This window comes from Neolamprologus multifasciatus, chromosome 13 (assembly GCF_963576455.1).
Source record: "Neolamprologus multifasciatus chromosome 13, fNeoMul1.2, whole genome shotgun sequence".
Classification (NCBI taxonomy): Eukaryota; Metazoa; Chordata; class Actinopteri; order Cichliformes; family Cichlidae; genus Neolamprologus; species Neolamprologus multifasciatus.
This window is the reverse complement of record NC_140451.1, coordinates 18,891,202-19,035,380: the sequence shown is the minus strand read 5'-3', so window position 1 is coordinate 19,035,380 and position 144,179 is coordinate 18,891,202. Positions and strand designations below refer to the sequence as shown.

General features: G+C 40.5%; 5 protein-coding genes across 11 annotated transcripts; 2 read left to right on the top strand and 3 right to left on the bottom strand.

Moving 5' to 3' along the window:
* Positions 1 to 4,373: 4,373 nt before the first annotated feature.
* On the bottom strand, positions 4,374 to 25,481 carry efemp1 (EGF-like fibulin extracellular matrix protein 1). Its single transcript, XM_085182796.1, has 11 exons — positions 24,099 to 25,481; positions 23,391 to 23,494; positions 23,195 to 23,240; positions 22,747 to 22,995; positions 10,826 to 10,948; positions 10,619 to 10,738; positions 9,282 to 9,401; positions 9,036 to 9,155; positions 8,123 to 8,249; positions 7,841 to 8,033; positions 4,374 to 6,277 (listed from the first exon to the last, which is right to left on the bottom strand). The coding sequence occupies exons 2-11, from the start codon at positions 23,469 to 23,471 to the stop codon at positions 6,116 to 6,118; spliced, it is 1,341 nt and encodes a 446-aa protein (XP_085038922.1). The 5' UTR covers positions 23,472 to 23,494; positions 24,099 to 25,481; the 3' UTR covers positions 4,374 to 6,115.
* Positions 25,482 to 40,291: 14,810 nt separating this feature from the next.
* On the bottom strand, positions 40,292 to 41,067 carry LOC146505430 (cystatin-like). Its single transcript, XM_085182797.1, has 3 exons — positions 40,729 to 41,067; positions 40,546 to 40,656; positions 40,292 to 40,389 (listed from the first exon to the last, which is right to left on the bottom strand). Exons 1-3 carry the CDS (start codon positions 40,921 to 40,923, stop codon positions 40,300 to 40,302), a joined length of 396 nt encoding a protein of 131 aa, XP_085038923.1. The 5' UTR covers positions 40,924 to 41,067; the 3' UTR covers positions 40,292 to 40,299.
* A 9,465-nt stretch (positions 41,068 to 50,532) lies between these two features.
* Positions 50,533 to 65,675, bottom strand: xpo5 (exportin 5). The gene is made up of 32 exons (XM_085182691.1): positions 65,419 to 65,675; positions 64,775 to 64,896; positions 64,614 to 64,686; positions 64,396 to 64,533; positions 61,965 to 62,147; positions 61,842 to 61,868; positions 61,558 to 61,743; positions 60,640 to 60,716; positions 60,378 to 60,555; positions 60,210 to 60,293; positions 59,984 to 60,109; positions 59,812 to 59,902; positions 59,586 to 59,714; positions 59,051 to 59,166; positions 58,804 to 58,959; positions 58,574 to 58,615; positions 58,390 to 58,479; positions 58,070 to 58,269; positions 57,888 to 57,990; positions 57,021 to 57,202; positions 56,809 to 56,909; positions 56,622 to 56,718; positions 56,375 to 56,510; positions 56,105 to 56,203; positions 55,985 to 56,031; positions 55,649 to 55,758; positions 54,533 to 54,592; positions 54,328 to 54,422; positions 54,134 to 54,241; positions 53,198 to 53,335; positions 52,644 to 52,808; positions 50,533 to 52,379 (listed from the first exon to the last, which is right to left on the bottom strand). The coding sequence occupies exons 1-32, from the start codon at positions 65,518 to 65,520 to the stop codon at positions 52,233 to 52,235; spliced, it is 3,708 nt and encodes a 1,235-aa protein (XP_085038817.1). The 5' UTR covers positions 65,521 to 65,675; the 3' UTR covers positions 50,533 to 52,232.
* A 1,284-nt stretch (positions 65,676 to 66,959) lies between these two features.
* On the top strand, positions 66,960 to 96,192 carry LOC146505428 (apoptosis-stimulating of p53 protein 2-like). 3 transcript variants are annotated; one of them, XM_085182692.1, is made up of 20 exons: positions 66,960 to 67,091; positions 67,408 to 67,577; positions 78,091 to 78,238; positions 79,196 to 79,309; positions 81,241 to 81,311; positions 81,915 to 82,016; positions 83,339 to 83,513; positions 83,710 to 83,891; positions 83,983 to 84,147; positions 87,473 to 87,520; positions 88,733 to 88,913; positions 90,982 to 91,104; positions 91,250 to 91,371; positions 91,504 to 91,912; positions 92,342 to 93,183; positions 93,894 to 94,031; positions 94,133 to 94,266; positions 94,439 to 94,605; positions 94,724 to 94,923; positions 95,013 to 96,192. In XM_085182692.1, exons 2-20 carry the CDS (start codon positions 67,551 to 67,553, stop codon positions 95,052 to 95,054), a joined length of 3,390 nt encoding a protein of 1,129 aa, XP_085038818.1. In that variant the 5' UTR covers positions 66,960 to 67,091; positions 67,408 to 67,550; the 3' UTR covers positions 95,055 to 96,192. The 3 variants fall into 3 exon arrangements, with proteins under 3 accessions (XP_085038818.1, XP_085038820.1, XP_085038819.1); XM_085182694.1 differs by lacking the exon at positions 87,473 to 87,520; XM_085182693.1 differs by lacking the exon at positions 66,960 to 67,091 and having other exon boundaries at positions 67,108 to 67,577.
* Positions 96,193 to 103,105: 6,913 nt separating this feature from the next.
* On the top strand, positions 103,106 to 132,137 carry LOC146505427 (semaphorin-4G-like). Of its 5 annotated transcripts, none has more exons than XR_014877590.1 (16): positions 103,106 to 103,405; positions 108,868 to 109,181; positions 115,575 to 115,723; positions 118,576 to 118,638; positions 118,793 to 118,891; positions 119,098 to 119,191; positions 119,280 to 119,393; positions 120,726 to 120,880; positions 121,808 to 121,983; positions 122,588 to 122,732; positions 123,509 to 123,731; positions 125,786 to 125,901; positions 126,014 to 126,168; positions 126,490 to 126,548; positions 127,075 to 129,347; positions 131,229 to 132,137. XR_014877590.1 is itself a non-coding variant. In XM_085182798.1 (15 exons), the coding sequence occupies exons 2-15, from the start codon at positions 109,055 to 109,057 to the stop codon at positions 128,070 to 128,072; spliced, it is 2,673 nt and encodes an 890-aa protein (XP_085038924.1). In that variant the 5' UTR covers positions 103,106 to 103,405; positions 108,868 to 109,054; the 3' UTR covers positions 128,073 to 132,137. The 5 variants fall into 5 exon arrangements, 2 of the variants coding, with proteins under 2 accessions (XP_085038924.1, XP_085038925.1); XR_014877591.1 differs by having other exon boundaries at positions 127,075 to 129,404; XR_014877589.1 differs by having other exon boundaries at positions 127,075 to 131,136.
* The last annotated feature ends 12,042 nt before the right edge of the window (positions 132,138 to 144,179 follow it).

Genomic DNA, 144,179 nt, shown 5'->3' with positions numbered 1-144,179 from the left:
AAGCAACATGAAAGCATGGATCCATCGTGCTTTTTGTCTAAAGTTCAGACTGTTGGTGTTGTTGTAATGGTGTGATATATATTTTCTAGGAACGCTTTGGGCTCCTTAGTACCAGTAGAGTATCATTTAAACACCACAGCCTTCCCGAGTATTTTTGCTGATCATGGCCATCCATTTATGATTACATCTTCTGATGGTTGCTTCGAGTATGATAATGTTCCATGTCATAAAGCTCAAATCATCTCAAACTGGTTTCTTGAGCATGGCAGTGTGTTTGCTGTACTTAAACGACCTCCATAGTCATCAGATGTTAGTGCAGTAGAGCACCTTTGGGATGTGGTGGAACAGGGTATTTATATGTGGATGTGCAGCCTACAAATCTGCAGCAACTGTGTGATGCTATCATGTCAGTATGGACCAAAATCTCTGAGGAATGTTTCCAGCATTTTGTTGAATCAGCACCACAAAGAATTAAGGCAGTTCTGAAGACAAAAAGTGGGGCCAACCCAGTACTAGCAAGGCATACCTAATGAAGTGGGTGTTAATGTGCTGTTTATTATGATAGAGATAGGTGTAAAATGATGTGCTGTCCTAAAGATTGCAACAGCACTTACAGGAAAATGAGAGACGTGCCAATCAAGGATAGTCTGCACATGCCCACACAGTCTGCAGAAGTCTGTTAAGGCAGTGGAAGTGAAAACACCGGTGTAGATGGAGAACAGGGAGTTTATTTGAGCATTTGTACTATACAGAACAAATACCAGGAGAGCTACTCCTTCTCCACAGTGTGGTAAGGGCTGCGGAATGACAGAGTGTACATCTTCCTCCAGAAAATGTCTTCAGTTTCTCCGCACATTCTCAGAAAACATAACAAGTCATATATTTTATTGCGGCATGTCATTTTTCAAATGTTTGTCTCTTAATCGTTCTATTTACGTGCATGACCTGGTAGTTTTTTTTTTAGCTTTTTCTCTCCTGCCAGAAATTTAAATATGTGTGCTTGGCCAGTGTGCGTGTATACTCAGAGCATTAGCAACATATCAAAACTCCTCCGGATAAAGAAACATTTTCATGAAATTATCTGTGGCCACAAATGATGCATTCCAGGTCCAAGATATTTCCTCTTTTGGCCCAGCAGCTAATGTTAAACACTGTGCCGAGGAGAAATCTAAACTTTCCCCCTGTTATGAACTCGTATTCTAAAAGGTAGTGCCATTTACTGTTACTGTACTTGGGGATAATTATCATCCTTGTATATCATGTTTTCCCTTGTAATTATGTCATAATTCAAAGGCTTCCCTGGCGAGCTAAAAACGGTCAGGTGCGTCATCATATAACAAACTCTTCTCTGAGGACTGGGCCTATTAATTGTCAGGATATAATTACATTCACAACACCCCGAGGGCCCGTTTCATTCAGTCATCTCGGAGTTACTGCTCCAAACTATAATTAGAGAATGTAATCACACAGGTATGGACCTCCAGGATTTATTTTTCAGCCCGACTGAAGGCTTATTGAAACGACATCTGTGGTTGGGTACCAGAGTGTTTATGGCCTGGCACGTTTTCAACAGCCACATGCAGTGGCACTAAGCAGCATACCACACCAGCACAATTTACATAAACAGATATGCACACATTGGATGGGCGGTTCTGCTAATTAGTTTGAGTGTGTACATTCTTGTTGGATGAGTGGTTTCTTGAGTGGCATGCGTCTATATTATATGAATGCCCTTGTGTGGTTGTGCCACTTTCCCGTGGCACCTTTTGCCAGTGTTAACAACTGACCTCATCCTATTATGCGTTTCCAATCTCAAAGCCATCCAATAAACTACTCATTTCTCACCTCTTCATGCACTCGCTTTCACCATCAAAACACCTCTTACCTCTCTCCCTGTCACCCAAAACAGGCCGGGGAGAACATAAAGTGACAGCACCATATGGAGTGACTTTGAGTGATTTCCCAGTAATATGCGATAAATTATTGAGGTTCAACAGCATTTTTTTTTCCCGTTGTGAAGCTAGGGAATACCAAAATTTGTGTAGTGCTGCTTCACACCCACCATGTGTGCAGTTAGGGGTTTAGTTGTATTTGGTTCTTTATGGCCTCACTAGTGCCATGGCTTCAGTGACTTGGACTGAAATATTTGTTAACGACAGAATACCTGCAAAACGAGAGACGATACAGTCAGCCTAAGCTGTACTTTCTTTTCTTTTTCTTTTAAGGGACATAGAAAAAGTGGCATTCACACAAAGTAAAGTCCTTCTCTAAAGCACTGATTTTAGCAGTTTGTCCATTGATGTCTTTGCTTTTTGGAATTATATTTTAATGAGAAAGTGGATGTATGAATGCAACACTGAGAAATAGATGCATAATTATTAGTGCCTACTAACATGAACATCAGTCCATTAAAATGTAAAAAAAAAAAAAAAATGCGCACAACGCTGTAATTATTTTTTGGATGAAATTTGGTATTGTAAACATAGAGTATATAAAAGAAATCTCCATATTTTGAAGCTCCAGTTTTGGCATTTTAAAAATTATTTGTTTATTTATTCATTTTTGGAGCCAAAAGTGAGTTTATTTAGGTACTAAATTACCAAAGCAAGCATGGTCAGAAACATAAACTGTACCGGTGCAACACATGTCTGTTAATTTATGCTCAGTAACAGACCAGTAGGTGGCTAGAATCAGTAAAGGTGAATCTTAGCAGACTGACAGAAACTGACTTCAGCAGCTGGTGTCAGCCCACCTGTCATTCAAAACAGCCACATCCCTAGCTTTATGCCACACATATCTATACAACATCACCCACAAAACACTACTGAGGGGTCCAGTTTAGTCTGATTTAAAAACATCAAGATGGCAGTGACCATTTGGCTGTATCCATCTTTTATATAAAGTCTATAACATGGGGTTTTATTTTTGTTCATCAGTGGCTTTTAAAGGCTGGAAGTTTCTGCTTGTTGTGCCATCAATGAAAAAACAAACAAACAAAAAACATGTATTATGAACATTATGAACGGACTTACAGCTGCTAACACATTATTGTTGCTACATGTTTGGAAGCCAGTGTAAACTCTCTTGCTGTTAAAACACCTTTAGTTCTTTGTGTTACAGATGTCACAAAATCACATGATACATCAGTTTTGATGGCAGCAAATCAAAGCCTCTCTCCAGTTCACTGCAAAAACTAAAGGAAAAGAAGATCCAAGATGAGGTGGATATAAATTTATTATATATTTTAAAATAAAATTTCTACATTTTTGTCAGCTGTCCATTTGTGCTCAGAGGCTTTCTGGTGGATTCAGAGGCTGGGAAGACAACTGAACTCACTGAGTGCTTCTGCTTTGCATTATCATGCTGGAAATAAGACATTAAGGGATAGTAAATCAAGGCCATGGAGTGATGCATAAGGTTAGCAACAGTTCTCAAATAAAACTATTCAAACCCTGACTTATTGGTATTAAGGAGACCAAAGTGTGGCAAACAAGTTATGAAAAAACAGTAAGAAAGAGGGGGAAGCTATTGCATCACTGGAATATTGTATGGAGGAGATGACAGAGGATAACAAACTTGGTGAACTTTCATGACTTTTTTCCTTTTGTGTGATCTTCAGCCAGTGGCTTTGGCTTTGATCAGTTCAATAAATCTAACAGTGATTAATGAAATGTCTAGCTATATGCAAGGAGATTAAGTTAATTATCCTCACTGTTACCCTGAGTGGAATATTAATCAAGAACAAGAACCTGAATATGTTGCTCTTCTGATGAGGTTCAGCTCCGGTTTAGTCACAGAAAAAGTGGGTGAGCAATGTTTTCTCATGGGGGTTGAATCATGCATGTGCAGCAAAAACACAACTCCAATGAGTGGGGAGCTAAAGATGGGGTTTGGGGAACAATGACACATCATGTATCATCTTACATGTCCCATTGCTGCTCTGACTAAAGCTCTAGACAGCAGCGTGATTGAGTAACAACTTACCATAAAACCCCTCCCAACCAATTTTACATCTAAATATGATGTGTGTGTGTTTGTGTGTGCAGGCTTCGCAGTAGTCCCTGAGCACACGTTTACTCAACACAGCATATTACCGTATCCCCTCTGGATCTCCTTAAATAAGATAGATATGATGGCTATGGCATCATGTTCACTGCATTTATCATTGTTAAATTCAGATGAAATCATCCTCACGTTTTCCCTAAAGCACGAGGGGAGCAGCAGAGCATTTCATCCAGCCGCTGCTTTTTCCATTACAATATATGTGAAGTCAGAAAATGTTTACTTTGGTGCGTGACTCTTGCGATTAGTTTTCACACATCTTAAAGCCGTTCCTCTGTGCTGTTGGGCAAAAAAAGAGAGAACAACCTGACCCAATTTATACATCATATTTTATTCAACAATATAACTTTTAAACTCCAGAGTACAATCAATATAAGGTACATATGACAAAATATATATTTAAATAGAAAAGAAAAAAAACATTAAGGCATCTCATGGAAGAAAGTTAACATTTTTCTTGTTTTTTCTTTTGACAGCATAAATGATAAGATTAGTGTTACATTTTCATGTTTATACCTCTAAGGCACTACGGTATGATCACTGCTGAAACCACATTAAAGGGTTCTAGGAAAAGCTGGATAACTTTCTATACCTACAGAGTGGTGACAACATGGTGATTGTCCATGCGGTTTTCAGTGCTGTATATCTACAGTTTATAGTGTTTCAGCAATAAGCCAGAGTGGACACGTGGAATCATAAAAGGCAAAGCAGGTAGTGAAAGATTTCTCATTCTGCCAAAAGTCTGGTGGCATTGTATTAACACTTTAATAATCCCCCTGTGTCGCACATGAACCAGCTACAGGGCAAAACACTGTAATTATCTTTATCACGCAAGCCAGCCTGGTGCCAGCCTGGCGTCTTTGACTGGGACTGACATTAGAAAGTCCAGCTGTTCCTCTGGAGGATCACTGTGGCACCAACGAGTGGTCAATTCGCCAAGTTGTAATATGAAAACTGTCATTTCCTGTACGTGTTCTCGAGTTCAAAAACCTCTGTTATTGCCTCTGTGACCGAAAGCTGTTAGGATGGTATCACAGAAACGCATAAACAGCTCGACCACATCCACCAAACCCGGGGGCAGAGAACAAGCTCTTTCTCACTCTTTCCCTTTCTATCCCCTCTGCGTTTCACACTTACATTTGCTTGCATGCATAAACAAAGGCAATCACACACACAAACATACACACACACACACACACACACACACACACTCATACCCTCTCACACGTCAGCACACTGATTTGTTACCTAGGTATGTACATGACTTAACTCCTGGGAGTAAATTGTACGAGTAGGCCTGCTGTAGCATAAAGTTAAGTATTCTCTCAACTTACAGGCTAATTCCCTCCCTTTACACTTTTGAACTGTTCCTGGACTCCTCTGGAAATTATTACTCATGAGGCAAACTATACAGAAACTTGCACAAATAGCGGGGCGCAGCAGTACTAACCCCTAACAATTAACAGAACAGAGGATGTGATTTACAAGGTCAAAAGCTGCTCATACTACGTGTACATGTACATTTCTATAGATTTTTCTCTCTTACTTACAAATGAGGCACACACTGGTTATTGTAAGCAATTCTAGTTTGAACAAAGGGATATATGAAGGTGCAGCTCCATCAAAAACCCATCAGGTTTAGGTTGTGTGTCCTATAGGCCTCGTTTCCTTAGTGCCACTGCTCTGTTCCTGATTTCTCAGGAAGGTGAGACAATCACGATATGGGGAAGACACTGCATTTATTCTTCAAGCACTCCAAAACTATGTCAAAATGATTAATCTTTCAAAATACTAAAGAAAAAGTACTATGTTTTAAGATTGGTGTTTTCTTAATCAACACCTTGATAGAAAAAGATGCCCAGTGGTCATGTTATAGCAGAAGGTGGTCTGACTTGAGCAACTGGAACTGCTGTGCTGCTGTTTGAGACTGAGGCAGCCTATATTATATACTGAATGTATATGAAAATGTAAAGTATGTTATGCTGATACAGGCATCTGCTGTGTTACATTGCCATGTTTACAGACTTGTGTGCGCTGTTGGGAACTGAGCCGCTCAGAAAGCGTAGGGCCCTACAATGATGGTGAGCCGCAGCAGTGAGCTGGAGCGGTAGTTCATGGTCAAATGGTGAGTGATCATCTCCAGGTCCACGACGTACTCTCTGGGGCCCGTCAATGGCTTGGTAAGCACCAGCATGGCACTCACATTGGTGGAACGCTGCAGAAAGTACAACCAATCCGTGTGTTAGCATGTGAGTGCAAATTGTATCTTTTTTGACACAGTTTTACATTAGTAATATAGACTCACCAGTCACTTTATTATGTACACCTGTTTAACTGCTTGTTTGTGCACTATCTAATCAGCCAATCACATGGCAGAAACACAATGCATGTAGGCACATAGCCTAGCCGGACCACTTCCGGCTGAGAGGAAGGTAACAGTGACTCAAATAACCACTTATAGCATAAGAGTATCTCTGAGTGCACAACATGTCGAACCTTGAAGAAAGTCGACTTTTTAACTTTTTTAAGATCACACTGAGTCCCTCTCCTATCAGCTGAGAACAGGAAATTGAAGCTACAGTTTTCACAGACTCATTAAAAGTAGAAAAAAGAAGACAGGCATATTGCCTTGTATAACGGGTCCTGATTTCTACTGCAACCTTCAGACCATGGGTAGGGAACTCCAGGCCTCGAGAGCCAGTGTCCTGCAGGTTTTAGATTTGTCCTTGATCCAACACAGCTGATTTAAATGGCTAAATTACCTGCTCAACATGTCTTGAAGTTCCCCAGAGGCCTGGTAATGAACTAATCATTTGATTTAGGTGTTGACCCAGGGTGATATCTAAAACCTACAGGACACTGGCTCCAGAGGCCTGGAATTCCCCACCCCTGCTTTAGATGGTAGGGCCAGAATTTGGTGTTAACAACATGAATGCAGTGATCCATCATGCCCTGTGCCAGTTGGTGCTGTATTGGTGTGAGGAGTATTTTCTTGGCACAAACTAATAAAGTTGCCAGTGAGTGTACAGTAGGTTCAACAGACTAAAACAAACCACCATATGTCTTTTAATAGTGACTATTTATCTAAATTAATTACAGAAGGTAACCGGGTATAGAAGTATAACAAATGCAGTTAATACTTCAAAGCACAGTGACTCAATCTTGATAGATATCAGCAAACAGTTTTAAGTACTTTGCTTAACTTTCATCAAAAATGTTACCCTCTGACTACAGGCACATGAAACTAGCTACCCACTGCACCCATGGTGTCACAGTTAATAAAGCACAATATGAACAACTGGTAACAAAACATATAGCATGCTCAACGTGCCTTCTCAATATGCTACTATAACTTTCTAACAGGTCTTTTTTATTGTGAAATACTTGCAGGTATATGCAACACAGCGAGACAGTCTTGTCCTAGTATTTAAAACATGTTGACCTCGACCCCGGACCACTATGGGAAATCCGGCTTTTAATTAGAGATATGGAGGCTGACTTTATTAGTTATCAATTAAATATCTTGACATCTACCAGACAGACAGACTCCATTAATTTTTTCTTTTTTTTTTTTGGGGGGGGGGGGGGGGGGGGGGGCTGAAAAATGTAGTTAATTTCTACCAGCTTTAGTTACTATGATGACTGACGGTGACAATCAATGTGGATACTGCTAAGCATCAGGGAGGCTGTAGGTTCTCCAGTTTGTCCCCTTTGCCAACAGGCATCGTGACAATTATTTTACCCAGTTTTTGTTTTGTTTTTTTTCCCATCAACATACCCGAAGGAAAAACTCCCCTCCATCATTCCCAGATTTAATCCTGAAAGTGTTGTGTGTGTTGGCATATATGCTTGTGGCTTGAATTTGGAATATTTCCGCTGGCACAGTCCGCTCTGCCTGGATGCTCATGTATTTGTAGACAATTGATGGTGGGAGACCCTGGCAATCAGTCTGAGCCCGGCAGATGCAGCGACTGCAAGCAGACACAAAAATTAAGACAGACTTTTTGAAACTTCTTGTGCAAATGAGAGAGAATCAAAAGAGCCTGTGACGTTTACTGACTTTTCAGATGTTTGGGTGTAAGGTGGCTCGCAGGGGTTTCTGGGGTAGCAGCGGAAGCCTCCATAATAGTTCCAGCACATTTCATCATCTTGGCAGTTATGGGTTCCCGTCTCGCACTCATTTATGTCTGGTGATGATTGGAAGAGAGACAGAAAGAAAAGTAAGTGAAAAGTCAAACAGTTGGATAACAATTCAAAGCATTTTGAAAGAGAACTGTGTAAGCACAGTCAAAGTTCAGGTTATGTACAAGAGGTTTGGTTTTTTGTTTTTTGTTTTTTGCTGCAGCAGCATTTGTTTTGGCAGTGGAGACACAGAAGAAGGAACCCGCAGATCCATAAGGGAGGGAAGCCCCTTGTGCAACCCCACAGAACTCTAACTAAAGCTCTTTCCGTTCAGTACCATGAAAATAGAGCCATCAAGTGTGCCCCAAACCACAGGGCTATTTCTGGCACAGCAACCTGGATTCATCACCAAAACGTCCCTCTGACACAACAGGCTAGATTCATGGCTCCATCTATAAAGCTTGCACCTGACTGAGGGGGAAAGGAAAAAATAACAGCTCTCCCTTTGAGAACATGCCGGACCTTCAAATAAATCCACTTCAAGAAACCAACATCATGCATATAAATTCACAGAGGTGGCTTAGCAAGGCAACACGAAGTTTGTGCGTATGCCTTGCCTAACCTCGGCATTCTTTCCATGACAGTACTGGTGGCTTTAAGGTCTGCTTTAGAGGTTAAACAGATGATGACAGGAAGAATAACCAGCAGTTATCCTCAAAGAGTTTATGTAGAGGAAGTTTGTTGTGTTGGAAAACAGAGACCGGGGTATGAGATAGATAATAAACGAATGAACACAAAAAGTAAATAAAAAACTGATTTATGGGAGGAAGAAAAGGGGCGGACTGCCATACCTTGACACAACCGGTTTGCCTGGAGCTGATATCCTTGTGGACACTCACAAGAGTAACTTCCTGGATTGTTAACACACTGGTACTGACACATGTAGCTGGACAAACCGCACTCATCGATATCTGCGCAGAAAACATGCACACACAAAAGTAGACAATGAGTACAACAAGTCAGTGTGCGTTAACAACCAGGAACGTGTTTGCATGTGGATGGTTACATTTATGCATGTAGTGTGCATGTGTGTGCACCTTGGCAGGAGACCGTGTCTTGAGCCAGCTCGTAGCCTTGGTCACACTGGCAAAGGAAGGAGCCAATCAGGTTGTAGCAGTGGTGATGACAGGGGCTTTCTGCATCACATTCATTCACATCTAAAACAAAAGAAGGGGTGTTACAAAGAGTACAGTATATGGACACAATCTTATCTTCACCTTCTAGTTGTTACCCTCCAGCGTCCAGGCTCCTGGTTTTCCTTTGTTTGTAAATAGTGCTTTCTTCCGACCTTGTCTTGGTCTGTTAACTATCCTTCTGTGTTGACTGCATTTGGGTCCACAATCCTACACTTCATGACACTTTTTACCAAATCAAGTAATTTTCATAGCCTGTCTAATAATCTGACCATTTTTTTCTTTGCAGAGTTGGAAATTTCCCAGAAGATAGCAGATCTGAACTGTCATAAACTTGTAATCGCTAAATCAGTTCAGTTCAAAAGAGGCAGAAAGACTGATACAGTCTGCACTGTTGCACACGCTCAACAGAAACAGACTTACACATGTTTCAGCTTGCGTATGTGTGTTTGTTAAATCACATACACATGTTTCTGCATAGATAGGAGCTGGCAGCCAGTCACGTTTTCTAAATATGCTTCAGAGATAAACATCTCTCTGTGACACACTCAACAGCTTCATTTGACTTCAGGAGATTTACAGTGTGGATTCAGGCTGCTTGCACCTTTTGTTTGGTTGAGGTGACTTCCTCCAAGGGTCTGCATGTCAAAAAACTGAGGAGTGAGACAAACCCAGTCAGTGTGAACTCTGGACTTTGGTAGCTAACTCTTGAGCTAACATTCTTCTACTCACATCTACTTAGTTACCTAACTTTATTTAGGTCATTATTAGCCGTATATTTATATTAAACATCTATTAAATTGATCAGTCTAGAAGAACCACTCATCCAGTTCAAGGTCAAGGGGGCAGCAATGCAATCTAAGCAGAGATGGCTAGATTTCCCTATCCCTAGCCACCTCCTGTAGTTCTTCTGGGGCACACACACACACACACACACACACACACACACACACACACACACACACACACACACACACACACACACACACACACACACGTCTTTCTAGGACGACATCCCCAAAAACCATCACCCAGGAGACAGCCAGGAGATGGTCAGATGCCCGAGCCACCTCTACTGATTATTGACTGTCTGGAGGAGTAGCCATAGTTGTAAGTGCTATTAAAGGTCAGCTTGATAGCCTTTATTATATACATTACAAAAGTACAAAGTCTTGATATTGATGCCTCTGCAAATGAGAAAACGATGCACACACACACAGCATGGATTTTCAGTGGCTTACCAACACAGCTGTGGTTGTTGCTGACCAGCTTGTAACCTGTCTTGCACTCACAGTAGTATGAGCCCGGGGTGTTCACACACCTGTGCATGCAGTAGTGGGTCGTGGCACACTCATCTCTGTCTGGGGATACACAAGAGTCATGCAGAACGAGTTTAAATCAGTTAATAAAAATCACATAAAAAAGCATTTTATATAATAAAGACTTACCGACACAGAGGTCTCCATTCCTTTGGTAGCCTTGAGCACACTGGCACATATAGGAGCCTCTGGTGTTGTAGCACACCTGTTCGGGACCACAACTGTGACTGCCTGTCACACATTCATCTATGTCTGCAAAAAACACACACACATGCACACACAAACTGAGACAAAGCTGCATGCAGTCGATTATACAAGAACATATGGAAGACAAAGCAAAGGGACGTGCCTGGACCGCATGAGCTCTGTGATGTGTAAACTGTTTTCCACAGGCAGCAAAATGTGTGACCACTGACACCATCACATTACACACATGGGCATAAACACACATGTTCACACAGAGAGCAGGCGATTACATAAAGACGGCTTTTATCAAGCAGCTCTGGATGAGGGGAAAAACACAGATCATATCTTTAACTAACAAGACAGTTATTTGAAGAGGGAAGTATGCATGCGTGTGTGTGTGTGTGTGTGAGTATGAAAGAGGGAGAAACACCTCTACTGATAAGTCATGTGCTGTCTACCATAACGCTTTGCTCTCTCAACAGACATCCATCAACTTAAAACAGACCCAAACACATTCACTTTCTGTTTCTCAAACCATAATTCACATGTAGTGAGATGATAAAAGTACGGCGAGCTTTAAAGGGGGTGAGAATGAATTTCAGGAGCGCAAACCCAAAAATGACAAACCCACATTTACCTCCAAGATGTCTTAAATAAATGTTGTCATACGTACAATCTGCATGAGCTGTAATCTGAGCTTCTCTGTTTAATGTCTTGGTAGCAGCTCTGGCTGCACATGCATGTTAATACATGTGAGTGCCTCCCTTGCAACTGTAGGCCTTCCTGGTGTTTATAAGGAGGATGAGAACGTGACCTCCCACACTGTGTGGTAAAAGGAAGATGGCAAAGTGCAGGCTGCGGTGTTCAGCTTCCAGAGGTGACTTTCCAGAGTTTACTCTACGGAAGAAACAAAAGCTAAAAGCGCCTTTCTGGCATAGATAAGGAGCAGAGGTATCACTGTCTGGATTTTGAGGCATAAAGAGCTACAAAAAGAGCTCCAAGTCAGTTTCAGTTTTGGTTCTTTTGTTTTAAGGCCGATGCTCTAGTGTGACATCCACTGGTTCTGAACATCATGTATAACACTTTAAAGAACTGATTAAACCTCCAAAATATGAGACGCCAGTGAGACGATTCTACGTTTAATGCTGATTCTACGAACACATCTCCAACTTTGGATAGTTCAGAGCCAGATCTGCTTAAAAAAGGCTTTTCTCATGGTAACCTCCCAACATACACACACACACGCACACAAACTATTAATATGCCAATGGTGTATACTCTCATCTCTGAGGCCCACCAGCAGGCCTCTTGGGTGGTCTGATGCAACCCATCATATGCAGACAGCCACTGGGAATTGGTTTAACAGCATGACAGACAGTTATCCTCAATACCACACACAAGGGAAAAGAAGAGGGTACTATTACTGCATTGCTGCTTGGCACGTGTGTAACTTAACAGTAGTCACAGGAGCCTGGAAGGTGTAAAGCTATATGAAAAACCTATAGTTGCACTGTGTCCTCTAGAAGACATGACATTAAAAATCTCCCTGCAGCCTTTAGATGAAATCAAATACAACTGAAAAACAGAATAAATGATCAGTCGACACATTCAAATCAGTGCAGGACAGTTAAAAGTTCTGTGAACAAATAATTCAACTCATATTTCCCTGGAAATGTTTCATGTGATAGACCTGAAGAGGATCATGCCCTTCCCTGAGTGCCTCAAATGCCTTATATTCCAGCCCCACAGCTTCCTCAACGAATGGGACTGATGCCGGTGAGAAATTGGCTTGATTTGCTGTGCAAGAGCCCATGAAAGAAAAGCCAGACAGAAGGTAAGTTGTCTTCACTCCCTAAAGGAAAGAAAGGGAAGAGGGCTGAAAGGTTCTCAGCTCTATGGGGGCGCAGTGATAGGATGAAGTACATTAGGGACAAAAGCAGGGCTTATCTAAAGGTCCACCTTAGAGACAACAGGTGCAAACTGCATAAAGTGTGGAATGCACACATAAGGATTGTTGCTCATTGACCCACTTAGTAGAGGACAAAGATGAAAGCAGTGCTGCTCTGGAAAATCTGTGTTCTGATGTGGCTTGAAAGACATCTAGGAAAAGACATCCGAAAACAGCACCAAATGTCAGCAAGAAACCAAATGCCGGGATTGCTCAGTATCACACTTTGGGATACTGTCCCAATATCCCAACTCAAAGGCTCAATGACACTATTGTCATTATATTCCAATGCCTCTGTCATTGCTAGTGCTGCATCCAGGTTTAACCTGTAAAAGAAATCTAACTCATCCGATTATGAACAGAAGATTTCACACATGCAATGTATGTAAACACCCCCGATTTGATCTTTGTGGTAATACCAGTACCAATGGTATAACCACAAAGATCCAAAGGTGATGGGTATAAATACTGGGAACAATATATAGCCTAAACCTGGCGGCCAGCTGGGGTTTGCATGAGTTCTCTCTGGGTACTCCGGCTTCCTCCTAAAGTCTAAAACCATGAAGCTGAATGGTTGTCTGGTGACCTGCCTAAGGTGTACACTGCCTTTTGCTCAGTGGCAGCTGGGATAGGCTCCAAGAAAATGGATGGATGGAGTGAAAAACAATCACCTTGCTATACTGTTTAAACCTGTGCTAAGTAGCGGGTTGATGGCAGACTACGAGCCTTGACAGGTAAATATGCAAAGTAGCAACACTGTGCGAGAAAAATGAGGTTGAAGTGGGTGTCAGAGAAATAATGGAAATGTAATCTTGCATATGTACAGCACGAAGAAAACATCTGAACGAATGTCAACAATTACTTAGACAGAAGACAGCAGTCAGAAGCCAGGATCAAGTCCCTGTGACTCATAACCACACCTACTTACTGGAGGTATTTGGTGATTCATTTAGACTGGAAATGCCTTGCCTTCTGGCTATATAATAGATTCAGACAATACAAGTCTGAAAAAGCAGTCTTGTGTGTTCACGCTACCCTACTGCCAGACATCAACAAATCCGTGATATCAGCGAAATGCTCTGCGTGTAAATATGGCAACTTGCCACGTCACCACACAGATTCACTCAAGGTGCAAAAGCATAGCTGTGTTTGCTTAGAACTAAACACAAACTGGCAATGGCATTATTTTTACAATCATTTGAACATTAATAAATAATAATAACAAATCAGTTCACAGTTTAACCTCCTTCTGATTGGTCCACACCACATCCCCAGACCCAAAGGTTTAATATTCAGGCCTGAAACATGCAGTTCCTCAATTGACCACTTGAAGCTGGCTCAAAAAGTGAGTTAATCACCTACCTACAGACTGCCGTATTAAAATACTCTACTTTGAGTAGAGAAACCTGCAAACTTGAACTGAAACTTCTCCAAGGGGATGCCTACTGGATATGTCAGTATATCATTTGCAAACAGTGTATCCACAATGATTAAATAAGGAAATGTTGTTCTGTATTTTATAACTATTATATGGTGTGCACAAACATGTCTGTAGTTCCTTACTGGGGGTCCTAGGATGTGCATATCATTTCTGTACACACATAGTTCCATGCAATGTTTAACCTGTTTATGGGCTTTCAAATGTATACTTTGGTCATCTTTGAATGTGGATGAAGCACATTATCTCTTTTGTTAATGTTGTTGTATTGATGATTGTTGTATACATATATGTATCAGAAATGCCACGGACAGAAAACCACAGACTAAAACGCCCCATTTTTTCTTATTGCCATGGAACATTAAATGTATTACATATGTATTTTGGAGTGCTTAGATTCTTATTAATAGTTCCTTAAAGATCCTTGTTTGAGACTCTATTAGAGTTTAACATTATAAGAAATTAAGGGAACAGCCACTGTGACTAACAAAGCAGTCGCTGTTCAGTATTTAATGGGAAATATATTTTATGGAAAGCCTGTTAATATCGGCATTGTATTTAACATCAAAGTGACTTAGGACCATACAAAGCTAACCACTGCAGCTAGCCAGTATTAGAACTACTTTCATGTTCAAATAATGTGACATTAGCGCCAAAATGTTAAACTAGAATCATAACAGCAGTTCACAAACTAACTTCAGGGGATAAGCCAGTGCTCATGGGCAGAATGAGCACCTCTGACTGAACTTAATGTTGACTTTCTTCTGACTTAATTCAGGACAAATCTGAGCCTGAGCTGCTCCACATGTACCAGCAGCTTCAAGGCGAGATGGCCACTCCTGATAGCAGCATTTGCTCATGTTCTGCTGCCAACCGGAATTACATCAGTGCATTTGGACTCATTTTAGTGCGACTTAGCTGGCACGAGTCCAGCAACATCTATGCCACTGTTGGTCAGAGTGGCTCTGGCTAGCTAAATCAATGAACAAGGTGTCAGGGGTGTACAGAACATATGTTTGATCTGTGTCCCAGCATTTTCCTCAGCAAGGTGTAGAGACCATGAACTCTTCTAGTAAATGGATATGACTAAGTAGTTTGAATGTGAACAGTGTAGCTCCTATGAAAATTCTGTGTGCGGAAAAGTCAGAGTCATCTTCCCTCTCCTGGAAGAAAGCTTGGAGAGGTCTAAATAAAAGCATATGTGCTGAACGCAATCCAAAGGTTCATTCACAGGAATATCTTGCGGTAACTGCTACTTTGTCACTAAACCTTTAAGGAGCTGCCAATACAAAGTTCCCCAAAACTTTGTGTAAGCATGTGCGTGTGGGTGTGTTTGGAGGGGGGGGGGGGGGGGTGGAGTGGGAGTTTATCCCACATTGGCTGGCTCCTAGGTCCCATAAAGTCTCCACAGTTTGCCATGCTGCACACTCGACAGGAAAACTGCAACAAGCCATCAAATGTGATGATGTGTTGCGTGTGGGGAGAAGTGACTGTTCCCCGAGGTCAGATTTTTGTCAACGTTTATTCAACATAGCTTGCAAGTTTCTTCCAAGAGCGAGCCTGCTGTAACATCACAGGGAAAGATAAGGCTGTCCAGCAAGAGAGTGGAAGATGTGGAAGGAAAGAATGAAGAAAAAGGGTGGAGGTTTTTTTTTGTTTTTTTTTTAAAAACTGGCTTTTTTTAAGATTTGAAGTTAGATTTATGGCCGTGTGTGCATATGTGATGTCAGAGTTAAAACCTCCTTGCTTTTCAAGGAGATTAATTCTAAATGCCTTGTGGGAGCTGGGGGAGTAACGGGAATGGCGGCAGCTCAAAGAATGTGAGTGTGTGTATGTGTGTGTTTATGGATGAGTGGGTGTGCGTGCATCGGAGGTCCTGTTTGAGGTGCTCATTAAATGGCCTTTTTTAGAGCTGCTCATGTTTTATGGAACGGAGCGATGCACTCTAAAAAGGTGTATATATGAGTTTTAGTGGGGGGGAAATTAATATATATCCAAAATGGGGGACTAAAATTTATTTGGCTTGAATTCAGAACAATGTGTGGCGTGCTCCAGATTTATACTGACATGATAGGGCTTGTTGTAATTATCACTTGAGAGCGTTTAATCTTGTTTTCACTGAACCACTGCAATGGAAAGCAGGAGCTGATCCAAAAAACAAAACAGTTGGAGCCATCCTGCTGTTGGACAGCATCTCTGTTTCCCTCTGATTATTGGATAATTCAATCTTTGGGCAAGCAGGGGGCAAGACGTGTGATGTTAATAGCCCATAAAATTTTACAATGTCAGATTTATCACCATGTCATACACCATCCATTGTAATATCATCCCTCGCTGCACAGCACATTGTTTCATTTGTGTATAGTTCTCTCTGCAATGCAGTGTGAAATGCAGCTATCGCTGGCTTGAATGCAACCCCAGGACGAATGGGAGTGGTGGTGTTCCCCTTTCAAAGCAAGTCCAAACACAAAGCAGATAAGAAATCAAAGAATTCAAGACACTAAAATCATATATTCCGTGTATTTTCATCCGTATTAGGGCATGAAATATTTCTATGCTCTTGCTGATAGCACCACTCCCAAGATTCCCCTCTCATCGCTCTCATTGTTTAGGAGAAACGGGAGTTTTAGTCATGCTGACACTCACTAACTGATTTGTGAGTTTGTTCCACACGTTTGTAAAGGTCGGGCACGCTCTTGACGTTCTTGAAAATCCGTCCAGTGTGCCAGCCGCATTCCCTACTGATAATAATCCTTCCTGTTACTCTGAAAATGTCTAGAAAAACAACCAAAAAAAAGAAGTGCTGAGCAATTCTGCTGCTTTTCAGCGCGAAGAAGATCAGTCGCTCTGCTCGCCTGACATGCCAGGAGCTGGGCTGCAGTCATTTACAGCCCTTAAAGGTAATTTCCGACACTGAAGGAGTAAAGCTGCAAAAACGAAAAAAAGAACATGTTCAAAATAACAGCGGGATCATTCAGAGAAAAGCAGAAAAAGTGCGTTAAACATGGCTCGCGATTGCATGTGAGTGTCAACCAGCTGAGAGCGAAGAAGTGATTTATAGCAGCCCTGTGTCCCTTTCCATCATGAGGTAAACGGAAAGATCAACACATGTAAGCACATCAGAGGAGGAAGCAGCTGGCCGCTGGACAGGCACCGACCTCAGGGAGAATAATAACAACAACATTAAGCGCTTGCACCGAGGAGGCACGGCAAAGCTGCTTCCCCCTTTTCTCCTCTCTGCCATTGTTGATGTGATGGCAGCAAGGAGCCAGTAGCAAACCATAAGCAATAACAACATACTGTACAGCAACACGGCTGAGGCCAAAAACAGGGCTGCCTGCATGATGGTTTGATTATATTCACAGAGGCTGAAAGACACTCTCTGGCAGCGTAAGGAAGCTGATGAAATACTGTCACCATGGTATACCCATTAAAAGATAGAAAGGCTGGAAATCATTCTGCAAAGTGTATTTTTAGATTCCATGTGTTTATTTTTCATGAAGAAAGGGGGGCACAAAACTAAGGCTGTAGCTGTTTAAATCGTTTCTATGATCGAGAAATAGAAACAGTGTTAAAGGAGCTTTGTGTCATTTATCCGAGGCTGAGAAGTTGCAACATCAGCAGGCCTCCTGGCACCGTTTGCTAATGGAAAGTGAGCTTTAACTGTCAGAAATCGAGCATCTCTGAATCACTTCTGCTGACTCTGAACCATAACTTGTGAAAGTTTTGTGCAGATCACATAAATTACCTGGCTTACACATATTGTGGCCATGGAAGATCTCTCTGGTGGACACAGTATTTCATGGTTTCAAAACTGCCTTTACCATTTTAGTTCTGACATTACTTCTTACTTAATAGCCAGGTGCTGAGCTTATATCCAGGATATTGCCCAATGTAGAGCAGTAACATGAGCTGGAGGACTGATCTCACCTCTAGGGAACAAATTGACTTCAGTTGTCACTCAACTTCCAGAAGAAGTCATATTTTCCCTCTATAAAGCACTATGCAAGCAGATAAAGAATATATATGAAAGTCAGGAGAGTGATACAACAGTGAATGTCTACAGCTGTCTGTTAAACACGGTGGAGGCTCTGTCGTGGTTTGGGGTTGGATTTTATCCAATGATGTTGAGAATCTTGTACTATTAGTTTTGGGTCCACCGTTTAATATCATCTGAAAAACATCTGATTGGCAGCAGCTTTAGTTTTCAGAATGACAATGATTCCAGATACACTGGCAATGCAGTATAAATATACATAGATAGAAAATCACACAGTGGAACACAACCAGTCATGGATTAGCCTCCCCAGAACATTATTAAAGCCGTGTCGGATCATCTTGGCAGAGAACAGAACAAAAACACCTATTTCCTATTTTTCTAGGAAAATACTAAGAAATGAGGGTTGGCTCAAGATCTTTGCAGAGTAATATACAAATAATCATAAAGCTAATATGAAGTGAATAAAGTAATGAATGGCTCAACACTAAATAATCCATTTAGAGCCTGACTCTGTAATTCTGTAAGGCTGTACATGCAGGAAACACTTGCAACTGTAACAGAAATGCCAAAGTTATTACAGCTCATCCTGACAGGAAGTTGGAGCAAAATGTCTGTACCAAATTTCATGGTAATTCACCCATCTAATCTATCGCAACAACAAACTATTTTTGACCCAGAAAGCATGTGCAGTTCAAGAGCCCGAAGGTGCAGCTGCAGTGTAACAGGTGCAAAAGAGCCAGGCAGTAAAATCATAGGGCGCTAGAACAGCAGCATCGTGCAGACGAGCGCAAATCACGAGTCTGGGAACAGGTGGAAGGTATGAGCTTTGCTGGTAATAGATAGGTTCAACGGGGACAAAGGTGTGCTTCAGGTGTCTTACTGCCTGAGTAAACAAAAGCGGGTATGTTTTCATTAAACAAATCTTTTGTGTTTGAGCCAGTGTCCTCCTGCTGAGCAACAAAATTGCTGCATAATGTTTTAATCTAACATCTGGCGTATACTGTATCCGTTTAATTTTAGAGTTGAAGGCTTCATTCTCTGTGAAAAAAATACAAAAACAAAACAAAAACAAAACGTTTTCCAAATTTCTGTCGCTTATTTTTGGAGAGGAAACAAACACTAACAAGATAACATCTAAAGGAATTTCCTGAGGAGGAAAAAAAGAAGAAAAGCATTACAGCAATCTGTTTATCTTCACATCTTTTTACATTGTCCGTGGCATGGCAAAGGCTCATGGTTGGGGCTTGTATCATCAACTGCAAATGCGAGGATGAGCCAACAATAAGTGGAACTGTAGGAATTAACCGTAAAGGTCAAATAGTGAAGCCTGTTGGCAGGGTCACGCTGTGCTTTGCAACCGCTGGGCTCTCTTTCTTCGCTCTGCTCCCTGCATTCCTGCTCCTCGCAGATCGATCCGATGCTTATCTGTCAAGGTGGTGAGTAATTCCTACCATCACAAAAGATGGGAGCAAACGGAAAAAACAACCACGGCTAACATTCCAGAGATATTCCTCCCAAGTGCATTGCATCTGTGTGGAAAAATGTTATTGCATGCGCTTGGCCTTGTTCGGAAAAATACACAAGTTCTCCGTCATGCGGGGCTTAACGGCCTTAATAGAACATATTTAGGAAAAATTTCCGGCCACTGCAGGTGAAGAGCGTACAGACAAAACTGAAATTAGTCAGGCATGTAGGTGGTAATGTGGCCTACATGACCTCAAGAAACCAGACAGGTAAACAGGAGTGGCATGTTGCTTCATACTGCAGCTCATGAGTATCTAATTTAGAGATGAAAAATAAATAGGCACCAGCCAAAGTATGTAAACTTAAGACCTGCAAGGAGAATAACACAACCCGCAAAGACATAAGGTATAATTATCTGTCAAAGATTATACTGAAGATGCAGTTAAACTGGGATTTCTAAACTGCGAGGGTGTATTGTCATACAGTACGCTTTAAAGAATCTAGAAACAAGAGCTTCACACTATTCTCCTGATTTATGACCGATTCAGCTGTCATTTGTCCGAGGAAGTGATCTCACTTGGAGGCATCACCTGGCGTGGTACACAAGTGAATGTATGTTGTATGTTTTTGGAGGGTGGGTGGAGGCCGTGGAAACGTGAGGAATCATTAAGCTGTCATACATATAGTCAAGGTTCACAGTTTCTCTGCTTGGCTGGAGAAATGTGCCAAGTTCCCCTACACTGTGTCACTACAACAACAACAACACACGCTTAAGCCTCTGTTCTCACTCGGGACCAAAGGGCTTTATAGCCCCCTTTTGCAAACAGTTTTCCGCACAGGGATGACTGCTCAAGCTGCAAATCAAACAAAAACACGAGGTTGAAGAGTGTTATACATTCTGTGGTCTGTTTTGCTTTTAATCAGCATAAAGAATAACGCACTTAAGAGAAGCTTGTCTTTTTTTTTCCAGTTTAATTTGCGCTGTGGAAAATTGGCTTCATTTTTTGCAGCGCTGGTAGCTGACCTCTCTGCTATTCGCCACACACTCAGCAGTAAGTCACTGAAACAGCAAGCAGCTGCACAACCCATGACGCTGGTGCAACCTGGCTTGGTCAGTGCTCCGGCACTTCTGTGGTTATTTAGTCAGTGTCCGCCTTTCATCGTCCCCTTTGCCCTACCTGACTCTGCACTCCAGGTTTCCTCCACAGAGTGGTGAGTTTGCAGGGAAGGAGCCTGATGTAAGCGCTATTTGATACACTGAGGTTTCCCCCCATTGAAAGCTAATGGGAATTCCTTTGGTAGCAAGATACGTACGTAGCTGTTCAGAAAGGCTGCTGCGGTGCAAAAAAGAAAAGATAATTCTGTGTCCAAGAACAATTGGCTCATTGTAGCTCTGTTAACTGTAATGACAGAGAAACTGGAGACTGATGTAAACATGGATTATATCATTCGAGCAGTGAAAATATACGCCCACATAACAGCATGAGACGCCTTCCAGTTAAAACTGCAGTCATTTCAAAGCAATAACACTGACAGCAACAGCCTATCATTGTTTAGCCCATGCACTGAAACAGCTCACCAGTGAATAGGTATTATACCCATGCCAGCTCGCTTATGTGGTTACTTTAACTGATATGCTGCCATGTTTTACACTCTAATAAACCCTAATTGGGTTCCAATTCAGAGAAACACATAAAGCACCTCACACATATCTTTGTCCCAGGTGTAAAATCAAATTTGTTACTTTCACTGGAGCGCTACGACCGCAAACCTAACCACACAGCCACACACCACATGGTGAGAGGAATGTGGTGTGTGGCTGTTCATGTGTTCAGTTTAATCACTGAACACATGAACTGTACTTTACTGCACTTTGTTTTTGCCTTAAATTTTAGAGGTGCGTCTATTCCACTAAACTCTCACACATTAAGACAGATGGTAACTAGATGTACTGTATAGGGTTACAAATGATTTCAAATATTCTCTCTCTTCTGTGTGGCACAAAGTAACAATTAAGGGCACTAGTGTGTGTGTGTGTGTGTGTGTGTGTGTGTGTGTGTGTGTGTGTGTTAGTGAAACAAAGAATGAATCTCCCACCACTCCCTATTTGAGAAGATCAAAGAGTTTTTCTCAAACACAAGATCACACCCACGCAGTCTTTGCGCAGCTACCAAAACCACAACCTAGTAAAGGCGCAGGGGATATCTACTGTAGCTGTAAGGGGTACATGTGAGCACATAGCTCACCAGAATTTTACAAAAGCGGCTTGATTTTCCCCCCGAAGCGCAGGACTTCAACACCCAAAACAAGAAGAATTTAAGGAAGAAGCTGAACTCTGGCCAAAAACATCACGCTGTGAGCAACCAAAGGGTTTTGAAAACATGACATCAGAGTGGAAAAAAAACAACAAAAAAATGAGAAGCTTGCAACACATCTGGCAGCTATGCATAGTTAAGCTGTTGATGACTGTCAGACAGATGGATGAACAGTTCACCTTTTGAGCTCTCAGCTTACTGGGGCTCTAAAGTCGTTAGCAAGTAATTATGAAATACCTGCGAAGCCCTGCCAACTGTAAGAAAGAGCATACTACTCTTTTTAAGGAGATAAAAACACTTTGAAAAACAATTCTGCCACTACACTGCAGCACACAGCAGCTAGAAAAAGGGGGGTGGCTGAAAGTGTATCTATATTTTTAGGATGTAATCTGTCTCACAAAGGACAAAGACCTATAATATTCTGGAAGATTTAAAAACTCTTGAAAATAATGTGGCAACCATCCTTTTTAAACCTCTGGACTTTATTTCATGGTTACACCTCTAGTGCTGCTGACAGAGGCCAATTTCTCTCTTGAGGAGTATGTCAGCACCACTTCCTGAGATAACCGTGTGTTTACACCATGTGTTGCTGTAAAGCACTTTAAAACAAAAAAGGAAGCCAATTTTTCATGGTACCTCCCATAATCCTATATCTGTACAGGGAGAGGGGGGGAAAAGTTTCTGGGCTGCTGATATTACCTTTGCAGAAGTTCTGCTCATCTGCAGCAAGTCCTGGTGGGCACCGAAAGCTTGGAGAAGGACCCCTCGGGGGCTGAGGCTGGTCTGGTGGGACAGCAGGGACAGGATTGTCCGGCAACGGCACCTGCTCACCGTCCTTACTAATATAGATGACGGCGCTCTTTGGAAGGCAGAGGTATCCACCAAAGTGGTTGATACACTGCATCCCTCCTTTGCATGCGTCGTCATACAAGGCACATTCATCAATGTCTGAAAGAAAGAAAGAAAGAAAGAAAGAAAGAAAGAAAGAAAGAAAGAAAGAAAGAAAGAAAGAAAGAAAGATTGCAGATATGCTATTTATGCTATTATTGAATTTGGATAAAGTACAACTTGCATTAAGCTTACATGGAAAAACGTTTTTTTTTTAAAACAGGAGTATAAAAAGCTACATAAATGTGTAATTTCTCACCTTTACATTGCTCTCTGACTCTGTCGTACTCATAACCCTCTGTGCACTGTGAAGGACATACAACAACGCATTGTTTAGTATCCTTTCAGGAACTCTCGAGCTGTACATCAGTAAATGAAAAAAAACTGAGCAGCATGCATATGTCAGGCTGTATTGAACACAGACTGACATGTAGAAAAAAGGTACGCTTACTCACTGTAATAGAGACCGGCTCTTCAGCCTCCTGAGAGAGAACATGTGCAAAAACCGCACAAAGACACACACAGATCCCCAGCATGTCGACCAAACGTCGGAGAAGTACTGTAACGGGATGCGGAGACGTCAAGTGGATTGAGTGTGCAGGACCATTTTTGCCTGACATGCCTACGATTTTTAGTATCAATTATAACATTACTGATGGCATTACTCAACGAGTCCCAACATTTCCCCCTGCTGACGTGTTGTTTATGTTGGCACCGCTCCAGGTAAATCTGCGACTTCAACCGAGTGTTTTTTCTGTCGTTTCTTTCCTAAAGGATTAGTGCGTAACACGCGTAAAGATCGTGCGTAAACATGCCCCCTCTGTGCCAATCGGGGTTATGAAAATGAAGGCACGCAGACCTCGGGTTGATTAATATTTTGTACCTGCCAAATACACGTCTTTCCTCACACAAGCTGCATAATCACACGGTAACGGTGCGTGTCTATTCTTGATTTTGCTTTGTTCATCACAGTTCAAGATCCTGACACTTGTTACTGGACAACTCCCTGAAACAAGCGAACTACAAGAGAAACAAGTGCCACCGGAGTTTTACTCACTTGTTTCAACAGTTTAACATTTTTCGCATTCGATGAATTGATTTCATTGTTGGTAAGAACGACGTGTGCAAGTGCTTCGTCATCCCGTGATGTCTTAGCTACATACCTGCAGTTACCTGCGGATATCCAAACTCTCCCGGCAAGCCGAACTAAACGTCCCCGGCGTCTTTGTTGTTGCAAGTCCGACTGTGCGCGAAGCAGGGTGGCCTTTATCGTGCAAACGGTGCAGTGGATGTCAGATGCTTGGCGGAGTGCAAGCAGCGCTTAAATGATGAACATGCGGTTAGTACAGTATGACACACTGGGGGGCGGTGTACCGGGCAGGTTGACTCCGGGCTTTTCTCTCACCGGGGTGCAGTAAACCATCAGCAAGTTTCAGTGGCTCCCTCTATAGACTGATGTACAGTGAGGGAAGTGGATATTCTCAGAAAAACAGATAATACGGTATTATTATCATCAGCCAGTCATCTATTAAAACTATTTTGATTGTAAATTCATTAAGAAATGCCTTTCACATTTTAGGTTATATGCAAAAGTTTGTGTTCATGTAATAACATATTATACACATAAGGACATAGCGGTATCACCTTCATTTCTTAGTTTGTTTTTTTTCTGAGCCAATGTGGAGCTATAAGTCATTACATTTGTAGAGGCCTAAACTATTTCTATATTTTACTCTACAAATGAGCCTCAGTTACTTTGTTGGCTGTCACATGCAAACCCCTCTCATCCTGTGAGACCTCAGTGCCAGTGTTATGTACAGAATGTGTGAGCAGCAGGTGGTAAAATCAAATCTTGTGTTGAAGAACTCTGTCAGCAAGCACTACATTAGCCTCTAATACATTTCATGGTGTTTACAAGATGCCTGCGCTTTAGGAACATCTGCTGGATTGGCATGGCTGCTGGGATTTCCCATGGGGGAAGAGACAGCAAGCGATTGTGTTTGTGTGCATATATGCATGCATGTGTGCCAGGAGCTTGCTGATATGAGCAGGGCTAAAATGGACTTGGCACCAGCCCCTTTAATGCTGACCCCCTGACCCTTTCCTTAGAGGGTGTTCATAAAAGAATAGATATATTCTGCATGGCACAACATCCTCATCCTTCCTTTCTTTTGAAAAAAAAAAAGTAGATTCTCCTCAACCTCAAGAAACTAATTATAGGAGTCATGTAATCACATTAAGATGTTCATATAAGAGCTGTATTATTTCCAGTAGGTCTTTTCACAGAACTACTGATTTGTTCACAGATAATAATGCATTGGGGTAAACATTAGGATATGCACGCACACAACTTTACAAACATGGACAATCAAAAAAAAAAAAAAAAACTGTACAAAATGTTTTACTCTTCACTAGAATTTTATTGTACTTGGTAAGCTATTCAACACATGCACAAAAACAGTGAGATAAGACATTTCATTAGTAAGAAGCATTTTCAAACCGTTTATAGAGATTAATAGAAGATTTTATCCAAGACTGATGAAAGAGAGGATGAGAGAACATTCCCTTTGGTCCTGTTCCTCACTGGAACAAAATTAGACAGTCATGCTTGTAAATCACAGAGGCGAGGCTGAGCTGGTTAGATCTCTAGGTGTGACCAAGTCTCCCTGTGAATGTTACTGAAGTCAATAAGCCCACCCCTACACTCCCACCTACACACACACACACACACACACACACACACACACACACACACACACACACACACACACACACACACACACACACACACACACACACACACACACACACACACACACACACACACACACACACACACACACACACACACACACCAAAAGTATTATTCTAAGTAGTACCGTGCACAAATGCATTACAAGAGAGCATGCTAAAAACAAATATGACCTACACTGATGCAGGTATCCCGTTTGGACTCCAGCGAACAAGAGGGGAACATTATATGAACATAAACATACATTTAAATGAGTGATAGATTGGCCCTCAGCTTAACATAAGTACTGCTCTGAGTTTCACAACATCTCTGTGATCATTATTACCTAATCCCCAGCCCTCAGTGGTGACTAATATACATGGACCCACACACAAACATACACACATTCATTCTTGGGAACTGTGTGAAAACTACTAAGAATCTGCTTATTTTCCACATTTAAGAAGCGAAAAAAAAAAGTAAGAAAAAAAATCTAATTTAAAACCATATTTTCAGTTCATAAACCAGAAGAATATTATTCCAGGGGAAAATAGAGAAGCCAGCACTTTGTGACGTTTCTTTCAATGCTGAAGGCAATGCATCAGGTACTGTTGGCAATTGAGCATTAGCCAATCAGTTCCTGATGCAGTATCATCCACATCAGAAAGCTCTTCCTTCACTCCGACATCAGTGTAGGGGTAGCTGAAGCTGAATAATTTACAACACATTTTGATCTCACGCCAATACGTCCTAGTAGTGAGAGGAGCAATGCAAAATAACCCAAACTCATAACAACAAGCCAATTATTATTCTTTTCATCCTATGATAATACAATAGCCAATACTGTACAGTACACATCATCGTAAGTCAAGATGGCAGCAGAAGCATCTGGAAAGTGAATTCATGCAAATTCCAAATGGGCATGCATTATGAAAGAGCTGCAAGAGATGAGGCTGCACTTCAAAAGACTGTCGAAAAGAAATTTTTAAAAAGTGGGGAAGGGGGATGTGAGAGAAGGAAGAGCAGACAGAGAGGGTGTCTGTGAAATGCGCTTGTGTAATTGCAGTGACATCTTCATTGAGAGTCCTCCATCTCTTTCCTGTGTGCTCCAAAGGGCGTCGTTGACGCCGGTCGATGTGCAGAGCAGCCGAGGCGCTGTGTTTAGCATAATCCCAGAGGCCATTGTGAGAGCAGCTAGTGAACGACTCACAGTTGCCAGCTGAGATTTCACCAAAACACAGCAGAACACAAGGAGAAGGGGATGAGACAAGAAAATCAGAGGTGGAGGAGGGGTACAGAGAGGGGACATGAGGGAAGGTAGGACTAATGAAGAAAAGAATGCATGTGCCAAATATTACATTACCCTAAATCTAAAGGGTGTTATTGTGTGCATTAGTGTTGAGGCTAAGGGTGGTGGTTTTCTGTACTGAGCATTCAGCTTTCACAGCATCAAAGAGGAAAAGTGTGAAACATGCTTTCCTCCAGGTGGACTGCACCTGTTGGCCCTTATTCAGCACTGCAATTCAGTGTTTGCCAAGTCACTAAGTGTTTTGACTTGTAACAGTCAGGCATACAAAGATTAAGCTAAACTATCGCATGCCCACATCGGTTGTGTTGTGCAGTGATCATCACCCAAAGCTAGAAAGCAAAACCTGCTTTGATCACAGGTTCAGGTAGGTGGACATTTTTGGGGCCAACCTTTGTGTAAACAATGTGGTGATTTGTGAAATGTTCAAACAATATAGAATTTTTCTTAGCTTGCATTGTTATTCATATAAGGAGAAAGATGGAACAATGACACAGTTTTAGGGCTGCTTTTTAAAGGAATATTAGACAAACTGCAGAATCTCTCCAGGTGATTGTGAGAAAATAAAGCACCATCACAGTTGCCTGCAGAGATTACTCAGTCAGCCTCAGATTTTTCTCTCTTGAACACACATGCACACTCTTCTGTGGCGGGTATGTGTTATATCTATAAGAGTCAATTGGCAGCAGATGGTTAACACTGATCAGGATAAAGGATGAGGTTTGACCCCCCCACCGTTTCCCCAAAGGTCTTGTGTTACCATAGTGACTAGTCCAGGGCACGTGCCTCCCATTGTTGAGCCGTATTCTCCGGGGTCAGCCACACACCCAGTTAGAGGTCAGATGTCACACAGGCCTCTCGCTCCGGTCACCACTCTGCAGCTTTCAGCCTCTGACCCCAACAAACACTGAAACAAATTAAGAGATGGGGAGAGGGAAGAAGACTATGACAAAATTAACCACATTTACTCAACAAATCTGCACGATCACATTCGGGTTCAGGTTATCCTGACAAAATCTGTTCTGAGTGCAGTGCAGTTTTCCGGGGAAGATGTACAGTGTAGGGGAGACTTCCTCTGCATGTTACAGTATGTCTCCCTCTTGTGGTGAAGTATGATAGTTTGAAATTTCTACATTTTATGTGGACTTGGTCTACAATGATGAAACAAAAATGCACAATATGGGGACATTCTCGTGGCTGAGGGGTTAATGCCTCACATGTCCCTTTTCCTGTGTTTCCCCTCTATACCAACACTGCACACACAAACAATAATAGTGATGGTGAGCTCTGAAGAAGTGTTGCATGAAAAGATGCATACGATACTTTTTGACAGTTATTTGACACTTGGTTCTTGCCATTTTACATGTACATCTAATTCATGCAGCCACAAGGCTGACAAGACTTTCTACCAAACCTTATGTTTAATTATCAAATAGCTATCAAGCTAATGCACATTTACTGACCAGACTGGACACACTTTTGTTTTGTTCTGTGTTGGGATATTCAGGTCAACGAGTTGCAAAGTGTTGCTCGGGCGTTGACAAAAGAAAAATCTTAAGTTTATTAAACGGAACAGGCTGACAGTCCACACTTTGTTAGGCAGTGAATGAACAGAGTGGTTTTGACAGGCCTAACCTCTTAAGCTTCGGGTCCCACTGAGCTCGGCGCAGCTAGAGCTAAATGCCATCTGTCCCAACATCATGAGGCCCCCCAACCTGTCCCCCAACAGTTTAGCATAAAATCATGCATTGCTGCTATTAAGAAAGGACGCAAGATCATTCTAATCATCTGACATCAAAGTCCACAAATTAAAGAATTTAACCCATTGCCAGCAAAAGTTTAGAAAAAAGTTATATGGCTCTTCAGGTTAAAAGCTTTGCATACAGTAGTGCTTGTAATCAACTTAATTTGGTTTTCCAAAGAAAACACATATGGAATATGCACTATGGATTACAAGCAAAACAACTGTCTTTGAAGAATTAAAAAAAAAAATCTTTTTCTTTTTCTTCTTATTCTTCTTTAAATAATGTTGCTGTTGCATTTCCCTCCCTGCCTTCATCTGCAGCCTGGCTTTTGGGCGCCTGCTACCTCTGCTGTGGGTTTACACCTAAAAATAAAGAGCAGAAAAGTCAGAGATGTGGAATTAGAAGGAAAACCCAAAGAAATAGTAGCTCTGAACAGATACCAGTGACCCCTGAATACAGTCTGTCCTGTTTTACGACTGCTGCACAAAAGTCTTCACAAATAAATATCGTATTAAAAGCTTTTTTTTTCTCTTTTCTTTTTTTTTTTTTTATGGACATTTTAAAAAGTAAGGAAATAAAATGCAGTTCAGTTGTGTCAACTGCAAATGACTCTTTGCTTCAGTTAATCTCTGACTGTTTAACAGTTTTTCAAAAATAATTTTATGCTTTGCTGACTTTCACATACAGCACTGAACAATAAAATAATATCACGAGATGAACTTTGGTCCTCGTCCTTTCACAGTGTTGCCTGCTCCATTAGCTGTCATCTGATGTTAAGAGCAGAAACCAACCTTTGTGCCCTGTAGCTAGTGTGTGTGCGCTTTAGTACTTCATTAAGGTCTTGGACCTTAACTGTACAAGCAATTGTCCTCCTCCAACAAAAAGACTGACGCATTGCATCAGTTGGAGGTAAATTTATCAAAGGAGGCCCATACAATAGACACAGCAGCACAAATTATGAAACAGGTCTGTAAGGGGCCTCCTGGTGAGCCATATTGTACTGATTGTTGATGGTCCAGTTTGGACTGAATGACATGTAGTGACATTCAGATGGAAAATGACAGAAATAGTGCTATACATGTACAGCATGAGTCAGTAAATGTGCAGTACGGTGAGCGGTGTGAAACGATGTGCATTCGTGTACACGAAGCCATGCTGAGTGACACAGACAACCCATAGACCTCTTATAGTTACACATTGGCTAAAAACAATTGGGATCTCCATGAACTGAAGTGACATGAGTATTTGTTCCAGCCTTTCCATTAGGAGCTCTTCTGTAGAGGTGAAAGAAAAAAGAACAAAAAAAACAGCACTGAGCGAGGGAGGGTAAGAGGGATAGTAGGATAAGGCGTGCGTACAACGAGGTCTGGCAGAGTAAAGGGGATCAAACTGCAATAGCACGAGCTGCACTGAATTTGAGGGTGGGTTTATCTACTTACACAGCCATTTTACTCAAGCCACATAGCAATGTTAAATATCATAAAACAGGCAGAACATGAATCATGGCACAAAAATGTAAATGCACAATTGATCAGTCCTGAGATATGTTTTTCCAGTGCTAGCTGTGAAATAATTATGTGCTTTTATAAAACAGGATTACCAATTTTAGAGCCGCAACAATCGGTCAATCCCTTCGCAAGTCCATTAGCTGAAAATTCAGCAATTATTCTGATGAATCTTTTTAGTAAAAATCACCAACAGTTCTCTCCATTAGAAGATTTGCTGCTTTTCCCTATTCCATGACATTATTTTTTATACACTCTTTTAGACCAGACAAAAATAAATAAATAAAAGCAGTTAAAAAAATAAAACACAGATAACAAAACAATCTACTGTGAAGCACATTTACTAGACTAGTTACTTAATTTCAGATAATAAAAAAAAAAGCTCCTGTACAGTACTGTGGAGACCAGTTTTAATTTGCCTGTCGTTCACTTCAATATGAGCCTGGCTGCCATTTAGCCCCTGCACTGCAGTCTCACATGAAATGGACCGATGGCACATCAGACTGACTGTCCTCACCATATTTACATCCCATCTCCGTTATTGGATGCATAATTCCTCCACACATCTCTTCAATCTTGTATCACCCCCTGCTCCACAGACACACACACACACACAACTGACGACAATTATAATTTCATATGCCCCAGTGTATCGGCCACCCAAGCAATTTTCTGCCATTTAAATGTGAATTTATGTCTCATGTAAATGCGCAGGGATTCGATTTAGGCCCATTGGAGAACTGGCCTTTTCCCCAAAGAGCTTACTGTTATAGACTTCTGGTCATTTCAAGGTCTCTGTTCATCACCTCGATTTCACAGATTGTATCGGCACTGAATGACATCACACCACCTTATCAGCTTCTCTTCTTACCCATAATACGGTTTTACCAAAAATCTGAATATTAAGTCAAACCATCTCTTACCTTGATCAATGCATCACCCTTCTGTTTTCAACCACCTGCTCTGCGGGTTTCCTATTAATGAAATGTAATTAGCTCTTATTTGTGACTGATTTTGAATAATTAAATACATTTTCATTGTCTAATATCAATCCCAGACATGTTTATGATAAAACTTTCCTGTCAACTTGAGCACTGCACTCCCTGACTGCGTGTAAATAAAAATGTTGAGTCATGCTTTAGAACGAGCCAGAAAAAGGAGGATTCTCTAATGAAGAACATCATCTTCTCTCTCAGTGGGGATATATACTTTCAAGTCTGTACAATAAAACTAAAGCAAAAACAGGAAGAGTCATTCCAAATCATCAGTTTATTTAATAAACTTCAAAATTATGGACTTCTGGTCAGGTAATTTCCCAAACCTATAGTTTCACCATTTTCAAATGAGGCTAGAAGAACGTTGCTATTTCTTTAAATGCCTGTTTTCCATGCTGACGATAAAATCTATGAAAAAACATTTCAATTAAGTTCACGTTTCAGAGGCGGTAATTGGCTGTTTTATTGGCCACATCACAACATAGCAAGCAGTAATACATGACCTTTGTAAAGAGCATTTCTTGACAACGTGTTACTGTTTTGATTCAAATAAGTTTCTTCTTCATTCATTTAGAAAAACAAAGACTCAACAAACTTCTAACTATACACTGGGCAGTTTCAATTCCTTAATAAAATGTCTTCTCTACTAACACAATACAATGAGCACATTTAAGAAGGCAGGTAATTTTTTACTTCATTTACGTGCGTGTGTGTGGTTAAATTTTCTGTGAAAATAAGTCAGCCACTGTTCTAGTTCAGGAGATAAATATGACGTGAACCTTTCAGCTGCTCAAACTATGAATCCAAGATAAGACCTTGACCACATGATCAATTTCCTGCTCTTATCACAATAATAACTAGTCCACCTGCTGCTGATCACATGCACCCTCCAAAACCCTCACAAATACTGCAAAATGTATAGCACCATCAGTCTACATTCCCTCATCTTATCCGAAACCCAAGGTCTTTACACTCAGTTATCAAATACAGCTGGCTGTTGCGCAAACCATTGAGTGACACTTCTTTTGATGGCACCTTTAGTTTCACTGTGAAGAAGAACGTTAATATTGATAATACCGGTCAAACCTAAGAGCAAAAATAATTGGTAGCTCATATTTGAGTCACTTTTTAGGCTGATGCCATGTTCAAGCAGACAAAAAAGCAGCACTGCATGGAGGCCAATAAAGGCCTACAGCAATAGTTAACGCCCCAGAAGCTGTATTCAGAAAGCTTACAGTACTTACAAGGAGGTGATGTTACAAAGCAGACACAAGAGGTCTCCTCCATCTTTTACTTTCTTTTCAGAGCTACTGAAAGACCCTTTGGACGCCACTCTAAACTGTTGTCTTCACTTTCATATTCAATACACATATTGCTTGTCATGTGTTTCTTTGGTGTATTAAGAGTTTTATTTCATGTGCTATGTGCAGAGGTGTTTTTTTCTGTTCTCAAACTGATCTCCCTGTTGGAGTTCAGTCTGGGGGGAGTTATTTTTTTCTCCTTATCTTTCCTCATGTGGTGCATTTGCCATTGTTATACCTCTCTGACCTGTCTTCCCCATGTGATGTTTTGTGTAATGTATGTATGGTCGGAGGGTAAGATGGCGCCGCCATTGCGTGCAATAGGTCGGCCGCCTTATGAAATTTCCCCTTGTGGGACTAATAAAGGTATATCAAATCAAATCAAATTATAAACAAGAAACTGGCTACCAACTTGGGCTGCTTTAAAAGTTACACCATATAATTGTTTAGTATAATGCAGTGGACTTCAAACATTTTCTGGCAAGTACCATTTCAGACGGAAAAAAAGAAAAAAGAAAACTGAGCTCTACACCAATTTTTTATCAATATAATACAAAAAGAATTCAAGATGAATTTTACCTAAATAAAGGTCACACAGCAGCATCAGAAAACTCTTGTTTGTTTCACCATGAATTATTCAACTTAGTTTCACTTCATATTTTCACCTGGTTGTCTGCATCCCACCTGAAGTGGCTTTGTGCCCCACAGTTTTTAGAGCCGCTGGTTTAATAAGACATGGCACTGCACAAATGTGTTGCATGAGTTATGGTGCAGGGTTCAGACAATGTCCAGAAAAATGCAGTGTTGCAGGTAAAGTGCTGTGTAATTCCAACACAGAGAGAGAGGACTTGAGGGACCAGCAAAAAAAAGCAATGCAGCTCACTGTGCATTTGTGATTGATGGTCTCTGTCTGTGCAATAGCTGACTGAGCAACATGTACATCTCTCTTATTCAAACACTTAATGCCATGCACACTTACAATAGTGTGCTCAGACGGGCACATATGTATCTCAGCCCAGTCATATGCGTCAGGCCTGCTATAGTGGCTAATTTAGAAGAGGGACCTACTACATAACTACCATGTCTTACGTTGGCGTCCGACTTGGGATCTTTGTCGCACGTTCTCTGTCATCCACTGCACCCTGATTCATCGTGGTACACCACTGAAAGAAAGAAAAAACATGGAGAAGAATATCTTTAATCTGATGAAACTCTTAAGAAATGTGTCCAGCATATATACTGTCATATTTTGTTGATCTATGGGTCAACAACACTGCATACTGTAAGAGCATATTTCTGCAAATTCTTGATCCTGTCACGTCTCTGTTGTCTGGTGCCAAGACATGTTCGGTCTGGCTTTTGGCCAGGCTGGGCTGGTCGCCACCACGGCCCCAGCAGCCTAGCAGGCAGGCCTAGCTTAATGCTGACACATCGCTAACATCAGCCAGGGAGAAGAGACCTCTGGAAGATGCTGAAACATCAGCACACCACCATTTCAGATATACAAGAAGGGATATACGTGCTATTCTACAGCAAAATATAAGAAGCTGCCACAGTAACACGTAGGGACATTATTTTAACACACAACATCCTCTTTGAACACTGAAGACTTGACAAGTGAGGCTGTTCACACTGCGTATTACGCACACTGACAGAGAAACTGTGGAAACACACAGAAAAGGCCACACCCCTACAAATAAACCTATGATCATTCACATGAAAGCGTCCGATCATACTTTCATTCCCCAACAAGAAAAACAGATGAAAATATTCACATGGACATAACCAGTCACATTTTGCTTAAACTGGTGCATTAGTGGTTTAAATTTGTGAATATTAAGAAAAGCATAATCTATTGCAATATTGTGACTTTAGGGACAAATAAACCTTAAAGATATTAACAACAACAACAACATATCACAGCACCTGATCCCAGAAAGAAAATATATTTTCTTCTTTACGGGCATGTTTGGGGTAAACTAATCAAGCAGTGCTATTATTTCTAAAGGTAAAGGGCAATTCTAAACAATCCCTATATTCTGTTTAAAAAAAACAAAACAAACAAACCTCGGAGCTTAATGAGGACAATATTGTGTAAACTAGAACAGAACTAAAGAAAACGGACAAGACCCAAACTCTTCACAATAGTGGTGTTTTTTTTCATTCACGTTAATACTATCATAACGGCTGTCCTTTGTGCTTAGCAAGCCATGCAGATGAGATTGGCAGCAACGAGCATGTCATCGATATGCACAGATATAACCAGGAGTGCCGCTGATTGATGATGCAAACCTTCTCCCTATAGCCTTGTTTGTGACCTCTGACTTCTTACCCCTTGAGGGGTTAAACTTATTACCCTTTGACTCATGTGACCTCTTCTTTGAAAAGGGGCTAGATTGAACGATGACACAGCTCGGGTCCTATTGGCCACCCTGTCTCCAAACTGCGGCCAGAGGGCTGACCATCCAAACCCTACAGGGATGTGACCCTGGACCTGCCACACGCTCTGTGGATAATACTATTAACAGGTCAATACAAACCTTAAAAGAAGGGGGGAAGCAAATGCTGCTTTAACCTAAAGATGAGCAGAAGATAGGGATGAGGGGGAGATATGTGGAAGGAACACATTTGCAGGACGTATATGGAGGTTATTTGTCAAGTCTGTTTGAACAAATGGTCGCCAATTTGATATGCAAACTGAGATAATGACCTCACCTGGACAAATTTTGGAAACCACTGAAAGTACATATCAGTATGGCTGCCTCTGTTAAAAAACTGTATGGTCATTCACGAAGGTGTGGCCAAAACTGTGTGCAGAAAAGCAACAGAAGTGAGCAAAATGTGTTCAGTTCATTAATTCTCAGCTTAAATAAACCTCAGTGAAAGAACATGAGTACTTTTATCGTATCTAATTTAATCGAAAACTCAGTATTAGTTATGTGTAAATTTAGGATACAAGACTCTGTTAAAACAAGAAATTGTCCATGTGAACATTTAATTAGTGTATAATATGAATGCAATAATTAAATGTAGCTTGATCTCCAGCATGAACCGAGGAGGGGCGTATTGGATGTTTGCCAGTAAACCACGCTACATGCAAGACATGTGCTCTCCCTCTCATACACACCCTCTACACGAGGATTGTTAGCTGTTTAATACCCATTACTGTTATTTCTCTCTAAGAAAAAGCATCTAAATGAGCTTTTGTAGAGTGAAGCAGTTGACTTATTGGTAAAAGATTTATTAGGATTTTAACCAATATGTCTTTATACTACACTTAAACTTTTTATGATGAATCAAACCAATATGCAGCATCGCCTATCTGAAACTGTTGTTCTTAATTAGGATACTTCAAAATGAATGCTGTGCAATCTCAAAACCATTAGCTAACTAAAGAAAATCCTCCAAATTCACCGTGTTCATCTCCAACTCTTTGGAAGTCTCTGCGATCACTATCACAACCCCCCCAAAAAAATGGAAAAAAATGAAAAAAAAAAAATGAAGAAAAAAAAATCCTATCGCCTCTTTAAAGACAAGTATATCTACTAGACTTGATTTGACTGAAAGCCTGTTACTTAAACATAATGAATAAGCATATAGAGGGTGTACACAGGGCATACATAATGTGCTTTGTCTACCTCCACCCTTTAAGAGTTGAGTGCCAATAAAAATAATAAAATGCAAAAAATAAATAATGCAACAAGCAGCCAAAGCCATGACCCCTATAAAATTTGTTTTGAAGAACGCATTACACGATAATAAAATAAAATCGAGCTCAAACACATGGAGAGAATTCACTCTGCTAAACTTGTCAGACCTGCAGCTACAGTGGCGCTTGTAAACAACCATACCTACAAGCACACATTCAGCCTCATGCAAACGCACATGCAATCTCATACAAACAGCAGAGGCTCACGGATTACTCTGAAACATGAAGAGGGGGGAATCTTCAAACGGAGAGGGAGAAAGAGGAAACCCAAAGAAAATTTTAAAAGAATTTGCTCACAAGGCAGAAAGGGAAAGAAAAATAATCAAATAGTACCTCCTATAGCATCCATGTCAGGAGAGAAGGGTGGGACACCTGCAGAACCTCGCATGTCTATCCAGAGCTCTTCAGCGACTGCTCCCTCACGGAGCAGAGTGTGTGTATGAGCCAGAGAGAGAGTATGTGTGTGTTGGTGGCTGAGGAGGGGATCCTACCATCCTACCCCTCCTCCTTCGGGACTGTGCCTCCTTAACAGGATGGAGGGGTAGGTGGGGCCACCGCAATAAAGCAAACACATACACACACATTTCTCTATGGTTGTTATGTCCTCGCATCTCTCACTCTTTCCCGCCTCCACACTTCCATCTTTCCGTCTCTTTCCAAGACTTGCTCTCTCCCTCCTTCCCTCGCACACTTGTTCTCGTGCTTCTCACCTCGTGTTTCCCTCTGAATCTTGGTCTGTCTGCCAGGCTCCTACACTCTCCCACTACCTTTCATCTCCCACCCCTCTCTACTCCTTGCCACTATCCCCTCCTTTCTCACTGTATCGTAATACTAACATGCATGCTCTCGTTAATCTGGAGGGGAGAGGGACATATGCTGTTTCTGGCTGGTGGTCTACAACCTGCTAAACTCCTGGTGTGTATGGCATGTGTGTGTGCGTATCCTGTTGGTTTTTAGTCTCATAATACTATGGTGCTAGGATTAGGCGGGACAGTCAGAGAGCACTGCATGTTGGAGAGGTGAAAAGAGAGAAGAGGGACAGCAAAAAAAGAGGAGCGGCGCCACGATCAAGAGCAGCAAAACACACTTTTTTTAAAACCTTATTATAGTTCTTTTTCTGGGTCGCTGTGCCAGCACCCCTCCTTTCCTTCATTCATCCGGCCACACAAGTCCCATCTGATTCAGGGAGTACCCATCCCTACATAAATCATTCTCTTATTCCATTGGCCACACATTACATTCAAAGTATTGATTTCCCCCCTGCTGCAGCACTGATTGCAAGGAAACCCTGCACACTGGTCACAAACAGGAAGTGGAAAAACAAACCACGGGTGTGTTTCGATTGACCACAATGGCGGACTCAGGAGCTTTGGTCACAACACTGGACAAGGGGAATCTATGCCTTTCTGCACAAATAATGGAAATCCAACAACCAAGTAAAACAGAGAAAAAGGCAGGTAAAAGAAGCTTCAGAATGATTTACAGCCACATTATTCTCAAAACAACCCATAAAGCACCACTAGGAACAATGACGTACATCTGCTTTTCAATATTTTCAGTCTACAGAGTTAATGTCTTAAGATTATTTCTTGTTACATAAACCATGCACTTTTGAAAACAAAACTCAGTTTTAAACAAACCCTTGTCCTTGAATTCAAACTGACCATCAGAAGGGCAAATGCTGCTGTTTCCATGACAGCACAGCTGACGATACTTTGAACTCTGACCTTATACTCCTGCCTTTTGCTCGGAAGCAGTGACCAACCCAAAGGGTCAATCAAAACGAGGTCAGGAGAGGTCGAATGGTAACGACTTCTCTCTGGTTACGCAATCACACCGTATCAACCTCCACCAAACCGCATTTAAGCATCATTCATCCTAATCAGAGCAATGCACCTTCCAGGAGCAAAGAAGAGGGGGATGCTCCATTCAGTATTACGAGACAGGTGAAAACCCCTGGGATCACACAGGGAAGAGCAAATATGAAAATCTGAAATAAGAAAAGAGGATAAAACCACAACAGAAAGGAATCACTTATACTTGTGGACTCCCATTCATTCATGCAGCAGGCCTGTATTGATGTATTAATCGGTCTGTCACAGACCACTTTATGTAGTCATTTAGAAGTAATTTTGATGTAATTATCTTATATTATTTTGCAATTATGTGCAAAAAATTGGATTAAAATAAGGGAATGAGGTCAGTGAGCATGATTCAGCTGCATTTTCAAGAGGAATATGTACAATGTAATAATGGCAGGAAGGCTCTTAACTCATGGCATGCACTGAAAAGCCTGATTATTCGCATTACTCCAGATGAGAAATATAATAAGTTATAATAAGAACTATATAATAAATTATCCTGTAAGGTGCACACACAGGTATACCAGAGGCCTAAGATGAGTCAGCAGTTTTATGTGATTTTTTGTTTTTTTTAAGTGTAGCGACAGATCCCAACAACAAAAAGGTCTCATTCATCAGAGAGGATGGCGGACAAGTGCACCAACTGTATTTTATAGAGAATGTGGTCTCATCTCGAAAGACAGAGGGGTAAATCTTTAAGAAAGGATGATACCATCTTCTGGTAGAGAAACTGGGTTGGAAGAGATGGGGGAAAGACAGATGAAGGGGTGGAGGGACTGATCAGAGGGGTGCCAGACACAAAGAGGCCAGGCCATGGCCAGTGGCACGCGATGGGCAGATTAACCAGCGTTTCCTCCCCTAACTGAAACATTAGGACACCTGACTGAGTCCCGCCAATGGCAGCCAGCCAAGGATTTGTTGGGGGGGGACAAGCTGAGGCTCGCCTTTCAGCACTCAGGCTCTGCAACTGCACAAAGACGGGTGGGGTGGTTTTCGCTTGGGGGGGGGGGGGATAAGGGGTGATGGGCTGGTGGCTTGGAGTTGGGAGGGGGGCCTACAAGCCTTACCCCTCACCATCTGCTGAACAGGCTAAGTGAGGACAGGGGTAGGGCCAGAGTGCGGGTGGAGTATGTGAGCGCGTGCATGGAAACTACGCGTGTATCTGCGTGCACGCACCTGTTAGTGTGTCAGTGGGCGGGTGAGTGGGATGGCAGATGGACAGGGCATACTCCTGGCACTACAGCTTCAGTGTTAGTCATCCCAAATTAAGGAGTATCCCCCCTTCCCCCACATTCCTAACCCCTGCTACCTAATACACAGTGCCAGCCAATTCTTTATGTTTTGCTCAGTTTGATTAAGACATCCATGATTAGAGACATTATGAGCTGGGTGAGAGCGTGTGTGAACAGCTTATCCGTGCGGCTCTTTACTGTAATCAAAGCCAAACAGATGCAGTCTCATTGGTCCCCACGCCACTCAGCAACATCTCATATACTGACATTGCAGACACATTTTATCCAAAATTCATCTTGAGCAAAATGCAGCAGAAATATGGATATAGTTATACACACACCACTGCTGCCCCAGACAACACATCTTCATACCATAATTTGATAATCCCCCTACCAACCCCCTTGTTGTTTGCCTGTATTTACTCTCACACATGGTGATCTGTTTATCTCCCCCCCCATTTAGGGGAAAAAAAAAAAAAAAAAAAAAAAAAAGGGGGTCAGAGTGGCAGACAGTTCAGTCTTGCTGAGCAGTAATCTGAAAAAATGCCTGTAATCCTCCATACAGAGCCCTTCTGGAGACCGTGGTTATATGTGGAGGTGTAGCCTCGTCTCAGTTTAGCAGCCATGTGTCTGACCAAGCCTGACACGCAACTAGGTCCTTACAGCTGCCAGGACACACACTGAGAGATGAGGCACAGAAAAGCTGCCCCCGGTCACTCACTGGAATAATTATGCTTTTTTTTTTTTTTTTTACCCCAATGCCGAGGGAGCACAGGTCACTGAACTTAATCATCTCTGTGTTGGTACAAGTGACATAAATGAGAGCCAATGAAATCATGGTTTATGATCATGCTATTATAAATTTAGAGTGGCAGTACGCCAACTGGCACTCTTTCTGAAAGTTGAGATGACCAGACTAAAACAACGCTCACTGATAACTCTTTACTTGGAAACACCAAAAGTGACAGTATGAGTGTATTAGCTTTTATTTTGGTGGCACTCATTTTTAGAGAGAACACGTGATTTCTCCCAGGGGACTTCTACAACGACGAAGTGGCACTGGTACTCCTGAAACAAATGGCAAATTAGTACATTTAACTACTATGCAATTTGAAAATATATTTTAAAAAAAAGAGAGCGATTGGGGGGGGGGGGGGGGGTTAGTGGGGTTATGATGCATTTACCCCCTCGGTGTGTTATGCACCACCCAGTTCTTGAACTTGCCTTGCGTCTAGACTGGAAAGCACATGGCTCGCTGTCCGCAGCAGCGTGGCTTCTGCTGCACACAGTCTGCCCCAGCAGCATGTCCAGAATGTACTTTATTCCCGCAACTACCTGCAGAAAACATCACCACCTATTCGTATATTTTAACTGAAGATTGGGTTGTGACTTCTGAGGAAGTTTTACCTGAATTTTAGCCGATGTTATCGCCACAGTTTTATAAGCGAACATCTCTCCTGCGTTGACTTTGTTGAATTCAGCCACAGCAAAGTGAGCTGCCGTCAAAACCTTGGTGTCGTTAACCGGAACACTTCGGGGCTCCCCGGTCATGGTTTGTTCGGCGGCCGAAGCACAAACAAAAACAAAAAACCAGGCAAACATCCTGAATCAAAACATGTGGGTCCAAAGTTTATAAAAGAAAGTCTCGGCTCTGAGTGTCTAACTTCGCATTATATGCCGGGTTAAAACTTGCTCGGTAAACGCACACCTGCGTCCAATCTGCTGATTAACTGAACGTAAAAGAGACACGCGCCACTCAGAACAGTAGATTCAGTGTTGCGCGGCAACCACGTTGCTGAGCTACCGAGAAACACAAGCTACTACAGACAAAAAAAATACTATGAATTTAAGAACTAATGGCATATTTATTATTTAAAACAACAATGTCACTGCTATAAAGACAAAGTATCAGTGATTATTTGAATATATGAAGGGTGACAAGGGGGGAAAAATAACAGAAACGCCAATAAAAGGGATAAAACCCCATTCTTCCTAAAGTTATTCACTCATTTTGTGTTTTGATCATGTGGGTAAGCCTAAAATCTTTCACGGGTGTTTCTCCTCAGACCTCTCCCCTTGAATCTGCAGGTCTGGATCAACTTGATCCTTATTTTCACAAGCTGACTAGAGATTTTACATTAGAACTACTAACTTCTATTTACAACATTCTCCTTTCAAACAATGAGATCTCTGTCATATGGAAATCTGCCCATGTTTTCCTTTTATTAGAAGGAAATTACCAATCAGTTACAGGCCAATTTTAGCAATGGTGTTTTAGCAAAGGTTTTCCAAAGACTTATCAATGAACAACTAAAATATTTTTTTTAACAAAAATTCTACTGTTTTCCAACATTAGTCAAGTTTTAGAAACCAGCACAGCAAAATAACAGCTGTTGTTAATGTGGTGAATGTATAATGGTTGAATGGACTACACAAAACATTGTGCTGTTCTTTTTCGTGATCTGTTTTGACACAATTGATCATGACACCTAAATGGACAACCCAACATTGGCTTGTCTGCAAATGCTTAAGTTGGCTTTTACATTACGTGTCAGCTAGAACATAGTACGGCCCCTTTACTGCATTTTCTTCTTCTTTTCTCCCAGTATCCAGTGGAGTTCTCCAGGGCTCTATATTAGCACCACTCCTCTCTTTCTCTATGCAACTAACATTAGTGAAAATCTATAAAAATGTTGCATTTTCTTTTTATGCAGGTGACACAGTTATCTTTGAGATCTTATATGACTCCTTGAGTCGTATAAGGCCAATTTTAGCAATGGTGTTTTAGCAAAGGTTTTCCAAAGACGTGACTCCTTGAGTCATATAAGCCCTCAAATTTCTGATGCTTGTTAAATGAAGGCAAATCCAAGGTGGTGATGTTTTCAAATAGCAAAGAGTTAACAAATGTTCCTAAAATCAAAACCACTCAAGGGGGTAAAATTGAAACGGTCACAATTTAGGCAAGTATTTAGGCATCATTACAGATCAAAAAATGTCTTTTAAACCCAAACTGAAAAGCTTGTGACCAAGCTGAAATATAATCAAGTTTCTTTTAGGAATAAATCTTATTTCTTGCTCCTGGTGTGGAAACACCTGATTTCTGCAACTTTTTTTGTGATCGTGAGGTGTTCTTTATGACCAGTACTATTGTTCTTTATTTTTTATTATTATTAGCTTGGAAATCATGGACATCACTGCTTGGGCTAGTTATACACCCAGTGCACCTATTTGTGTGTGTATATGTGTAAAAACCACAACCATTACAGGCTATGTATGCCCTTGCAATAATTTTGAGGCAGAATATAATTAGGAAAAAAAAAGCTTTTAAATACACTGTCCCTTTATCGTGGAATAATCTACAAAAGGAGCTGAAACAATCAGAACTGAGGGAGTTAAAATCAATTTTAAAGGACCAAGTTGCTCTTGTAATGATCTGTTATTGTGTATGTTTAAAGATATTAGTGTTCACCTTTTTTTTTTTCTTTGTTATATTGTTATATATTTCTCCTGCCCTCTTTGCCAGGTCTCTCTAATAACATTTACCAAGGTAAATCAAGGATATATACGTAACCAAGCTGAATGAAGGTCTCTTGTGTAACATTTTACTGGTGTAGTAAGCGATTTTAGTTTAAATACTGCAGGGTCAGTTACTGGTTTCAAAAACTACTAAACACAAATCGTCAAACTCCTCTTAGGCCACATACAGCCCAGTGTGATTGCAAGTGAGACCAACCAGTAAAATAATTGCATAGAAAAAACAGTATTCCAATGTTTTTTTCCTATTTGTTTAAACAAGTAAATACTAAAAATGTAAAAATAAATAAATGAATTAATACATTTAAAAAAAAAAAGTTTTAAAAAGAAAAGAAAAATCAATAAAACCAACCCCCAAGTGTAAGACACCCTTTATCCCACTCCTCCCAGTTTATGTTATTGCATAAGCCACAAAATATTGACATTTGGAGCTTTTATACCTAAACAAGAACATTATTTTATGTCTTTACTAATACTTTCCATATAGGTATACTTCTATGTAGTAAAACTGGCAATACAAAATAAATAAGTGTTTTTTATTGAAAAATTGGAGTAGGTAATGACTTCACTGCACAAAGTTTTTACAATTTACAAAGCTATGCAGTGGGCCAAACTTAACCAGTTTCTAGCCTCTGGGTCGCATATTTGACGTGACTGTACTAAAACATTTACACGACAAGGTTATTAAAAGGCAGCCTCGCCCAGGCACAGAAAATTCCTTGAAATGGGGATATCAAAGACCATTGCTGTAAATCCATCCTCAAAACTTTGAAGTCTGTGTGAGAAAGGGTACAAGCGTGACAGTCCGACATAAGACATACTGCAACTTTAAAAGGGCTGCAGGGTTACCATGTTAAATACAATATCTGATGGAAACACTGCAAAATAACGCAAAGCACACCTTGCCCAACCCGAAGCCTGGCAGCAGCATGTTCATGCTATGGAAACGCTTCTATGCCGCAGACCCTGTAAGGGTTTGTGAAGGTAGATGGATCCAAAGGATCAAAATATGGGTAGTAAAATATGCTTTTTTTTGTAACAGGACAATTTTAAACATAATTTTGTATCCTTTTGCAAAGGTGTGTTTTAAAACCGAATCTATTTCTACACATACAGACACACACACGCAATGTAAACATGAACTCTCACACAAATTAGGCTTGCAGTAAGTCACCAAATTAAGATGAGAACAATATCAGCTAAATTGTAAGATGCGTTTATTTGTAATATGAATGGACATTCTAGGGGTTTTATAAATCTTATCATGTAATGTGACATAGTTTTTGAATTAACTGCAGACAAATATTGAGAAATGTCGACTCGATGCAGAGTCACATTCATGAGAGGATCTTCGCCCAGAGAGTAGTGTGGGGTGCATGTGTGTGCGGTGCTGCTATGGTCCTAGAAGACATTGGGAGGGGGGCATAAATGGACATAAAATACAGCGTTTGTGAGTTGCATTTAAAGATATTACCAAATTAATACCAAAATGTAAAAGAAATATTCCTTTGTTTCACTGTGAATTTCCCACAAGGCTGTGGTAATCCAAAATGTTGAGACAGTGTGTAGTGTGGGTGGGAAAACAGCATACTGAAGGTGGGTGCTGAGTTTATTTCACAGAAGCAAATGATCTTTTCAAGGCCAATATGAAAAAGATAAATAACTGTAGTAGTACTGCAACTAACCAGTGTTCCTATTTCCAGTTTATCTCCCTGTTAATCAATAAAGGTTTTTTCTTGATAAAATATCCGAAGATGGTAAAATGGTAAAGGGAACAGAACATGGAAAATCCCGACAACCAAAAACATGAAACCAGGTAAAGAAAACCAGAAAAGTGGCATCTTTTCTTGTTAAATAAATGATTTAAATGACAAATTGCTTAACAAAATGACGGCAGAGTGATTTTCCTCTTGAACAACCAACCTCTTATTCCTGTCAGCTCTACATATATTGTATTAAGGTTCACTCAAAACCCAATCTATCATTTAATGAATCTATTCTCCTCCTTTTGAAGGAGAAAATGTTTTGCAGCTGAACTTTAAAAAGCTTTTAAAACTTGAAAATACTTCAGCAATTAGTCTCCAGAAAGAAATCATCTTGAATCAAAAGAAAAAATATAAAGTTAGGATGTTGTGTAAAATGTAAATGAAGCAGTTATTTTCAGAGCATTTAAATACTCTAATTGTAAATAGCATAAAAGATAACATTTGAAGGTAAGAGCAAAAAAAAAAGGGAATAAAAAAAATGTATTTGATGCCGGCAACATATTTGTTTAGATAGAACAAGGTTGTGTAATGTTTAAAAATAACCACTGGCTGGAACATATCACAGCTAATCAGGTTAAACAGTAACACGACTGGGTGAAAAATTAACATGCCAGAGAGGCTGACGATTTTCAGAAGTAAACATGTGGAGGGGTTTACCGTCCCATGAAAGAGTACTCAGAAATTTTTAAAAATAAAATTTATAACTCAATTTAAACTTGCAAAGAATTCCCACATCTACGGTTCTCAGATAGCATCTCACAGGCAAGTAAATAGTGCACTTACTCACATTTTATTCATTCGTACACGCACTGTTCACTTTGTTAGGTTCAATTGCTTGTTAAGGCAAATATCTATCTAACAACTCAGTGCATTTAGGCATGTGAACATCATGATCAAGACGACCTGTTGAAATTAAACGGACTATCAGAAAAGTGATTTGAGTGATTCTTTACTTAAGATGGTTGTTGGTGCCAGATGGGTCTGAGTGTTTCAGAAACTGCTGATCTGCTGGGATTTTCCCACACAACCACACAGCAAATTCAAAAGTGTTAAATGTTTTGGTGTTAGCAGTCTTAGAGTTAATTTTACTCTAAGTAGAGTCACATTCTTTTAATGTAACTCTGAGGTGTAAAATGATAGTAGTTAAAATCGAGTGTTAAAAATGAGTGTTTCTATTTCAAATCTGGAGGCGTTACAATGGAAACATTAACTCTTGACCTCTTAACTCTGAACTCCTACAGGGGCTATGACACTAATAGAGTAAATTCACAGACTCCGCCCCCAGCACGGCTCCAATCGAAGCTGAAGTGAAGCCGTTTCAGAACATTTTTCTCTACATATTTGAGTTGTTTGCCATGCTTGGTAAGTCATTTTTTCAAAGATTGTTTCAATTATTATTATTAGCTTTTACTTCTGTGGCTCTTTGGAGTTGAGACAAAGCTGTGTGAAAGGCATTAGCCATGTTGCTCGGTGATAGCATAATATTCTGTTTTAGCTAGCTGAAAGGTATTGTTTGCGGGCAAATATCACAGCCTTGAAAAAAGCTTGCAGGTGAATTTTCAGTCAAATGCTTTGGTCAAATACACTTAAAACAATGTTTAGAATGTGAAATGTTGGTATAATGGTGCTACTTGAAGCCTGAAAATGATCTCCCATAAAAAAACGAGTAAACAGCAGTAGCAGATGTCCTGACTGGGTTCTACGTTAGCACTTAGATCCCTCCAGAGTTTTGTGCACACGGTTTAGGTAAAAATGAAAAAGGTTGAGGTTTTACATTTAGTTCAGTATTACCTGTTGTCTGTGTCCTTGTCTTTTGGGAAAATACTTTACACAAGTAACGGCTCAAAAAGGATTCCTTTTTTTTTTTACTGTGCTGCAATTGATTTGTGCCATTAATTTGTGTCAACTAATTTTTATTCACTCTCCACATAGGATATGCTTGTGAAGATGGAATATGGGGGAGAGCAGAAGTGCGTTGAAGTTCCACAAAGTGATGAATGAAGGACATGCATATTGTATTTTGTATTTATTGAAATATGTGATGAGAATGCTGCTATTTGCATTTTCCAGCTCACCTATGTCAAACAAAATTCTAATGAAAGTGAGAACATGTACACTGTTACATCTTTAGAAAATGTTTTGAAATTGTGGTGCACAGTTCAGAATAAATGTTTTTCAAAAACCATTGGGTCTTTTTAGTAAATGTTTATTTCCAAAAGAAATTTCTAGAAGTTCAGAACAGTAAAATTCCCGTTTTTTAGAATTAATTAGAAGATAACTCTTACGTAGTTAAACTAAAATACTCTTTGAGAGTTAATATATAAACTCTTAACACCAAGTGTTAAATTATCAACTCCAGACAGATTTGGTGTTTAACACTAAATCAGAGTTAATGTACCAACTCTCCAAAAAGAGTTAAATTAACACTCTCTGGTGTGGACCCATATAGACACTTTAATAGTGTTGAAATCAAATCTGACAGTGTTAATTTGGACATGCTGGATTTGCTGTGTAGGGTTTATAGCGAATAGTCTAAAAAAGAAAAAAAAAAGAAAATATTCAGGGAGCAGCAGCTCTCTGTGTGAAAATACCTTGTTGATGCCAGAGGTCAGGAGAATGGCCAGGCTGCTTCAAGCTTATAATTAGGACACAGTAACTCAAATAACCTCAAATAATCTCTGAACACACAACATTCTGAAATCTGAAAGAGATGCGAACCATGTCCATCGCATGACCACAGCATTACCCATCTTCTGATAGCTACTTGCAGCATTTCACAATGCTTAAATAATCTCAAACTATTTTCTTTTTTGAACATGGGAATGAGTTCACTGTACTCAAATCATGTCCACAGTCACCAGAGCTCAATCCACATCATGGATTTACAGACAGCACATCTGCAGCGACTGAGTGATGCTATCGTGCCAATATGGATGAAAATCTCAGAGCAAATTTTCCAGCACCTCGTTGAATCTATGCAAAGAATTAAGACAGCTCTTAAAGCAATGCAGTACTAGTGTGCTGTACCTAATAAAATCACCAATTAATGCATACTATGACATAGCAGCATGACATGAGTGACAGTTATAAACATAAATGGCAATCATCTGAAGAGGCACATTAGCATTTTAAAAGTGTGGCTTTTTTTTTCATGTTTCCTTGCTTCGTTATTTGGCATGTGATTAAGGGCCATACATGAAAAAGACAAGATAAAGAAATGTGTATATTCCCCTGATACACGCCATGTTAAACCATTAAAAAATTAAATAACTCACAGACTGTAGAGACAACTCTATGCATAAGGACAAGGCCTAAAACCAGAATCAAATAGCTGACCTCTGGGTACTCAGAAGGCCCTGCATCAGAAAACAGATATAATTCTGTAGTGGAAATCGCTGCATGGGTACAAGAACACTTTTGAAAAACTGCATTTACCTTCTCATTGATTGCACTTTGTCCCTACAACAAATGCAAGTTAAAAGCTTCATCATCATCTGATGACAGAAAACATAATACAAACATAATATAAACATGAAATAGAGCTCATTTAAGATGGACAGACACAAAGAGGAACTCTTTCATGTGGTTTATCCAAAGTTATTTGTTTTTAAAAATCATGGACAAAACATCCTTGAGACTAAAGGAGAGGGACCATCTGGCTTGTCAACAGCCTTGGGTATGGAGAGGCTTTAGTGAACATGGGACATTTAACTTGCACATCTGTGAAGGCACCATTATTGCTAACGATGTACAGAGCTTTTACAGCAACATATGCCGCCATCTACATTATGTGCTTTTCAAGGATGGAGGCTGATGCCCCGTGACCCATTGAATTAGCCAAAAAGAATCAAACTTTAAGCAGTTAAAAGAGCAGAAGGGGTGATACAGCGCTGGTGGACATCCCAGTTTTGACATTTAAATGTGTTGCTGGTATTAAATAAAAAAAATGTACATATGTTATATGCACAAATAAAATACATGCCTTCAATGTTAAACAATTCAAAACTCTCTCAATAAATGCATTCTGTTTAAGCTGCCAATAACAGTCGAGCATGATTGGCTTTAACCTGGCCAGCACTACCACAGTGAATGCATAATCCTGACAACAAAGCACAGAGGTGGCTGCATGAATGCAAAAGGTGTTGGGGAAATGCCGTTTATAGATGGCGTCATGAATCAATACACCTCACACGCTTCTGTTGGTCTACAGAAAACAAGCAGGTGAGGCATATTCAAGCACCCTAACGGTCCAAAGCAGACGGTTAAATTCATGAGAAGAAAAGTGAGAACTTTGACCTGGCAAGTGTGCGCTCTGCATGAATCCAGCAGAATGCCTATGGAGAGGAAAACAGAGCAACACAACCTCTCTAGCAAAGAGTAACTGAACAAGAAGAAATCTGTCATCAAGAATAAAGATGGACATAAAAAGTACTAAAGAAAAACGGAACTGTTGCCAAATGTGTGCTGACCTTAAAATACGTTTCTGCTGTGGAGTTTTACAAGGAAACGGTTTTTTTAATAGATATCCTACCGCTCATTGTCAAATTTTGCCATAAGACTTTAAAAGTAGTTAAAAATAGTCACGCAGCAGCGGAAGCAGCTCTTTCAAGAGTACATGATCATATTTTAGTAAGCTGTATTTTGGTGTTGTAGCTGGTTTAGTTAGAGGTAACTCTGACTAAACCGTTTTATGTAGACATTTTATTGTATGCAAAATGCTATTCTGTAAAGCTGTGAAAGAAAAAGAAGTGTGTTAAAAATTCGCTATGAAATTTAAAGGACTGGAAGTATGTGAATTAATGAAATAAATGTAAACAAACTTTTTCAAAACTGTTTAACGACGGTCTCGTGACAAGTTTGAGAAGTTGTTATATATATATATATATATATATATATATATATATATATATATATATATATGTGCGACATTAAACTCTTGGTGGCACAAAGCAGGCCTTTGTGCTAAGCCTGACATATTAAACCCAAGTACGCTTATTTGTTAATTCCCAACAAACCTCATCAAAACGGCAGAAACCACAAAACGCAATGGGGCGGCTGCCATCGATTATTTACTGCTCTTCTTCTTTCCTCCTCAGTGAGTTGTTGTTGTTTTTTTACGGCAGCTGGTACATAGCAATTGCTGCTTTACCGCCCCCTACCGGTTTGAGCGTGAACTGCCTTTCCTTAAGCTGCTGAGGCCAGGTGTATTTGTCTAAATGTGATCGCGAAATATCTCCCGAATTGAATATATCTCCATAATACACGCACCAATAAGATTAATATAGCGACTGATAAATGAAAAATGTTTAGGCAGTTTTGAAGGACTATAAAAGCAATTAAACTGACCAAAACAGTTTGATGCAGAATTGAAAAGTACAGATTTGGCAATTTAATGTGATTTGGGTGATTACAGTGTCTCGCTCTCTCCTTCTTGTGTTTTTGAGAATTAGTCTACAGCGTGAGCTTATCACCCTGCTTGTAAAAATCTTACACCCCTTAAGAGCAACTGCTAATAGTATATTGTAGTTTAATATGCATAACAGACATAAATTAAGGTCTAATGGGTCAAGTTATGGTCAATATCCACATGATTAAAGTATTTGCAGTATTTGTTCACCTCAGTTTACTGCTTTTGATACTAGACTTGAACGGAAGATTTAATTTAAAAAAAAAAAATAAATCTATCAATAGATCTTTAAACTCCAAGCACAACAAATATGGGAGTCTTAAAACATTCCCCATCTTTCAAGTATTTTCCCCCTTTTAAGATTTAGTTTCAGTTTTCAAAGCTACATCCCCATTAAGGTCATTCTAATGTTTTAGATGCTGCATCTGGAAATTAATTTATAGAAAAATATGTTTACGTGCTGTAAATGATATACTATAAATAGAGGGGAAAAGAAAATGAAGATACTGTTTTTTTGTTTTTATTCAAAAACCAAAATATAAACCACACTACACTTTTAAAAAGCCTATTTTCTCATTTGTACATTACATTTTAGTGTTGAACACATTTTAAAACTAACCACATGTGAACAATCAGCATAAAGACAGGGAAACAGTTTGATGATAAAAGGAAAACAGTTTTGATAACTAACGAAGTACTTCAGCTTGCTTTAGGTTCAACAGCATTCAAGATGTAGAAAAAGGATGTGAAGAGTTTAATTTAAAAAAAAAACAAAAAAAAAAACCAACACACAAAAAACAAAACAAAACTGCTTTGATGGCTCCATAAGAGCAAAACTCATCCAACAAATTATCCTGAAAAACAATCCCTTGGACAATAAAGGAATGTAGTGCTGGTTCACCTTTCTTCCTGGTTGGCAAAACCAGTATTGAAAATAAAAAAATAAAAACAAAACAAAAACCAGACAGCAAGAACACAACAGGAACACTTGGATTAAGCTACACATTAGTTGAGTCCACTGTTAAATACTCCTTAAGTTACATGTAATTAGATTTGTCAGACAACTGTCTGCTCACAAATTTACAATGAGTGTTTTGGCACAGACTGCGGTTGTATCATTTGTAGTATGATATGTGCTCTGCATTAAATTAACAATTCGAAACAGTACACGGGCTGTTTTCACATGTGGCGATATGAAGAACTGGCAAAAAATAACTGCAAAACAGACCGCTGTTCTGTTTACGTCTACAATAAATCATTCATATAATCCATTACTTTTTCCCCTCTTAGTTTATACATAGACAGAGGAACTTTACCCCATTATAAAGAACATCACACTTGAGGTACCATCAGCACATCCTTCAGAATCAGAAAATTAATTCAAGCTGGTCCAGTCAATAGAAAAAAAAAAACCAAAACAAAAATAGTGAACAGAGAAATGTGCACCAGCAGTTTTTCCCCCATCGGATCTTTCTTTTCGACGCGGGATGCAACAGCAGCATGGGTACCAACGTATCTGCCAACACTAACCTCCAAAATGTATTCTTTAAATATTTTTGTAAAGAAAAAAACAAAAAAAACAAAACAAGTCCACCTGTCCACATGCCATAACACAAATGCACTCTTTCCCTCATCGTACCCCAACAGGGAAACTGCACGCCGACCTGCTTTACTTGCTTTGCCTACTTGGATATGATTAACTGCAAGTTGCTACACTTAATGGTTCCTCTTGTGTCCTGATGTTGGGAAATGGAAAAATACAGCGACTAAAAATGAAGAAGCCCAAAGTAAAATAAGAATGCAGAAAAGTCTTAAATAAAACTAGTCTTGTGGCTCTTTACAGCTTCTGCAGCCGTGCAAATATTAATGGTTAAATATTAATTAAGAACTTCATTCTGAAATAATCCCTACAGATTCTGTAGAGTCTACAAATCTCATTTATGTGCAAAAGGATCTTTAAAAAAAAAAAAGTCCTCTACTTTGTGATACTTGACCGTACAAATGACTAGCAGTTATAAGGCATGAACGGCGGCATTGCACAATGTAGGTTAAAAGAAAAGACGACCTACTGAAGCAACACCAGTGTTGACAGATACGTTAGGTAGTGCCACACTGCCCCAGCTGGAGGATGTTTAGGAGAGACAGTGGTCCGTACACACAACTCCGTCTTCAATCAGTGTGAAGTCTTGACTCGCTTTGTGTTCCTACAGGGCATCATTCTTGGGAGAGAAGAGAGCTGCCAGGCCCAGAGGTTCATTGTTCACTATATCCTTATCTGGCTTCGGCTTTTTAAAGAGCGATGGAAGATTCCGGATATGAACCTCCTTCCTGAACTGCTGGCACAGAGCTTTCTGTTGGCAGGGGACAGGTAGAGGAAAGGTTAAACACAGCTATCCCAGACCTGCAGGAAAGAATTTCATTAGACTGTCCGGCCCTGTTGAGCTGCTGAACATTTTTCTGCTGCGGCGAACAGAAGATTTACAACACAGCCAGAATCACTCTGCTGAGTAATGACTTGCACTAAAAGGCCAGCGTCTATGGTTACTCCTAATGAGCCATCTACAGTCGGATATACTAGAGAAGCACTGCTCTCTAGTGGGGAAATGTAGCATTACCCCAACAGTTCCTGCAATAAGCTTCCTGAACTGGTCTTTTCTCTTCTTTTCTCCAAACTTCTGGGCACTGGGGTCCATGAGCCTGTGGTCATACTGGTCCAGAGCCTCCAAATTGATGTTTGGGATCTGGGTCATCACTCCTCTCAGCTCCATATAGCGAGGCCGCTAACAGGGACACAGACATTTAAAAAGGATACAATATAAGGAAGCAAGATGATATGAAACTTAAATTTTGGGAATGTATTACACCCGTCTCCAAAACAAAAGTACATTTTACTTCATCCCAAAGACAGACATTATTTGTCATGCAAAACTCTCAAATCTTCGCCGATTCCAGCTTTGCAAATTCTTGTTTGTTTTTTTGTAAGTTTACATCTTGAAAAATCTTTCATTCTGATCAAGACTTTATCACTATAATCTGTCGTTATATAGGTCAAAGCAGAATATAGACAACAGATTAATTAGTAGTGAAAGTAAAATAAGTCCTCTAAAGGGCGGGGGGGGAAAAGGAGCAAATATGTAAATATGTCAGATATGTTCAAAATTTGCCTCACCAGGTTTTCATAGATGAGCATTGCCAACTGAGAGAGGGTAGAGCTGCAGACCTCATGCTGCCCATGAACTTGAAGGCCCCTGAGAACGCTGGTAAAGAACCACGTAACAGCTTCAGTAAGAAGATTACCCGCAACAACCTGGAGACAAGAGAAATATAAAGCTATGCAAGACACTTATTCAGCCACCTCCCAGGTCAAAGATTGTTAGATTTGTGTTTGTTAAATTCTGCTTTCATACAGATGCTACCTGACGCCAGTACCAATGTCTTATGTATTTTGTTTTGTTGGCATTTGTTTTTGTTGGTACTCTCTTCTTTTGTTACAGAGAATCAAAGAAGTCTTCATTATACATGAATAACATTCAGGTACTTTAGCCTTTTGTCACACCATCTTCAAGCACCCAAATGCAAAACTGACAGAAAAACACCAGATTAAAACATGAACATTTGGCCTATACTGATGTTAAGCTGATAATTCATCACATCTTTACAAATCCATAAATATTGCTATTTAAAATTGTGCAATGTATTTTTTCGTAACCTCAAAAGGTAAAAAAATGTACTGTTGATGCCAACCACCGTTTCCTATGTAAGCCTATAGCACTTCAGTCCTCTGTGCTATAAACCACCACTGTTACCCAAAAAAATCTTACTTAATAAAATCTCCTTTAATACACTAAGCACAGGCTTATGTTTTGAGTCATATATACACTGTGATGCTGAAATCAATCCTAAACAAATGCACAACTTATTCTTGCTTACGTAGCATTTCATTATAAAGTACAGTCCTCGGGAACCTGTTGTGCATACTTGAGTCCCACATTTAAAGACATCTGGGTTAAATATAGCCAGACAGCTTGTGCATAAAAGCAACGTGTGTGATGAGAGCATCAAAAAAAGCTGCTGCCTTGTATTTAGGGTAGATTAAATGTGCTACCTGCCGCAGCAGAGTCCAGCAGACCAGGGAAGCAGTGCGATGACAGTTGGTGGCATCCTTCCAGGAAAGTGAGGTAAAGGACAGGGTCAGCAGGGACATGTAGAGGTTCTGAGAAATGAAAAAGAAGCATTACGTTTTTAATAATGTACAACTGTGCTTTCCTCTGAATGATACGTGATGTGTTTTAGGTCGACCTCGTGCTTCAGGAGACATTTCCCCAGCTCTGTCAGCTCCATTGTGGGCTGAGCAGGAGACGCTGACTGCACTGAATCCATCATCACATCTTCCTCTGCAAGAGCATGTTTCAACAACAACAACAACAAATTTTAATTAAAAATAAAGAGATACGCCAGAATAAAAATCATCCAGTTAATTCAAATTCTCCAGTTTAACTCTTACCATCCATTTCCTCCTTATTGGCTGCAGGTTCAGATACCTTTCTGGAAATACAGGTCACAGCTAAAACAAAAGGAAAAGACAATTGTGATGTTTTGACAACTGAACCTCCATCTTTAAAACCTTATCAGACAGCTAAAAAACAAACAAACAACCAACCCAACCCACTACATAGACACAAAACCTTGGACATTCATTGCACAATGCACAGTAACAGCAAAAATCCTTAATTTCCCTAAGCCGCTATCAATTCACAAAAACCTTCATGTTCAAAAAAGAAGCTCTCTTTGAATTACACTTCAAAATTACCAGCATTTCTGCTCTGATGAGTGATCAAACTAAACTAAACCAAACTAAAATACATGTTAAGCAGTCACTCACAATGCAAGCTGAAAAAGAGTGTGCACTCTTAAGTTTAGTGTCTTGATTAGATGCTCAATCATCCAGGTAAGGAAATCCCCAAAACCTGATTCTGTTCATGTGGACGTAGCGTTTTCAGTGGGAGAAACATTTCCTTGATTCAGAGATGGTCTTTCCCTTTTTACTGAAAACTCTACGTCCAGATGAACAGATTCAACTCTTGGAGGGGATCTTAAATTTAGTACTTTAAATACCACTTTGGCAGCAACATCATCAATCAAATATTATCTGCCAATCAGACTTTGTATGACTTTTGTTTATAAGAAGGTGAAATTCTCTGCAAACACTTCCACTTTTAGCTTCTTAATTGACTCCAGAGAGCTCAGGGAGAAGTCATTAACGCAGAGTTTCACATCTTTTCTGCAGCCCTTCTGTGAGTGGCTCCTTGTTCAATAATGGCATAAAAAGTACAACTGTTTGTTATGTATGTATGTATGCATGTATTGTGCTTTTATACTTCTCATAATCTGGATAAACTCAGACATAATCTTATCACTCACCAAAGACAAATCCTACTGGATAGAAAAATCTACCACAAAATGTAGAATTACAGCTTTGTCTTTGTGGCTGAGATTTGCACTTTTCTGATGTGCTCTGAAACCAACATTAGCTCCAAAAGCTCAACTTTTACAACTTGGCAATAGTGCATTAGAATGAGCATGTATGCGAGTGGGAAGCGGTACTAAAGACACTACTTACTGAGAAGTTCCAGCACCTCCCTCGTCAGCAGGCGTACTACTTGCTCTTCCAACATCTCCTGGGTCACTTGGGTTTCCTGACAAACCAACTCCTCCTCGTCATGCTCACCACTGAAAAAAAACAAAAAAAGAAAGAAAAAAAAAAACCACACAAAAAGGTGAATTATGAGGAAAAACTAAGCAGTGATTTTTTTATTTTTTTTTTTAAACGGCAATTGAAAAATTTCCATTCCAGATAAGAAAAGTCTTCATTATGGTCTATATTTGGGGTATGTGTGTTATTTTTGTCTTATGGACTGAAAATTCATTTGATCACAAACACTGTGCCAAAACTTACTTGATAGATGTCCGCTGGTTGATGACCTGCCACCTCATGTTGAGTCTCTGAAGCAGTAATAAGAAACATTTTAGGCTAAAAAGTTTAAAAGAAGAGAACAGTGGGTGTGGAGATCCTGACCTGCAGCATGTAGCCGAACAATGGTCCCAGCAGAGGGCAGAGTAGACTTTCATAGTACTCCTGGGGACAAGATAGCACCAGCTGCCTCAGAAACAGACGTACACTTGTCAAGGAAATGTAAAATTTACGTAAAGCTTTAGCTCAGTTTTAATTATGTCGGGTCTTGCAGGCCAGTGTGCATCACTGAATTGGAACATGGAGAAGGGGAAAAGAAGCTGGGGGGAGGGACTGACCAAATCAAATGAAGAAAAAAAAGCAAATAAGGATATGAATCATTGGGCGAAGTCTGTGATCGGGCACATGGTCGAGGGAGACGAAAGCAGAGCCAGCTATTCCTTCAGCCAACTTGTCGATGTTGTAGAACTCCTGTTGCAGGGACACACCTGCACTTCCCAGGATTTGGTAGCTACATGGATAAAAACAGCAAAATTGGAGGTAAACTTAATTTAACAACATGTAAAGTATATAAAAAGCCAAGAAAAATTTGGGTTAAAGCTGTCAAAGCCACAGTTCTCACCAGTTATCATATAATGTGCAGAAAAATCCCTGCATGCGCTCTATCGTGGTTTTACACACGGGAGAGTCGTAAATATCCAAAAGATGATGAGAGAGACCTGTAGACGGGATGCACTTAAGTTTGACCACAGTCTTTTTTAAGGTGATTGCCGACTTCTGGTAAAAAGTGTGGACAAAACTCCTCTTACCAAGAACCACTTTCTTCTCACTATCCATGATCTCATGAGCTCTGCTGAAGGTCTCACTGACACGGGCCATGTTCTCAGGCAGGAAAAGACTGTTGTGGGTCCTGCAGTGAGGAATAACAAGAGGGGAAAGTCAATGATCAACATATCAGTATGGTAAAAAGGATAATTAATCATTTTTTACAAATTTCTGTAACATCATGGTACAAGCGCACCTGATTAGTGCTAGTAAATTGGGCAGCAAAATCCGAAACTGGGCAGTGCAGGGGTTTCTGTACGTGGGAGCTCCAGCAGGAGTGTAGCCCACAACAAAGCCACCAGCCTTGGCCTCCTCCAGGTCTGCAGGCCAGTGTGCCCGCTTCACCACCGCCAATATGGCATACAAACAGAAGCTCAACTAGAGGAGGATTCAATTAAAAAGAAAATACAAAAAAAAGGATTAAACAGTGACAAGTTACCTTGTTACAACTAACTACAAGCAATTTTTATCCGTTCTTATAACTTTGAAATTTTGTGTCATATCTATCACCAGCATTTTTAGTTTGTCAAATAATTTTGTTTATCAACAAATAGCTAAAAAAAGGTTTTTCCATTTGCCACAGCTGCACTCTGTGTTTATTTCTAATCAGCAAATTTAACCATGCTGCGTTAGATTAGGTTAAAAGCCTTGCTACACCTAGTTACAGTCACATAGCTGCTACAAAACCTCAGGGCCTACACCCAGATGGTTTTCAGCTTTGTTTATTAATAAAATATAAACTCCAACGACAAGCCAAAAACTGCGTCAGAATTTGAAATATGAGCTTTTGTGGCTGGTGCAAAAAATAAATAAATAAAAATTGGTGACATGGCACATTCTGTCTGGAAAGTTTTTCTTTGCTTACGTAATAAACAACTTACACAACGCAAAAAACAAGTTTCGTCAGTGAGCACACGTCCATGTGCAACGTCTTTAAAAGGTCAAATAATGTCTGTTTCCCTTCCAACATTTTGTCATTACACAAAAGTGAGACAAGCAAACCTACAGTGATCTCCAATGGCAGTATCCCTCCACATAAATGAGTTCACGCCTATATACTTACTCTGCCTCTATTAATGGCTGCTGTATCTGCATCTTCATTTTGCTCCGTGACCACCTTATCTGCTCCAATAAAGGACAGGAATGTGTCTGGGTTCCACAACACACTGAAAAACAAAGAAGAGACAACTATCATTTATTGCTATCGTGTTCAATTTGAGGCAAACTGAGAGAATTCAAACTCACTGCCTAATCTCATTTGAAGTCCACTCTGCAACCACTGAGGCCATCAGTTCATCTACAAACGCCTTCTGCTTCTCATAGTCTTTGAACTGGTTACTGATGAGAACCAGAGCTTCCATCAGGGCGCATTTCTCCATGTGAGTGAGCGCGACTCCGCTTGAAAACAGTTCCTTCACATGATTGTAAAACATCTCAAAACAAGGCTGTAGAAAGAAAAAAGGGCATCATTAAAGACACTAACTTACTTCTATACGGAAAAGTGTACTTCAGAAAGACAAATTATCATTAGTTATTAAGCTAACTGGAATAGAATAGTCCATTACCAGCATATACTGTGGGTAATCCCGGCAGATTTTTATGATGGAAGAACAGGCGTGCCTCCTCACATTCTTCACAGCTCGAGTCCAAGGTGCCTGAAGACATCAGGAGGAGAATACATTTATTGTTTTTCACAGTTGTCATGAAGATGAAGTAAAAATGACTGAAGTAAAAATGAAGGAAACTTACTTTGGGTTCGTGATCAATTTCAAATGTGACGGCCTTAAAGAGCTGCAGGACAAAAATCATTCAAAATCCACATTATTAAAAGAAACTCCTCCAAATGAGCTGAAGGTGTGAATACAAGAAACATCACCACCGAGCAAAAATGTGTGACAGGAGGAACTTTCTGATTGATTTTTGACAAACTACATTCACATAGTAAATGTTATTCAGGAACCAGTAACAGCTCAGCTTACCTTGATGAGGACCTGTGGCAGGAAGTGTGGTCTGTGTATGGCCAATGGGAAAAGGGCAGAGACGTTGGTGAGCACACAGGACAAAATGAGCGGGTCTCTGGTTTCGTAGTTCAGCACGGCTTGCAGGAGCTCCATGCTCTGATCAATGGGTAACTTCTACAAGGCAGAAGGAGCGAAAGCCTTTATTATTAGTTTGACTACGATTACTTTTACACTGCTATTTTCATTCTGTTACAGAAAACTTTACCTCCTCATCCACACTTTTAATGATCTGCGAGACCATGCATTCCATGAAGACCGTCATTGCATCCCACTGGACCACTGAAGGGGACAAGAGGGAACACAGGCCCTCTGCAGTCTTAGCTAGAGAGATGCAAAGGGAGAGGCGCCCATTCATGGCAGATTCAGCCATCAATATGGAAATGAAACTTGTGTTTAACGTTTTGCTAAGGATGTGCTGCACGAAAAAAGTTGCCATCAGAGTCAATATCAGCCAATAATATATCAGCGCTTCCCCAATTTTTGCTTAGTCCTTAAAAGACTCGAAAGGATACTGTAAAGCTTATATGTTAGTAGCAATATGAGTTTGCTATTCCCAAACTGACTGCTCTAGATTCCCAATTAACTCCAGGCTCCAGACACACATTGTAATATTATTACGTATTTTACATGATGAATTAACTATCGGCATATGGCCATAAAAATCCCTTCAAGTAGAAAACCAAAACACGTGTGAAAACAGTGATCATTTCCTCTTTGGTATTGTGTCAAAGACTACTTACATGCGTTATCTCCAGTATCTATTGGGCTAGTAATCTGATACTGTAACCATTCTGCTCCTATCCGGAAAGCCTCTAGAGGAACAATGCGGCATGTGCTCCTCAAAACTTCCCCCTGCTGCGCTCGGAAAGCTGCAAAGCACCAAAAGAAACAATGAAAACCATAAAGCTTTGCACAAAATAAAAGAGTCAGAACTACTGAAGCAAAACTTGAATCCCCGGTACTTACAATTAAAAAAAGAGTTGAAGTCCTCATCACTGTCAAAGTCCACACGGGAGTACTCGCAGCTTGGGTTATTGTCTCTGGATGGGAACCCAGCCTAAGGAGGGGAAGATGAAAGTTATTAACACTTTGGCTTTAGGTCACACTGTGAATGATATTGCTGTCACCACAACCTCACCTTAACTAAGTTGGTCATAGAGGCTCTGAGAAATTTGACGGCCATCTTGACAACAGCTGCATCCTTTGAAAGAGCCTCATGTCTGAACAAAGCTCCCCATGTCGCCATGGTTGAAGACTTTAAAAACTGCAGTGAAATAAAGAGAAAAGTCATTTTCTTTACACGCTTTTCACTCAAATGAAATTTTACTTCAAAAGGGTCCAATCTTTTTCCTGAGGTATCTCACCTGACTGGAATGCGTAGTGAAGGCTAAAAGGGCTTCCATGTACTTGCTGAGGTTTGCAGGTACTTCAACCTCTACGTCTGAACCCTGGGGAGAAAAGATGAGAAACTGTTACCAACCTTCAATCTTTAAAAACGAATATCTAAAGTGCTTAAAAATAGCCAAACTTACCACTAATGAGCAAAGCTGACCTCCCAAAGCACACAAGACCTGACAGAGCCTCTTCAGGAAAATGTAACGCCGCTCCACCACCTCCACTGCTCTAGAGGTACACATAGAGGGCTCTGAGTCACGGCTACTTAATGATGATTCTGCGGATTTCTGATATATCGCAAGTCCATCTGCTGTCCTGTAAGCAGACACACAAACCCTTAAATTGCAGTAGAAGTGGTAGCATGAAGCCTGCAGAGACATGGAGAGAAGCTGTACTCACTGGGCTGCAGAAAGAATATACTGGATGGCCACATCATCAAACAGAAGCATGAATGGTTTCCTCTCTTCCAGCTTGCCCTGTGGCAGAATGACAGATTATTAATTGGTAGTAAAAAAAACTATAGCTTACCATAATGTAGTATTACCGGTCTGATCTGCAAGACTACTCTAAATCCCCAAAAGAAAGCCTCTAAATTATCAAAAATAGAGTTATTTTAATAGTAAAATCTCTCAAAGTGTATAAGGATTTTTAAAAAGACAGATTAAACAAATATTTCCCATCCTCAACACTTATTTACTCATTGTATTCCCATTCATCCATGGGGAGGATTGTGTCAAACAAGCATCCCGTGTGAAATTTCTGCCAAATCAAACATGCGGTTCTATCTGCTGCGAGGACAAAAGCACCTTCGTCATTATTGCTGAAAATATAACACTATTAATATGATCATTAGAAATTCTACTCAAAGTTCTATTATGGCAGAAATTTTATGACTCTGTCCAATAAAAGAAAAAAAACAAGTCAGTTATGATGACCGGGATATGAGCTCAATAGGTGACCTTAATCCTACCTGGAACCTAGAGGAAATGGACTCATGAACTTGTTCAGACTCATACCTTGTTGTCATTGTATGATTCACGTGTCGTGATTAGACTTGTGCATTGCTCATGTAATTATGGTTATAATAGCACAATGCATATAAACGTTAAAGCAATTTAACAGCGAAACACAATTCTGCAGGACTTATTAGTATATTCAGTGGATCACACTGATAAAACCTGCTGGGAAAAGAAACTGGACAAGCTTGTCTGGCAATTCTATCATCTCGTAAAAGAAGGTTGCATACAACAGTGCCTACTTGACAAACCGAGACAAAATCTCTTGAAAGCCATCATGAATACTGTCCCAGCGACTCACCTTGCGGCTCATAGCAATGAGCAGACACTCCGCTGCCTCGAGCTGCAGCTCCGGCTCACTCAGCAGCAGACACAGAATCTCCAGCAGATGACAGTTTCCGGAGGTTATGTACACCAGAGCAACCCAGTCTATGTAGCCTGCGAGTGTATTCAGCGTAGCCACGGCAACTCGACAGTGAGCTCTCATCTGTGTGGATGAAAAATTAGAAGGGGACAATGGGAAGTAATCAAGTCGATTAACAAAGTTTAGAATATTAAAGCAGGCACACACTGATGCTTTCTTACCTGCAGTTCATTTCCAGGAGAACCTTTCTAGATGAAAACAAAAAGAAGACCAATATTGTAAAGTCAGTTTACTCTTAAATTTCTACTTTCTTGCAACACAAATGAGGTCAGGACTCCACTAACCAGTTTACGATAGTCCTCCACATTAATTTGCAGAATGCCCATCATGAAAGTGAAGATGCTTTCCATGTTTTGGGTGAGTGTCTGCTGTATGTCTCTGCGTCGCTGGGTAGGCAACGTCTGGAAGGTGATCACATCCTCAGCCAGCCTCAAAAGGATCAGCATGACCAACTCTGTCTGGGCCTCCTGTGAAAGCAAAGAGGAAGTTTTCTTTTTCTTGATTTGCTTTTATCTAGCTTTAAGTGGCTGTGACAGCAGTTTTAAAGAAGTGATTCGTGACAAATCAGCTTGCATTATCAAGAATGTGTCTGAATGCTCACTTTTCCATAAAAGATGCAATGATAGTTTTATCAAGTCAGACCTAATAACATTTAAGCATCCATGAAAAACATGCTCCAAGCTTGACTGCTTGTCATTACATTAAAGGATAAGCACGCACAAGCTTACAAATGCTTACATCTCTCTAGCATTTTAAGTTGTTCACCCCACTGAAAAAAAATTATGTTTAAAGAACGCCCCCATAAATGTGGGGACTGACAGATCTCAGGAAGCCTTAAAGCCGTTTGCTGTTTCAGCATGAAAGAGTTGTATACATTTATCAAGCAGCATATGGTGTTTATATGTGCTCAAGCTTTTTGGAGCACTTTTAATACTTTTTAAAAAAAAAATATCTGGAAAATATACAGTCTTCAATTTGCTACAGACCATCCAAAAAGTCTGAGTGACATATAGTATTTTATTCATCTGTTACTTAGCACTAATAATGAGAAATCTGTTTCCTTCTACTGCAGCTGTAAGGTTTATAAATGCATTTTGCTAACCAAGTTTCTTAACCTCAGCTTATAAATAAGCACTCTGCCCCCTTGTTCTATGATTGCCTTTTTGGAACAGGCTCCAAAAAGGCAGTATGCAAATAAATGAATGTTGATGTTTTTAAAATGGCAAGTTCAAAACTAATGGGTGAAGCTGCAGTGGAATGGTTATGTCTGTCTTTTATATACAGCCTGTTAAGTTTATGCACATAGCACAGCAGCATTAACTCCTTTTTTTTTTCTAAAGGTGTAAAATTTAAAAAAACAAAACAAAAGGAGTTTTAATAGTTATTAAACCTAATCGATCAGGGTTTAAGATCAAATGACAGTGTGTACTTAGGGCTGTGAGATATGACCAAAATCTCATATCCCGATATAAGACATCTATCGTCCCGATAACAATATAAATCACAAAAATTTACATTTTCTGAAAATTCTGTGAATCTCGGGCAGCTCGACTTGCATGAAGTGTTTCCAGCTGGGCATCCTGTAGCTGGAGCCGAATGTTTTAACCAATGCATGAAACTATACATTTTTAGACATAAGTTGTAACTGCCACCATTTTCTTTGTGAGTACACGGCATGCTGCGGGGAAAGCCTGTTCTAACGTTTGAGTCTAAGGTTTATTATTTTTTTAGCACAGGATGGCTCTTTTTTGCTTCGCATCCGTAAATACTCTGCATACTCTTTCACGTGATTCAGTTTATTTTGAAAAGTCTCAACAGGATCTTGAGCTTTATTGTGAAAGGTTTATGTGGAAGATAAACAAGCAGACGCGTGAGGGTTTTACCGTTTTACTGTCGTTTTGCTAAGGACAACGCATTAAAAAAAACAGGCGCTTGTCCATTGGTAGTGTGGTTATAGTAAATATAAAAAAAGAGAACTTTAAGAAATTAATATAGCCACTACAGTGACCATCAAAACGGTGAAAAAAATATTGCCGTAAACAGTTTATTTTGCGACACCACGAAACAAACAATAGCGTAAAATGAAACGATTGACGTTTTTATATCGTCATCCGATATATATCGTTATATCGAACAGCCCTATGTGTACTCCATTTAGGTGCACTGACAGACAACACCGCATTCAAGCAACTGCTTAATCAGTCTACCACATTCCCATAACTACACATAGGATGTAGCTGATTTTCTAAATATACAGCAACCAACTAAAAAATTATTTTCTTAACAATTGTATATCCTTTAAAAAAAAAAAATATATATATATATATATATATATATATATATATATATATATACACACACACACACACACACACACATACTACTACTATCACACTTAGATATTATTATAATACTGCACAAGTACTTTGTTCATCCCTTCAGAGTTCAGAGTGGGTATTAATGATAAAAGTAGGTCTACAGTTTAGTGATAAAACAAGGAAGCGGAATGAGGGTTATTACGTTCATATTTGGAAGGTGACGTTATCCCAGTGCCCAAGTTTACGTGATGAGGCAATGGGGAAATGAATGAGTAATCCAGTAAACTGGCCTTTATTTGCATGCAAGTTATTCCATTCTCATATTGAATCCATGCTGGCTGAGGAAACAAGTGTGATGAGGAAAAATTGAGCTTCCTGCACCGCACAGGGTACTCACCCCTTGGCTAGTGAGAGTCTCCATCTCTTTCAGCATATCTGGCCAATGCTGAGGCCATTCTCTTTTTATCATTTCCACAATTATTCGTGACAGGGCATCTTTGATGTGGCTCTCCTCGTCCAAGATCGAATGAGTACCCTGAAAAGAGACAATAGAAGGCATCAGAGCAGTACAACTGTGAACTGTGAAGTGAAGTGTCTTTCACAAATCACACTTACATTTGATAACAGCTGCATGGCGCACTCTTTCAGGTGGACTTTCTCCTGTTGCTGCATGTCGTTCCATCTGAATCTGCAGAGAGACATTAGCTTTCTGTCAAACATGGATCCCTTATCATGCGTTTTCTTTATTACATTTACTTCAGTCACCTTCAACTTACTTGATGATATGCTCCAGGATTTGCAAACCAAAGTGTCTCACTACTGCTGGCTGGGCTTTGTCAGCTAATTGTAAGCCACATGGGACACACAAGGAGCTCGTCTCTTTAAATTCTTCACAAAACTGAAGAGAAGAAAAAAGAAACCACGTAATTTTAAAGATCAGGAAATGTTATAAGACTTTAAAGGAATACTTGTGTGAACTCACCACTACCATACACGTGTAATACGTCAGATAGCAACAGCTAATTTACAAACATTCATATAAATACTTGGATAGCAGAATGCTAATCTAGCAGCTAGGGTTAGAGTTATTCTTAGGGGCAGAATTACTCGGAATTGGTTAACTAGCCTCATTAAATTGAGCTCTGTCTTTTCACCATGTGGTTAATGGCATGAATATGAGTCCACAGTGGCTCTGGTGTTGAAGTGATAATTGTGGCATGCCGGCTAGCTCGTAAAGCATATGGCTATCATCATTGCAGGTTAAACCAACATACATGAACCGTATAAACAGCGCTGTTACTAGGAAACTACGTATAATAGCCCAATTTATCTGGCTAAGCCAGTACATTATTCTCCTTTCACAAATGAATGACAAGCTCAACAAACTTAGCGGCTAGCTAGCAAGCGTTAACGATGCTACCTTTAGGGCCTCCAGTCGGTAAATTTGACTTGTTTCTGCGTCCATAATCACATTCACAGCTTTCACAAGCTGATCACACATGGCGGCCACCTGGTCAGCCATGACTTCAGGTAGCGTCTAACACACTGTTGAGGCGAAAGCAACTCCCTTATGCAAAGCACCTCCAGTACAGTGAGACGAGCGATACACTCAGGGAGGTACCAACGTGTACAGAATGTGCTGCCGTTGCTTCTGCTGCCGCTACTCGCGCGTTTGAACACTTTGCTCGCCGTTGAGTGGGAATTCTGGGAGTTGTAGTCTAAGATATTTTTTTTTAAAGATCGTCTATACAAATCTAACCCATCACCTCTGAAACTGTTATATTCATTAGCTACTTGAATTAAAAAAATGTAAAAATGAAGCAAACAGTATGGTTTACTTACAAAACTAAAAATAAATAAATAAATCAAAGTACAGGAAATGTCTTCATCACGCATTAGAAGTCATTACATATATGTTTAATGAGACCAGGATGTCTAAGATAACATAAAAGACCTTCTATTAGTCCCACAGTTGGGAAATTCACATGATGACAGCAGCAAAATCAAAAGAGCAGGAATACAACAAATAGATTCCGTAATAAACAGTAATTAATTAATTACAAAAAATAATCTTTAACTATAATTCTACATAAAAGTACAGGAAAATTTTACACGTGTTTGGAAGTATGGCGATATATAGGAAAGAGGGAAATGGGCTTTTTAACCAGAAAACACAATCCTGGAAAGTGTGAGGATGCCCGAGGAGTGGGAAAAAAGTTTACTAATACTGAGTTTCAAGTTAAAGGGTGATGTGCAGAGCTGTAGCCGTAGACGGATAAGGTTGATGAGCTATAACACGAAGCTAGGGGATGGGGATGGGATTACATCAGAAATGTAGGAAGTCCCAGTGGTAATGAACAGGATGACAGATGAGGTCAGGCAGGAGTCTCTGTAGACTATAATGTTTGAAGACGACAAGAGAAGAAAGAACTCTTCTGATTCATGATATACAGATATACAGCCACATGGGGTTTAGATGAAGCCAGGTAGAAATTTTTATTTCAGTATAAATCCTGATTACAGCTCTTATCTGAAGCAAGTTACATTTTCCCAAGTTACATTAGGTGTTGCTTGTTTATATGCTATAATTCAGCTAACATATTAACTTTAATAATCATTCTTTTTTCATTCGTTAAGTTGCCATCTTTAATAATTAATGCTTTTACTGAACCAAAAGGTTTCGCAGCTCTTTCACCTTCACCTTTCAGTTTGTGATTACTGACGAAGTGATACATCTTAAGTCTGTCTTGGCGAGGAATCATTCCTACCTCTGCTCTTTTAAGTTTAATCTGCTGCTGAGAAACTGCTGAACACACTGAATGTTTTTTTGTTGTTGTTGTTTTTCGTTTTGTTTTTTTTTGCACATGGTTTCAATATTAAGCGTGCGATTCTGATATTAAGACAGACGTCAAGGCACAAAGTATACAAGTCTAGCCGATGGGGGTGTTTTATACTCCGGCAGGGGCGGAGCCTGAATTCCAAAGTGGAATGAGTTTCCTCTCGCTACGTCACTCTGGGATAGGCTGCCTGAGGGCGACCGAGCTGCGCTGTCATTCAACGGGGTTTCGAGACGATTACCTACGTATTTTCTTGGTGAGTAAAACCTTAAAAAAATATTATTAAGTATTTCCATTTAAATGCATGTGTGTATCCCCACTCACAAACCTTCTTTTTCTTTTTTATTTACGTCGATCCTGGCGCTGGCTTTTGGGAGCATTGCAAAGTTTAAAGCGATGCTCGCGCAACCACAACGGAAACTTTTGCCGTGAAGGCCTTGTTATCTGTAGCAACAGGTCTACGACACGAGATGCAGTTAACTTTAGTGCTTTTTGTTTTTGTATTCTTTTTATTTTTTGTCGAATTTTAGAGCGTAACCATGTTTTGTTGTGTTGTCTTTTTTTTAACGCAGGACTGGATCCCCCCCCCCCTCCCTAAGAAGGAGAAAGTAGCCTTGCCTGTCGCGGCTTTAGGCTCTGGGATTACAGCGATCGCCAGTCCCAACAGCCTTCGTCGAAACTGCCAGCGGGGATTCATGCTGTGTGCGTTAGCTAAATGCGGTACGAAGCTAAAATGATGCCGGTGAGTTTTATTTTATTTTCATGGCTATAAGTTTTAACCTTGTCCCATTGCGCAATCCCCCTGTTTTCGATATTGTATCACGCTGCGGCGCTATCATTGTGAATTACCTGGGCATTTAAATTGAGGTGGTAAGTTGATGCGGTTGCTACTTTGTGTCATTACTATGTCGACACAGCCGTCTGTTGTGAAGTTTATTGGCTACCATAGATGCTTGTGTTTGCGTTAGTGTGTGTTTCCCTCATGTGATTTTACACTCATACAAGACTTAGTCACCAGTCAAATCTCAAGTATTGTCGGTATATAGGCAGGATTCACCTGTCAGTTCTTGGCTGGCACTGGACCTATCCTCAGCTCTGGACTCCTGCCATGTCATCCCCATCATCTTCAACATCATCAGAGGTTCATTGCTTTTGCTGCAGTGCAAGGCTCTCTCTCTTTCTCAGCACTATCTTAGATGTGTGGATAGGGCAGCACACAGCAGTCTGCCTGCATGTGTGCAGTGTAGAGAAACAACCTTCCTAACAAGTAGAAATGGTGATTAATGAGTAACACCCCCCCCCCCCCCCCAAAAAAACAAAAAACAAAAAAAAAAACTAGTAAACATTTAACCCTGGCAAATTTTATAATTACCCAAATGTTTCATGGAAAATGGAGCTGCAACTAAGAAACAGTTTCCTAATCAGTCTGTGGATATTTGTTTTGATTCTTGCAAGCTGAAATGATTATAGACTTTTTCAATATTTTCTCCATAGCAAAATACAATACAGACTTTATAAACCAAAATAAGAAAACAATTAACTGTACTTCTCAAACTTCGCCCACTCTATCCCTGTAATATCAAATCAAGGATATGAACAGAGTTAGAGGTCACTGACATATTTTCTCAGTAAGGTATAAAAATAAATGGTAATTTTGTGACATACATGAAGTAAACTAATAACATTACAGTTAGGTGTTAGTAACAACAGTTGCCATGCTTTCAGCAAAGGATTTAATTGATTTCCAGATAGCATAGGAAGTGATTTAATCTTTTATCAAAATAGTTTAGTTTTCTTTGTGTTATTTTATGAACAGACTGTTTTAGCACTGTCTACCACAATTTTCTTTAAAATTTACCTTGTTTCATTAAAATAAATTCTACTTTATTCATTCCCAATTTTGGGGGAAAAAAACATGAGGTGGTAAGTTGATGCAAAATTGTTTAAGTAAAGTAGGATAACTGTAAAGTAACTACCGTATGGCAAAACAAAACACCTCAGGGAAAAGGGATGATATAAAATAATATTAATAATAATAAGACCTGTTATTTATATATTTTTTCCTTTAGTTTATGTCTTTAATTCTGATTTGAATAATTCAGATAACTATGATACATGGTCATATTTTCATTTTGTCTTAACGTGAACAGCTGATGACACACTGTGTTTAATGTTGCTGTGTGTAGGATCTACTACTGTGGCCCATCTCTCCTCAAACCTGTGCTACCTGTGTTCTTTCATTGAATTAATCATCTTAGCAGTGGAGAGAGTCGTGTTCGGACGACTCCTGTCTGGCGCATGACCTCAGTCTGCTACTGGCACATACTTGTTTGTTATTGCCAAGCTCGTTTCTAGTGGATACTGATATAAACTGTCACCCTTACATAACAGAGCTGTTTCTTTATTGGCCCTTAATAATTACCCCGTTTGCTCCATCTCTGTCACCTGAGGATATCATTCTATGTGCTTTTGCTGTAAATGGGATACAGCTCCTGCTGCTCGCTGATAAACACAAACGGGTCTTTATGTAGATGTGTCTGATGTGAGGTATTGTTTTATAAATTACACCAATAGCCCATGACCCTGCTCGTGCAGGCTAGGGGCTTGGGGGGTAGTGAGAATGGAGTGTCGTAATTGCTTGCTGGGGTGGTAAATAGGGGGTCACTGTTTCCTGAGCACAATGGGCTGCAGGGACTCTTTAGCAGCGTGCTGTGGTGGGTACATTGTGTGTTTGCCTGTGCTGTGCCGTGCCAATACCCTGATAAGTGATGTTCACCGTTAATTAAACCGTGGCATGGAGTAACTCATTTACTCCTGATTTACTTTTATCTCTCCTGAAACCAGCCTTTGTTCTGCAGACATGAATTAATGTCACATTTAGGCTTGAATTCTCTGCTGGTTTATTAGCCCATATTTTCTCTTTGTCCACTTTTTGACAAGATTAGTTGTACTCTATTGACAACATAAAATAACAGAAACCAAGCTGGAAGAATACATTTTGTTTGTTTTGTTGTGGGTTTTTTTTTTTTTTTTTTTTTTTGTGTTTCCTCTTCACATACCAAACACTTCCTCATTCCTCTCCCATGATGCATGTTGCTTCGGTGTGTAGATTTTCAAACAGATACAATTTTGTGCACCAGGCTTACATTATTTAGTTTTTCATTCTTTCACTGCTCACATTTGTACCGTGTCTTGGTTCCACATCATCAAATCTCAGTGTGCCTAGACTTTATGGTGGTGCTTTGATGGTGGAAAAGTGAGCTAATGCTGTGGGAAGCCTGATTTTGCTGTATGTGTCAACAGAAACCTGAGCAGGCTTTCTCTTTGAGTGCCACAGACTTTGTGTTGACTCTGTGGGAGAGTTGTGTTGGTTACATAAGCAGATAGTCACATGTGATCGACAAGGACGTTCATGTTTTGACTTTATCCTTAAGAAAAGATTGACAGGAAGACCTTTGTTAGCTGAGAACAGTTGTGTAAAAACACAGTAGGCCTGTAATATTTTGTTTTCTCATCAAAGGAGTGCACAAAATAATTTCTAAGGTGAAGAGGAAGTTCTTGTGAATGGTTGAACGCTCTGGTGAACATGTTGTTTACAACCACAGGTCTTATAGAGAAGCTGAATAATCTTCTTGAATGCATACTGTTAGATTGTGCTGTGCACCAGTGCCTCAACCACAACTCTACATTCACCTGGTTTCTGAGAGGAATCACCTGAGCTGGTGTCAGATTACAGCAATTGAATATAAAGTCGCTCACTGGGAATGATCCTTTTGAAAAGGATAAATGTACATTAAAGTGGTGCAAAATTTCAGTAGAACTCACTTTCACTTCAGAACAGACAGTTCTCTGACTAATGTTGAGCTGCTGAATGAACAGGGAGGTCGTGTGGAGTATAGGTAACGTTAGGAAGCAAAATGTCCTTTCGTATAAATCGTTAATATAGCTGACCCCTATCTCAATGATAAGGGAAATGAATAAACAGGATGCAGTTCCTTTTTTTTTGGACACAGTTTGATGGCAAACATTCATTTTGCTTTATCACCAGTACGGTACATAGATTTATTGATAATGGTAGTTATGACATGTGTGAAGGAACAAAAGACCTAAACTAGAAGTTTTGGTCAACTAAGAGAGAGCACTTGAATAACTGAATTTGAAAATTTTTCATCATTCACATTGCATTTACTTAACAGGTTTCCACACGGGAAGAGACTAGCAGCGATGCTAAGACTGTAGCTAATCAGTGACATTCAGTAACTTCAAGGAGCAATGGGTGGAGAAAAAAAAATGGTGACTACCCAGATTGGATGGATCCAGCCTTAAGGGCGGTCTACACAGGAAGCTATTTGTCATGCAATTGTCCCTGACGGTTGGTTGCTATGTAGATACCCCCTATATAATGTATTTACCACCCCATCATATATCAATCACTGGTATTCTTTGCTCTCAAAATTGAACAAAGGTTTAGCTCGGGAATCATCCACTGGCTTTTTGGTCTATCGCTGCTTGAAGTTGCTGAATACAAGTGATGCACTATGGTCTCTGGTTGCCAAATTCCTGCTAGTCATCTACTTTGTTCAAGTAGTAATGTGTTGACCAGAGAACATACAACAACTTCAAGTGTTGATGGGCAAAATAGCTGATGACACAAAGCTCTCCGTTATTTCCGTTGCTGCAGGGACTTTTTGGTGGAAACAAATTGTATAATTTAGTCCTGAAAAGTTCCTCTAGTAGCAAAGGTCTTCTGTACTGGTAAGACTACAGCCATTCACTCTGCTGCTTCACCAAGGTTTCATTTTTACATATGACTGATTAAAGGTCACAAAGGCATCATTCACTGCTACATTTTGAATCGTATTTGTTTTTCGCATAAAATAAGAGTTGATAAAGGGTAATTTTGCTTGCAGTTAAATCCCACACAGCGGGCATTTTTTTAATTCAGTTTTTGTTGCACTCTTCATATTTTAAGCATCTGTATTTTCTATAATAACTTTCAGGCCGTGACTAGTTCTCGGAATATCTTTACCAAGAGTCATGAGGCATTGGAAAAGGGAAAAAAAAGGATACATCCTTTCCTTTCTGCTTAATTTTGACTCCCATTTCCCTTATCTCCCAGATAAGCCGAAAGTAGGAATTCTCTCATCACATAGACCAGAAATAGAAGAGCATTGCAAGACCGCAGATTATGAAGTGATAGGCTAAGTACCGCAGTGCAGACATAGAGAAGACGCTTTTGTGATGGAAGCTTTCTGCAGCTTCATGTACTGTAAAAGCTGCTTCTCTTCGCCCCCCCCCCCCCCCCCCCCCCCGCCACCGCCAAATGTTGCAGCTGAATAAGACTACTGTGCTTTTTGCTGTTTGTCACCCCTGACCTTTTCTCCCGTGCCACCTCATCCCTCTAATGCAACACAGAAAATGAAGGAGAGGGAATGCGAGATGAAGAGAGATAATGCATAGAGCCGTTTCAGTTTCATAGAGTTTTATGCTGCCTCGCCTTTTTGAAGAACTGCTAAGCTGGAACTGTGTCAGGCAGAGAGAACTAAGGCACGAGCACACAGGAAGATGCTGCTGCAGTGTCTTACAAACCTTTGCTAATTAGATTCAGAGGTGACTCCGTCAACAAGACTTAGTTGACTCATTCGCTTACTACAGCAATATCTGTAATTGAAAGTGTGTGTGGACAGAAGGTCCAGCACCCCTTACGTGAAGTGCCCTCGGGCATACTTGAAGATATGGCTTCTGTTATCCTCTGCTGCTATCATACTATCCACTTTCCCAGCCACTCCATTTCCCCTAAGGCATTGTGTTACATGTTGCATATGTTTATAAGGAACTGGTATTGCGTCTTAATATATTTTTTTAACCTGTCGGACAGTGTATCTTATTTATTTACTGATTTCATCCATATGAAATCAAGTCTTATACATGATTTTTTTCATATCAGTTAATATCATTGTGTATTATCATATAAATCAGATCACAACCTCACAAAAAGACAAAAAACTATTTACTCACTAGTGACCAAAGAAACACTCTTATGCTCTTACAAACACAAAAAAGGGAGCAACAAATGCAGTAATGTCTCAGTAAAGTGAGCAATGAGGCTCATGTATAGTTTAGATGTGCGACTTGATAACAAATCTGATGTACTAAAGTATGACACAGCTGTTCAGCTCTGTGTACAACTGGAAAGGGATGTGCTCTGAGAGCACAGCACTATTGTCATTGCCATTGGTCTTTCGTGCCAAAACGTAGATGGAATGAATTCTATTGACTTTATATTGACCGCGTCACGTTTTTCTATCAAGGAAAATTTACTTTGTGAAAACTGTCTTTATCTGTTTTCACCTAGCCCTATCCGAAGGCTAACCATGTCCAGTGTTGCTGTGGGTTATTAGTTGTGCTGATGTAAACAAAATTTTTACTCTTCAAAAATCAATAATCTGGAAGTGGAGACGCTATGCACGTTTTCATCCATCCATTTTCTTCCTCCATTGCACGAGAGGTGGGGGTTACACCCCAGACAGGTCGCTTGTCTGCAGGGCTAACAGAGAGAAGAAACATTCTTGACCCTACTAGAGTATCTTTATATGACGAACAATTCAGAATAATGACTTTATATTTTATACTGGGCCCTTCTGCAGCTTCTGTCTGAAACTTTTTTTTCTCTGATTGGCTCCTCCTCTCAAACAGAACACTTGACCAGCAGGTGGGTAGGGCTGCTGCTGTTTAAGGAAATGCTGTGTGTCCAAGATGACCATATTAGGGATATCCAATTTCAGTGACACCCTGTAGAACCAAACAGTAACAAAACTGACCTAGTTGAAACAGAAACAGCTTTTGACTCTGGGATTACTTATTTAAACAATGACCTTCTTCTTGTATACTTGCTATGTTTAATTTGAGGTTCTATAAGTGTGACAGTTAAAATACACGAGCAAGGAAAGTAATAATAGGTCCTTTTAATACTTCACCCATTAATAGTCATCAGGGGATGGGTGTGGGAATTTAACTTTGGTTATATGCTACTCTTTGCATTGACAGTACATGAGATACTGCGTTTTCTGTACTTGTCTATTTCAAGCTAATTATATAATAAATTCTCTGTGACAGGACTGACTTTTATTTGGTAGTAATTGTTATATTGCAGAGTCATTGAATTATAGTACAATCTCGTGTGTTATTCCTGGAAATTGGAAACTGCAGCGGCATGCAGTTTTGATCACTCTTAACTCAATATGTGAACAACTGCATCTGGACAATTACCTTAAGAGACTCTTGCAGGGGGATTGACCCTCAGATGGAGAGAGTGGATTTTCAAGGTGGGACATGAAGAATGATATGCTTTTAGGAGTCAAATTATCTAAGGAGTATTTTTCTAACTTCATTTTCCTTTGACCCGTCCTAACCTAACACATTGAACATCAAGAGACTAAATGTCTGCAAACTGTTCTCTCTTTTGCATGAACCTTATCTTAACAATCAGTGGGAGTGCCACAATCTCTCTCTCTCACACTCACACACACACACACACACACACAAAAACATTCCTTTGTGCAATTGGCTACAGGTAGAGGGCTGATATTTAAACTGAAGTCATCTCACAGTGCCCTGTCTGAACTGGAAAGGCTTGAAAAGCTTGTTCAGGTCCGCAGCCGGTGGCATCTGCTTTAAGGATCCAAATCAAAAGGCAAAGAAAATCAGCATTTCTTTAAACTTCAATTTGACAGAATTGTTCTCCACCGCCCTAAAGGGACTGGAGCTCATTTAACTTGGATACAGGAGAATCGCAGACAAAGAAGCCACTTTCAGTGAAATAACCCAGGATAGCATATCTTTGTTTTTTTTCCCCCTCTCTCTTTCTGAACCTTTTAGCTCAAGTGTTGCCAGCTGCAGTCACTCTCCTACTCTTAGATGTCTTCCTCTTGCAGTGTCTTTTGTCTGAGGTTTTGATGTTATAGCCTTTCATGTCAGAGAGAGACACAGTCTTGTCAGTGTTATTGCATCTTGAACAAAGGATCCTATGCCGACTCTTAAAATTGTGGCAGTTTATTATTATTTTTTAATTAATTAATTTTTTTGAGAATACATGGTCAGACTGTTTTGCACCTATTCACTGCAGGCCACTGTTCAACCTCCAAGAAAAAACACGATCCTATAATATACTAAGACATAATGGCCATAGCCTAGCTGCAAGCTAGCGTGTTTCAGCTTATTATTGTCCCCTGAGCCAGCAGGCTGTTAAAAGGCTATATTTTTATACAGCGGATTAACGTAATCCCTGCGATAAAATGACCTAACCATATAGCTGCCCCGCTTTGAGGGTATCTACAGTGTAGACAGCAGTATTATGGCCATATTTCTTTGCATTGGCTATAATTGTCCGTTTGCTATTCTGAGCTGCCACATCACCCTCAAAACCCTGGGAGCCAGGTTTGACTTAGCTGATGCTATGATGGAAATGGAAATCTTTTGCTATAATAGTGAGCCACAGCAGCCGAGGCAGCTTGTCCCTTCTCCTTCCCCAGGGCTCTTTACCCTCTCTAAAATAAAATAGGAAGGGAAGTGCAATTCAGCAATTGCTTCTGTCATCCTCTCCACACCTAATAGAAAGCAAGTGGAGCATATTTCTGTCAAACATTGTCACATAAAATCATGATATTGCCAGCTCCCTTCGAACTATATAAAGCTACACAAAGCAGTATTTTCTGGTAGGCCGTTGAGCTACTGTTTGTCTATTTTGCATTGTACCTATCAGGCTGTTACTGAGCTACTTAATTTTACTTGCTGCTGTATCAATGAATATTTAATGAACACTTAATTTGTTTGGCTGAGTCAAACACCTACTTACGGTAATCTTGCCTGTCTGAGTAGGTACGTTTCTTAAAACTTGAAGAGGGTCTGCGGTGTAATTGCTTATTGTTGAGTAGACCATAAATTATAAAGATGTAGACATAACGATGAAAACACTTTTCTGATATTTACTGCAGCACATAAAATAAATTCCTGTAATTTACCTTGCATCCACTGCTTTGTTTGTAATGAAAAGTCTACAAGACCTATCATTTTGAGACCTTAAAAGGTTTGCAAGGATCAAAGACAAAAAATGAATTAAAGGAAAGTTTCCAAAACAATATGAAAATTGCCCTCATAGATTTTTTTTATTTGTATTTATAGTTTATACAGCTTTTGTACCATGTGTGCTATATCATAGCGAATAAGCAGTGACCACATGCTTTAGGTGGATGAAGGTCAACTGCAAAGTGCTAAGTCATCTAGATGGATAGTTGAAGTGAATACTGGTGGTCTTGGATCATCAACTTTAGTGCTGCAGCAACCTGGATTTTAGTGGGGGCGTTGCCAGCACCCGAGATTATATTCTCTTCCCATCTGTGGTTCTCTCTTTTCCTACTATCTGTCAGTGCTCTCTTTCACTCTCCAAGTATTAATAGGTTCACTTTAGCACTTTGGATTTCTGGGAAGTTTTCATGATGTCACCGTCTCATTCTGAAAGATCTACGAATTGTTTGTTTTTTTAAATAATTTGATGAAGGCAGACTATATGAGTGATTTTAATTGTGTTTTTAGCATGAATGCTCAAACTATTCTAATTAACAGACACAAAAAGCCCTTATTTTAGTTTTACTTTCCAGGGTAGTGTTCTGCCACAGAGGGTGGTCTTTAGTTAGAAACACAGCTTTCTGTTTACAGCTTTCTCTTCTCTACATTACTGACAGGCATGACTCACAGCTGATTTGCTCTATTCATGAGAATCTTTCATTTGCATCCCCATTGATTCTGGCAGTTGAGTCAGGTCCTCTGACTCAGGCCAGTGCCCGTTGATTCCACCTTCTGTGTGATAAAACAAACCTCTGGTTGTAGATGTTGCTTAGGAGATCTTCAGAGGGAACGTTTCACCTGCCCACTCACTTAGTAAGCTTCATTTGAGGAAGAAAAGGGGGATAAAGCCCCTTATCCTAAGGCTGTTGCTCTTTGGCGCAGTACACACCACAGTTAAAAAGCAACCCAAATACTTTTGTTTCTGCACCAGCTGCTCTGCATGCTCACCCCCTTCAAGTATTTTGTGCCTGTGACCTGGCTGACCTCATGTTCCCACAGTAGCCCCCGTAGGCATGGCTATTCACAGCAACTCAGAGTAGAAAAACCTGGCAGTGTAACCTGGAGGTTCTGGACATTTAAAACAATACCGCTCTTACAGTTACACGCTTTTCAGGATACTCTGTCTGAAGTCACTGTGAAGGCATGACACTGTGCCAAAACCTGGGTTTGAAACGAAACATTTCAGTATGTTCAAGGCATGCAATATCCTAAGACACCTTTGTTATAAAATTGGTTTTATTGCTGCCTTATCAACTCCTATTATGTGCTCATATTACAGATTGGGGGCATATTCCATTACGAGCCTTAAGCTTCTTAGCACTTATCTTTTTATGAATGTATGATGCTCGTACACTGACTTTTGATGTTTGTGTTTCCTGTCAGCGATTATATAGGTTTTGGAATATCACAGACATTTCAGATGCATTTTTTTTTTTAAATCATTTGTGAAGGCTTTTGTTTGACTCAGCCCTTCTTACTTTAATTGTTTTGACAATTGCTGCCTGTTATAGCTATAAAGATGAATAATATCCCATATAAGTATTGATTTTTAGAGTTTATTTTAAAAGGTTGTAGGTGACTGTCTGCATTTGGATCCTTCCTGATAGACAGCTCAATTTTCTGCTCAGTGTCAGTGTGTTTATTTTCTGCAGTAGCTGGAGGCATACAAATTCCAATTTATTACAAACTGCTTCATTGAGATTGCCCATTTCTCTGTAGATTGATATAAACCAGCCTTGAGCAGCTGTCAGTCACACACTTGCATAAGAACCTAGCAGTTTGCTCATTCAGAGTGCTTGACGGGGTTTTTTAGTGTGTTTACATTGGGATGGAGGGATCTCTCACAGTGGTCACAGCACTAGTTAGTGAGTGAAATGGAATTTCAAGATCTGGCCTCTGGTTTTTCTGTTGACACAGAGGTATGAGGCCTGGGAAGCAGATCTGCTATCAGTGAAGCTCACATATTATACAGTCTATACAAACAATGAACCAAGAGGAAATTGGACACCAATTCCAGAGAACTTTTATGTTTACCTTACTTCTACTAACTCTAACAGGATCCTCTTGCTTGTGATCTTAATTAGCTCTATCTAATCTACCGGGTTATCTGCTTCTCTTGCCCGCTGTTCCAGATGTTCCTGACTGTATACCTCAGTAACAATGACCAGCATTTTACCGAGGTTCCTGTTACTCCGGAGACGCTGTGCCGGGATGTGGTGGACTTGTGCAAAGAGCCGGGGGAAACGGACTGCCACCTATCTGAGATGTGGCGTGGATCTGGTGAGTGACAGTGCTCTTTTGTTTGTGAAGTATCTGAAGGAACAGGAGTCGGTGTGTGGACACATTAGTTTTTATTTTATTTAGACAAAAAGTGCTTTTTCTCATGTTGACCACTTGTGGTTTGTGATTAGCTTTGTGGTCATCTGCTAGGCAGTTTTTAAAGTGTTTGTCTCTTTTGAGTCTACCATGCAAATAGTGTAGAGCCCCAATCTCTGCATCAAACACAAGCGCCTAAACATTTCATACATCTCTCAGGTGGGAGGTGAGGAGTGACGTTGAGATTTCATGCCTGCCTCATTTTCACCGTTTCTAAGAGTCAAGGAGTATACAACATCAGAACTCAAGGAGCCAGGCTTCATAGCCGTTTCCATGGTGATACTGCCATAATAGTGAAAAAGTGCCAATTATTGTGTTTGAGTACTTTCAGGAGTGGTCTGAAAGGAGATGAATACTGAAGAGATTGTCTCATTTTGCACCCATTCACCTCAGACCACTTTTGAATCTCCTTGAAAACACAGCAGTGACATTTTGCATCCAAATTAGATGTAAAGTTATAAATTATATTTAGAATATTTTACTTACCTGCTTCATTTTGCATTTCTACCATTATTAAAATATCAGTTTCACTCACCTCTACTTAAGCATAATGTGTCAGCTCATCTGTGTAATGAAATGCTCAAAGAAAATGTCTGAAGAACAGCTGATGAGCTCAGTGCCAAGAGGCATAATTGACAGCGTGTTATAGTTGTTTCCCCTGAAGTCATTGCTTAGATCAACGGCATGCAAACTGTGTTGACAAAATGAATCATCCTTCAATTTGGGTTAGACTGGATACACTGAGTAAATGGCATGTGCAAACTTGACATGCATTCGTGTTTTGCCCAATCCAAGTGAAATATTATGAAAACTTTTTTCAATATTTATTTGTGGGCTAAAATGTTTTATTTCGACTTGCAGAGAGACCTGTAGGTGATGGGGAGAGGATGCTGGATGTGCTCCAACGATGGGGACAGCACAGATCAGAAGTGCGCTTCTTTCTGCGTCACAACAGAGCTCCTAGCAGGGAATCAGGTAAGCAACTGTTTGCAATACACAACAGATAGTGAAAAGAGGCTTTAATGTCTGATACTTCTCACACACAAGAGTTATGATTGGGTGAGCACTGTCTCCAGAGGTGCCTGCTGTCTTTATAACGCACTATTCACTCAATAAACACTATGGCATTTTTCAAACGTTTATCCAGAAGAGGGCTTTATATTTGGAGCCCTCAGATCCTTCATCCTGGCTGGAATCAGAGTGTCCGAGTCCCACTATGAGAAGTCTGTTACTTTTCAATTTTCTTATTAACACAGAAAAGTCTAGTATTTTTTTCATAGACTATCCTCTCAACCCCGAGTTGCATAACTAAGCCCTTTTTACCTCTCACAGCTTGAGTCTGGCCCAGGGATTAGGTGGCTGTTTTCCCTTTGTGTTATCTTAGCCCGCTGTTGTTTTCCCACACTGAGAGCTTAGCTCTGATCATTATTTGCAACGCAGCTCTGTATTAAATTTTTCAGTTACTGCATTTTTATGCGGGTTTATTTGGTCCTGTTGCCGTGTTTACATTAGTTACGGCAGTACGGATGTACTCTGTCCTGCCCTCAGGTTGCAGTTAGTTAAATGTTTATACTTCCCCGATACTGTTCGAGCACGTTCTTTTTCACATGTCGGAGGATAAAATGGAATGTCACCAATCTATTGGACTGCCAGTACATTTGAACTTCTTTTCATTAATCTAATATTATGCCTGCGTCATGTCTGAGTAAGCAGCCACACTAATTATACTTTTTATAGACCTTTACTTTCAGCATAGCATGAATATGAAATGCAATCATTAACAAACAGGCACAGACAAAATTCTCAAGTTACTTGGCAAAAAAAACATGATTAGTTTGAAGACTGCCCTAAACATGAATAATCTTACTTTTCTACTATACTATTTTACTATAACACACAGACTCGGTAGTTAGTGACAAAGAACTAAACCTTTGGAAAGAAGGCCGAAAGAACTAAACCTTCAAAAGAGTTGTCACGCTTCACCAAATTCAGTGCCAGTGTGACAATAGTCAATGACACATAGGCAACAAAATGCCCCAGAAAATCATGGGTGTACTTCTGCTCTGTCATTGACTTGATATATCTAAATGAAGTGAGGAAAATTAATGGAAAATTAATCACTGTTTGAATGTCTGAATGCTGTGACTATAACAGTTTGCGTCACTCTTGAGCTTAGCGGTGTCTTACATTCCCATCAGCGATTAACCAGCATCTATTAAACCAGTTATTTAGCTTCTGGAGCAGCAACCCATGAGGCTTTGATCTATGGGCTTGCATGAAGCTCTAATCGTGGTTGGTCAATCCTCTTTAAACCACATAAAGCTTCCTGTACTAACAATACTGAATGTTAAAAATTCTTCACATTTTTTTTTTTTTACAGACATCTGTTTATAGCGATTAGTTTGTATCTAGCATGCATACTGTATGCTAGCAGTTAAACTACATAGTAAAGCTATTATGGGCTTTCATCATGGGATAATACTTTAGGGATAGGACCCAGATTGTCAGACGTGCATGCCAAATGCCAGTAAAACGGTTGGCTATATGGTTATATCTTCCTAGACAAGCATATATACATGCAGTAGTGTACCCACCCCACTAATAAGTCATTATTGATGAGGTTGAATCCCAAGAGATTTTTTACAAGTTACAAAAAGCACTGAGGTAAAGAAGTTAAAATAATTCAGTACTAGCCTGTCATTTTTTCAGCTAGTATACACCCTCCTCTATAGCATGTCAAGACAAACCTATAAGTCTAAATGTGTATGATTGTTTGTCAGAGACACTGAAGGGCAAAAGGACAACAGGAAGTTCCAGCCATTTTTTTTCTTGTTGATCTTTCATTTCTTTTAAGGTGCTCTAAATTTTAATGTCTGACGAAATCTCCACTTATTTTCATTACTTAGGAGGATCAAGAGGCTCAGATTCAAAGAGAAATGGAGTGAAGGGTCCCCCAGAGAGAAGGATGGAGAATGGGGTGAGTTATTAACTTTTTTTCTGACAAGTGGTTGAAATGGTTTACACTATTTTACATTCATTCACTTTGAATGGTAGCTGATGTGAATAATTAGAAACATGTCAATTTGGAACAATGTCTATTTTTTATTTTTTATTTTATTTTACTAATAAGGGTCATGCATTTAGTATCGGCATAAAATCTTCACCCAAAATGTAATTTCTTTATACTTGACGAGTTGAAGTTAATTGTGTGCTCTGGGATACTGATTAGTTCCTTTCAGTTCTCACACCCTGCAGTGTTTTTCTGCAAAATTAATCAGTGGATCATAACATGGATATGACTGCAAAATGATTATTGTCTCCTTGGGGAATAAATATTGTACAATGAATTCTGAACCCCCCCCCCAAAAAAAAAAAATGTTTAAACTGCTCCCCCTTTTAAGGAGTATAACTGAAACTAAATCTGATGTTTCAGTAATGTCCCTGCATATGTTTTGCATTTTTTACTTTAGGCCTCCTGTTGTAATTTTATTTTAGACTTTTATAGTGGGAAAAATGCCTTCAGCTTGAATATATATTTAAAACATGAATGTGTTTCTTTTTGTTCTTTCTTTCTACACAGGTGGCAACGCCCCGGATGGACATGACGCTGGCTGAGCTACAAGAGATGGCTGCCAGACAGCAGCAGCAGATAGAAGCCCAACAGCAACTTCTTGCCTCCAAGGTGCATAAAAAAGTGCAGTAGAAAGAGATGGGTGCCTATAAGAGAGTAAGGGGTTAAGTGGAGACGGTATTGAAGTCAGTACTGGACTAAAAATGAGTTCATTTAGTACATTAAATGAGTACATTCTATTGTACTTATATAATGGATGTTTATGTAGAGTTTGTGATAGACAGGTAAGGCATGGGTGGATGTGGGCATAGTTTCATTTGAGAAGCCTGAGACAGTTTACTGTGTCAGGTTCTCACTCTGCGGGACACATCTGATATCTAAACTTGTTTTTTTACTTTGCTCAGGATTGATTGACAACAAGAAAGATATGATAGAAAATAGGTGTGATATAATGAAATACTTAACTGAGTGCTTATTCCTTCTATGTTTTTTGTTGTTGTTTTGTTTTTTTGCGGAAGCACTTTAAAATGTTTTTGTTCTTCTGAATCACCCACACAGTATATGCAGTTTTATAGTAACTTTAAAAACTTTGCGTCTTCTTTTACTTCCTTAAATATGCTCCTAGGGCTGTGGTTTAGGTCCTTTAGGCATTTAAGCATTCACTTCCAAGCACTGTGTATACATCAGCACAGTATAACAAGTCCAGGAATGTGACTTCCAAGCAATCAAGTACAAGCATTACATGTATACTTGACTGCTTGGAGTAAATAAAGGGGCATTGTCGTCATCATCACCTGACCCGTGGCTGGGATGTGCTTATCTTGGAACCTGCTGGGAGAGCTCTGTCATGTTTACAATATACCATGTCACACCTGAAGAGCGATGATTGATTCTGAAATCAACCAATTTTTAAATACCATTGCTAACATTTAAGCTTTCTGTAGTCAGAATTTGTTCGATTTACTGTTTTTGCTGGATCCAGTGGAAGTAATGCAAACTATCCCCCCCCCCCCCCCCCCCCCCCCCATTTGTTTTCAGTACTTTCCACAGTTGCATCTGTTTCTGCTATTTAACTACCTGGGAATAGCTTCCCAAGGCTACCAGGAAAAGCAAGCACTTCCTATTTTTTATTACAGCCAAGGACTTGTGGCAGGAAGTATTTTGCACTGAAAGCCAGGGTTATAGGCAACCCAGTTATCAGTGACTTCATTTTTTTTTCAGTAGCATTGCATTGTGCAAACATCATAGAAGGAAAAATGTACCTATTGTCTGTTCAGAGGAAGATGAACCAGGAAAAACTTCTATCAGTTGCCCATAACATTTAGACATTTAAGCAGTGTACATAGTGCAGTCATGCATGAGGAGGGATGTGTTTGTTTAATTATATATATTTTTAACAAGTGTTCTGCTTCCCCTTTGCCTCTTGTCTCTAGGAACAGCGGCTGCGCTACTTGAAGCAGCAAGAGCAGCGTCAGCAGCAACAGGCATCTGAGCAGGAGAAGCTCCAGCGCCTCAGAGAGAACATTGAGAATCAGGAAGCTCGGCTCAAGAAGGTCCGGGCCCTCAAGGGTCAGGTGGAGCAGAAACGTCTCAGCAATGGCAAACTGGGTGAGTTCGTTAACTTTGAATTCACGACTGGATGCCTGCTAAGAGTATCGTGTGAACCATGAAAGTTTGAAATTTATTTTGGATTAAGATGCGCTGTATTTCTGTGACTGACTGTCAACATTATATTGTTTGTCTCTCTTTGCATTCTTTCTTCTTACCTCTGTCATCATCACACTCAATCCCTCTCCCTTTCCAGTGGAGGAGATAGAGCAAATGAATAACCTGTTCCAGCAGAAGCAGAGAGAACTAGTGATGGCTGCGTCCAAGGTGGAGGAGCTCAGCCGGCAGCTGGAGTTGCTCAAAAATGGCAAAATGGATAACTTCCATGACAACCAGAGCTCGGTTGCAGAGCTGGACCGCCTCTACAAAGAGCTACAGGTGTGAAGTAATAAAGGAAAATTCAAGTCCAAACATATTACTTGTTTAAAATTAGCACAGTTTTTGATTTGTGTTTGTGCTGGTTGGTCAGCTGAGGAACAAGCTCAACCAGGATCAAAACTCAAAGCTCCAGCACCAGAGAGAAAGTCTGAACAAGCGCAACCTGGAAGTGGCTGCTATGGACAAACGGATCAGTGAGCTCCGAGACCGGCTGTGGAAAAAGAAGGCAGCCCTGCAGCAGAAAGAGAACTTGCCCGTAAGTATTATTGCACCAAAACTACATAAAAAAAAAACAACAAAAAAACAAACAAACCAAAAAAACCCATAGCTTTAATTGTTATATGGCACCCTGACAATCTTTCAGGGTACTAATTTTAATTTCTGGTACTAACTAGTAGAAATGCTTTTGATCAGAACCCCCCCTAGTGGCCCTGTGATAAAAAGCTGTTTGTATCTCTACATCTGACATTCTGAGCTCAAGCTTCTCACACTTTCTTTCCTCTGTTTGGAGATGATCACGTAACACTCCACCCACCCCCACCCCTCCTCTCTCACTCAGAGCAATCAGTTCCTATCTGTCTTTTTCCAATATTGGATCTTGGTGGGAAAGGAAGGTTGTTCTGATCATATAATGGAATTGAGTTTGATTTTTCACTCCCACTCCTTCACTCGGTTGTGTTTTCAGTCCCATTTGACAGAAACAAAGCCAGAAGATGAGAGAGGAATAGTATGTGCAGACTTCCTATCACAGACACGCAGGAATGTCAGTGAAGATGCTATCTATTTCTGGTGGGGCTTATAAACATGAAAAGTGGAAGAATTCAGTTTGAAGGAAACCTGCCTTTTTAAGAAAGACGTTGCCTTTTTAAACCGTCTTTTATGCAAACATTTATGGCAAGATTCAACACACATTAAAAATCAGAAGGCTGAGTTAAGGCAGTCTGTGGTGATAATCCTGTTTAGTGTTGAGGTTCTGATCTCACTCTCTGGTGGCTTTCTACTCCTCTCCCCCCCCTTCTAAAAGATGTTTGAAGGTTGCCATGGGACTGTAAATAAATCAACATAGATTTTTATGAAACAGACTGTGAGAAGAAAAATTACCATATTTACTGCTTGATGTTAAATCTGAGGGTGGACAAAATAAATGAAATAAATAAATAAAAAATCCTGATTGGTTGATATTGTGCTTTCACCTTCTCAATTACATGAGTCACTGTAATCTGTCCTCTATGCACTTATTTAATTATGTTCTCCTAATCGGGGCTTTATTGGCTTCCAGCACGAACTTTCTATTACAACTCAAACTTTTAACGACAAATATTATTTTTCATTAAAACCTGATACAGTCATTTGTTACAGTGGGGCAAAAAAGTATTTAGTCAGCCACCGATTGTGCAAGTTCCCCCACTTAAAATGATGACAGAGGTCAGTAATTTGCACCAGAGGTACACTTCAACTGTGAGAGACAGAATGTGAAAAAAAAATCCATGAATTCACATGGTAGGATTTGTAAAGAATTTATTCGTAAATCAGGGTGGAAAATAAGTATTTGGTCACCTCAAACAAGGAAAATTCCTGGCTCTCACAGACCTGTAACGTCTTCTGTAAGAAGCTTTTCTGTCCCCCACTCGTTACCTGTATGAATGGCACCTGTTTGACCTCATCATCTGTATAAAAGACACCTGTCCACAGCCTCAACCAGTCAGACTCCAAACTCTGCCATGGCCAAGACCAAAGAGCTTTCGAAGGACACCAGGAAAAGAATTGTAGACCTGCACCAGACTGGGAAGAGTGAATCTACAATAGGCAAGCAGCTTGGTGTGAAAAAATCAACTGTGGGAGCAATCATCAGAAAATGGAAGACATACAAGACCACTGATAATCTCCCTCGATCTGGGGCTCCACGCAAGATCTCATCCCGTGGGGTCAAAATGATCATGAGAACGGTGAGCAAAGATCCCAGAACCACACGGGGGGACCTGGTGAATGACCTGCAGAGAGCTGGGACCAAAGTAACAAAGGTCACCATCAGTAACACACTACAACGGCAGGGAATCAAATCCCGCAGTGCCAGACGTGTTCCGCTGCTGAAGCCAGTGCATGTCCAGGCCCGTCTGAAGTTTGCCAGAGAGCACATGGATGATACAGCAGAGGATTGGGAGAATGTCATGTGGTCAGATGAAACCAAAGTAGAACTTTTTGGTATAAACTCAACTCGTCGTGTTTGGAGGAAGAAGAATACTGAATTGCATCCCAAGAACACCATACCTACTGTGAAGCATGGGGGTGCTTCACAGTAGGTATGCCCCATCATGCTATGGGGCTGTTTTTCTGCCAAAGGGATAGGACGACTGATCCGTGTTAAGGACAGAATGAATGGGGACAAGTATCGTGAGATTTTGAGCCAAAACCACCTCCCATCAGTGAGAACTTTGAAGATGAAACGAGGCTGGGTCTTCCAACATGACAATGATCCAAAACACACTGCCCGGGCAACAAAGGAGTGGCTCCGTAAGAAGCATTTGAAAGTCCTGGAGTGGCCTAGCCAGTCTCCAGACCTCAACCCCATAGAAAATCTGTGGCGGGAGTTGAAAGTCCGTGTTGCTCGGCGACAGCCCCAAAACATCACTGCTCTTGAGAAGATCTGCATGGAGGAATGGGCCAAAATACCAGCTACTGTGTGTGCAAACCTGGTAAAGACCTATAGTAAACGTTTGACCTCTGTTATTGCCAACAAAGGTTATGTTACAAAGTATTGAGTTGTATTTTTGTTATTGACCAAATACTTATTTTCCACCCTGATTTACGAATAAATTCTTTACAAATCCTACCATGTGAATTCATGGATTTTTTTTTTCACATTCTGTCTCTCACAGTTGAAGTGTACCTCTGGTGCAAATTACTGACCTCTGTCATCATTTTAAGTGGGGGAACTTTCACAATCGGTGGCTGACTAAATACTTTTTTGCCCCACTGTATGTTTTATCGGTGTTTTTAGATTCAAAATACAGCCTCGTGAGTATTTGGTTTGCAGTATTTACTCAGCCAAAACAGTGTTGAAGATTAAAAGTTAAAACATAAATAATACATTTTAGAAAGAAATGTAAATCTATTTTAATTGTTTAGATAATGAGCAACTTGTGCATTACTTTATAGCCTCCTGGCCTCTTTTTTTGATGTCATATGTAATAAAGGAGAAGCAGTACATAGAAAGGTGTTTATGTGTGCATGTGTGTTTGAGAGGAAAGCTTGAATAGGGGCTCGTGAGGTGATTTACCCACACCCTGCCTAGAATCATAATGAGTGAGCCTTTTTCTCACCAGCACAAAGACACACTCCATCCAAGCTGCTCTCTCCTCCTACTAAAAAGCAAGCGTCCAGCTAACATCACCCAGCAAACACATCTGAACATACTGACCAAGAGGTAGTCTGAGAGCTGCCAGCTGAGAGTCATCTCACACCATCTTAGTCACATACTTCAGAAAACAGTGAAAAGGGCCAATACTGGATAGGGGGGGAAAGGGGGGATTATTTTTCTATTTTGAACTTCTGTTGCATGTTTGTGCTTTTGTTTTCTCAAGAATGGCTATCCTGGTAAAGAGAGGGCTTCAAAAGAAACTCACCTTCAGGTAACTAAACTAGTATTGCAGCTATACATATGTACCTGTTTGATTTCTAAACTGAATGTGATTTGCCTCTTCAGACTTTGTTAGTTTTTGCATTTGTTTAACTTTTGTTGCTCCGTTCATTTGATGGATAAAACCTACAATGATCATTTTGTTTTAAAGGGAAGCAATATAGCACCAGCTTTTGTTGAGCTGTAAGAACTTGTGCCAACTTATAGGTGAACATTGATCAGTCAGTTTTCTACATGTGGATAATTAAAAAAAGAAAAAAAGGCATGAATTGCTGTGTTTATATTGTAGGTGCTGTCCTAACTTACTAAAGCAACAACATTTAGGAGACTGCTGCGCTGCTCTGGAGTCATTAGATCTTAAAATGTTTGGGTTTTTTTATTTAAAATTTTTTTTAATTTTTAATTAGTAAACATTGTAAATATGCATAAACGTGTGTGTGTGTGTGAGAGTGTGTGAGTGGGTGGGTGAGTGGGTGGTTCAGCAGTAACTTAACAGCCATTGCTGAGAAAGTAACTAGATATCTATGAAAGGTTGGAGATGTCAGTCGGTTATTCCAGCATTTTTGTTCTGGATTATAACATCTGTTCTGCTGCACCTATTCTTGGGTTTTTGCCATCTTGTGGCATTTATCAACATTTTTTTCTATATGACAAATCCTACACACTTGACTCCTTGTCTGGCCATCTTTAGGTTTATACACCACCAACTAGCATAAATACAAAGATCCCACACTAAGGTTCTTGAGAGTAAACTTCACAAAACAAATTATCATTCTGAAAAAGGCTGAACACTTCCTTGCTCACAAGAGTTAATCCATGTTTTGTTTTGTTTTTTCTATCTTTGGGTGGGGAGGAATAAAAACATGGCCTGCTCTGGCACCATGCACAGGCTAAAGTGAACTTTTCACCCACCAAGTAGAAAAAACTTGTATAGGAGAATTTTCAAGTTTCCCATTTTTCATCCACTGTGTATTTGTTTAAGTAATCGACTTAAGTGCCTTTCATTTTTGAAAAATACCTTTTTCAAAATTGTTGTCAGCATGTTTTCTGTGGACTCATTTTACAGTTTTGATTACCATTCTGTCATTTATGTTCATTTGTCTAAATATTGTATCTCTTTCTGTGGTTTACTGTAATACAGGCTCTTTAAATTGCTCTCTCTAACCAGTCTTCTTTTTACTTTCTCTACCCTTTCACTGTACAGTTGCCCTCCGATGCCCAAGCCGGACAGCAGTTGGGTCCGTCTCGTGTGGCAGCGGTCGGTCCGTACATCCAGTCGTCCACTATGCCGAGGGGCCCAGCGAGACACGATTTGCTTGTAAAACCTGCCTACCCAGACGGCACTGCCACCCTCCCAGCCCACGAGCCACAGAAAGTGGGGACAGGTGAGCACCCAGCCTCCACAGTCTGCTCTTAAATGTTTTTCCTTTTCTGATTTTGACTCAAATATCAGGCTGTCATCTTTACATCACCAGCTAAATTATGTTTCTTGTTTTTTTGTTTTGTTTTTGTTTTTTCAGTTAAATACGTTTTGTTAATTTCAGCATGATGATAGGTAAAGGTCTTTTCACTCCTCAGTAAAGGAGTAGAAAAGTGCTGTATAAAGAGCAGTTCATTAACCATTTACCATTTACAGCAGGAGCAAAGGAGTCTGGGACACCTGCTGGTTGTGATGTCTTTTTGAGCTCAGAAGGTAGCTAGTTACTTCCTGGGTGCTGTGCTGTGATCTAGCATTATCTTAGCCTGAGCTTCACAGTCTTTTGTTTTCTAGGGATGTTTTTTTTTTTTTTTAAACACTTTTTTAGGTTTTAAGTAAAGTAGTTTGAGTTTTTGTTTTGCCAAAGTGTGTGTCTTGCATGCCTTTCTTAATATAGATTCAGAAACAGCTATACAGAAAATTATTTATACCATAAGAAATTAAAACTCCAAACAATGCTACTTGCCTTTATTTTAATAAGGCTGCAAATTTGTCCCTAATGTAGTTGCTCCTGTGCTGCTTTAAATCAATCTGTTTCACATCTTGTTACATGGTAAACTGGGGACAGCACTAAGGTATGTTCTATGTAATGGAAGTGAAAGTGTGATCCAACCAATGAGAGACCAGAGCAACATATTGTTCTTTCTACCATCCTCCACACTGTAATTCCTTCTTATGTGCTTCATCTCTCTATCTTACGGGATGAGAGAGTTACTCTCTCATCCTAAAATTGGTCTCTCAGTAAGACATTGTGCAAGCAGTATGCTTCAGGTTATTAAAAATGAATGATCCAACACCAAAATTAGTCATTACAAAACAACAACAGAAGAAATCGTCATCTCATGTTTTCCTATTTAAAGCAATTTCACATACCAAAAGTGAATGGAACAGGCATCTCTCCAGTCTGTTGTGTTGTTGCATGCAATTATTTCTGCATGCTGAGTTGATTTGCAGTATGGAAAGAAGAGAGATAGGGATGGGCGGGGATGAGAAGGATCTGCTCTTTCTATACACCCATTCCCATTTCCTCTCTATCAGGGATGTTGTGCACAGTAACAGGCAGGCTCCTGGGGGTTGTGCTGTGGTCTGCATGGCCCCTTGGGGGGCCCAGGCTGGGCCCATCCAAAATCATGTTTAGAACCAGAGGAGATCTGGAGCTTTAAGGCTACTTTGTTTTTTGTTTTTTTTATCTTTCGAATGCATCTTCCTCAGAAGCCATGTTCTTGCTTAAGCCTCTGAAAGAGCTGCGGGCTAAAAGAAAAGGTACACACTTGTGTTGTGTGTGTGTGTGTGCGCACGTATGCGCTTCCCGATATCTTTGCTTAGATGTTTTCATTTTTCATGACTGTTATCTTCACCAAAAACGAGTTTTTTTTTATATAATTTCCTTGCTGGATTGTTGATCCCGTTTGCTTGTTTTGCTGCTGTTTGTTAAAGCATGCTTGTTGAGTTCCCTCCTCAGTTCTTTCTCTGCAGCTCTAAATGGGTCAGTTGGAACAAACACATAACCTTCACTTGAACTGACATCCTGGGTGGACTGTGACCAACCCAATCTGGTCTGGACTGGTCTAGAAAAATATATGGGGCTGTTGGTGTATTTGTACAGCCCTTCTTCAGATGGACCATTTAACTAAAGTGTGTAGACACTGTGACGGAAGTCATGGTTTTGCTATGTGTTGCTACTTTTGCTAGTTGTAAGATACCCCTCCATGCTTTTGTGGCTTATCTGACCAGAGATTTCTGCAGACATGCAAGCGAATGAGCAAATGAAGAGCAATGCAAAATGCCACAAAATCTGTTGTTGTTTTTCAAAGAAGGTTTGTTATGTATGACACTGCACAACACAAAGCTCTATGAACTTTGTGTTTATAATGAATGAATTTCTGTGTTGATGCTTTAGTTCATTATTTCTTTAAAAACCCATTGCATCTCATTTTATACTTTATCTTCTCTGTCCTCTTCTGCTGGCTCACCAGGCCTTCAGCCAGGGAAACTGCCAGAGTGGAGTTCTTCAGGTCCAGAGCCCAACACCAATGGTCATGGTTCTGCTTCAACACTGCCACGAATGAACTCTCACTCCAGTTATAACACAGACCAAGGTAAAGACACAGGCACATACTGCACACGTGCAGAAATAATCCCTTCCTGTTCCTATAAAACAATTTTTTTTTTCATTTTTTTTTAAATCTCAAACTGTGTTGAAACGAATTTCTCGATCATCTTCTCCATGTGTTTTGTGGCTAGATGATTCAGAATTGAAGAGGGACAGGAAAGTGCGTCCATATTCCATGTTTGAGCCAACAGAGGTTCCGGCTACCTCTCTCCGCAAAAACCAGAGCAGTGATGACCTTGTCAGGGATGCTCAGGTGAGGGGGAATGAAAACACACTTTTTATATCATCATGAGAAAAAAAAATTTGTAAAATTTGGTATTTGTTAATACCTGTAGAAATAACCCTAGCTAATTTACTATCTTTCTCTTTCCTCAACTTCCATCAGTCGGCTCCCAAAGCTCCAGTCAAGGTACCTCCCCCTGTCCCCAGCAAACCGAAAGGCCCCGTTATTGTTCCCTATGGCAAACCAGGCCTCAACACAGGCACCTTCCCTAAAGCCAAGCCCCACAGCCAGCAGCCCCACACCGCCCAGAGCCGCAGCCCTCACCCACCGTCACAGAGCCAGACACTCCCTCTACCCTCCAAGCAGGACACTCCACCTGCAGCCACGGTACGGCCCTTCACGTCAGACCTCCCCTCCTCCAAAGAAGCCAACCTGAGTAAACCGCAAATCGTAGCTGCCAGCTCCATTTACTCCATGTACACACAGCAGTCGGGTTCAGGAAAGCCTTTCCTGCCTGTTGTGCAGGGTTCTCTCAACAGGGCTCAAAACCGCACCAACGGATTTGTCAGTGGTAAGAATATACATTCAGCATCTTTGCATACACAGTTGATGTAGATGGATTCACATATAAAAAATGAAAATGAAGTTTATCAAAGTCCTGAATCTGTCCTGAGAATCTTTTTGTATTCCACACTAACTCTGTAAAATAATATAGCCCATTCATTTAATGAGGAAGACGAAACGGGGAAAAAACCCTACTTGTTGTAATTAATGAATTAAAATACAAAAAAATCATCAAATACATTGTTATTATGAATTGCAATGTAATAATAGAAAGCATAATGATTATGCTGTGACATGGTGAAGGCTGCTGTAAAGAAGCTCCATCCTCTGAATATCAAGTTAGTAGAAGTAGAAGGGAGAGAAATGGTGAAATTTGTCCAAAAAAGAGCTATGCACCCGCTGTCTTAAACACTTGTTTCCTGTTTTTTGTTTGTAGTGTATGGTAAACCACTGATCTCCAGTGGAGGCTTCCCGCATCCAGAGAATCCATACTTAGAGCGTCGCTCCCCAGCCCCAGAAACTGAAGTTGACAACAATGGAACCAACAACGCAGGCTCCAGCTCATCTGAGGGGCAGCAGCCAGAGACAGAGCGCATCCCCCGGCCGCTCAGCCCTACCAAGCTGCTTCCCTTCATTTCCAACCCCTACAGGCAGAGCGATGGTGACCTGGAAGCCCTGAGAAAGAAACTCTACAATGCCCCTCGGCCTTTGAAGAAACGCAGCTCCATCACTGAACCAGAGGGTCCGGCAGGGCCCAACATTCAGAAACTCCTTTATCAGAAAACTACCCTGGCAGCTATGGAGACCACTGTGAACACACCAACCACTCCTACATTTACTGGAGAAGCAGCGAAAGCGGTGGAAGGATCAGCCGGACCACATGGTTCAAGCCTTCCGACTGGCACTGAAAACTACCCATCAGAGAGAGGACAAACTCAGGAACCCTCACAGACCACAGGTATCAACACTCCACTTCCAGCCTTTACTGAACAGCCCTACACACCACCGGCCATCCCGGAGACTGAGGAAATTATTCCCCCTCCTCCACCATCCCACCCAGCCCCAAGGCCAGATGATGCTCTTTTCCCACCGCCACCACCTCCTGGTCTGGAGGACACAGAACCTAGTTTGCCCCCTCCACCTCCAGAAGGCTTCCTGGAAGAATTCCCCCCATACCCACCACCTCCATACCCCAGCGGAGCAGAGCAGGACAGCTTCGGAGAGGACACCTTCAACATGAAAGCACCTGAGGTCACTGGACAGGTCACTCTGCCACCGGTATGAATCTTAATCCGTAGAATCTCAATTATAACATGGCTTTTAGCTGTTTGTTTTTGAAAGAAGAACTAGTCATTGCAGTCCACAGGAGACACTACCTGTGTTTGTATTTGTGCTGCGTACATTTTGTAAATCCTCTCACATGTTTGTTAGGGGCACATCATGAGTTACACTTGGCCCTGCTGAACAGCAGTGACCTGCTCTGGTGTTATGTAATTGAATAATCACCATCAAGTACTGCTATTGTTTCAGGAGAAAATAGGCTTCATTCTGCTCTCTTTAAGCCAATATCCACCCCGCTTTGCACAGTTTACACATTCTCTTAAAAATAAACACCAGTTTACTTTTTCTTGTTGCTTAACTCCTTAAGCGGTTTTGATCTTAAGGTAGCAGGTTTTAACACTGAGAAATCAGTGTTATGACCCATTTTCCACCCCAGTCCCCTCCTTTTGTCACCTCAATTTGAAAGCTAAAGAACCATTTTTTTCCCCTATCGGGTTGCATAATCGTGGTGTTGGAGGAATTAATTAGTTTTTTTCAGCTTGTGTTCATAAACTGGATTAGCTTGCTGGAAGCACAAGTCCCACATTTGCTTTAAGCCCACACTAAGGGCAAGAGCAAGTGGACGTCTCTTCTCTCTGAGATTTATATTTCTTTTCTGTGCTGTTCAAGATCGTTTATGTGATACACTATTATGGTTGTGTCTTTAGGGAAAGAGGACCAATCTGCGCAAGCCTGGTTCTGAACGTATCGAGCACAACATGAGAGTCAAGTTCAACCCACTGGCTCTGCTGCTGGACTCTTCTCTGGAGGGAGAGTTTGATCTGGTTCAGAGAATCATCTACGAAGTAAGAAATCTCTCCCACAAGCTTGTTATATTGTCACTCCTGTTGGTAATCTGCTCTGGTATTATACTAGTATTTCACTTCTCGTGGTTTCTGAATCACAGGTGGAAGATCCAAGTCAGCCCAATGATGAAGGCATCACTGCTCTACACAACGCTGTCTGTGCCGGCCATACGGAGATCGTAAAGTTTCTGGTTCAGTTTGGTGTCAATGTTAATGCCGCTGATAGTGACGGCTGGTAAGTTCATGCTCGCTGCTGGGCACATTCATTTTATTTTTGCTTTTTTGGACATTTTTAAAGTACTTCTAGCAATCTTTACTATTTTTCTTTTTTCCTAATACATCTCACATTTTCTCCTCTTTGTTTTTCCATTTATTTCTTTATTTTTTCAATTTTAAAAAAAAAATAGGACACCTCTTCACTGTGCTGCATCCTGCAACAATGTGCAAGTGTGCAAGTTCTTGGTGGAGTCTGGAGCAGCAGTGTTTGCTATGACTTACAGCGACATGCAAACGGCAGCTGATAAATGTGAAGAAATGGAAGAAGGCTACACCCAGTGCTCTCAGTTCCTCTATGGTCAGTAAAAGCTGTTTTGTCTCTCCATTAGTGTTTTCCTGTCTTGTGAATGTTGTTTTTTTTTTCCCCCTCCCTCTTTCAACAAAAACTCAGTGTTTAAAATGTCATTTTTCCTCAGGCGTGCAAGAAAAAATGGGTATCATGAACAGGGGTGTGGTCTACGCCCTTTGGGACTACTCTGCTGAAAACCCTGATGAGCTCTCGTTCCACGAGGGGGACTGCATGACCATCGTCCGCAGGGAGGACGAAGATGAGATCGAGTGGTGGTGGGCGCGCATGGGCGACACTGAGGGTTACATTCCCCGCAACCTCTTAGGGGTGAGTTATGAATCGGCGTATTATCAGTCTAGTATTCTAGGTGTTAAAATGTGGATTATTAATATGTTTTTTTGTGTCGTCCTCTACAGCTCTACCCCAGAATAAAACCAAGACAGAGGACACTGGCTTAAAATACAGGAATCCCTGCACATTTCCACTCTGGCAGAACTTTGAACACACACATATACACAGGCTTTAATAGACTGGTGAAGAAAAGGACACCTTGTGAGACGATAAGATGAGGACAGACCAAACAATATGAAGGATCAAATGTTTCCGGCACTTTTCTGTATCGACAAAAGAGAGGGAGTCACCCTTTCTTCTTATTTTTTTTCTTTTCCTTTCTTCTTTTTAATTACAGGTCACACTGTGTACTGTGTGCTTATGACACTAAAGGCTTTCTTTTCATTTATTTCCACTGCTTTTGTATTTAGTGTCTGGAATGTTGTCTGACGTCACAGTGGGATGTAAAAGGAACAAACAGTATTTTTTATTCACATTGAAAGTGATTTTTACACATTGGAGTAGTCTTTTAAATCTTATGTCTGGAATACTGGTTATTTTCTAACACACTTGGGACTCTGTGTTGCATGAGGTTAATGAGTGGAGGGTGATGATGATGCTTTTGAAACACTCTGTTACTGTGACAATCTTTCAGGGCGTATTTGTCATCGCCTGTGTTAAGTCACTGTGCCTCTGTACAACTGCCCTGGAGCTGTAAAGTTTCGGCCGTGACCACTGCTGTTCTGGCTAAACAATTAGAAGAAGAAATAACAGCTGGGGGGGGGGATACAGCGCCGAAGCTGTTTGCTTTATCTCTTGCTGTACGTTCTGTGGTCAATGACACCTCAAAAGCTGGCCTGCTTTCCTGCAGTTGCACATGGTTGAGATGCCACAGATGATGTGTATACATGTGTTTCTGTCATAAAAGTTAGCTAAATGTCACTGTAGGAGTTATTTTATTACAGAACTTCATAAGAGGCTGTCTGAGGACACAGGAGAATAACATGCAGTATGAGTTTGATACAGCCATTCTGTGAAGACAAAGCTGTCACAAACCTTTTCCAAGTAAAATCGATTCCTAAAAGCAAAAATAATTAAAATAAGATGTAGCTTGAAATATCTCTAGACTCAGCTCACCACATATCAATCAGTGCTGATGTATTTATTTTTTTTGTTACGTTTTTTTTCCCTTAGCCATTTTGTCAGAATTGTAACCATATATGTATTGTAGTATTTCAAACATTTACAATAAAAACTTTGTACTAAGTCGCTCTAATGTAATTTCTTTTCAGGTGTCTTACAATCAAAAGGAATCACACATTAAGCCAGACATTTATATACGCAACAAAAAAAATATGTAACCAGTGTGGGGAAAAAAAAATTCTTATGGCCTTGTTACAAGTTATTCGCTGCCATCTGCTGGACAGTAGTTGACATTACATAGTGATTTTCTCATCTTTACAGGCTCTGTTAGTCATTATAAAGCGTGGACACAAGATTTGAAACTGATGTTAACACAAGTATGTGCAGTGGTAAATAGATGAAGGATGAGTAACTTTCGCTGACTTGAGACAGAGACCTTTTTAGTGATTCTTTGTGAAGATGCCAACGAGGAGCTGTTTGTGTACATGCCCGTCTTGCATCCATATCAACACACAAAAACCGGTGTACCTGACAAAGTGGTTACTTATCTAATCAGCCAATCACATGGCAGCAAGTCGACGCATTTAGAAACAGAGCGTCAGAATGGGGAGAAAAAGACAGAAGGGAAGAATGTGGCATGATTGTTGGTGCCAGAAGGGCAGATCTGAGTATTTCAGAAACTGCTGATCTAATGGGATTTTCCCACACATCCATCTCTAAGATTTTCGGGGAATCGTCCAAATATCCGGTGAGCACAGCTGCTCTGGATGAAAATGCCTTGCTGAATGGAGTCCAACCTGACCACTGCTCAGCCAAACCATTATTCAGAGTCTGAAAGATGTAAAGGAAAGCGCAAGAGGGTATGGAGAGCTGATTTGTTTTTACCATGCCAATGATGATTTTTTTTTTTTCTGGGTATTTTCTTACTAAAAGGCAGGTGTGTTCCATCGGTACTGACTCATCTTAGGACTGACAAGAGAACAGTGTTCTATATCGTATTAATTATTCTACTGTGGAAGCAGCACAAACAAACATTATTAACAGTAACAACACATTAGGGACATTGGAAATCCCTCTTATATTACACTTCAGTGTGTTAAAAAAAAATTACTGAATGTTGCAGTATAATGACTTCATTTCCTTTTAATCACCTTTCTCCAAATGAGAGCCAAGCATATGGTCCCAACCAGTGTTGGGACTAACGCGTTATTAAGTAACGCGTTACAGTAACTACGTTATTATTGTGGTAACGAGCACGGTAACTAGTTATTATGCCAAAATCAGGAACGCGTTAGTCGTTACTGGGATTTAGATAGGGTCGTTACTCGTTACTTCGTGTGGTGGCTATCGCGGAGCTTCCACCACAGATTCTGTAACATTGGCAAGTGGTGGAGGCCAGCAGGTGGATGAGGGAAAGGGGATGCAGAAGGAAAAGAGACCCGAGGCGGCCGCCAGTCCAAGTGTGAACTGAACTTCAGGTAAGAAGTTGTGACCTGCAGTCTATCTGGGTCAGATATAAACCAAGTTTAGGTGGAGTTTATTTTCGTTATTCTGACTTTTTCCATACTGCGTACTTGCTAGCATGACGGAGTTTCTATACAGCTGGGTGGGTGCTATGAAGTTAATGATGTTGAACTTTATTTTGTTTGTTGCCAACCGTCCCGTCTGGTATTCAGAGAAAATATTACGCGTTTCTTATTGAGGCGAAAAGGAACAGTTTGTCCCGTAATTCAGCTACAATGAAAAAGGCACAAAGCTGGAGTTATTCTGTCTTTACGCTGCACAGCTGCCTCTTCTTCTTTCATTCTCCCCCCTCCCTCTCCCGTTTCTACTTCAATCATGAAAACTGATCAATGATCAGCTGATCGGCTCTCTTGTTTGTTTATCGCCCACTTTGCGCCAGAAAGAGGAAACCAGCCGATGTCACGCTAAACAACAGCAGCACTTTTAAGCTTGATCAGCTGTTGTTAGAATTGATTTAATATTAATTTCTAGTATCAGCTGATGTTTGTTGGAGCCACAGCTGCAAAAAAGCTGCTGGTCATGATATCGGTTTGGTTATCTGGTGAGAGGGAAACATGAAGATGAAACCAGGAGATGTCCTTACTGAATCATCAGAGCTGAACAGGTGATGGAGAAACAGGTTTACCTTTTAGGTGACATAAATGAGTTGAAGGGAAGTTATGAACTGTTTCTGAGAGACAGATAACCCCAGGATCCTTTTTAGGTAGTTGACAGCTGGTAACTGTGCAGGTGCGGATCTAGCAAAGTTTTGCCAGGGGGGCCAGGTAGGGCATTAACAGGGAGAGGTGGGCACAAAGAAATACTTTTCTTTCTTATTCTCATTTAAAATGTCTAGCTTTTAAAAAAATAATTATCTCAATCTTACAACAAACGATTGATGCATATATACCATCAAAACAGTGAACATCACTGTCACAACAGCGTTTGTTTTCATTCAAAGGCTTTATGATTTTTCCTATAATGGTGGGCCAGTCTCTAGTCAAAATGCCCGGGCCGATTTTTTGTCCCCGTCCAGCCCTGTATGCAGCTCATCTGCAGTCTGGTGTTACCTACATCTTCCTATTCAGAAGGCAGAATTTCCGAGTTACAGTACAGTAAGTTGAGTACAATCAAAGCATCACGACTGCAGTTTTTGTGTTGGATGTAAAAGGCGCACATGACGCTGTGACGTAGGCTAGAATCATGGCAGCAGTCAATGACGGTCCAGGCGTGGGATTTCTCTCGTGGAAACATGCACATTATCTTTTCCTTTCTATTGGTAGGTGGCACAGTGCACTTGTGGCAAGTAAGCAAGCTAGAAGACTGGCAAAGTTATGGAAGCAACACATTAACAAGAGAATTCTGAGTAAAACCAAAGTTACTTTCCCTAGTAACTAGTTACTTTGAAAGTAACGAGTAACTTGAAGTAACTGAGTTACTTTTGATAGAAGTAACTAGTAATGTAACTAAGTTACTATTTTAAAGTAACTTACCCAACACTGGTCCCAACAGAGTGGAGCCAAGGAAAGAACATTATAGTTGGTGTACCAAGTGCTGTGTGTGCTATTTCTTCTTCTTCTGCAGGGTGATCAAATAACAGGGCTGATGTACTGCTTATGAGGTAATGTTAAGCATACAGTGCACTTATATAACGTGCTAGTGAGATGCTTATTACATGTTTGTTACCTGATTATTACAGTCCAAAAGGGAGGAGCCATCAGTTCAAATTTAAATGGATGATGCTATTCAGTTTCGCTTTCTAAATTTCTTTATTGCTAAAAGTTGGGAAATCTGTCACAGTACATGTAAAACTGTCACATTACATTAGAAAAGTGCAACTAGTTAATTCCACAAAGAGAAGAAAACTTCAAAGCCACTGCAGCAGCACAGTTCAGCTGATCAAACAGCCTGTCCACAAAGAGAACAGGTCCAGCAGAGCTCAAAGTGCAAATCAACTTTGGTCATTAATTTGAGATGAGTCATTTTCCCCCCACAGTATTGGATTTTAGGTGCCCGGTAAATCCCATTTCAACAGTTATAACTCAATAATGTCTGTGGAAAATATTATTATAAAATATACGTCAGTGATGGGCTTGGTATAATATACAGCCAGATCATCAGCTTCTTCAAGTAGCATGTGCTAATGACAGATAAAGTTACCTGTTGAACAAAAACCAAAAAAAATCTGCTCTGTTTGTCTGCAGCTCTCTGGAAGGAAATTCCACACATAGTGAGGCAATTTCCATTCAAAGTCATATTTCTAAACCTTAAATTGGTATTGTAAACACTTAGTTAAACATGTTGAATCTTTGGAGTTAATGGAGCAGAGTGTGCAAAATCCTTGCTGAATTAAAACAAGGAGTTGAGATAAATGGCTGAATTCAGCAGCAACAGTGCCCTCTGAACATGACAAACTGCATCCATTATCGATGCATGCATTCATAATACATTGAAACTTCTGTATAAACAAGTGTATTATGACAGATAGCGTCTGCAGTTTTCTTTCATAATTCAGCTCCAATTGATCTCTGCAGTCCAGCAGAATGAACCCTTTGCGTTTTTATGTGAAGACCTGCAGGGCTCGTGCATTCGATTAAATACAGTCCTATGCATATCAATTCTTGGGATAGCAACAGGGGAGAGTGAAGGAACCGGTTTTCCTCAAAGACGTCTTCATTAAGTGTATAAAAAACATTTGCATTTCAGTTCTCACAAGAAGTGAAATCCTGCTCACCATGAATATTACCACATCTAAAAATGCTATTTTTAACCAGGGTCTGGACGGGACCAAAAGCTATAGGCATGAGAGAGGAGATCGGGAGTCACAGGAGCAATTGCATCTGCATGCCTGGATGTGGGTAATGTGACTCTTCTAGTAGCACACAAAAAGGAATTTATTAAACGGGACAATTGTAGCAAAGACCACAGGAACATCTTTAGTTTCAAACACATGCTGTTCTCTGCAGTAGGCAAATATACATCTTGCGCAGCCACACAACTTTTAAAGGTGGTGAACCCACAACATATACTCAATGCACACTTTATTAGGTACACTTGTTCAACTGCTCATTAATGCAAATAATCATCGAATGCATCTAAACAGCAGTAATCAAATATATTTTGGCATGTATATTTTGCGGGTATAGGAAGAATGAGGAAGAAAAGGTTTTTTTTTTATATCACTTTATATGTGGCGCACTTGATGGGGACAGATGGGCTGATCTGCTGGGATTTTCCCACTCAACCATCTTTAGGGTTTTACAGAGTGGTTAGAAAAAGAGAAAATATCCACAGCAGCAGTTATCTGGGTGAAAATGCCTTGTTGATGTCAGATGTCAGAGAAAGGCCATACTGCTTCTAGCTGATGGGAAGGCAAGTGACTGAAACAACCACTCCTTACAACCAAGGTATGTCAAAGAGGGCTTGGGCTAGAGCAGTAGAAGACCACACAGGGTGCCACTCCTTTGAACATTTTTCCATCGTCCTGATTGGAAAAACGTTGCCTGGTCTGATGATTCTCAATTTCTGCTGAAACATTCAGATGGTCAGACTTTGGCACTTATACAGCATGGATCCACCCTGCCTTTTTCTGTTTTTTAAATTTATTTAATTTGATTCTTGAATGAGGTAATCAGTCACGTTAACCTAATCACTTTTCAGTTGAACTAATCAGTGGTTTTGCATCTTTCTTCGTAGATTATATGTTAATGTATGCATAACTGCATTTCTTGTACCTAACCAGGTCAGTCCTCCTCACTAAAAGTTGATGGGATTCAATTAGGGTCAGTATTCCTCCTAGTTCTGCAGTCATTATTAGAGCACAGGTCGGACTATCTGTTGATGTTTCGCTTCTTTAACCCTGAAACATCTCAGGGTGGTGGAGCAGCAGTTGAGATGTCTCCTTTCTACGCCCTGCAGCTGGCCGTGGGATCCCAGAGGTGCTGCTCTGGTATAACCTCTGCAACCAACTTTTACTAGGAATGTGAAAAGCTCGATTTAAAGGAAGGATAAGTGATGACCGGGATGACAGTCTTGGTCAGAGAAGGTTCCCAGAGGCGATTTTCTCTGGGAACCTGAGAGCACGGTTGAGATCCACTCCCAAGATCAGCTTTCACCTGCCGGGAACACTAGGGACCGTGTCTACTGTGAGCTGACGTGGGGTTGATCCTCCTTCCTGATGAAATGGATCTGCCTCTGGGATGTTACTGCACTGTTGCTATTTCCCTCCAGCCTTGTACCTCCAGTATTTCGGCCAGCTTATGCAGAACCTGGATGTGTTGCTGTCTATACCGGTAGCCTCAACAGAAAGGCCTGTTGAGTATCACTTCCCAGGCTGTCCATCTCCCTTGATGCTGGCCAACAGCCTTGATTTTGTATGAGTCCTCTTCCACCTGCATCACCTCAGAGATCACCAGATCTTTTCTCTTCTTCTTGGGGGCTTTGGACCAAAACTTGGGTGTGGGCCCCCATCCAAGACCCATCCTGCCTGCTTGAGGCACACCTGCAATCTCCTGGTGCTTCAATAAGCCGATGGCTTAATCAACTATCTGCGTCTCAACATATGAATGAAAGTCTCGTCAGAACATTAAACATTTTTTTTGTAAGTTTATTAAACTCTTAAAGCTTTTATTATTTTTTTTTTATCAGTAAAATATTATTTTTTAATGAACTTTTATGTTTTTTTTTTGTAGTTTCTTTTATTTGTTTATTTATTTGTTTACTATTTTTGTTTTGCATTAGTATTAAAACTAAGGACAACCTTAGTAATTTGTGACCTTATTACATCCAGGATTCTAATTATAAGACTAATGTAACAGACAGTGGTAGAGCCTGTGTAAAACTGAACAGCATCATTTTGTATTACAGAGAGTGGTTTGTTTTTCACCAGACAGTCGGGAAAACAGGAGAAAATGTGCTGCAGGGAGCGGGACTGCTGCAGTCTCTCATGAACAAACTGAAGGTTGACAGACTGTGTGTGTGTGTGTCTACATCTGAGAGATGAACTACTGAAGAAACTTTATCTTTCGTACTTGTAAGCATGACAAAATCTACTCATAAAGTGAGATATAATCTCTATTTTCTCATACGATGTATTCAAAATAGAGATTAATAGATATTGTTGAATTGGTTTTCCCTCAGACTATTTTAAAAGCATTTAAGGGAGTTAACTGTATACTGATTAAATTTACAAACAGCATTAAATGCTAAATAAATAGCTTAACATAATCTTTTTCTCTTTGTCAGAAAATACCAAAAATACAAATATCTAACAAAATAACTTAAATTTTATATTAATTTTATTTACTGTGCACATCAATTAACACCAACACTTGTAAAAGTGCCAGATTTATTTTTTTTTTAAATCTGCAGGCCACTTATAAAAGTAAACTTGTAAAACTTGTCAGCTCAGCTCTGTGTAATTTCCCCCATGTCCGCTAGGTGTCAGTGTGGAGCCACGGTACAACTTAAAATGAACTCTGTTGCTTTTTGTTGCCCACCTTTTTAACCTGCACTTTACCTCTGCACCGCAACTCCAAGTGGATGTGTTTGATGGGATAGTGAAGCAGTATAACAGCAGTATAACCGCTGATAAAAAGCCAAAGATATCTCTTGATTCAACGTAAATAAAAAAATTAAAAAATAAGTAAGCGTCGCGGGAGGGCGGGCCACCTGTGACGGCCGCTGAGTGGACGAGCTGCGAGTCTGCGCCTCTGTCAGTGCTGCGTGTCTTTCAGCGGGTGTTTGCGAGAGTGCACAGGCAGGAGTGTAAAGTCCACTTGGATTATCTGAAGCTCGAGGAAACATACATATCCCTTTCTGCGCACGAATACAGGTAAGACAGCCGAAACACTACCCGATCTCTGCAGGGATACGAGATACCTACCAAATATATGATTTAGGCTCCCGTGATAATACCTTTACATCTCTTTAGTGTCAACGGCGGTGCTATAGTAAGAGTGTCTACAGCGTGATTCTCTATAAACAAATTACTCCTTTCAGTTATTGTTATACAGATTTCCTACATTATATTTCCTGCATGTTTAAGAATACTTACCTGTCTATTTTTCTTCTTTCTTTTTCTCATTTACATTAAAATAAATAATTTCGGTTCATTTCTGTGTTAAAATTGAGCCTTAATTGAGAGCATACGGTGTTATAACTTAGTGGATAAGTGCGAAATCTGTTTTGCATATGAAAAAAGCTAGCTGAGCAGTTGTGATCAGAGCAGTTTAAACACACCGTGATCGTGTTTAAGGTGCTGGAAGAGGTTGATTGATCTGATAAAGGTGGCCATCTCCTGTCCAGCCATGGTGATCTAATCATCATTAAGCCTGCAGTTAAATCTGTGTGGATCCGGTGGACCCGCTTATCTACCTGTCTATTTAAAAAAAAAAAAAAAATCATGACTTGAGAGGTAAGAGGAAGAAAACTGTTGGAAGACATGTGCAAAGAAAGGTGTTATTGTTATGCAGATAGTGTCCTCGATGGTCATTTCTTGTTTAACTCAAAGGATCGGTTAGCCGTTGTTTGTTTGTTTGTTTTTTGCTCCTGCATTATTAAAATGTTGATTTTTAGTCATTTCTAACCATGTTTTCTGTAATGCCTTCAGAAGCGGCCTAACTCAGTATTTTGCTGTTATTGAGGTGTAGCTCAGTCCAAAGGGACAAACTTGATAAAGCTGTGTGAAAACAGGAAGCCCAGAATGAAGTCACCACCCTTTATTAATGAAAATTAACAGATTAGCCTCCTGGTTCTTTCTGCATCAATGATTTTGTGTGTTTTGTACAAAATTATGGTGTTTTTAAGTCTTGTTTTGCCTTTTTACTTGCATGCCTATGCATCCTATTTTTTTTAGGTTGGCTCCTCTTCAAATTTAAGTGCTCAGCGATAGAAAAGGTTGCCGGCAGAAAGATTGTTGAAGCTTTCTAATGCAAATCTGGATATTTTCCCCCTAAATAGTAGATTAAAATTAATTGCAAGGCTGCTGCTGAGTTGAAAGATTCTGACAAATAGCACAAACAAGCTGCAGGATTATCAATGATGGCAAACAAAATCTTAATAATACAAAGCATTGCTTCTGTCAGAATGACTCCAGTGTGTTAAAGGTGGGTTTAAAGGGCTCACTGTACCCCGATTGTACAAAGTGTAAATACTACAGTCCTCTGAACAAATGGAGTTCAGTTCAGCTGGCGTCCTTTTGTCACTCTGTGAAACAAGACTGTTTTAAAGCAGTCTGACTGCCAGTTGTAGCAGAGCTCAGTGGCTTTGACTATAATCTTTTCACCACACGCACACACATCCAGCTCAACAACAGAGAGTTTGGAGTCCTTTGGGACCAGTGTTGTCTGTTGATGGAGCTGTCGCCACGGAGCTCCGCTATTTTCTTTTTAAGCAGGTTTATGGACGCCTCAGTTGGCTGATAAAATCCATTTCCGTGATTGGATGTCATGGGACAGAAAGCCGGCAGCGAGATCAGGAGGAAGGCAGATTAGGACGGTTGTGAGCGGTAGAGCCTCTGTGATTTCCCCTGGATTCGGCTCATTTCGTTTTCAGCATTTCATTCTCATTTCATTCTTTCAGCGTTTCCTCAAAGTTTTGATGGTGTGCTCTGTGGCCAATTAACAGCTGAAAGCTCCTGCATTCATGGGGTCTGAGGTACTCGGAGGAAATTAGGAATAATTGATTTTAGATGACAGAGAATTGGGAATGTGACAATTATGGGATTTTTCTCTGCACTGCTGAACTTTCTGACAGTATTTTACCTCCTTGCTGACTGCTTCCTCTCCTCTCTTTCATATTTTCTTTATCTTACTGTCACCTTACGGTTTCATTTCTGCGTGAACAAACCTCTGCTCCTCTGAAGATTATTAGACCACATCAGGACCGCTGTGGCTGACTGATTGAAAGGATTTGCACCATGACAGCCCATTTGAGTGATTTTGTGGGCATGAGTCAGATGAATGACTTATTACGATCCCCTCGGCGTACCTCCTTCACCACCTTTTAGAAGGAGCTCAGACAAAAGTGGGAGCCAAGTTGACGCACCTTCAGTGTTTGACAGTTCCCACGAGGGCTAGCACATGCTCAGAGGGGACACAACAGAAATAATCAGCTCTAGCCAAAGTAAAATTGGCATTAAGGGAGCAAGATAGAGCTGTGAAACCCTATAAGAACTTTAAGGTTGGTGGAAGTGTCGTATATCTCAAATGGATTAACTCCAGGAAATAATAAAACATGGTTTATATTATTTATATAGATTTTCCCATTTATAGTTCTTGTCCACTGGCCATTCACTCAAGTTCAGCAGAAATACTTTGAAATCTGTCACTTTTGAAGATTTAATAGATTTTTTTTTTTTGTCAAAAGAAAGAAGCATAAAGGACTTTGTTTCTTCTTTTCTGTCACGTTGAGGGAGTTTAGGAATTTTCACTTTTAGGAATCTTTTTTTTAATGCAGCCAACTTAAAAAAAAGCAGTTTTCATCAATCAAATATAATCTAGCAATATTTGTAACAGTTTGTTTTATGTTTGAATGTTATGCACCATTGAATGCTCGTCATTCTGAGTTTTAGTTGTGTAAGTCACATGGTTTTTAGTCATGAGTCTTGAGTTTATCATTGTGCAAGTCTGAGAGGCACTAAAACATCTTGGTTAGGTTAGGGAAAAATATGTTTGGTTTACTATATACTACATGCGCCTACGTGCACTTTTTCATATGATTGCCAAAAATCTCCTATAGCAACAGGGTTCCTTTATGTTTATCTCCGATTACAATGAATGATAACACGTCTGCTGGACTATCAGAGAGCTTCCAGGAGGGCTCCCACTGGATGTTCATATCTATGGAAGTGATTACAGTGCCATTCAATGGGATGACAACAATCATAATGATAAGTACTGCATTTAGAATGATTAAAGAAACAAGCGCGAGCAATATATCCCCCACATATGAGAACATCTTCCAGAACATTTTTCATGTTTATTTATTGCTGCACCTTCTACATGCTGGTCAAACTTGTGGCTGCAAAACTTTTTGGCAGCTTTCCCAACACAGATTGTGTTTCAGAAACAATCCTGACTCAGAAGTGCATTAAACAAGTGCCGAGTTGTGTATTATCTGTTTCCCCATTATTTAAAGTGTCTGCGCTTTTGTTAACTTTCTACTGTGTTATTATAGACAATTACTTTTCTTTATTTGTATGTGTGTTATATGACTGTAATGTATGTTGTGTATGGTATATATAAGTTCACTCAGGCCCTATTTAGTAAAAAAAAAGGAGAGTATTTTCAGTTATAGTCATTTATATTTGGTGGTATTGCTTTTTTCTGGGAATGCCTCAGCAAGATTATTCTATAGAATCACAGGAGTTCAATTCTGACACGATGACTGTGCCAAAGGCTGCAAAACAAGCCCAAATCATCATCATCACACCACCACTGTACTTGACAGCTGGTATGAGGTGTTTATGCTGCTATCCCGTGTTTGGACATTGTTCCAGACGTCTTGTGGTTTGCTCAGATGCAACTTTGCAATCCTAAGTCATGCTGCTATGTTCATTTTAGAAAGAAGAGGCCTTCTTCTGGTAGCCCTTCCCAACAAGTCATACTTGTTCAGTCTGTTTTTAATTGGACTGTCTTAACCTTAAAATGCTAAATGAGGCGGGCAGAGTCTGACACGTTGCTCTTGGGGTTTAGGTTTTTTGCCATTTCCCTAAGCATTGTACGTTCTGATCTAGGGGGGGAATTTGCTGAGAAGTCCGCATCCACCTGAATGCTTCAGACCAGCAAACTGCCAAAATATCTGTTTTTGTGATCACGCTAATGATAAAAAAGTCAAGTGCATTTGATTTGCAGCACCTGGCTGCTACTTGCCCCCTTAATAACTATGAAAGCAGTCATTTTTCACAGGATGGCATAAGGACCTGTGCAAACTTTGTTTTTCACATGACTACATGAAAATGGGGGAGCTGGGGTGGAGGTGGGTTGCAAAGCAGCTTGTAGAGACAGCAGCATCAGCAGCTCTAGAGGGGCTAAAGCAATTGATTGGATGAACTGTCTTTGTACATTAGCCTGTCTGAACTAATGCTAGGCACAATCAGTTCATGAAAGTCTAATTACCTGTCTGTGTGCGTGTACGTGTACCTACTGTTAGCCTTGCATTTCGTGTACTTTCTCTTTTGTCCGCACCCGCATGCTGCTGTGTTCATCTCTAATGTTATGCAACACCGAAGCCAGCTGTTGTCATGGTGTCAGCCTTGAGGGACTGCTGGTACTTTCTGTGAGAGCACACACACGGTTTCTCGTGCTAATGGCTTCACCTTTCTGCCCGTTTCTTGCCGCAGCCTTGTATGTGTGTGTAAATAGATTTGTGTTGTGCATGCCTATGCTCATAATGTAAGGAACAAGCAGGCTCCCTGGAGAGTCACCTGTTTGCAGCACTGGAGGCAGGTTTTGTTTGAAAAGAAAGCGCTAAAGAGTGTGACTGTCTACATTTGGAATCAGGAAAGCAGTTCAAAAGGTTTTATTCGTGCGATTCTTTTTAAATGAGAAGCAGAGAAAGGGTGTAAGTGAAAGAATGGCATTACCATAAAATTGGATAATGCTGGTAATGAGTGTCTGTCAGTGTTTTCTCAGTGCCTGTGCGTGCACTGGCGCTTGGTATAGACGCACACATATACACCACCTCCATCTCCTCTGCTCACCGTCACTCCTTTCCCCCTCTGTAAGAGGGTCTGGCGGAACAACATTGGCATTCATATCACAACACACACACACACATATCTTTGAAATTATCATATTTCACAATCTTTCCACTCATGCATTTGACTCCTGTCAGGTATGTCTGCTGTTTTGAACTGGCTTCACACCTCATCGATCTGGATTGCTTCACGTCGCAAGTGTTTGCTCGTTATATCGGCACGTAGCTCTTGTTTGACAGTCGTTGTTTGGTTAATGATATTTTCAGCCCTATGTTTGTATCCAACAGCTGCTGCTCTCACACTCCGCACTCTCTGCAACATGTAAAGCCAGACCGGTCTCGCACGGCAGCATTGATCTGCGAAAGCCTCCAATATTTTACTGAGCAAATCCACTTTGTATCTCTTTCATATCTCTGTCGTCATCCTTGTGAAATCCTTCCACATCAGCTCATCTAATGTGTTTGAACTCTGCTGTTTAACTTTACCGGCATTTCTTCTTTCTCAACTTCTCTGACTTTTTTAAGGTGTCCCATTTTTAATCACAGACTACTGACGCTGTTCGCTTTGTGTGTTTTCTTTCTTTATCTTTTTTTCAGGTTCCTTCAGCGTGGCAAACAAGAGGCTGCCCGCTTTCGTCCGAGTGCGTCGGTGTGCTGTTTTGTGCGTGCGTATTTGTGTGCAGGGGTGTATGTGAGTCACAGGGTGAATATGCCTGTGTGAATGCCTGTATATACATATACATCCTGAAAGAAGAGTGTTTGTCCCGTGAGGTGCTCGGCGGAGATGCAGCGAGGTGTGTCCTCTGTGGTGCAGCTGCTGCTGGGCTGCTTGTGTGCCGTGGCAACCGGCTACCTGTTCAGGACACCCCTGGACCTGGATGTGACTCCACGTGTCACTGTGCTAAACAGCGGTAAGGACAGACATGAACACGTGTTGCACCTTGCTTTAAAATCATCAGTACCGAAGTTTATTCCAACATTCATTAGTGAACTGTTAGAAGCTGTTTTTTTTTAACAAATTCAATAATCATGCAGAGTACAGGTTGGAAAATTGAACTTTTGAACTTTGTAACCTGTGGCGCCTGTTTCAACCAGCTGCTGAGACTTGGACAGCCTTCAGGAGAATTCTGGGATGTCGTAATTGACCAGCCCTGTTCAGGTTTAAATGGGGTTGAGGGCAGGGCTCTGACTTTGCCATTATAACACATGACTTTTCTGTGTTTTAAAGCATTCTGTTGTTGTTGTACTTACAGAGGGTCATCTCCTTGTAGCATCACCTCAGGCCTAAGAAATCGCTTGATTTAGATTTGAATAAATAAATAAATTATAGCAAAGTGTCCAGCTTCTGAAATGGCAAGGGAACCCCAAACTGTGACATAGTGATGAGGTATTGGTTCTGGTGTGCAGTGCATTTCTTTTTTCCTGGTTTATGTGCAACTTTTTTTTCCTCATCATTATCTCAGAAATATTGCGAAGCAACATTTATCCCCGTTGTCTTTTGAAATCTTTAAGCGTTTATTTTTTTTAAGGGTTTCTGCACAGCGTTATTGACACATAAACAAAGAAAGTAGCAAGTGAAGATTTCTGCCCTTTTTTTTGTTTTGTTTTTACCTCTTTCAGAATTGCACATTGTGTTCTTGGTGTAATCTTTGCAAGACGCCCACTCCCAGGGAGAGTAGCAACACTCCTGGAGTTTCTTCATTTATAGACAGTTTGTCTTATTGTGGACCAGTTTTTAGAAATGAAGAAGTAAGCTTTTAAGAAACTGCTAATCTCTCTAATGCTCCTTTAAGTGTCCTGTAAAAAATGTTGTTTAAATTTACCAGTTTTTCTTAATAAGTACAGATTTAGTCAGAAATCAAACTTTGTGTGCCCTTATTAATAGGAAAAGTGTTTTCAACAACCCAGCATAGGCTGGATATATAAAATATCCAGTCTTAATAGTAAAGGTGGGGTTTAAGGGCTTTAACTATCTGGTTGAAAAAAAGTTTGATCAGAATCAAAATACTTTATTAATCCCTAAGGAAGATGTGTTTACAGTTGCTCTAAGACAATAAGAACAGTAACAGACTGAACTAAATTAAATAATACAATATATTACAAAGTTTAAGAAAAAGGGTGTAACTACTGCTCTGTGTATGATAGAGGAGTCATGCAGGCAGGAATGATATAATAATGGAATTATAATATAAATATATATTTTTGTCTCATTGTGAACACACGTGTTTCCATTTAAAGTAACGAGTAGCTACCATATTGTCAGATTCACCCCCAGCTTATCACTTATCTAATTTCCAAAAATGTCTCAAATGCTCATCTCAAGGCTTTGACTAGGAATTCCTAAACCAATGGGTGATATTTATGGAAGCCCGTTTCCGCCACTAAAAAAACAAACAAAAAAAAGAGGATCCATAACTCAAAATTTCAAGTTACTTTCTCGAAATTTCGACATATTAACTCGAAATTTTGATTTATTAACTCAAAATTTTGAGAAAAGTAACTCGAAATTTTGAGTTAGCGCTGCCAATCAGTAATCTACGTGAATGACGTCATTTCCTTGTTACCCGGAAGCTGAAGCCCTCAGCTACAAATGCTACAGCTAAGCTACTGGTATTACATCCAGTCGTGAATGCACAGATTGCTGAGTGTTTTCAGCGTGGCTTCACAAATGATGAAATCCCTGTGTTATTAGCTGAATCACATGGTGTTACTATCAGCAAACGTACTCGCGAAAGCGCCAATTTGTTGGGATCCGTTTTTGAGTGCGCGTTACTCTGCGCCATATGCTTCCGGGTAACAAGAAAGCGACCTCATTCACGTAGATTTTTGATTGGCAGAGCTAACTTGAAATTTTGAGAAGATAACTCGAAATTTCGAGTTATGGATACTAGGTTTTTTGTTTTTATTTAGTGGCGGAAACGGGCTTCCATAGATATTGCCTTGGCACAAGGGTTCACTTTTGTTATTCATCCTGAACTGATCACCCGTTGTAAAGATGTACCACTGACTGAGATGTAAATCAGACCACATTTTAATGACTAATCGCTGCAGAAATCCTTGGATTTCCAAGCATTGCACAAACGTTTGAACTGTAGATAAATAGCTGAAGATGACTCATAAGTCCGTATTTATTTTGCTCTTTACGTGCAGTCATCAGTCATCTTTTTATTAGAAAGCTGCTGATTGTTTTCTAAAAGTAGACTTTTACAAAAAAACTCCTCACTTGTCCCTTTTTCTTTCTCTGCCCCTTTCTCCATCTAGTTTTCTTTCTTCTCTTTTATAGCATTTTATCCCTCATTATCTCCCGAAGCAATGCTTTTCTGTTTCTCTCCACTCACTCCTCTATACCTCAATGTGTGCACAGAGTTTAATATACCCTCGCTTTCCTCTAACACCTGCTTCTTCTGTTAACCATGAGGATTTATTTTATCCGGCTGTGATTATTATTTACTTACCTCATGAGTGATGGCATGTAGCCTGAGGTGCTGCAGAGACAGAAGCAGATGAGTGTACGGTGTACGTTAGGCTCCCTGCGGAGCATCCAGGGCGCCCGACACCGCCGTAGGTAGTTGAGAAGCACCGTAACCATGACAACTGTTGTGGTATTGCACAAGTCGACGGTATAGAGCATTTTTTTTCTTTAGTTCACGTATGGCAAAGTGTGCAGTGCCGTCGACGCACAGATGCGTGCAAGAAATTTTCTCACGTTTCCACTTTGAATGGCACCCACATTTCCTTCTTCTGCTAGAAATACTCGTAGAGCAGTATCACTCTTCTTCTTGGCTCTTTTTCTAAACAGTTGTACTTCACAAAGCACATCACCTGCTTACACTCATCCCATGCCCATCTTTTTACGATTCTTGATACGTATATATCTCACTTTCATCATCAGTTTAATCATCGGTTTGAGCTCACTCAAGCCCACAGGTCCTCCCACACAGCTCACCCCCTCACACTTCTATCCTCTCCCCCACCTCTCCTCCTTGCTCTGCCTTTACACTTAAGCTCTTTTACCCAATTTTTCTTCATTAGTTTGTACTTTTTCTGGTTCACTGCCCTCTTTTTCCATTTCTTTATATTGCCTCCACCTCTTTTTTTTTTTTTTTTTCCTTCTGCGTCCCTCCTACTGATGGGAAGCCTTCGATATGCAAACTTACCTCTAATCCTTTTAATCTCTGTGTTCCCTGGCAACCTAAAGTCAAAGCTACAGAAACAAGAGGGGCAAGAAAAGTTACACATACATCTACAGTGACTCCCAGTCTCTCATGCTTGGGCTTAAACGTTCCCTTTTTTCTCTTAAGCAAGGTTAAATCATTCAGGTGAGTTTAAAGATAATTAATTTGATGTCTTTCGGCACTCAGACAGTTTGGAGCAACTGAAAGATTAAAAGCTAGCACCACAGTGAAGGGCCATGGTGCAAAAAACACTAATAAATTGGCAGTACATGTAAATGCACTTTTATTACACCCACTGAGTTAACCTGTTGGGTATTTCGGGAATTTGCCTCCTCTTAGACGCTCTATTTTTAGGAATCTTGCACACATTTTATTTGACTTCTCTCAGCCATAAACGCGCCTGAGACTCGAGTGTGAGTTTGTATGCAATTCCGTCACCACGTCACAGTCCAGCGCCTTGATGTTCATAGAGTATGCTGGCGTCCCTGAACACAACGTGCTGTACAATCAGCTGAGATCCCTCCAAGTGTTTGCTGAGTGAATAACAGTATCTGAGCTCACATCTTTTCTTTCCCTGTAGACTAACTCAAATGTGCCTTTTCTCACCTGATCCTGTAAGCCGAGGCTAACCTGTGACTCGGGATGTTATTTCGTTGTAATAAATCCCAGATAAACCCTCCCTCTGCTGCTCTGTTTCCAGTTACCTGGCACGCCTGTCGCACAAGCTTACACACACAGTTCATTGTGTGCCCTAATGCCTGGATTACACTCTTGAAACGTAGGCACTGTCTCTGCAATAACTCATTGTATTTACTCACAATGAGGTACTCATATCACATAGGAAAGGTTGTTACTCTGAAAAGACCGTACAGATGATAACCTTTCTCCTCCTGCTGAGAATAGGAGAGAAAAGTAGGCGCCTGATCACCTAGGAGCAGCTTGGGATGGCATCTGGCTTTTGCTGCTGCTGAAGTGAGCAGAGTGGATTGTGTTTTGCAGCAGCTGATAGGAATCTTAATGACAGCTTACTTTGAGCTAACCATGCACTCTTCAGGGGAAAGTGAATTGGCTGAGGATCCAGGAAGTCTGGCAATTTAAAATTTGTCTCTCGTAGTCAATAGCAGTCATAAAAAGCGGCTCACTTTTACATTTATATGGCTTAATTATTGTGCTGATTGTAAAACCTGCACAGGCACGTCAGATATCTTAATTAGATGTTAAATAAAAAAGGTGCATCACAATGGCAGTCATGTACTTGGGCTCTTTGTGTCCAAGAAGTGTAGGCATGTGCAAGGGTACTCCCAGTGGTGTTAGTTTACTGATCAACTGCACCGTGCAGCAGCGTGAGCAAAACGTCTCCTCGTCTCCAACTGGTGAACTGATCAGAAAAGATCAACGACTGAAAAATAGACAAGAAAAATCTGTTTTGCTTTAGGAAAGACTAATTTTCAACTTCATGCTTTTAATGACACCAAAATAAAATCTGGGACAACTGTGCCGCTCAGGGCTTAACCTGAGGATGGAAAGTGTTTAACAAATGATTTGAGTGTAATGCGGTGACTATCACAGCTCATCTGTTTGTGTGTATGAAAGTCACAACCGTCACCTAAACCCTTTTATACCTCAGAGTAAAGATACAATTTAGTATTCAACGAGTGCAAGAAAACCTGCGAATTCTTACATTGATAATACTGCAACCACCAGATTTTTGGGGGTATTTGTTTTAGCAGACCTGGTGATAGGATTGTATAGTCTGTTGATTCATTGGTTTGTCGCAAGACTTATGAAGTATTCATGGTATTAAAGTGAAAGTATTTGATGTATTTTCTTAAAATTTGTTTTCTGTTCACGGCTATTTTAAGTGTCATTCTCTTTGTGTGTGCTCTGGTGGTTTTTCTTAGTCACAGCTTGGCATAAAACTTCCCGAATAGATAAAGAGCTAGCGATCACTAGCTCTAAGATATATACCACAAAATGAATTTCTTTGTGTTTTGTGGTATATATTTCTCATTAGATCACTAGATCAATCGCATATTGTCTCTGCTTAAACATTCACCATACCTGCTACACAACCAAAGCCTGATGCAGGTCTTGTTGGTTGTATATACCAATATACTGTCAAGTTTAAATCTATATACTGTATCTATAGCAACAAGTTATCCATCCTTCAATTATTCCATAATTTATTCCAACATCTTTGCAGTCTGGACTATGCTGTACATGTTGGTACTGTCTGTGAAGAAGGCAAAGAAGAACATGTAGCCCAATTCCTTGTATTTGTGCACATTCCTGGCTAATAAAGCCGATTCTGATTGCAAAGAAGTTTTTTTTCAGCCACAACACCAGCAGATTGAAATTTAACAGTTTTCTCTACCTCACTTTAAAAAAAAAATCAACGTTTTTCAAAGAACTCTCTCAAAAATCAAAGAACAAGGTCTTCTTACCACTTTGCCCCAGTGTTTGAAAAATCCCACAGCAAAGAAATCCATCAAAGAAGATGAAATTCTGTTTCACCTTTTACCTCAGACAGTCAGGTTTGATTGAAAACGCTATCACTCTACAGCTTTTAATATGTCCCGCTGTGATTGCCGCGACTTTCTAAAGGCTTTCAGGGACAGTGTGGCTTCATTCATTATTTTTGCTTCAATTTATCACCTAAACATCCAAATGGCACTCGAAATTGCTTGATTTTTGACATACAAATTACAGTAATTGGTTCTGAAAATACTTCAGGAGACAATTTTGCCCATTGCTGGGAATTTCAGGATATGTAACTGTGCATAGAAGATGCCGCTTTCTCTGAAAAGTGTACCTACAGTTGTTCCCATAGAGACGGATGGTGTTCATGCTGAGATGTACCCAGGTGGTAATACATAGGCATACATACACAGTTATGGTTGATATCACCCAGAAAAAAAGGTGGTTAAACCTACCAGTCCTCCAATGGATGGCAAATTATTCTTTGTGCCAAACTGTTGTTCATATAATAAAGAGTATGTTTGACAAATTAATGTCTCTAAAGAGTTTTTAAGGTCATTAGGAGCCGTTATACATTTAGAAAAAAAAAGTAGTGTTATGGAGTTACAGAAGGCCAAAATCATTAACGTCCTCTCTCCTCTACTCTCCTAGGTCTCCGAGGCTGCAGGCATTTCCAGTCGTCTGCAGTCAACTACAGCACCATGTTGCTGGAGGCTGACAGTGAGCGTCTGTACGTCGGGGCCCGTGGGGCCGTATTCGCTCTCAATGCCTCTGACATCTCAGCCAGCTCTGCTCTCACTGTGAGTTTGTTTGTTTGTTTTCCATCTTGCTGCATGTTGTGTGCCTCAGCTGCCACATCCTTACCTCTGCCACAGCCTCATTTGCATTCAACATCGCAGGAACCTTTTGAGGCAACAATATTTCAGTCTGAGGCAAAAACATTCCTCTGTCACTAGTTTTGGTTCTGTATGTGTGTGTGTGTGTAGTTGTATTATTTTTAACACAATAACTCGCAGGACTATCTTGCTGCATAAATGAATACATTAAAGAGAAAACGGTGAAGAATCAGCTGCTGGATCGTCTCACTTTAAATAGATCCAGAATTTATGGCGATACCACTGGTGTATGTTGACACAGAAATAGTTTCCTAATTCATGCAGTAATTAGCATAACTTATATATCATTTCTGTGCTGCTTTTTACACTCACAGACTTTAAAACTGTTCCAAATGCAAAACTGTGAATATTCATCTTTCGTGGATCTTTCGTTAGACATAAATTGCTATTACAGCCCGAACAAATGGTCTTTTTTGGACAAAGAAGCAAATTTAGATGCTAATTAATATCATAGGCTAATATAACTGTAGGGTTGGTGACTGTAAGAAGACATTTTCCTTTTATTATCAACATCAAATTTGTAATTTTCGTGCTGCTAACCCCATTTTTTGCACCATTAACGACTGAAGTTAATTCATCTGTGAAAAAATATATCTACAGCTTTGTTAAATGGCTATGCAGAATTTTACATGCTCAGCTATGGAGCACCCCGTTGCTTTGCTGCTTTCACAAAGTAATGCAATTTTGTTCATATGTTAAGCAGTCTTGAAATATTTAAAAGCAGTAGGAAGCACATACGCTTTCACACAGGTACGGCGGCTGTTGTTCATAAAGAAGGTATCAAATTTTCATCATAGTCTTTTTTGTATTTCTGACAGGGAAGCTGCAGCGAGCATATCTCCTGCCCTCTGTGAAATATCGAACATAACTCCGAGACCTGTATTCAATAAAATATTCTTAGCATTACCCCACCAGGACTACTAGAGTTAAAATCAGCATTCTTAAATATTACCTTCAGTTTGGGTCGACTTTCAGCACTGTGTGCTCTAAAATAAGGTAATTAGTGTTGACTGTCTTCAAACCTGAAAACCCTGCTCCATATGTCATGTTACTTTTGCGCATCTAAAAAGGAGTTTACTGTTAATCATTTCATTAAATGTAAACCCTCATCCATCACTGTTGGACATTTGCAGGGTTGGTTAGCAGGGCACAAATATGCAAATATGCACAGGCAGTAGTAATTGCCCGTGGCTAGACACTACTTGGACTTCCTTAAAAGTAACTCATCTACATTACAAATGGAATTGCTTTTTCCACACAAAGAGGTGACTGACTGGTACACTATGGAAAAAAAAAATGAAAAAAGTCAAAATATCAAGGCAACATGTTTTAATAGATTTTTCTGCACTGGTGTTGACTTTACTTTGAAAGTGTTCAGGAAACTTGACTCGTCCTCTTCAGCTACTTGTTACTAATATTCCTGTGACGTCAACAGTAAAATTCAAGCTTCAGCACCGCGTGTTATACCTTCACAAAACACATAAATTCTTGTTGAGTAAACAGACTCAACATATAACCTTTTCCGTGTAATTTTCAACTCCTATTTGGACCATATTTATCCAGCAGGGGTTGTGACACCCTGCATAAACCTGTCTTTGTGTTTCCTCCCAGTTGTGAAAGGTGGGAATTTTGCTTCTGAGGCGAATGTGCTAACCCCTACAGCAGTGCAAAACATAATGTTTCAGCTGACTTTCAGCAGTGTCCTCTACAGTTTATTTATTCATTTCTTACATAATTATATAAAATTATAGCAACATAAATGTCTTTGGAAGGTTCATTTATTTTGACAGTGTAAGAGTTAGCATGCTTGTTAACATGTGAAGGGTTCCCTCTTTGCAGCTAGGAAGAAACACAAACCAAGCCTTGTGTGTGGGAGTCATAAAATAGTGTCTCTCACTGCAGGTTGGGAAGGGTGTCTGCTGTAAAAAATGAGCCAATCCCTAAAATTTATTGTTAACTTCAGATATATAGTGTAATTAGCTGAACAAGAAAATCCATATTTTACAGTGTACAGGGTACTAAATACCCTGGCTTAAATGACTCACCTTTACTGCTGTTTTATAAACCTTGTTTGAGGTGCAGTTATTGTCTGTGATCTATGCTATTGTGTGTTGTTTTTGATGTATAAAATTGATGAATGTTGTGGCCTTTATGCGGCCCTGGTGGAATATTCCACTATCACCTCAGATGGAATTCTGCCATTGGTGTGAAACCACAAGTGGAAAGTTCCTACTGGTGGAACACCAGTGAAAAAGACTCTTCAATGAGGGCTTGTATGTTGTTTAAAAATTATTTTCTTCAAGTTAAACACAACCATGTTATGAGAAAAAAGGCACTTGAAAGTTTATTGAAGCAAAAGTGTGCTTTGGAGTTCTTTGATGTTTTAGCTGCGATGCAACTTTGTTTTCTAGCTTGTGAAAACCTGGCATTAAACTGGTTTGCTAATTATCCTAATACAGCAAAAGTTTGTGCTGTAAGGAGTGGCTGCAGTCATGTGCGTACCACTCCTCTGTCTTGCTGTAAGAATTTACTTTCATTGTTAAAAAACAAACAAACACGCAGCTGTCTAAGTACACAACAAATTCAGATGATGATAACATTCTTAATGCATGCACTGACGAAGCAAAAGTAACGTTATCAGAGTTTATCTGCTGTCACGTCTGTGGCACAGTCCAAAGGGGTTTATGTGGGTTTGTGATATAAAGCCATCCATTTTTGGGAATCTCTGTCTTACTGTATGTTATCTGGTGTTATAGATTGACTGGGAGGCCTCCCCGGAGCAAAAACATCAGTGCCGGCTCAAGGGAAAAGACAATAAGGTAGGCATTTACAGCACTTGTTCTTCCACCCTCAGCCCTTTATTGTTTTTTTTTTTTTTGTTGTTGTTTTTTGGATATGGGCCTATTTTATGTGTTGATATTAGCTCGCTCTTTGCAATATGTTTTTTTTTTTTTTTCCATCTTCTTCTTTCAGACCGAGTGTTTTAATCACATCCGCCTTCTCCAGAGGTTCAACTCAACTCATCTCTACATGTGTGGTACTAATGCCTACAGACCCCTCTGTGCATACATAGTATGTACATATATGCATTTTTTTTTACAGCAGTGAAAATACAGCATATTTAGAAATTGCATTTTTTGCTTTATAGCCGTGACCTTTACTAAAAAAGAAAGCGTGTGCTTTCTGTTATTTTCCAGTGTTTTGTTTGTAAGTTTTCTGTGATTAAAAGATACCTTTGTGCATGGAGTTTCCATATTTAAATCTTTGCTCCTGTACAGGACGTGGAGAGATTTGTGATTTCATCTCAGCCTGAAGAAGGCAGAGACAAATGCCCCTACGGCCCCACAACAGGTTACACTGCCCTCATTATAGGTAATGCAGTTCAAATAAACCAGTCTCTTCTTGAGTTCCAATAAACAGCTGTATAAGCTGGTAAACTGTTTGGTTTTTTTTATTCCAGACCAGCAGATATACACAGCTTCCCAGTATGAGTTTAGGAGCTTTCCAGATATCCGCCGAAACTCTCCATCTCCCACGCTGAAGACAGAAGATGCTCCCACACGCTGGCTGAATGGTGAGTTCATTGCACGATAAAAGCTCCTTTAGCGCATTTGGGTGGCAGGATGGTGCAAGTGGACAGGGGTCTGAGCAAACAGCCAGCTAACGTCATGTTAAACCTCCACATGACCTTCTCTGCTGGAATATCCTTGGTGACTCACATACTCCTTTGGCTTCAGTGGATTGGTTATGTAATGGTTAACGTTACGACTGCTACTGATTGAGGTTTGTAGTCCAAGTTTGTAAATCGAACACTTTGGTTCGGGCTCAAATATCTCAGCAATCATCATGAAGTTAGCCTTCATGTCCCTGTGAGGATTAATCCTTATGATAATTCATTAAAATTCTTATTAAAATACTTTGTGACAGATGCTCAATATTGCAGTGGTCTTGGACAAGATACCGTACTCCAGTTTATCCCTGATTTGTCTATCAGATTATGCATGTATGATAGTTAAAGTAGAAAAGCACTATATAAGTACTAGTTGGCATTGTGTGCCTGTTAGCATTTAACTTGACACTACATTACATACAGTTGCCAACTTGACACTTAAAGTTTTGCTAATTACCGAGTAATTAGCAAAACCTTAAGGTTTTAAGCTGATCTCACACATGCACTGCAGCCCAGAACTTTTCTAGATATTTCCTTGCACAGAGCTGCCTGCTTCAATACAAATGCCACACTCAATTAATCTGACATTAAACGTATTTTAACCTGCCAGCTTCCTAGTAGAAAGTCCATGTGCTGTTCACTTGCTGTGAGTTGTGCCCATGTGAGAAGGTAGGGCCGGTATGTTGTGTGGGTGTTGTGTGTCCCGCCCCCTGCATGCCCTACCTAACTAGTTTTCAGTAGTGATAACAGAGTTCATACAGTCTCCTTGTTGTGTGCTGCGTATCTATGAGAACAATGTTGGTTCACTATCCTGACTTGATTATTCTGACATTGTTTGGAGTTCATAGGTGAAAACTGCCAGGACCAAGATAATCCCAGATGCAGGTCAGAGACCAGGACAGGATTACAGCTGTTACATAGTGTCTTATTGATCAGGGCAGATGTAAGGCAGTGTCTTATGGTGCTTATTCCTTTCAATAATAAATGGGAATCAATGAGTAGTTATAACCTGGTTGGACACACAGGGGAAGTGGGGAGCCGAAGCCAAGGGATCCATAGCAACAGGTTGTTTAGGGTGGCCTCCAGAAGAAGTAATCACCAAGAGACTAGAGTAGCAGAGCATACAACATGGCGTCGTGGTGGAGTTGAGAACAGAGTTGTGTTCAATGTTGTGTAATGTTCAAAAGACTTTTGTCACATTTACAATAAGTGCATCTCCTTTTCCCCCCGTTGCAGAGGCAGACTTTGTGGGTTCGGTTCTCGTGAGGGAGAGTGTGGGCAGCAGTACTGGCGATGACGACAAGATCTATTTCTTCTTCACTGAAATAAGCCAGCAACAGACACCAACTTACAGCCACAGCCGGGTGGCACGAGTTGCTCGGGTTTGTAAGGTGAGTGCAGATTGAAAGAGATGCGTGAGATATTTTTCATGTGGGAGTGAAAGATTGCGTCAGGCTAACTTGAGTGAAGGTTTAGCTTATGATAGAAGAGAGGGCTGTAATAGATGAGGGGCTGGATAAAGAATAAATTTGGAACAAGGCCTCAGTGTAATTAGAAGAGCAGACTGTGTAGCTGATGAATTGGTTACAGAGGCAGTGTAACTCAGAGTGAGACGGGTGGATGGCTACAGGTAAGACATAGACTATTTAGCATCGTCTGCTGCCTGTATCAATAAAGTTTTAGATTTCCTGCTGCCTGGTAAAGTATCAAGAATGACATGAGCCAGCTGTACTGTTCTAACCTTGTTTTCTCCTTTGGCGCCTTAAAATTGAGTCAGCTCGCAAGTTCTCTCCTTGAAAGCAGGGCAAAGTATTCATCCTAATAGCAGTGCCTTGTGGCTACATGTGTGACACTAGCAATTTGCCTCAGGCTGAATACATTTTAAGGTTAAAATCAAAAAGCCAAATGGTCCCATTATTTGGATTTTCCAAAAGACCCGCAGCCTCGAGTGAAGCTTTTTATATAGTGAATGGGTGTTGAGTTGTCTCCGTGTATGTGTGGCTGTCACATCCAATTAGAAGCTTACTCCACTGTGAGTGCTTTCAACCTGCTGAGGATAAACACACACGCATACACACAAATCTGTAAATTACAGTCTTACCTATGGGAAGCTACAACCTTATTGAATATATCGTTATTGCTTTCCCTTGCCATCTGTTGTGCTCATCAGGAGCTTCATATCCTTTCGTGTGCCACCTTGAGTGGTGTTCAGTCTATTTTTCTTTTATCTCACATCCACCCCCCCCCCCCCCCCCCCCCCCCCCCCCCCCCGTTCTCCCTCCTGTTTTTCTCCTTCCTCCTCACCTGTCATCCTACAGGAAGACCGCGGAGGCCATTTAACTCTCCAGAAACGGTGGACGTCCTTCCTCAAGACTCGGTTGACTTGTTCTCTTCCCGAGTACGATTTCCACTTCAACATGCTGCGCAGCGTGTTCGCTCTGCCTGGCCAAACGCCGCAGGACATGCTTTTCTACGGCATCTTTGGCCCTGAGTGGTGAGTGCGAATTTGTATGTTGCCAAGATTGCTGATCGACAGGGTCTTTGAGGATGCAAATGCAAATGAGTGAGATGGAGATGAAAGGCAGCAATCGATGCGCTGAGACAATCAAAGACAACGTGAAGGGACAGGATGAAAGACAGAAGGAATTTCTTTATCCAGGCGATGTGAAAAGAAGCTGATTGCAGAAGTTTAACAGCAGTTTAAGGAAAGAGTTGTACTCAAAATTTAACAAGTGACACTAAATCTATTTGTAATACTGCACATGGTTGGGATACTGCTCCTCACTGGCTCTCCTTTCTCTTACCTCAGGTCCGACTACACTTCTCTAAAACCACTTACTTCTCTCCTCCTTCTCTTTTATTCGTCCCAGACAGATATAACTTTTAATCAGCTTCATACCATCTCTTTCAGCGTTCGTCTCCCCCTCCCTCCCCGCCCCACGCTTTCATCCCATTTATCTTTTTCTATCATTTCATCGAGGTGACGCACTGATCTATTGTACTTCTACTGCTGTCACTATGGAAACCCTGGGTTTACTGCTGTTATTGTTCGTGGCTCGCGCTCTGGTCTTTCTCATTGTGTGAGTTGATGTCTTTAGGAAAAACGTGAAGGCGTCTGCAGTGTGTCGGTTCACTCTGTCTGAAGTCCAAGAAGCCTTTCAAGGACCGTACATGGAGAACCAGGACTCTGGTTCTAAGTGGAAGGAATACACTGGAAAGATCCCCGACCCGCGACCTGGAACGGTAAATGCACACACTGGCCAATGAATCCCTTAAACATACTATGCAGCACACAAATAACGTCTCCCTAACAGAGAGCAGATGAAACCGATGCAAAGCGAAGATTCATAAAGAGAGGACAGGAATAGATGAAGGGAAAATAATTGAGAAAATGAGTGGCGGCCTCAAGGATGAAGCTCAAAACACAACCAGCTTATGTCACTGAAAACCATTTCCATGGCGATTAACTGAAGCTCGCAGCTTGGGTGATAATGGCTTAGTGCAGCAGCCAGGGCCGTGTCATCTTTAGCAGGAGCAGACATCATCCACTGCAGTGTCACTTAACACTTTGTGGGACTTAATTTTAACTTTGCTATTAAATGGAAAGGAGAAACGGTCAAGCGTTTTAACTTGGGAGCGTGAAAGCCTCTTAGAGGAGTTGGCTGAAATGATTTGAAAGGAACAAAGAGAGGAGGAAAGTCGTTCCCTTAGTCAGGTACAGAGGAAGCTGATTCACCCGCATGTCAGCACAAGCCAGCTGCTGAACCCATGCAGGCTCATTGTAGTCAAAGTAAAAAAGTCACATTTTCCCCAGACACAGTGTTTCACATTCTCACATTTTCGTCTTGATCCCGATTTTCCCACTAAACCATCTCTAAGCTCTCTGACACCCTCTCTGCCTTCCAGTGTTGGCCTCTATTACAAATCAGTCAAAAATACCGCTGTTCAGCCCACATCATGCCTTCCTACTTGCTCATCATCTCTTCTCTTGTTGTGCTCTTTGCCTTATTTTCCTGCAGTGTATAACTGATGCTCTGAGGGCCAGGAACATGAACTTCTCCACTTCCCTGCCTGATGATGTTCTGAATTTTGTCAGGAGGCATCCTCTGATGTCCAAGCAGGTCGAGCCTAAGGACCGACGCCCCCTTTTGTTTAGGAGGACCACAGACTACACACACATGGGTGTACACACGGCCCAGGGATTAGATGGAAAAACTTACCATGTATTGTACATGGGCACAGGTGTGTATGAATTCAGATCAGGTATTAACTTTGCAGCCAGTTAATAATTATTTTTTCTGAATTGTTGTCAAAATAAATGTGTGATAACCAGTGTTGGGGAGTAACGGAATACATGTACCGCCGTTACGTATTTAAAATACTAAATATGAGTAACTGTATTCCGTTACAGTTACCGTTTAAAAAGGTGGTATTTAGAATACAGTTACTTTGTTGAAATAAATGGATTACACGGCGGTACTTCCCTGTTTCATATTGTGGCGGGTCAGGCCTGTTTAGGTTTTGTTTGACAGCTACGTTCTGTTGTTCCAGGCGGCAGCGTTACAATTGCCATGGTTACAGAGTGACGCTCTCTCTGCGTGTTTCCTGGGTGAGAGAGCGCCTGTTGTTGTTATGCTAAGCTAATAGGCAGAATGCTACCGGTATAGCTCTAAAGAATGTAGCATCATAGGCAGTGTAGTCCGTGCTGCAGGGAGAATGGACTGCCATACCCGTTATGTGTCTGTGAGCGAGGGAGGGAGAAAAAGGAAGAGTACGAGCTGTCATCGAGCAAAAACGGGAGCTGGAAGCATGTAAATATAATAATAACCACTGCAGCCAAGAAGAGTGCCTGACGAGCCCAGTTGTAAGTAAGCTATTAAGACTCGACTGTACGCTGTGTTCGTGTTTTCCTCCAAAAACGATAAGTTCCGCTGGAGCAGCCTTTCAACGCCTCTCTCTGTCTCTCGCTAGCAAAGTTGACCCAGACAACAGAGTTAAGCTAGTTTTCGGCTACGAGCTGACACAGAACCCACCGTATTAGCCAGAGGTCCCTTTACTACGTACTACGGTTCGGAGCCGCGGACCTTCAGTAACAGTAATAAATCACAGCAATAGTACATTCATGTAGTTGTAAACAGCATGATAATATATTAAGTAATCCAAAGTATTTAGAATACGTTACTCTCATTGAGTAACGTAACGGAATACGTTACAGAATACATTTTGGGGCATGTATTCTGTATTCTGTAATGGAATACATTTTAAAAGTAACCTTCCCAACACTGGTGATAACTTAAGCTTAGCTTGGTGTAAAAACTGAAAACACAAAGCTTGCCTTGTTCCAGAGGTGATGAGGTCCTTGTGGCTTACAGGGAGGTTCAAGACCCTTGCTGTCACTGGAACCAGTCCACCTACATATCATTTTAGACTTCCTGTAATTCTTGTTCAACCAGCTTTTCATTTGTTTCACAAGAAACAAGCAAAAATAACAAGTCATCCTGTCAGTGGTTTTTCAAGCACTGAGCAAGCAGCTCATATGGGAAATATAAGCAACATTTCAGTGGAATGAAAAAAAGAGCACTTAAATCTGTACTCAGCGGCTTTAAGGTTGAGCACTGATTCTTGAACACAGTCTTGTGTCATCCTGGTCCACTGCCAACTGGATGTTGCAATTCTACTTGCATGTAACTACATTGTTTCAGTTTGCGAAACATTCTGATGTGGTCAAAAGTCCTCCTTCTCCTGCCTCTCCCTAGCACAATTCTAGCACACTACAGCAAATTAATTTTATCTGTTCATATATATTTTTTTAGCCTTTTAGACATTAAAAACTGTATTACAGCACATAATTTTTATGCTGATGTTAATGCCAGAGGATGTTTTGAATGCTGATGCTCTTGATTCAGCAGAGCACTGACAACTGTCACCAGCTGTGCATGGCCACACTCAGCGAACCAGCTCTGTAGCTTTACATGGTCTTCCATTTCTTGGCTGAGTTGCTTTGGTAATAACTGCTTATAGCTGATCATGAAATATCTAGGGGTAAATACATTTCACACACTGATTGTAAAGGCAGACTGCGTGGCTAACTGCTTAATTTTCAATACCTGCAGCAATGGGACTCAAAACACTTGAATTCAAAGATTAAGAGCCTGTGTGACCCAAAATGATTTTGTTTACCTGTATTCTAGCACTTGTGTCTGATAGGCATGCACATTTCATTCAGCTTGTATTACAGTGCGTTTTGTGTTATGTATAGTGCTTTATTTCTAATGATTCCCCTTTGTGTCACCCAGATGAAGGCTGGTTACACAAAGCCGTAGACATCAAAGGTCAGCTTCACATTATTGAGGAGCTTCAGCTGTTTGAAGAGCCACAGCCTGTTAACAATCTACTGATATCTGACAAACAGGTAGTGACCGATGCACAGACAGCCACATTTATTAGATCCAATTTCTGCTTTAAACAAAGTCATCTGTGTCCTACGTGTCCTATACAATATATGACTCTTGTTTCTCCCTCAGTGGAGTGTGTACGTGGGCTCTCCATCAGGCGTGGTTCAGCTGCCACTCTCTAGCTGTGGTAGATACACTTCCTGCTATGATTGCATCTTTGCCAGGGACCCGCACTGTGCCTGGAACGGAGCAGAGTGCGTGGACGTCATGATGCAAGCAGACAGGTCAGTTTGAAAGGTTGTGTGTGTGTGGTTAGATCAGGTGATTAAAGTGCCCTTTTGTACGTTTGATTTGAGTGAAGTTAAAGTATCAGCGTGTCCTGTCACACTCTCACACTGTTGTGTAATTCAGTGCTGGCAGACAGCAGATGGTTGTGATTGTAAACATAGCCTGTGTACTTTAGGTGTCCTGATTATTCAGGAAAGATACGCTTCCTCTCTAGAAAGCAGATATCGAAGCAATAAATAGCTGACATTCTTATGTTAAGGTGACTGTTTATTCCTTGTACTGATGTACCTATTGTGATGATTTATCTCTCTTCACAGATCCACATTAATCCAGGATATCCAGCATGGCACCAAGGGATGTGAGAACACACAAGGCGGTACGCAGAAATCTCATCTGCTCCTCAGTGCTGCTGTTCCAAAAAAAAAAAAGAAAAAGAAAAAAACGTAACGCTTGAAAGGGAGATTAAAAATAGAGAATGCATGGAAGGACTCGAAAGATGCATAGTTGTCATCAGATGGCATGAAGGCCTCTTTGAAAGTTGATTATGCGCACTGTGTTGGCAAAATCCTCTCCTCCCTTCTTTAATCACATTTTTGCCATCTCTGGAGAGAAATCTGTTTGATATTCAAGGCAGGCGAAGTCCTTCTCTCACTCCTCAATTTCAATCTGATAAAGTGTAGCTTCTTCTATCCCCCTCACTCCCTTGCTCTGTGCAAGGTAATGTGAGGGCAGGAATTAAAAGATTTGTAATTGGAGTTCATGCCTCAATAACTTTGGATGGCCTTTGATAAATGCAGTAGATGTAATACAATGAACATATATATAAAACGTGTCTGTGGCTGATTTGTGGGTTTTCTTGTGAAATCTGTGTTTCAGCACGTGGGCTTGCTTGTGTTTTTCAGATGTTGTTCACCGGAACCGCTCGGTGCGGGTCGGTGATGACGTGCTGCTGCAGTGCGAGCTCAGCTCCAATCTGGCGACGCCCCTCTGGATGCTGGACGGCAGACAGGTGCAGGGGTATGACCTCAACTCTGGTTTTAGAACCGGCACAGATGGCCTGCTGATCATCAATGCCCGGCAGGACCAAAGCGGCTTGTACACCTGCTACGGCGTTGAAAACAGTGTAAAGGTTGCAATAGTTACCTACAATGTCACCATCCGGTTGGACCTGCACCCTCCACCGCCCGTTGATCCAACTCATGGCTTTACCACCGTCAGAGGCCCCAGTGAGCATCCCCAGACAGAGAGGGGCAAGCCACCATTGCTGAGCCCTCTTCTCCCACACTCAGATCTGCTCTCCCCCAGGAACATGAAGGCCATCTACCTCTCCCTCATCACTATCCTCGGAGGCCTGTGCGTGGTTCTCACAGTGGTTCTTATCTATGTGGGCTTCTGTTTGCGAGTAGGCCAAAGAGGAAAGTACTCAATACGGGCTGCGGCTGCGGCCCACCAGAGTGGTAAGAAGCACCACAGGAACAGGAAACAGCACAGAAACTCCACCACCATGGAGCTGAAGACCATCTCGAGTCACTGTAATGGCAACGGCATTTGTAACGGAGGTTCAAATATGCACAACGGCAACATCCAGGACGGAGGCTTACTACAGATTGTCCCTGGCGAGGGTCACACTTCACCCAGTAATGAACCTCCTCCCCCAGCACCGCCTCTCCCTCCCACACCTCAACTTACCTCGCCTGGGTGTGACTTTTCCAACGGGCTGTCGGCAACGCTGCCTAGTGTCCTGAGGAGGATACATGGGAACAGCTATGTGCTCCTGAGACAGAGCGACTCTGAAAATATGTCACCACCTGGTTATTCCTTTGCTGAGGAGCTCAACAAGATCTTAGAGAAGAGGAAACACACTCAGCTGCTGCCCAGGCCGGATGAGAGCTCGGTGTAGACAGATGTAGCTTCCCCTATAGTGGGCGTACTGCTAAGTGTTCTTAGCTGGTGCCTGTCACGTGACTCATTATTGTTGTGGTCTAAAGCAGTGAAAGGGTCAGAAATGAGACATTCCTATTTTTGAACTGCTTGTCAAACTGAATTCCCCAATTTCCCAATGCGCGACAAATGAGAAGATAAATTCCAGTGAAGGGGCCGAGCATGAAACAACAAAAAAGAGCAATCTACCTCACCTCAAAACGGCCCATAAGAACAAGTGCAGTCAGTCCCCAGTCTGATCTGAGTGTCATGTCTGAGCCCTCTGATCCACAGAGCACAAAGCGGGATGCACAGGCTCCAACAAGTCAAATTGAGCCACACTGGAATATGAATACATGTGAAGAGTCGATTCAGACCGGAAAGCAGCTAGCCAGAGTTCGTTTGTGCACAGATGGCCTATGCATTTTTAAAAACATGAAGGGAGAGAGGGGAGGGAATGTGGTGCGCAATGTTTTTGCTTTTAACTAATTGCAATAACCAACACGAATTATTTTACAGTAATATAGGACCGGATGGCACATAACATTTACACCAGCCATCAATTGGTGAACTAATCATTATTTAATATTAACCCTGCTTAACTAAGTATTTCTTTATTTACTGATTTATATAATTACTAAACAAGTAATGCACCACTTTTAGCAGATAATTATCATATTAATCATTTATATGTATTGTTTAAATTGCAGACAAATTAATTTGTGTTAATTTGTTCATAATCCAGGTGATGCTGTTAATGCATCATAAATGGTTAAAACATGAAGCAGTGTGTTAGCCTTTAATACTCCAGTTTAATTAATATCTAATAATTCCTACAAGTAGCCATTAGAGTCCACATTACATGCAAAATTCATGAGGGATTAAACTTATTAAACCCTTAGATGAAAATGTATTAAATAGTGATTATTTCACCAAGTACTGATGGACATCCCAAGATAATATGTGACAGTATTATAATTATTTTAGTGCACTTTAAATGCTAGTAATTTTAAAGTCATTGTTGTTAACTCTGCAACCAGCCAGCCAGAGGAAGTTTTTTTTCTTTCCCCCCTTGTCAGTGTGATGAGTTGCAACTGTGCAGACCTCAGCTGTGTCTGCTGGACCTTCTCTGACACAGTGGGTCAGGAGAAAAACACTGACTGAGCCTGAATCCACCGCTGAGTGACTCCCTGCATGAGACCGTCACACAGAATGACAGACTGCGGGAAACAGAGTTCGCCAAGAGCGTTCCAAGGTTAATCGTCTTTATATTGCACTGATACATCTTCTACACAGGCTGTTAGCCAAACAGGTACTTAAGGCTATGGATCAGAGAGATAAACACCCCTCATTCTTTATATTTTGTTTTCAAGGAGCCAGACTTTGTTGTAATTGTTTATAAGTGGTTTTTGAGGAATAGTTCTGAAGGTCTTCAAAGATTTTCTTTGGGCATTGGCTGCTTTTTTCACTCTTTCAGTCCAGTCCTTATACATTTTCAAAGGAATGCTTTTATGTTTGTTTATGTTTGGTTCGTCCCTTGAATTTGGTGTCTTTTTTATCAGTTATAGGTCACTGTTGTCTACACATAACAGATAACTTAGTAAAAACACATTTGTCTCCATTTCTTTACTTGAATCTATGAAAAATGCCAAAACACACAGCTGACAGGTGTAAATAGTAGTTTTACACCAGCAAGGTAATTCCCAAAGAGCTATTAGCCAAAAGCTTGGTGTATCTTGCCTTGGCGTGCAGTGTGTGCCAGGAAGGGGCACAGTGAGGCTGAGGTATACCAAATTATGCAAGATCTGGACTGGAAATCAGTACCAACAGATTTAAAATCTTTGGTTCAGATCTTGTATAGAGGAGGTCAGAACAGAGGCAGTGTCTACAGCCATCTGTAAACACCGTGGAGTGGAGGCTATGCCATGGCTTGGGGTTGCATTTCAACCCTGGTGTTGGCAAGTTCTGAAGGCAGAAAAGTGGCATCAGATTTTGATCCAAAATCCAACAAAAAGGTTTGAATTTTTTTCCAAAGACCTGGAAAACTATTCTCGAAGACAACTTAAGAAAATTACAGGAAAGTTTGGCTAAGATAGTTTAGGCTTGTCTGAGAATCATGGTGGTAACACCAAATATTGACCTTCAAGCTCATTAATTGTGCAAACTCTGTTTTTGCCCTATATACTTCATTTTCATGGATTCTTGAATGTTTCAATAAACCGCTGCACCCATTTCCCTAGCAAAGTTCAAAGAAATGAGGTTTGGCTCAGGACTTTTGCACAGTAGTGGACACACAGTTTCTACCCACCTGTATGCTCGAACAGCGTACCAATTAGATCAGCTTGGTTATTAATAATTTGTGGAGGAATGTAAGCTCACAAATTTCCGATTGAAAACATATGCTGTAAACTCATTCACAGCTGCATTGTCTTATCTCGAACAAATTACACTCTGACAGAATAATTCATTTATGGTAATAATCCAGCCATGCAGGAAATTAAAACAAATTTCTCTTACATCAGTGATTAATGTTTAGACTCATTTGGCCATTATGTTGCTCAGTCTCACTCTTAGTCCTTTTTATTTTCCTAATCCATCTTCTCTTGCTGCATCTTCAGCTCCCATGCCTGAGCGCAGTATTAATTAAACAGTCTACTTATGACGAGGATGGAGAAACTGAGTGAGAAGTCTCCCCGGACATTTACATTATGTAACGCTCTCAGGTTTCTAATTATTTTTCTTATACCCCTGGGCATGGGGTGTGGTTTTCCATTTAATTGCTGTACGTCAAGAGTAGAAAAGCAAAAATAACTCGAATGTAAACAACATCATGATAAACACGAGTGACGAGCATGTAAAGTCGTACGTGTGATTGAACCTAACACGGCTGTGATGTCAGGATGCCAGCGTAGCTGTGGCTTGAGCTCGGCTTTCCAGTCAGCGTCAGTGATCAAAGACAAAAGGAGAAGAATGTATCTTGAACACTTCACACATTAAAAGCCTTCATTAAAACCATTTGACCTCGATTCAAAGCACAACACAAGGTGAACACAACTACAGGGGTTTGATGTGATTTGCAGTTTTATTCGCTGCAGTGGAAACGCTGAATATTTTTTGCCTTCTCTCTCGTTTGTAGGTGTGATGAGCGCAGGTCAGTTTGAAGCCCACTTAATTTCATTCCTGAGGATACCATCTCTCAACCAGTGTCAGATGGCAAAACTGGCTGCAAAGATATTCTTTAATGAGCACTGAAATCAAAATTTCTGTCGTTAGTGGACAGTGGAGCCTGAAGCAAGGCTGGATAAGGGCTACAGCATAAAAGTCTCTGCCCCAAGCAGCAACAACTGGAAAGGAAATTGTTGGCTCCCGTGTCTTACCGAGCAGCATTTCTTCTTCAGAAAGCAGCTGCGTGTGTGTTTATGTGTGCGCAGAGTGCCCTTCCCTCCTTTTCATGTAATAACCTTTTTTTCCCCTCACTTGCTGCATGAATTGTTTCAACACTGTTTCTCTTTAAGTAAAGGACAAAGAAAACTCATTTTACTATTAATCGAAAGTGCCAAGTTTGTTGTTTTGTGCGCCTACTTTATCCCTCAAAGAAGCTGCATATTTATTTTGTAATTTTGTACATTGTATGTTTTGGAATTTACTGTCGATGTTTTGTGTCAAAGTGCCACTTGTTAAACAAATGCCTAACAAAAAGGAGGATCACACTTTGCCTGTGTTGCACAAAATGTAATAAATAGAAGCACGGTAGACAAACAATAAGCATGCAGAAGCCGTACCAGCACCACAGAAGTGAGTATTTATAACCTACTAAGGGAAATGAAAATGCAGCAAATTATATATAAACCTCACAATATTCCTAATGTCTTAATTAGGGATCGTTAAGCTTTTTTTGTCACTGTAATTGTTTTGTTCTCTGTTTGCATGCTTGTGCACACAGCAAATCCAATTCTTTTATTAAGCTAACACAAAGAATTAAAAGGGACGTGGGTTCCTTCACATTTCAGTCATGATGAATTTGAATAAAACTTTCTACTTCAAAGACTTCTTCATTTTTGATTTTGCAGATACAAAGGTAGATGAAAGAAATCCTATCCTTGTCAAAGCTTTTTTTATATGTAAGAGGAGAGAGAGAGAGCGAACTATGTAAGCCTGCAAATATTGTCAGTGAGGCATCTGCTTTGTAACTGGAAGCAGGCCTGAGTTCCTGCAGCAAGCGCAGACTGGTACGGAAAATTTTGCTGTGAGGTTGATGCCCGAGGACTGGTTCGGAGCCAGCAGGACAGTGCTGTTGATCAAAACCAACTGCATGATGTCCGTCCTGTGTCCTGAAAAGGCATTAAAAGACAACGTCCAATGTTGGAGCTTGTATTAACGAGCTGCAGGTCTTACATTCATGATGCACCTTTTGAATTTACTCAATCCGAAATGCCACAGTGCAGAACTACCCTCCTCCCCTCCCAAACAGATTTCTCCATCATCCATAAGACCTATTCCTTCATTCCTAGGATTGAGAGGACAACACCCAGTTTTCACACAATGCATTTATTGTAACACATTACCAACAGCAAAACAAGACACCCATAAATAGGACAGCCGTGTCGTACGCTCACACAAACACACCTATGGAGGATTTGTAAGAGTGCCAGGTACCTGCAGTGTGTACAGCTTGATGTGTGATTAACAAACTGTCATGGTTAGTGTGTTACTTGCGTAATGCTCCCGTGGATAATCAGTGTCAACAGGAGGAGCCTGTTCTCTCAAGTGGCACATTGGAATGAGTAGTGTAAAATTTACAGGTTAATTTCAAAGGGCCCGCTCTGAAATGTGGATATCACAAAGTGGTTTTATGTTAAACGACAGAAGTGCACTTAGTGCAGCTTTTTGTGTTTGACGGAATTTACACATTATCAATACTCCCACATGGAGACATTTAGGATAAAGGGCTGCACCAAAAGGAGCAGGAAAAAATGTGGTAATTTCATCATACCTTTTTCAGTTTTATCTTCTCTACTAGTAGCTAGAGAAGAGTGCTTTGATAGACAGTGTGATGGGTGCAAGCCATTACTTTTCTAGACTACACACTTTGAAGCCTAAACATTAGTGTTTTGGCTGATGTAATGCCAGGTAAACTAAAAATTACCTTTACTGGAAAAGAGTAGTACAAATTATAATGGTTATAATGACAGAAAATGCTCAGTTAGTCCAGTTAGCAGCATGTTCCAATGTTTGGCACTTTAGAAGCCACCATTCTCGTCTTTTGAAAAAAACAAAACAAAAAAACCCCAACCCAATAATAAATAAATTATAATAAATAAATTATAATAAATAAATTCTATCTATCTATCTATCTATCTATCTATCTATCTATCTATCTATCTATCTATGTAAAACTATAATTGAAGGAGAGGCTTATCTACGGTGGCCCTGAGAGGCCAAACGGATTGCAACTTAAGAGAACACCAGGAATAAGAAAACGCTGCAAAAGCACACAAAACACAACGGAAATAGGAAAAAACAAAACAGAAAAAGGAAAAACTACAACGGAAACAGGAAAAACGAAAACAGCGTATATTTTGGTTCCTGCAACTGGTCCGTCTGGTTATTGTCTCCCCAGAAACACTTCCCTTGTGCTTTTGGAAATCTGTTTTTCCTATTTCCTATTGTCGTTTTTCCTATTCTGTTTTGTTCCCCCCCAGTCAGTTGCAGTCAGTTTGGCCTCTCATGGCCAACGTTATTCAGCTAATGTTGGTACTAGCTAGAAAAGTTGGTTATCAAGCCAACACAGAAGTGCCTTAAATCTGCATTTTAAAAAAAAAAAAAATGTCCTTAATGTCATTATCGTCTGAGCATTTTCAGAGAAACATGAAAATATACAAAAAAAGTTTTTCTCTAGCAAACGGGGGTTTATCACATCCAATATGACGGACAAATTGCAAGGAATGTGTGTATGATGTCACGTGAGAAACCTTGAAAGATGACGTGAACTCTCAATTGCTCGTTTTGGATCACACCCTATGAAAGCTGTGATAAACTCCAGCGCCCCCGCAGAATCTGATGAGGATAATTGGAAGACGATGGATGGATCTTCTTCCGTGTTTGAATGATGAAAATTATTTAAGCCTGTGAAGTCTGACTGCCTGGTAAGGTTACATTTTGTGGAGATCCTTCGGTCAGACTTAATCCACTCAGTCCTGTATGCATGTGTATAGTCCTCTCTATTGCCCTCTGTCTGTGCTACTTTTGCTAGTTTGCTGCAGCTTACTTTTGCATTCCCTCTCTTTATACACCTGACAGAAACACTGAAATCGCTTTATAAGCAACATAATTAAAACAAACAGTACCGTAGACATACAGACTATGACTGACATGGCCCTTGTTGGTTAGATTTGAACTGTGTTGTTGTTCAAACTCACTCATCTGTTTGTGCTCTGTGTAAAGTACTTACTCCCCTAGAAATAACCTGACAGGTGACTTAATCTGAGATTAAAACAACAATTCTATTCATAGACTCGATTTGCTTCTCAGGGGAAAATGATTTCCACAGATCTTTCTCCTTTCTGGTGAATCAAAGCTGTACATATTTGATAAATATCATCCAAGCAGAGACAGATGAAAGGGATTTCAGTGACACATGAGGATAAAAAATAGATTTTAGCTTGCAGACATCAATCTTTCAGTATATCAAGGTAGCCTTCAGAGCAGAATGTGTAGAGAGGTGCATGAATTGTCTAGGTGTGGTTGATAATTCCCTCTCCTCTTGTTCTTCTCTTTTGTTTCCGGTGGCTCTGCTGTCTCTGCTCCCCTTTCTCCTGTTTATTCGTCGCTTTAGACATGAGCAGCCGTGCTTTGTGTTTCTTGAAGAAGTGTGTCACTGAGCCAAGTGAGGAAAGGACAAATAGCTTTTACATGACTGTCTGCTGATTATTACTCACTGTTTTGTAAAGACAGTACAATATAATGATTATAGTGGCTGACACTTTCACCTAACAATCAGAAGATCCCTGGTTTGATCCCAGGAGGAGACACAAATGCGTTTGAAGCTGTACCAGAAAGTGCATCCAGTGTGAAAATCTGCAAAATATGCAGAGCTACCTACTATGGTGACCTCTTGTGACTTTAGGAGAAGCTAAATGTAGCTTTGGCTGAGGTGACTTTAAAGTTTTTCGTCTAAAGGTTCCCCATCAATCCTCGTCATACCTGCTTGACTGTCCATTTGAGGCCTCAGACTGTGATATTGAAAATGTCAGTCACACAGACAGAGGTATGAGAGTTTTGACGGTCAGGATAAATTTAGAGAATCTAGCCACACACACACACACGCACACACACACACACTAAAAGACAGTACAGACTATGCTGCTGAGACTGTCGCAGAGTCATCTTTGACTCCTTCACAGTAGGAGGCATTGTGATGCCGCTCAGAGCATGCTGTTGTTTCTTTGTTCAGCCACTGTATAGCAAATAATGCTCTAAATATCCAGCCTCATAAAAATGTTTCCACTCTGAAGAGGTTGTTTGGATGGCACCATTATAGAAAGCCTGTGTATTAGACTGACAAAAGGAAAAGTGTGACACACTGCACTTTTCTTCCCCAAAACAAACAGATACTGTGCTTGTTCAGGCCAACAAGCAGATCCCTTGCCTCCTCCCGGACCGGTTTGACGCCAGAAAAGCCACGCGTCTCTGCTGTCACACACGTAACACTGGCATATCAATCAGCTCTTTATCTGCTTCCTCCACATGACAGAAACAGAAAGACATGTGCCTGTCAAAAGTCAGAGAGGTTATTTTGCTCTGAATACCCCTTGAGATCATGATAGGAGATTAAATGATTGGTTGAATTATCCAACTGGCCTTTAAAGCCTATTGGTTATGTTGTAATGGGAGGTATGCTGAATAAACCACTGCCGGTGCTTGTTCTGGTTAAAAAGCAGCCAATTTTCTGATTTTTCTTGACAGCTGCCAACAAAATCAATGCAAAGGCAGCTTTTTTCTATTTTTTCTAACAAATTCATCAAAAGATCCCCCAGGGTTCTCTGTTCATGCAGTGGGAATGAAGGAAGTAACAGGAGACTGAAATTTGAGTTGCAGCTGCTACCAGAGAGAGTGCTAAGACACGCCCAGGTGTCCTAGTGACACATCACAATGACTTCTGACACACACACACACACACACACACACACACACACATACACATACATATGTTGAAATGTCTGCTTAAGCTACATTTCCACTGCAGAGAGATGTTTTGATTGCAGCTCGCTCAAGTTTCACCTGAAACTCAGTGAGTAATATGAGCAACACGTGATGCTGTTTATCTTGTTTTCATTATAACAGTTTCAGATTCAAACAAACACAGAGACTTCCTCTCAGGTGTTTATGTGTGATTGTGCTCATGTAAGAGGGGATTCATACACACAGGCAGCTGATATGTCCTGGACAAACGGAAATGAAATGTCTAATCTTTGACCTTTGGACTTTTTGGACTCTGTTGACACTTGGAATTGTTGACAGAGTGTAAACCAGCTCGGCACATGCAGTTAAGGCTATCTGTCTTTGATTTGATATGTAAAGCGCAACCAACAGGAGTGAACACGTGTTTTAAACTGGAGATACATTTTATGGATGTGTAGTCATGATGCCTGGGTCAGTAATCAGTGAGATTTCAGTGTGTGTGTGTGGCTTAGAGCTATGAACCATGTCAGCCTTTGGACTGTGGGCTGGGCTCACGCCATGTGGTGATTCATTCTCACTCATGTGGCGCCATCTAGTGTTTTTCTCTTCTCTCGTATGTCAAATGCACCGAGCGTCGTTTACCACTAGAGGTGGTTGACAGCCTGCTTATAAAGCATACACCTCTGCCAGCACAAACTCTGATATTGTCTACCTTTACAAGTTTAATTGTAGTTTCTGATTGCAGAAGACAGACCTCGTACTTGTCTGAAACGATTAAATCTCTAAAGAAAATGTAACAATCGGTGACACCTTTCATTTTACTGGTTTGTAAAGACTTATACTACTGTAGGTATCACCTCTTTCTATTTGTTTAGTTCAGCATGTAGTGAAAGTTGTAAAAGTCTTTGTTTTAACCCGACTTTATTGCTGAAGTGTGGCAGTTATGTCTGAGGCGATTTCCTCTGATTGTGCCAGTCTGTCATCGTACCAACGCAACTCCACTGGACAGAATGAAACAGGGCTGGCATAATGAATAACAGACTGACCTTGACCTGCCATCAATCCTTCATGTGTGCAAGCGTCCAAACTCATGAATGTGTCACTGAACCAAGGTGGAGCAGAACTCCTGTCAGCTTTGAAGGTGACCATGCCCTCCAACCTTCCTGTGCAAAAACACAATTAACCTTCCCCAGAAGCAGTAAAGAATCAACACAATGTGTTACTGTCCTAGTTTTGTCTCCTGAAACGTTTGCTGTTCGTTTCACATTAGGAATTAGACATTTTCACTGCAGACAAGCAATTTTCTTTACTTATGCAAGGCAGCAGCTAAAGTTTAAACGATATGTATGTGGGCTTTTGTGTGGCCACAAGTGACGACTAGGGTATGACATTGAACATTTTATGACATTAAAATGTAATGGTTCAGACTCTTTGTTTATTATATAACCATCTCAATAAGGTAATACAAAAAAAGTTAGGACGCTGTGTAAAATATAAATAAAACCAGAATGCAATAATTTGATCAATTAAAATCATACTTTGTTGACAACAGAACACAGAAAACACAAGATGCTCTTTTTATACCCAATCATGTTACTGACCTGTGGAAAATTAACCGAGCTAGTTGCAAAATGTTCTTCCCGCTGTTTCTTTTTAGCACCACTTACTTTTCCAGTCTTTTGTTGCCTCCGTGTTGACTTTTTTTGTTCTATTGTAAATTAAAATATGAGATTTGCAAATCATTGTATTCTGTTTTTTTTAAAGCTTAAATAAAAGCGTCCCAACTTTTTCTGTGCATGACTGTACAATATATTGTAAAAAAACCAAGAACAAACAAACAATAAATTTGAATTTGTAATGAACTACAGCTAAAACTACAGTTTTCCTTTAAAACATAGTGAATCAGAAAAAATACTCAAGGAGCTAAAAATGACACAACGTAAGTAAATCTACTTTCTGTGTTTTCTCCACTAAGAAGTAAAATTAGTGAACTAAACTAAGAAAAAGGAAGGAGTGTTGTAGACAAATGAATGTGCAGTGTTGCACAGCCACAGCCACACCATGCTAAGAGGAGGCAAGTTGGACTGGTCGCTGGTTAACTAACCAGATCGCTCTCTTGTTGAACAGTGGGCGCCCTCCATTCATAAAAACAGTCTTACTGCCTGAATATAAAATCTCTTTCACGCTGGTGTGAGTGCAGCCCTAATGAGTAAGACTAGATACAGACTGAAGTTGTGTCGGGGTCCTGACTCTTGTTTCACTGAGTGTGAAACACAATCAACAGCAGGAGGGAAAAGGCAATTTCAGGCTTCAGCGACGAGAACACTTGTCTGTATTTCAGTGTCATTCTCGTTTAGGGTGGATGGAGAAATCAGACGCAGTGTGTGTCTGCGTGCTCATGGGTCTCATTTCTGCTGACTTACACCATTTCCTCCCTCTTTCCATCATATTGTGCGGCCATTTATTGGAAGACACGTGTTGCCAGCGCTGTCTAAACACTGTCAAATTATTTCACTGGAGCAATCTTTGCCCCTGACAGTCACTGTCTCTTTGTATAACGCTGATGGCGGGTAGCAAGCACACTGACCTAATAGTCAGTGGGTAGTCTGATAGTCTTGTGGTACAGTCACATTAAATCACAAATATTCATTCATTTACTTTATTCTTTGCAGCAGCATAAATTTTTTTATGTTAACTTGAGAATGAACATGTATTGCACCATTTAACCGATAAACAGAAAAGCTATACAAATATTTTTCACAATGCATTTCTACAATAATAATTTTGTTTCATTATTTAAGTTTCTAACAGGACATTTTGTCCACTCAGAAAATTTCTGTTTCAGTCTTATTTACCCTGAATCAAAACTGAAGCCACTCTCTCACCTTACCCCATTTACATTCCCTTGTATTCACAAAGATCACATTTTGCCACTAGGAGGAGTGCTAAAAAGTCAAAACTATTAATGTCTTCCTAAGAGCTTTATATAAAGCTGCTAAGAGAAAATCTTGGTAAAAAATCTAAAGCTTAGAGATGGCCAGGTTTGACTCCATCAGCTGTGAATGACATGTCTTTAGATGGTGGGAGGAAGCCGGAGTACCCGGAGGGAACCCACGCAAACTCCACACAGAAAGACCCCGACCTGATGATGGAATTGAACTCAGGACCTTCTTGCTGTGCGGCAACAGTGCTAACCACCGTGCCGCCTCACTTATTCAGTCTTGTTTTTTAATTGTACTGTCATAAACTTTAACATTTAACATGCTGACTGCAACACTCAGAATCTTTAGAGGTCTCACGGCCTGATCTCGGGGGTGAATTTGCTGCAACGTTCACTCCTGGAAGAATAGTAGCGTTGTGTCAACTCACACCTGAATGCTCCAGATGGGCAAATTGCCAAAACTTCAGCTTTTTAAGAGGTGCTCACATTTTCTTGATGTTTAATTAATCAAATGATTTCTATTATGAGCACCTGGCTGCTACTTACCCCTTTAATTCCTATTGCACAGTCTTGATAAACCCTTGTCACAGTGTTTGAATACACCTACCACACTTAAACCTGCATGTTGGTTAAACAGTCTGTGTGGGAGTGAAATATTTTCAAAAATGTTGTAAAAGGCATCCAAAAATGCACATAGGATCCAAGTACTATCTAACAGAGGAGTGAGGTCTGAAAACATAACTGTGTACATGGGAGTTAGTGGGAAATTGGAACCAGGTGAGTGTGGCAGGGAGGCGCCTAATGGAAGTCTGAGGACATCTGGTGGCAGGAAGGGGTGTTACAGCGTCATCCTGTTTGTTAATAGATCAGAAATATACTTTGAATTCTGCTGTTTGAAGTTGACTTTTTAACTGATAGATTTTTGAAATGAAAATGTATTTGTGATACAGTCAGTGCAGCTCTGTGAATCGTGTATTTAAAATATAACATTGAACATTTGCTGGTAAAATTCAGGTGCTGTTAAAACTGAGAAACCGAAAAAATAATGAAATGTGATACAGTCAAGTACCACATTACGAACAAATAAGTTGAAATGGATTTGAGATGATTTTAACAAGTCAAAAATAAACATTTAAACATTTTAATTGCATAGAAAATTCGACAAAAACACATCTTGCATCCCTTACCATCACACACAGACGCCAGAATAGAAACAGTAGAGGAAGGATGATGCAGAGATATCAGTTTGAAAACCCTCACTGACTCTGTGCACTCACCTGCACACACACAATTACCTATAGAACTTATGTTATAAGGAAATAGTCAAGTGTTTGGACTTGCCTCTAATTTGGGAAATGCATAAATTCATGCATAAATCACCGTACATAAAAAAAAAATTACCATGAAAACTCAGTTATGGTTATGAGTATTTTCAAGAAATTATTCCAAGTCATCTGCATGTGACAGGATAAGTTGGAGCGATGGTAGCGTTAGTTTAGGCACACGTGTGTGTGTTTGTTTGTCCTATAAGACAGAGATGTTTAATTGAGTTAGTGCTTCAATCCTGCATTAATGTCCCAGTGGACTGTCTGAAAGGCAATGGAAGGGTTTGACCCAGTTAGACGCACGCACGCACGCACGCACACACACACACATACAAAGAAATACACACATGCAGCACAGCAGCGCACAGACAAAAGCCACACAAAACTGCGGCATAAAATGATGAATAAATCTGGGTGGGAGTTACCGCTCTGGTGATTGATTATCAGAAACAACAGTACCAGGTGCCCAGTCAGCGGGGAACAATTAATGACTTTGTGTGTGTGTGGTTGAGAGCCAGTATTGGGGAATCCACTTGTTACCTTCGCTTTAGGCTACAGTGACTGCATGTTCCTGTGAGATCTGCATTGCAGCAGTTGCAGCCGTCTCGTCACCATCTCAATACCTGGCTCAATAACCGACGATGCAGTTAGTCAACTGGCTAATGGGAACAAGCCCTGTGCTTCACTAGAGATCCATCGATTTTTATGAGGAAGCGAAAAGCCATCAACTTTAATCACCGAGATCTGTGGGGAGGTCTCACATTAAGCTGCTCTCATAAAAAAAGAAGAAGAATTTGGAGAACACAACAGCAGAGGAACTGAAGGTGCCAGTAGTTCAAGTAGTTCTGAATCAAGACTCGTGCTTACTATGTTTTACTGTTTGCTGTTTTTCTGAAAGTGAAGGTCAGAGCATCCACAAGGTTAATATTAGTGCATTTCTGGGTTTTACAGCACCATAGAAACCTTTTTTTGTTTTTCCTTTATGAATTCTCTTCTTTCCTTGCTCTCTGATTAAGGTCTGTTATGAGCCCATGGCTGACCCTGAGGCTCCAGTAAAAACACGAGTATGTTCTTTTGTACTTTCCCAGTCCTTCTCTTGTGCTCCTTGGGTGAAATATGAAGCAGGATATGAAGATGAAATGATGTAGTCATCCAGAGGAGCCATTTGGAGGCTTCACCAGAGGAAAATAGTTGCAGGGTTCAGCGGAGGACATGGGAGGAGCATGACAAGCATGCTTTCAACAAATTCTTGTTTTCTGATGGAATTAGAGGAAACATGCAACTCCACATGAAGGGAGATTTTTTTTTTTTTTTTTGGAGAAAAGCAAAGAGCAAGTGGCTGGATTCCAAGAGCTATTAAATAATCCTTGGATTTATTGAATGACATTCAGAGATTGAGGCTGATCGGCCTTTAATTATTTCCAGATTTCCTTTCTATTGGATGAAAATGAGAAATGAATGAGGACAGATGACTATAAAACCTCCCCTCAATTCTTTCCAGTCTTTGTTTCGGCATCCAAACCCACCCCACTCTTTCCTTTGCAAACACTTATGTAATAACGGTACACACACATATATGTGTACATGCTTTGAATTATTTCTCAGGCCTTGACTCTAATAACAATTCAATATTTTTATAGCCTTCTGTTATTGAATAGAATTGCCCGGACTGACCCTAAAATATCAAAATGCAAAGGCAGACTCGCTGTCTCCACTCGCCGTTATCCAACTCCCACGAGAGAAGCTCCTGGTCTTTGCTTTCTGATGGTGAAAAGAGGGCTGTTTAGAGCTCAGTGTGGTGTGGACACAAACAGAGAAGAAAAAAAAGAAACTACAGGCTCTGGGAAAGAGATGTTGCTTAAAAAAAAGCAGAGGGGGTTTAGAAAAGGGGAGGGTGGATGGAGGGTTTGTAGACTCTAAAAACAGATGCTCCCTTGACTGGCCCTGTCTCCCCACATTAGTGCAGTGTACCCTTTTTCCTCTCCTCCTGTGCCATCCCTCCATTCTCTTGTTTTTTCCCTACTTCACCCATGTACCTCTTACTTCCTTCCATAAAAGCTATCTCTATGTCTCTTCTCCCCTCGCTTAAACCTTAAAACTCGTCGCAGCAATGTGTTACTGTTATCTAGCTTGTAATTCACTCACACGGAGAGAATAATGGATGTGAGTAATGAAAGTCAACTTGCTGATTCAGGAGCCCAAGTCCATCGAGAAGGGGGGTTCCAGGGGAACGCCCTGGTTTAAAAAAAATACAATTAAAAACTAGGTGACATGATGAGCTCTCACATTAACTACAAAAGTGGCATAAGTGCAGCACAAAAAGCACCTACGACACTGCTGAGGTGGACTGAAAATTGTGTAAGAGTCCATTGAGCAAAACTCCTGGCACAGCCCAACCCACCATTACCCACAGGTTGCTGTTATGGTAGTCAGTCAATCAGCTGCCTCTCTCAGTCATTCATCCGGTCCGAGAAAGTGGGCAAAACTCACCAGTAGAGCACACCACATTGCCTTGATGTTTTTGTCAAAATAACAACATTATTTCAGAGGAGACAGAGGTAAATTGATCCCTGGGGGAATATATATATATATAAAAAAATATTGGACCTGCAAGATAAGTGCACTGCAGGTGGAGTACTTTACACGATTGCTCAAGTTTCTCGTTATTCGGATGGGTCATCCTCTATTTGCTTATTGCCTTTTGAACACACTTAATGACAAGTGTATCAGTCGCAATTGCAACAAATGTTTAGAGAGGTTGTTTTATTGTATTATCGGAGAGAGTTGTGCCTTTCTCCATCAAACTTTGCACTTTTTCCCAAGCAGAAGCACAAAGACGAGCGGCTCAGCAGACTGAATGGAATGTGCTTCACAAGACATGGAGACATGCCAAAGAGGTCAGTATTGACTGCAATATCTACAGGATACAGAGCAGTCACTCGAATCAAAGCTGTTTCCCCCAGAGATATGACTCTGCCTATGCCTATACTCTGCTGTCAGTCAAGAACCCAGTGGGGATATCATTTGCCATCATTCATTTTTACATTAAATTCACAGATAATCATGAATTAGCAATCTTAGCTCTTGTGTAGAACTCTATTGATCAAAAGCTGTGCAAAATCGCAAACCAAAAGATTAATTCAGATTTGAAAGCAGAACCAAGTCATTCAGTCTAAAGATTTTACTAAATTTTTGCAGATTTAACAAGGAAAGAGCTAAAAAAGGAGATATCATTTGGAAGAACTGAATAGGATTTGAAATATATTGTTTAATTAAAAAACCTTTTGGAAAATAGACTCCAGTAAATCTAGATTGGACTCTAGATACCGGTGATAGTGAAGATAAAGACAAAGATAAAGATGGAGGCTTGGGGTGTGGATGACTAAGGTGAAGAAGAGGTGGGAAGGATGTGGGTTGCATGAAGAAGAATCTGAAAGGCAGAATGACAGAAGAACGCTGAGATTTTTGATTGGCTTGCAAAAGTAAATGGCTGGACTAGAATAATGGTGTCAATATTGCGTTTGAAAGGATAGGAAAGAGAGAGTGATGTAAAGAACAGACTAGCCGCCTGAACAGTCAGGAAATCAAACAGATGAGTAATTACAGATCTTCCCTATTGAACTTACAGATAACCTTCATT

Bases quoted from the DNA above. Each gene is read 5' to 3' on its own strand.
- LOC146505427 (XM_085182798.1), top strand. From the start codon at position 109,055: ATGCAGCGAGGTGTGTCCTCTGTGGTGCAGCTGCTGCTGGGCTGCTTG. The intron at 121,984-122,587 runs GTGAGTGCGAAT...TGATGTCTTTAG, and splicing joins GGCATCTTTGGCCCTGAGTG to GAAAAACGTGAAGGCGTCTG. The intron at 126,169-126,489 runs GTCAGTTTGAAA...CTCTCTTCACAG, and splicing joins GTCATGATGCAAGCAGACAG to ATCCACATTAATCCAGGATA.
- LOC146505430 (XM_085182797.1), bottom strand. From the start codon at position 40,923: ATGTTTGCCTGGTTTTTTGTTTTTGTTTGTGCTTCGGCCGCCGAACAA. The intron at 40,657-40,728 runs GTAAAACTTCCT...TGTTTTCTGCAG, and splicing joins TAACATCGGCTAAAATTCAG to GTAGTTGCGGGAATAAAGTA. The intron at 40,390-40,545 runs GCAAGTTCAAGA...CATTTGTTTCAG, and splicing joins CTTTCCAGTCTAGACGCAAG to GAGTACCAGTGCCACTTCGT.
- LOC146505428 (XM_085182692.1), top strand. From the start codon at position 67,551: ATGCGGTACGAAGCTAAAATGATGCCG. The intron at 83,892-83,982 runs GTGTGAAGTAAT...CTGGTTGGTCAG, and splicing joins GCCTCTACAAAGAGCTACAG to CTGAGGAACAAGCTCAACCA. The intron at 91,913-92,341 runs GTAAGAATATAC...TTTTGTTTGTAG, and splicing joins CACCAACGGATTTGTCAGTG to TGTATGGTAAACCACTGATC.
- efemp1 (XM_085182796.1), bottom strand. From the start codon at position 23,471: ATGCTGGGGATCTGTGTGTGTCTTTGTGCGGTTTTTGCACATGTTCTC. The intron at 9,402-10,618 runs GTAAGCCACTGA...CTTTTGTTTTAG, and splicing joins CAACAACCACAGCTGTGTTG to ATGTGAATGAATGTGATGCA. The intron at 8,034-8,122 runs GTCAGTAAACGT...GTCTGCTTGCAG, and splicing joins TACACCCAAACATCTGAAAA to TCGCTGCATCTGCCGGGCTC.
- xpo5 (XM_085182691.1), bottom strand. From the start codon at position 65,520: ATGGCTGACCAGGTGGCCGCCATGTGTGATCAGCTTGTGAAAGCTGTG. The intron at 54,593-55,648 runs GTAAGTAGTGTC...CTTTTGTTTTAG, and splicing joins GGAGGTGCTGGAACTTCTCA to CTGTGACCTGTATTTCCAGA. The intron at 53,336-54,133 runs GTAGCACATTTA...TCTTGTCTCCAG, and splicing joins GCTGGACTCTGCTGCGGCAG to GTTGTTGCGGGTAATCTTCT.